Below are 140,179 nucleotides of genomic sequence, written 5' to 3' on the forward strand. Positions count from 1 at the left end.
AACAAACCTGGTGTATTTAGGCAGTGAATGGCAGCTCTGAAGAACAGTCATGGCTTTAGCTCATTTCCCTTGTGATAGGAGTAATATTTATTCTGCTAGTAATGGTAATTGCTTCATTTTGTTGACCAAGAAAAGAAAGAAAAAAATATGAAGACACAAACTATATAGCCTATATATAAACCATAAAGGAGCACTGAATCAAGAACTTCAGGAAGAAAGAGCAGCCCTGGAAAAGCCGCTGGACTTGGAGGAGAAAAACAAATAAATTGATAGTGGGAGAAGAGGAAGAAGAAGAAGAAGAAGAAGAAGAAGAAGAAGAGGAGGAGGAGGAGGAGGAGGAGGAGGAGGAGGAGGAGGAGGAGGAAAAAGAGGAGATAAAGAGGAGAATAAATCAAATAATTCTGGATCATAGAATGAGATGAAAGAAACAGATGAAAGCACAGGATCCGGAGATGGACTAATGAAGTCACTGTGCAAAAGAAGGGTACAAAAGGACTAAACTAGATTGAAGTACTTCAGTTCCATAGAGGAATGTTTGGCATTATAAAATCTCTGAGCCAGAACTGTCCTGGAATCAGTCTACACATCCTGTTATTCTTTCAGATATTTCTTAGTCTTTTCTTTTCAGGGGAAAAATAACTTAGAAGTTAAATTATCTTTGAATTTGGAATTTTTTTTAAAAAGTGGCAAGTGGTGTTTCAGATTTATGAGCTTGATATTGTTATTAAATGTTACAATTTTAATAGCTTGAAGACAGTTTTAGTTTGTACCAAGGAAAATGGTATGTAGCAACCTCATTGCTGTTGGAAAAGTCAGCTTTGGAATTTCCACTTAAATGGCTAAAACAAGATAAGTGGTAGTTTTATAATAAAAATGAGAGTGTTCTGTGGCACAGAGCTAAATGCAATAAACATTCTTATGGTTGGTTAAAAAAATAGGACAGTGTTATTTTTTGCCTACAGGTCCTTAGTTTTAAAGTCTTCAGTATCCATAAACAATCTGGTCCTTCCTTCCTTTCCCTTCCACCTTTCCATTCACGCTTCAGTTTAACCAGTTGAATCTCTAAGTGACCAAGTACTCCTGAATTTGCCTGCACCCTTCTGCCACACCCTCGTCACCTATCTGTCCTTGCAGACCTATTTTAAGTCTCATCAACCTTTTTTCCACAACCCGTAAGCCAGTCTCCCACTACTGCTGATTTTGCTTTGAATTCCAGTAAGATACATGGTCATTAACACTCAGCATATGCTACTTTTCACATATTATTGCACTTTTTAAAAATTATGCCTTCTTCCTCCCAGAAAAAAGGCAACCCAAATCTTAAGTGGAGAAAGGTAATTCTGAACATTGATGATACAATGTAAACACACACACACTCACACACACTAGTAGTAATCATCAGAGGATGTGCAACTCAGCCTTGTTGTTACTTCTTACTTGCAGTCTAGATTGCAAGTTCTTAGTGGTACACCAGTTTATATTATGACTTTTAGGAGAACATTACATGTGTAGTACATGATCAACAAACACTGATGTTGATAAAGATGACCATGGTAGGACCAAGAAAGAAAGCCTGACTTGATCATGTGGTTTGGTACCAAACATGACTCAAGGAAACCAAGCCACCTTGCAGGTTCCCTCGAAGTCCCCAGGAAAGCTAGTTTCTTTCAGGAACTTCCTTTGTCAAGGCGACCCTTCCAGATCTAGTTCCCTTAACTTCACCTCATCTATCTCTGCGTTCCTACACTGATAGATTCCATTTGTGCTTGGTTGATACACACTTTCAAACTGAAGACCCTTCATGAACAAAATGTAGTATCAATGGAGTGTTTGGCCTTAAAAAACAGTACTGCACTGATATATACCTCAACTTGGTTGAATCTTGAAAATTTTATGTGAAGTAAAAAAAAGCCAGTCTCAAAGTTTTCATGGTTCCACATAAATCTATTCATATGAAAGTCCAAAACATTCTAACATATAGAGACAGAAAATAGATTAGTGGTTTGGGCCCACCATAGGAAGTGGGGAGGTTGGAGTGGATATGGTTTATTTTCAAGATGATGAAATGTTCTAAAATTAACTGGTAATAATTGCATTTATGTGAATGTACTAAATATTGTACATGGTATATGGATGAATTTTATGGTATGTAAACTTTATCTCAATAGATTTTTTTAAAAAATAAAGTTATATCTTCATATAGTACACACAAATTTAATACACTCACTAAATCTAGAATGCTAAAAATGCTTTCATATCATACTCTGGTATCTCCAGGTCACATTGTTCAGTGGCATTGTTATGGTTCCTGTTTAGACTGATCAAAAGGCAGGTCAGAGTGTAGGACGGCCAAGCAGCTCTCCCTAGCCTTCCAGTCATGTTCCTATCACTAGCACACTCCATGCCAATGACGTGTGAACATGCCTCAGTCCCAGCTCTATGCTTTGGTTTGTTCAAATGCAAAAGCCTCTTCCTTTCACCCTTCAAAATTCAGAGGCTGAGTACAGTTCTTGCGTTCAAGTGCATACATATGCATGTACACACACACACAAACACACGCACACAGCTGATTTTTATCCATCTTATACGAGTCTTATACAACAGACACTTCATTAGTATCTTAAGATGCTGAGCCACTTGAGAAGGACCATTTTTATATTCTCATTTAGCATTTTATTAGCCAAATACTGTATGAAGACATATTCAAGGCTTAAAACAGCTGTAAACCATCTCATTACATGAACGAGTTATAATGATATCCTAAGGAAGCACAGTACTTTCTTCAAAGCTGGAGACAAGTAACACTTTCTGGCAGATTGTCTGGGGGTCCAAGGAGAGTTAAATGGTATCTAGAGATACAAAGAATGGTAGCCATATGCCCACTTCAGGATAGTTTTTCTTTGGGCTGGGTTCATCTAAATATATCAATTACTAAATACAGGATAATTTGAAAGAGTTCTCACCCTGACCCTTTCTTAAATGTAGATAGGCCTGGGAGGGTAATGTGATTTCCAAACATGTCAGGCAGCTGAATGTAAGCTGATAAGCAAAAGCATGTGGTGAGCCAAGAAACAAGTATGCTTGAATATGGAGTCACAGTGAGGTTTGACCAAGTAAAAGAGCAAAACTCATACAAAAGCAGTAGGAGGAAAGCAGGTGCTCCATGAGACGCTGAGTATGAGTCAGTTTCACAGGTTTTCCTGGGGCTGGCAGGAAAGAATGGAGTCAGCAGTGGGCTGGCTGGAAGCAGACAAGGGGTAGCTGCACCATCCTGTGAGAATATACAAACTAGGGGAGAAGGAATTCAAGGAAAAGGATAAGGACTAGACAATGTTTAATAAAGAAGGCTGCAATTAAGGCTGCGACATCCTCTACCATTCCACCTTTCCTTCATTCTTTGATGCTCACACACTGCCTCATCTCAGTCTGAGAAGGAGATACTCACAGAAGATTGGGGTCTTACAACAATTTGTGTCAATCTTGGCCTGTGCTCCAGCCTCATCCCAAGTTGCACAAGAGTAAAAAAATAATTTCATCTCTTTATTCTCAAAGTATTATGGTGTATGAGCTGGTCCTTATTTGCTCTCTAGTGCTGTGAGGCAGAACAGAGCCCCAGAACATGAGAGTGTCATTTCACAGAGCTAGTAACAGCAACTGTCAGGAGTTCAAAGGTGTGTGTTGAATCACGGGCATGTCCCCAGGTGTGGTAGGGCACTGTGCTCCAGTTATTCCAGAACAGGGTAGAAAAAGTGCTTTGAGAAGATGACAGAGCAAGAGGACTTGCCTGGTAGGAGAAAGTAGGGAATGTGAAAGACAGAGAGCTCATTTTCTTTCTGCTACCTAAGCATTGAGGCACGTGACACCAGCAAGAGGCCAGAGCAGGTAGTAGCCACTTGGATTCCATCAGGGAGGCACCCAACCCCTCCAGGAGTGGTTACTAGGCATTGTCAGAGTGTGGAATGCTAGCCATGAGAAGGCAGACAAAATGCTCCAATTTCTTTGCAGCTTGTTTCCCGGCCTCCAGAACTTCCTGATGGTTGGCCTTCTCCAAGCTTTCATAATCTGTGATGACTTTGTTAGTGATGAGTGAGAAGCCAAAGACTCGAAGTCCACAGTGCCGAGCAACTAAAACTTCTGGTACTGTGCTCATGCCTGAGGGGAGGAACGGACACATCAGCTGTTAAGATTTGCAAATGGCTCTGCTTACCTTTTAGTCTCAATGTTCTTCAAAACACATCCTGAGAAGTGCTAAATTATACTGAGCTTGTATTATTTTGGATTGCTTCAAATAAGTGAGACCTCAGAAGGGCTCACATATTTCTTATAAATATTGCCAGTACCGTGAGTTATTCTGTATTTTTGGTAATTTCAAAGTCTGTTCTAACAACAAAGTCTACCTTCCACCCAGAGGTACAGAAGTTGACTAAACCGCTGTGAGTTAAAAGAACTCTTGAGAAGAGTCAAATCATGAGTAGGTGATTAGCACTGGTGCTGTTAAGGGCACTTCCTCACTTTGTTTTCCTACAAGTCAGTTTAATTTACCATTCTATTAAATCAAACCCTCTCCAAGTCCTGTTATATCTATAATCTACTTCTCCACACTGAGCTGCTTTTACCAGATCCTTTCCTTGAGCCTGTAGCCAAAGTCCCCTCTTCTCACCAACAGCATCTGCTCCCAGCTTCTGCAGCAGGCGACACTCTGCCACAGTCTCAAAATTGGGGCCCGCCAGCATCACATAGGTGCCTTCCTGGAGCTCTCGCTTCTCCCCCATTTCTTTCCAGACGCTGAAAGCCTTCTGCCTCATATTCCGGTCATAAGCATCAGACATGGCAGGGAAACGATCTCCAAATCTAGATCAAAGTAGGGGTTACCTCAGATAAGTGAAATTAAACAGACTTGTTCCTAACTCCTAAGCAAGTCCTTAAACCCTATCTACTTGGAAATAGAAAACAAGATACGTACCTTTCATCATTGGGCCCTTTGAGAGGGTTCTGACCAGAGAAACCAGGTAGGTTGATATGATCACGGATCAGCATGATGTCTCCAACCTCAAACTTGGGGTTGAGCCCTCCAGCTGCATTGGTGACGACCAGTGTATTCACTCCCAGAAGGCGGAAAACCCTCACAGGGAATGTCACCTCGGAAGCAGAGATCAAAAAAATTTCAATCTACCTATGCACGTGTATATAATACACATAATAAAAGAAGAGATAGAAGAAGAACAAAAATCTGTGTAGGCCAAATAGGTAGGTAATTGGTATGGTCTAGAAGGGTCTATCTCCCTCCCTTTCTCTCTGCCTGGCCCCTCACTCCGGCTGACTACACATTGAAACCTCTCTTCCTTTCAGTTACGGCTGGTCGGTATTTTGTCCCTGCAACAAGAACGTGGCAAGACAGTACTAAACAGGATAGTTCCCTCTTCCTCTTACTCCAGATCCAAACAAGCCTGTGACCCTGATTACCTGCCAGAGTGAGTATCCTTCATACATGTGGAATCTGCCCTGCATCATCACGCAGGCCTTGCCATTCAGGAATCCAAACACCAGTCGACCAGCATGACCTGGTACTGCATAGGAACAGGAAAGGGAAATAAACAGGAGTACGCATTCATGGAACACTCGTGAGCACCACAGTGCACCCTTCAGTGTGCTCGACATGTGTGGTCATGATTAAAAGCACTGAAAGTCTTATGGAGACGATCATAGTCATACAAGGTGACCAGGAACTAGAGCTAGAGAGGAAAGGATGTTCAGTGTGAGCATAAAAAAGGAGAGTTGTTAGAACAAATTACAAAGGAATAAGAGAACTATACTGCAATGGGATAAAAGTGAGTAGAAAATGAAGTGGGTAACACTGAATGCCGTAATTATTATAGGGCTTTTCTCAATTTGTCAGCCAGAAAGGTCTAGATTTTAACTGGAGCAATTCTCCTTCTTTATGACCTACACCAGTCCTGTGGTAACGATACCTGTGGGGGCATGGAAACACAAAGAAAACTCCCCACAGACAAAATACTGATTTTCACCTTTTCTCTTATCTGGCAATTTTCGCTAATGTGTGGCCAATTTATCCCTTAAGGAATTGATGGTTTGGGCAAGTGACCAGAATCAGCAGGAAGTAACTCTAGGAGATTTCAAAGTTACTAGTAACAGAGGAAAACTCAAACCCAACTAGAGTATAAAAAATAAATAGACCCGTGTGTGGTGGTTTATAATTCCATGGGAGGCTGAGGCAGGAAGATTGTCACGAACCCAATTTGGGCTACAAAGTGAATTCAAGTACAGCGTGAACCTCTAGAGAGACCCTATCTCAAAAATAGATAGACAGATACAGATAGACAGCTAGATAGATAAAATTATCTCTTCACTCAGAGCCCTTCTTATAAGAGGTAGGAGGGCAAATGAGCCAATGTCACTACCACCTCCCTTTGAGATTTATATCCTGGGGGCTGGGGATTTAGCTCAGTGGCATAAGCACCTGCCTTGTGAGCAGGCGGTCGTGAGTTCAATCCCTGGTACCCCTTAAAAAAAAAGAGAGATTTATGTCCTGCTTTGGCCCTCACTCTTTTTAACATTTCCTTCTCTAAACCCTGTTTCCATGCTTCCTGTTCTGATCTCCCAGGCTTGCTCTAAAAGTCTTAACTATCCAGGAAGTGGAGAAAGATTGAAATCTTAAAAATTAATAAATAAACAAATGGAAGTTAATTATTTGAGAATAAGTGAACCAAATAAATTAACCTTATCTTTGTTTGCCTGTTTGAGACAAGGTCTTACTATACAGTTCAGGCTGGCCTTGAACTCACTATGTAGCCCAGGTTGACCTCAAACTCAGGGCAATCCTCCTGCCTCGGCCTCCCAAAGTACTAAGATAATGAGCATGTACCACCATGCCCAGTCACATTATCCTCCTTTTTTTGCCCACTCTGCCCTTCTGCCTGTTCCTACCACTGCCCTGGGATCTTCAATAAACTTCTCACATACTTAAAAAAACAAACAAAAACCAACAACAAAAAATAAAACTACTTGCCCTGTTTCACCTAACTTTTATCTCCCCCTCCTTGCCAGATCCTGAGAATTGAAACCTAGGCCTTTTCACGGAGCTACATCTCGTCTTTTTTATTTGTTATGTTGCTAAGACACTAATTTGCCCAAGCTGGGCTCAAATTTACAATCTTCCAGCCTCAGCCTCCCAGAGTGCTGGGAGGTGTCTGCTGCCTTGTCTGGCCTCACCCGGCACTTTTCTGGTCTCAGCTTTAGCTTTCTGGCTGTTATTAGAATGTTGCAGATGCTGCTTTTTCTGACTTCACAGAGGTCAGCATTCATCCCTTTCCCTTCCCTATGGGTAAACGTGAATTAGGTCTTGTATGTTAGCTTGCATCTATGTCTGTAAGAACACAGCGGCCTGTGTGTTCATTCGCTGCTGTGCAGTGTGTATATTATCCTAGGCCTGGAGCTAGACCTAGAGTCCTGGGAGGCTGTAGACACTATTTTTCCCATTTAAGGTACAGGGTGGAAGAAACAAGCAGGATGGGTTTATGGGAGGAGGTGCACGCAGGAAAAGGTGAGGTGGAGTTTTAAGGAGCAGTAAGTCAGTAAAGCACAGGAAAGATGTCATCTTGATCCCACTGATACATGCATTGTTGGGAAATTTCTTTTAGGGGAATTTTGCGGTAGTGTTTGTCCCTCTTTAACATTTGATTCTGGTCAAACGCTAGGTCCAGGAGTAGTAACAATGAACTCCACAGATCCCCATCAGTATCTCTCAGTTTCATCCCCTCCTTCCAATTCCCAGCACCTGTGCTTCGGGGAAATTTGGGTATGTCGCTGTAGTCAAAGGCCTGGGCCTGAGTTAATTGGTCAGCCAGACCTCCTAACCCAGAACCACAGATCACTGCTACTTCGGGCCGGTGCTTGGTATGAGAGAGAAGCCATTGTGCCGTGTTCTCGTAATCTTCATACATGAATCTAGGAGGTAAAAAGAAAGCCACAGTGAGTTCTACTCCCCTTACAACGGTATCACAGACAAAGGAAATTTGGTGCAAAAAGGCTGGCAGGTGTTGAGATATCAGGGGACACCAAATCTAGCCCAGAGGTAGCAGTCACATGCTATCAAATCATTAATGAAAATCGCTTAATTTGAGAGCCTGGCAAAGGTTGAAGAACTCTGTCTCCACAGTCCCAATGCTAGGATTGATAACACACACAGGTGTCTTGTTTTACTTCCATTGTGGTGCTGAGGCTCAAACCCGGGCCTCTCATTTACTAGGCAAGTGCTCTACTACTGATCTATACCTCTAGCACCGATTCTCATAACAAAGACTTCGAGAGGTATTATAGGGACCAGAGAAGTGCAATGAAATAAAGAGATTAAGGCTGAGCAGAGCACTCAAAATGCAATTAAAGACCTTTCTGAGAACAGTGATAAACTTAATACATTGTTCTATGGTACCCTATCTATCCCCTGACGGACACTCAAAATGTAAGTAAGCTTATTCAGGTTTGGTGGTACACTTGGAAGGCTGAAGCAGGAGGATCATCATTAGTTTGAGGCCAGCTTAGGATACATAGTGAGTTCAAAGCCAGCCTGAACTATTCAATGAGATCCTGTTTCAAAGAAAAAAATATATATATAATTTAGCCCAAGTGTCCTGATAGCATGAAAAAAAGCCAATTGCCTCTGAGAAATTCATCCTCTAATTTGTTCCTCAGCCAAATACTAAAAGGCTAATAACCCCCACAGTCCCTCCCTTGTGCTGTGATGGAATCCAGGACCTAAGGGTGCTGTACTACATCCCTAAGGTGCCACATACCCAGCCCTGTTTTGTGCATATGTTTGTACTTTAGGGAAGGAGCATCACTCAAGCCAGCCTCCACCTGCTGGGCTCCAGCAATCCTCCTACCTTAGCTTCTTACAGAACTGGGACTACAGGCCTACCACATACCTAGCTCTTGGGTCTAACCTTTCTGACTGACAGAAAAAAAAAGTTGGTGGGGGGGAGAAAAGGAAAGAAAGTAATAGGAACACTCCCAGTAAAAGTCTATGTGCCATTCTGACTTTCTCCTGGATGCTTAAATCTAAGACTCCCATGTCCGCACAAACCCCTGTCATATGGAACTGCAAAGGAACCCAAGACCAGAGAGTAAACTGGTGCACTGCAGCTGGTTGTCTGCCAAAGGATAAACTAGGATTGGCTGCATACATTCTCTGCAGAAACTTGTTACAAGTGCAGATTGTGGGCCTAGCCCTGCAGATTAAATGCTTGCTAAAAAGCTCTGAAAATGGAAAACTTTCTGCTTTTGCTTTCTGTGGTCACCTCCTGCTGTTTTTCCTGGTCCCTGACTACTTCCATCATCCCTTTTCTCCACACCAAGACTGCTTTCCTTCACGATATAACAGCAGACAATCACCAAAAGCCCCTACACTACTAGCAATAGTCAACCTGGAACTTTCCTCAGTGCCAGCCCTGGTCCCATCACACCCATCTGAAAGAGTGAAGATTGCATTGTGCTTCGCCGTGGAAGTGAAGTGTAACAGAGATGAACACAACTAATGAACTTTCCTGAGGAAATTCTTTTTTCTTCAAAAACAGAGCCTAGGCAGTGTGTGGTGGCACACCCTGTAATCCCAGCAAGTGGAAGCCTGAGACAAAGAGGATCACCTTGAGTGTGAGATTAGCCTGGGCTACACAGTGAGTTCAAGGCCAGTTCGACAGCAAGATCCTGTCTCAAAACACACACACACACACGCACACACACACACACACACACACACACACCAACCACCACCACAACAACAAGCAGCGCCTAGGAGCTGGGCACCAGACTGACCACCTGTGGTCCCACTTGCCTGATGATGTGAGAAGATTTCTTAAGCCCTGGTAAGTCCAGCCTGGGCAGCACAGCCAGACCCCTCTCAAAAACAAAACAAAGCAAAAAAGTCGGGAACCCAGACAAAATTGCACAGTAAATCAGGCTACCCTCAGGGAAGTAGCTGGGTAACAGGTTAGGAGAGGGAATAGAGTCATTAAAGATTGGTGACAAATTAACCAATAATATGCCTTCTTAAGAGGTGAAAAGAAAATGAAAGGAGCCACAGCCATTACCACACAGCTCATGGACTTCCTAGTTCGCGTCCATCCCCCAAGAACACCCTTGGTTCCCGGTCATCTAAAAGGCACTGGGGTGATCCCTACGCTGGTGACTTGGGCTGGGAATCCCAGGACCGAAGCAAAGAGAAAGGTTTTTCAAAGGCGTAGGGCGGGCCCCAGTGGTGTGTACCCAGCTCTGCTCAGGGATTAAAGATTTCCTGGTCTCCCTGGAGACTCCATTCCCAGCTGGTGAATTTGACTTCCAGTTTGGAAGGTAGGAAGAGGCTGGCAGAGGAGGTGAATCACCCTTCCTCTACAAGAAGGATTCCAGGCTTGAGCACCAAAAGCACCTATCTTTACGTAGACCCCAAAATGAACACCTGTGAAGGGGGTACGGGGTGGGGAGACTGACTGCGGTGTGGCGTAAGGGATGTGCCTCCCTGTCCACTTGCACCCCTAACACGCACACAGACGGACGCAAAAACAGGTTTTCAGGAGCCGCCTGCGCGGCACAAACCCGTGCCCGTCCTGCTTCCGAGTCACCACCCCGACTGGATTCCCGCACGTGCCCTGCCCGCGCTGCCTGCCCCTCCGTTGTGTCGCCCTGATCCTGGCGCCACCCTGAACCCCGGCTCCGGGCTCCCTGTCAGGCCGCTCCACGTCGCCAGGGTGCCCGCTCCCTCGCCCTGGCCCTTGCGCACCGAGCGCAGTTTCCCGGTCTCGATGACAGTTACTTCCCCTCCCCAGGGGCCTCCGAGTCTCCGGGCCTGATGCTCAGTCTCACCCGTCCTCCATGGTCCCGCCCCGGCCCTCCCAGAGATCCTGCTCGCAGCAATCGATCGGTGAAGCTAGGGTGGAGCTGGGTGGTGTTCGCCGGTCCGGTTCGAATAGTTAACTCCCGGTGCCCTGGACGCTGGTTTTTATCTTCCCGCGGCCGCAGCCAATGGCAGCCGAGCAGGAGGGCCGGCCCTGTCTCCATGGTGACGCACACCCTGCCGCCCCAGGCGGAGCTGAAAATTCAATCAGAATTCTTTCCGAAACTGAAAGCTCTCCAGAGCTGGCGGGAAGCATTGTATCCTGGAGCCCTTCCAGGGTCCCAGGGTCGGGGCCTCCAGCAACGCAGGCCTGAGGCGTGAGAAGGTGCCGGGTCCCAGGGAACCGTTTGCCTGCAACCCCATTCCAGGCTGCGTCTACCGCAAACCGCAAGAGATTTGAAAAGAGAATATTTCAAGCCTCCAACTGTGCAACTCAAGAATAAAACGAAAAAAGACAAGCGCTTGAGCTGCTTCCTAGATAAGGGAAGGAGGGTCACCCTGGCTACTACAGTGTTGACTTGGAGGCCGAGAGGTTTTGGGGAAACACTTCTAGGTCCAGATGGGAGATGAGGAAGTTCAAGTGCAAGGATTTTTGGATCCTAGACAGACAGGATTGCGACAGGGGGGTGGTACCCTGTACTGGCTCCAAGCAATTCCCGTAAGTACAGGACTCCTCCCAAGAGGGAAATTCCTGTAGCGGAAAAACACAATATTTGTAAGAGTTCATCTACTGCTTCTCCCACTCTAGATTATGTATCAAATTCTTGAATCAAATGTATCAAAAACATGTATCAAATGTATCAACACATGTATCAAACCACATGCATCAAACCCTTGCTTGTCTCTTGGCATCCTCCAGCTTTTCCCTATCCTGAACTCCAAACTGCCTGCCCTTTTACCTTGCAATGAAACTCAAGTCACTGTTATCTAACGAGTTTGTCTCATTCAAGAAATATTTGTTGGGCCAGGGATTTAGCTCAGCGGCATAAGCGCCTGCCTGGCAAGTGCAAGGTCGTGAGTTCAATCCCCAGCACCGCAAAAAAAAAAAAAAAAAAAAAAAATGTTGAACATCTACTATGCAACAGAACTGTTCTAGTATTGTGAACACAAAAGTAAAAATAATATCTGTAAAGACAATAAAAGTATATAGGAGAATTGGGCCTAACACTAAACACGTGGTTTGTTCCATCATGATTATTGTTATTACTATTCTTACTCCTCTAGTTACTTTATTAGAAAGAACAACAGATTGGTATAAAGACTCACTTTATAATCTCAGTAATGAGATTATACACCAGGTGTAGTGGCACATGCCCATAATCCCAGCACTCAGAAGGTCAAGGCAGGAGGATTGCCACAAGTTTAAAGTAAGCCTGGGCTACATAGTGAGTTCAAGGCCAGCCTGTACTACATCGTGAAACCCTGTCTGAAAAAAAAAAAAAAAGGAAAAAGAAAAGCAAGAAAGAGAAAAAGAAAAAGTTTTGGACTATCGAAAGCCCTATTTTAAAAAATGGAGATCAGTCTTAAGAGAAAATCAGCCTATGCTAGCTAATATTGATTGTTAGTTTTGAGTGGCTTGAGAGACATCTACCAGATTAGTAATGCACACTTATGGGTGTACATGGGTGGGTCATGAGGGCATGCTCTTTGCTGTTGCATCCAGATCCAGGGGACTGTCACTGACCCCTTCCTCTCTGCACTGTGCTCTGCCTCCTGGTCACCATGAAGTGAGCAGCTTTACTCCACCACACCCTTCCACCGTGGTGTTGCTGCTTTAGAGCAGCCAGCCATGGACTGAGCCTTCAAAAACAGCCAATAAAGCTCTCCTCCTTCAAACTGTGGGCGTCTAGGACTTTGTCCTAGCAATACAGAAGGTTACCATACACAGCCACAGAAAATATCTATTAATATTTGACAGTGTAAGGGCTTGTAAATATTATCCCAAATTAAGTCTAATTTGCACAGAAGATAATATTAGAACATGATTAGGCTGGGCATACTGGTACACACCTGTCATCTCAGCACTTTAGAGGCTAAGGCAGGGGGATTGGCGTGAGTTCTGAGTTTGAAGCCAGCCTTGGCTTCACACAATGAGGTGAAGGTCCGCCCGGACTGCACAGCAGAGACCCTGACTCAAAACAAACAAAAAAAGAGTGTGATTATATCTAAGTTCAACAAGATATGTTGGTTCATGCCTATAACTTAGCACTCAGAAGGTTAAAGCAGGAAGATTGCTGTGAGTTTGAGGCCAGCCTGGGCTACTCAGTTCAATAGCAGCCTGAATTACAGTGTATGATCTGGTTTTAAAAAGCAAAAAAGAAAACAAAATTGAAAAAGAAAAAGGAAGTTCAAACCAAATCAATTAATTTCAATAGATTTTGTCTAAAGTAAGTGCATATAAAACAAGAAATGATGATCTATGAAACAAAAAGTGTGGGACAAGGTTCAGTTTCCTATAGTGTTTTTCTAGCAAGATATGAAAAACATTTGCATTTACATTTCACCAAGGCTGTGTACTATTATTTAATGGACAGAGACAGTTTGTCAGTGGACACATTGACCAGGGTGGTTATAACTTTTAGAATATACTTTACCTTGTTTTTTGTTTTGTTTTATTGTCTTTATTCTTGGTTATTTACTTTTTTTTTTTTTATTATCATGCTGGGAATATACCTAGGGGCTCATACATGCCAGGCAAGTGCTACCTGATAGCCCCATACTGAACTCTGGCTCTAATTCCACAACCATCCCTCTATATAAGTACTTGGATTTTACTGGGCTTTGTGGTGGTGGTTATTTTTTGTTTGTTTGTTTGTTTTTGCAATATACTGGGAATGGAACCCAGGAGCACTTTACAACTGAATATATATATATATATATATATATATATATATATATATATCAGCCTTTTTCATTTTTTGTTAAATTACCCAAGTTCATCTAGAATTTGTAATCCCCTCCCAGCCTCTGGAGTAGCTGGGATAATTGGCATGTGCTGCCACATCCAGCTGGGCCCCTTTTTCACCTGTCTTCAGCAATATGATTTCAAGAAGTGCCTGCCCTATGAGGGCATACTCACTTTGTGGTCTGTCAAACAAGGTTGCGTAGACTTTGGGTTGCATTAAATCCTGTCTGAGGTTTTGTCCTGTGCCTGTTCTTGACATCCCATCTTCATTCCTTGTTGCTTTCCTCAGAAGCTTTCAACCACTAAAGGGTACAAATTCATATGATTTCCTTTTTATATATTTATAAGAGATACTTGATGGCCATAATTTGTGAAGTATTATTACATATCTTTTCTTTCCTATTATGTTGTCTCACACCAAATATTCATACTTTTAATGTCCATTTCACTGTTTGTAACACCCAAATTCCCAATTTCACAGTTCACAGAGAATTTACTATTTCAACAATCTTTTCACAGCATCTCTGGCCTGTAGTCTCACCTACTCGAGGTGCTGAGAAGGGAAGATCATCTGGATATGGTGACCTCAGCACTGCAGGACACTGAAGCAGGAAGACTACAAGTTCCAGCCCAGAGTGGGCAATTTAACAACTCAGTGAGCCTCTGTCTCAAAATAAAAAAAAAGAGCTGGGGCTAGGGCTCAGGATGAAGATCCTGAGGTTCAGTCTCTAGAACTAAAACAGAGAGGTGAGACAGAGGACCACTTGAGCCCCTGAGTTTAAGACCAGACTAGGCAACATAGTAAGATCACAACAATCACAAATAAATAAATACCCTATGGTACGCCTGTAAGCTTGCGCACCCATCTGGTTTGAGACATACATCCCCAGTCACTCCATTGCCACCTCACTCTTGAACTGATGAGTGGGCTGTGTGATCAAATTGCCTGTGTATAAAGTGCATCTCTACACAGCTGTGTGATCTTGGGCAAGTAAAATTTTTACTCTGTCTAATTTTTATCACCTAGAAAATGGTGATTCTAATGGCTCATTGCAATACCATCTAAAACACCTGTTAAGTGTTTAGAGACATGCCTTGCATTATAATAAAGCCAGAGTAATTTGACTATTATTACTCCCCATTACATCCTTTTCTTTTTGATCTTCCTAGAGTTGCTCAACCATAAATTAGATTTTTAAAAACTAGAGGTATATTCAGCCTACCAGCCTTGCCTGTGTGGTAATGCACACTTGTAATTCCAGTATTCAGGAGGCTGAGACAGAAAGCAGGAGGATCACAAGTTCAGACGCAGGTGAGGCAACTTAATGACTTAGTGAGACTCTGTCTCGAAATTGTTTTGAAAAATGGCCTGGGAATACAGTTCAGGGTGAAGTTCCTGGATCCAAACACAGTACAAAAACAACACAAACAGAAAACCCAAAAAACGTCAACTGGAACCCCACACTATTCACAAATGGCTATTTAATCTTAATAAAATTAATTTAAATGTCATAAAATAAAAGTTTAGTTCCCTATTTGTATTAACTACGTTTCAACTGCTCAGTAGTCACATCTAGCTAGTGGCTACCATATTGGATAGCACAAACACACTTTTTACAATCACAGAAAGTTCTGTTGCACATTTTTGAAGATTTTAGTTTTCATTCCCTCCCCATATCTTTTTTAGTCACCATAAAAGAAGCTGGCACCATGTTTTCTTTACTTGTAGGGCAAAGTCATTTTTACAGTCCCTATAATTGAGAACTAAACAATCATTAACATTAGGGTGATTATAGTTTATTACTGGTTATTACTTTCTTCTTATCACTGTTCTAGCCAGAGACACTCCTGTGTCCAAGTGTATACTAATGACATAGCCATCCTCCATCCTCAGGATCAAGGAGACTGAGAAACATAAGTGACAGAGACAGGTTCTAAGTCACCGAGTATCATCTTGTGGAATGGGAAGATGGTTCCCAGACAGCAACTTCAATCGTAAATAACTACAAAAGCAGGCTCAGCTTCTGTACAAATTTCTTTAAATTTTATTTTTAGATAAGGTCTTGTTATATAAACCAGAGTAATATGATACTATGTAGCACAGCTATCCTCAAACTCACGATCCCCTTGCCTCTGCCTCCTGAGTGCTGGGATTACAACCAAGTACAACTACATTTGGTTTCTGTAAGAATTCTAGCTGGACATGGTGATGCATGCCTGAAATTCCAGTGCTTGGGAGGCTAAAGCAGGAGGATTGTGGCAACTTCAAGGTCAATCTGGTCTATGTAGGGAGTTCTAAACCAGCCTGAACTATACAGTGAAACCCTGTCTCAAAAAAAACAAAAACAGAAAAAAACAATCAATAAAGAATTCTCCTATCTTTTCTTTTCTTGAGAAAAGATCTCATTGTGTGGTTAAGGCTGCCTTGAACTCACTATATAGAGCAGGCTGGCCTTGAACTTGCAGTGATCCTCTTGTTTCAACCTTGAGAGTGCTAGGAAGATGGAAATTCAAAGCAGTACTAGCCGGGCATAGTGGTGCACTCCTGTAATCCCAGCACTCGGCAGGCTGAGGCCTGTGGATCCTTGCAAGTTTGAGACAGTCTAGGTTACAAAGTGAGTCCAAGGTCAGCCTGAACTGCATAATGAGACCTTGTCTCAAAAAGACAAAAAATAAAAAAACTTAAAAAGCAATACTTTCTATGTCAAGAATATAAGCCCAGGAAGATGTTACCCTTCTGTATAAACAAGTAAATGTTAGCCAGTGTTGCCCTACATTATGCCCCAACACCATGTCCAAAGAATTACACTGTATTAATCTGTTAGTATGAATATTGAGATGAAAAGGCTGTGGGAAGGGGGACACAGTAGCTGAGAGTGAGTGTTTCTGGAGTTTCATTTCCTGCTTTCCCATGGTGGCACAGGGTCGTCCGTGAGCTTGTGACTTATGTCCTTCTCTATAGAGTTTCCCTCAAAACTGTCCCACTAAATCTGGGGTGAGGAGTCTCTGATGGGGCTTGGGCTAGGTGATTTAAGAAAATCCATAAGCTCTTGGTATCTTTCCCCATTCCCCAAATCAGCATTTGGCCATTCCCTAAATTGACTAACTCATGCTGTTGGCAGTAGTAAAAAAAAAGTAGTAAAATACAACAGAACAAGACAGAATAAGGCCAACTGAGACTGTGTAGTGAAATTGGTACCGAACTTCACAGCAAGTTACTGGGATAACAGTAATAGGTATCACAGTATATTTCATTATCTTTACAATAGTTGTTCTTTCAATCACGTATATCAAAATAAAATGAAATACAGAACATTATAGAACTTATCAGAACAGAATATTGAATAGAGCAGTACCATTAATCAGAATAAAGCAAAACAGTAATAAAAATATTTGCCTTCAAAGATGTAGTAGAAGGAAATCCCCCTTATTTGCTATGTTCAACCTCCCAAGAGATGCTCAGATTTCTGGTCCCCATTTGCTAATGGGGGAACAGGGGAAGCGGGGTAGGGGAAGTGGGATGTTTGACTCTAGGCCATGCGCCAGTAGGTTCACTATTGTTTAGCAGGGAGGCAGGCTGGTTGCTTGGTTTCCCAGGGTCCTAAGTTCCAACATGGCATGGATCTCAGGAGACACTGGTGGTTCTCCCCCTGGAAGGGCTGCAATCTCTGTTGGTAGTATTTCTGTATGCAATAACTCTCAGTTCTCGATGAAACTTTTGTCATCTGTCTTAGTTACTTTTTTCATTACTGAGACAAAATATTGACCTTAAGTTAAGTGAAAAAAGGTTTCTTTAACTCACAGTGTAGAGGTTTCCGTCCATAATTGGCTGGCTGCAAGGCAGGGTGTCATAGCAAATTGCTAACTCTACCCTATGGCACTGCTGGTGGTTGTAGCTCCCATGGTTTGTTTAGCCAATGCTGTCCTTCCGAGAAAAAGTCTTTCAACCTTGGTCTTCTCTGGCCTTCTGGTTTTCTTTCTTTTTGGGGGGACAGTGAGACCAAGTCTTGCTATATAGTACAGGCTGGCCTCAAACTCCTGCCTTGGCTTCCTGAGTGCTGGAATTAGAGGTCTGAACTTTCTGGATTTCTGAGTTCTAACCATAATTTCCCATCAAGTACCCCCATAAGGTGTTCCAGCTCTACTTTTTCAGTCAGCATCTCTGGAACCTCCAAACTTTTCCCACAAGCCAGTCCCAAAGACTTCTGAACCATGTGGTCAGGTAAAGTCATAGCAATGACCCCACTTCTCTGGTATCAAATTCTTAGCTGCATTTCTTGTTGCTAAGACAAAACACCTGACACTCAAAGTTAAATGGTAAAAGGTTTATTTCTCTCATGGTTTGTAGAGGTTTCAACCAGCTGGCTCCAAGGCAACAATATGGCAAATATTCATCACAGAGCAGAACATGGTATCCACAAAATAGCAAAGCACAAGGGAGGCGACTGCACAGTGGCTTTCTGCCACTTATATTGTATCCATGCTACTTAGGGCCAGTAGCATTCACACCCTTAATCCATATCCTTGAGCCTAGCATCGCACCATCAATCAATCTCAGCATCATACACTCTATATCCAGCCACCTCTGAAAAAGTCCCACCTATGACTGCTTGATGCTTTGGGGGTAACATCAAGACACTAACATAACATTAACTTTAAAGATTAGGTTATAAAATTTATAAAAATTTAATAATATAACTGGGTGTGATGATGCACACCTCTGATCCCAGCTCTTGGGAGGCTGAGGCAGGAAGATCATGGTAAGTCTACCTGATGAGTTCAAGGCCAACCAGAACTACATAGTGAAATCTTGTCTCTAATAATTAAATTAAATTAAATTAAAAAGGTCTGGGGATGGAGTTCAGTGTGAAGGCCCTGCTCCAATCCTAGTACTAAAATCACAAGTAAATAAGTAAGTTTTTCCTGGCTGTTCTGGTTAGATAGAAATGGTCTCTTTAAAATAAATTTATTGATACATTTTAGCTATACATAATGGTAATATTCATCATAGGGAATTTGTATTAGAACAAGCTACATCCTGCAGCTTCTTTTTTTCATTTCCCTTCCCTTCTTACAACCCCTCTTCTCCTTATTTACGAAAGCTTTGTTTCCATTTTTCCCTTCTACTTTTCCTTTGTTCCTTCTCTCTCTCTCCTCCCTTGTTCCCCTTCTCACAAGAACATTTTTTTTTCTATTTTCCAATATTTATTATACATTTTGGTCTTTATTTACACTTTTGGTTTCATACACTAGAGAAACAATGGAATATTTACACGTGTCCCATTTATTTCATCTAAGAGTATGGTCTCAAGGTGCATCCATTTTTTTAGAAATGTCTCAAGCCTATCCTTCTTTATGCCATTTCAGTGTGCTTCATTGTATTAAAAAATCTTTATCCATTCATCCAGTGATGGGCATTTGGGCTGTTCCCAAGATTACAAACAGTGTCACTATAAACATGGATGTGCATATATTGCTTTAGCATGATGTTTTTAATTGTTTCAGGAAAATACCAAGAAAGGGAATAACTGGGTCAAATGGAGGCTTGAGTTTGGTTTTTTGAGGAATCACCACACTGATTTCCACAGTGATTCTACCCGTGTACACTCCCATCAACACTGGAAGAATATTTTTCTCACAGGCCCTCAAGCAATTGTTATTCTTTGATTTCTTCATAATATCCATTGTCTCTGCAATGATACGGAGCCTCAGTTTTTTCCTTTCTTTTCTTTTTTTGAGATAGGGTCTCACTATGTAATTTAGGCTGGCCTTGAACTCACTATGTAGCCCAGGCTGGCCTCAAACTTGCAGCAATCTTCCTGCCTCAACCTCCAGAGTGTTGGGATCACATCCTCGTGCCACCACACCTGGCTTTCAGCATTGTTTTAATTTGCATCTCTCAAATGACCAGTGATGAACATTTTTTCCATGTATTTGTTCTTTCTGCCTCTTTATCTAAGAAGTACCTATTCATTTCAGATGGCCATTTTTGAGTTGTGTCTTTAAATTTGGGGTCTGATTTTTTCTCAGTTCCTTATATATTCTACATATTAGTCCTTTGTCTGATGAACAACTGGCAAGCATTTTTCCCACATTGTGGGTTGTGTCTTCACTCTGTTGGTGGCAAAAGTTTTTTAATAAGATGAGATCCCAGTTGTTGATTCTTTGTGATAGTTACTGTTTGATCAGGGTTTTGTTCATAAAGTCTTTACTTATACCTATGTTTTCAAAAGTTTAACCTATTGTGTCTTCCAGTAGATTTTATGTTTCTGCTTAACATTTAGGTCTTTGACTCATTGTGATTTAAGTTTAATGTGTGATATGGGTTTACTTTTTACTCTTCAGCATGTAGAAAGATACTTTTCCCAGTACCAATTTTTATAGAGACTTTCTTCCTGTAAAGGTGTTTGGATCCTTTACTAAAGTGGCTGAGTATGAGTTGTTTCTGTACCTTGCACCTTTTAATCTATTCCACTGATCCTCAAGTATGGTGTTCTCTGTCTCTCTGTCTCTCTGTCTCTCTCTCTCTCTCTCTCTCTGTCTCTCTCTCTCTGCCAGTATCATGATGTTTTTATAACAGTAGCTTTGTAGTACAATTTCAGGTTAGGGATTGTGATACCCCCTACCTTGCCATGGTTGCTCAGCGTTGATTTTGCTCTTCTCGGTCTCTTCTGGTTCCAAATCAACTTTAGGATTGTTTGCTCTAATTCTGAGAGATGTGCTATTGGTATTATGATTAGGACTGTGTTAAATCTGTATAACATTTTTGGAAGTATGACCATTTTCTTTTTCCTATGCAAGAGCAAGGGATATCTTTAAAAGTGATCTTGAAAATTTGAATTATTGTTTGAATACAGGCAGGCATTATGACTTGCTGTGATTACTACAATGCCACTGTAATTAAGTTGTGACAGTATTAGGGTCTCAGTAGGTTCAGACTCCCACAAAGACATGATGAAGTCAAGTGTGGTGGCCCACATTTATAATAGAGTCTGGAGGTTGAGGCAAAAAGATTGTAATTTTGAGGCCAGCCTGGGCAACTTGGTGATTTAGAGACTCTGTCTCAAAATTTAAAACTGTTAAAGGGAAGGGTCTCTGGAGATGCAGCTCAGTGCAAAGGCCATGGACCCAGTCCAAAAGAAAGGAAGGTGAGAAGGAAAGAGGGAAAAAGGGAAGAAAGGAGTGAGAGAGCAAAAGAGAGAACAATGCAAAGAAAGACAGAAAATGAGATTGCTAGCGGGCAAGGACTGGCTAGCACTGTATCTTTTCTTACTACTGGATCCCTCTGGGTTCTGCTTTGGTGTCTCTCATCTGGAGGGCTCTTCAGGAAAAGTCATCCCGGTCTTATTCTCAAAGAGACTGCACAGCCAATAAAAAGCACTGAAAATGTTGCCATTCTTACAAATCAGATGTTTCCTTAAAAGCATGACTCTCAATTATCTCTCTTTGACCTCTCAGTTCTCTTTCCCTATATTATGGACTTTCCCATACTGTACTTGCTAAGGGAGATTATTTCAGGAACCGAAACACAAGATCTCTTGGTGATTCACCTTTACTCTGTCATCCACCATTAATTCCAAAATGGTAATCCTATATTTACATAAATAAGGAAAAGGTCCCAAATCATTCATCTTCAAACAAAAAGCTATTCACCTTGACATAAATTGCTACTCTGCCCTAAAAGCATCTAAGAAAGTTGAAATGAAGAAAACAGGTTCAAGTTAGGAGGAACTCTGCACATTTTACCTTTGGGTACCCACTTTGTAGAGCATCCTGATAGTTTTGAAAAAGAGCAGTCTGCCTCCTCTACCGCGCAAGCTGAGCATGGGTGAATATGGGTAACGGAAAGTGGGTAGGTAGATGAGCTAGTTGTATGTTTAAATGAGCACTCCGTGTTTTTCAATATTTTTTAGAATAACTCTCACTGACAGTCTTGTAGCTAAGGACAAAGGTAAAACAAATCCAGCCCGGTGTGATGTCACATGCCTGTAACCCATTCATCTAGAGGGTGATGCAGGAAGATTCAAGGGCGTTCAAGGTCAGCATGAGCAACACGGTGAGTTCAAGCACAGTCTGAAAGACAGAGGTATCACCACCTCACCCCACCCCACACACAAAAATTAAGACACACCTAATATTGCGTCAGCCTAACAAGGTGATTTATATATCATTAGATTTACTGGTTAAGCTAACAAACTTTCACGCTTACTTGTTAAGGATGAGTGGTCATTACCTTCAGTAAAACTAGGAGCTCTCTTTCCAATAGCAGAGAATGCATAAAAAGGAAACATTACAAATTTTTCCCTCAGTACTATGGGTCACACCCAGAACCTGGTGCATGCTAGGCAAGTGCTCTCACTGAATCTCAGCCCCAATCCCAGTTTTTGCAATGTGACAGGTGGGCCAGAGGGTAGTCTGCGGGGGTCAGTTTTCTGGAGAACAGTCTCCTGTCCTGTCATAAAGCGAGAAAGGCATGGTGACATAATCTTTAATTTTTTTAACCCATTTCTTACTGATACACGATTACCTCCACTGGGAGAGAAAAAACAGGGTTAAGCTACAACTCCACTTTTTTTTTTTAATCTTGACACACGGTCTCGCCAAATTGCCATATTGCCAAGGCTGGGCTCGAGAACTTGGGATCTTCCTGTTTCACACGCCACCACGCCTGTCCCCTCGAGTTTAAAGACATTTCTTGACAGGAGAAACTAACGTCCCCCATCTCTTCACACTCTTGCTGGTTACCCTCACAGTCCAGCTGTTGCACTCATCGCCCCTCCTCCTACAATACTCAGTCTACGCCCCTTATGTTCTGGCGCTAAGTTTGAGCCAATAAAGTTGTGCCTTACGGAAGACAGGGCCAAGGGAAAGGAGTCACTGGCCAACGAGCGGCCACCTATAGCGCAAAGAAAATTCTGTTAATGGAGTCTCCGGTCCAATGAGAAGCAGATGACGCGCAGCGACGGAGGGCGCGCAGCTTCCTGATACCCTAACCCCAGTGAAAAGAAGCAGTCCAGCCCCACCTCCTGGTCTGGAGGTAGCGCGATGGGCCACACTTCCAATGGCCAGCGGAACCTCGAGTCACGTGCAGTTTTTGCAAGTTCAGACGCTCCTGGCGGGTCATGTGACAGTGACGTCGGCACAGCGCTCGCCAATGGAGAAGCAGAGTTGTCTTCGCGGACCGGGAACTGGATCACCTACTCCAATGACAGCGCGGCGGGGGCGGGGATAGCCTGTCGCGTGCTGCGGGACGGAACTGGGCGGGGCCGGTCGCTAGCTGCGGGGCGAGTTGGGAGCCGGGCGCGCAGGCGCCTGGGGGACCCGGTAGCGGTGGTGGCGGTGGCGACGGCGACGAAGGCAGCTGGAGAGCTGACCCCAGGGGGAGACAGCTATGGCGGCAGATGGAGAGCGGTCCCCGCTGCTGTCTGAGCCCATCGACAGTGGCGCGGGCGGCAACGGCTTAGTAGGGCCGGGCGGGAGTGGGGCTGGGCCCGGGGGAGGCCTGACCCCCTCCGCACCACCGTACGGAGCCGGTAAACATGCCCCGCCCCAGGGTAAGCCGGGGCGGGCCAGGGTGTTCCCGGGGGGCGCGCGGAGAGGCGGGAGGGGGCGGGGCGGAGGCGGGGCTCGAGTATCTTGTGGCACCTGTGCCGCGGCGGTACCTGCTCACCTCTGCGGTCTCCCTTGAGCTTGGGGATGGAGGAGGTTTCAGAGGAGGCTGATGGACGCACCGATGATGGGAAGCCCGCAGAGGTTGCTCAGAAGGGTTGAAGATCAGATAGAGGGATCTAACTCTGTGGCCCTTTACTGAAGGGTTTTGCAAGTGGTCTCAGCCCCTTCTTTTTATCTGGTTCCTCCTCAGCGTTTCCCCCGTTCCCTGAGGGGCATCCAGCGGTGTTGCCTGGGGAGGACCCACCCCCTTACTCACCTCTGACCAGCCCGGACAGTGGGAATGCCCCCATGATCACCTGCCGAGTCTGCCAGTCTCTCATCAACGTGGAAGGCAAGATGCATCAGCATGTAGTCAAATGTGGTGTCTGCAATGAAGCCACTGTGAGTTACACATATCTACAAAATGGGCCCTGTTTCCTGGATCCTCTTTCTGATCTTGATTCTAGTCCCTGACTAAGGGTTCTTCATGAAGCTCAGTTTCAGTTCCAGGAGTCTCATTTCCCCAAAGGCTACTCATCAAAGCCAATGTTCACTTCACCTGCACACTTATCCTGGGTGTTTAAATGTACTTATATTTCCAAATTTCACGTGTCTCTCTTCATCTCTCCTCCCTTGCTAGGACCTTAACTCACTGATACCTTCCAAGAAAGTGTGCTTCGAAGGAAATGGGAGGGATTGGGATTAGAGGTTTGTTGCTGATGTCTCCATTGTTCTCTAGCCAATCAAGAATGCACCCCCAGGGAAAAAATATGTTCGATGCCCCTGTAACTGTCTCCTCATCTGCAAAGTGACATCTCAGCGAATTGCCTGTCCTCGACCATACTGGTAAGAGATACAAGCTAAGAGAAAACCTTAAGTAGAGAAAATTGGGAAGCTAAAAAAATGTTTATAGAAAATGTAAAGATGAGAAAGCTTAGTGTTTATTTACAAGGAGAAAAAGCTGATAAAGCATTGTGTCTTAGAAATACTATAATATGGCTTATCTTCATCTCAACGGAAAAAGTGGGGTGAAATTGTCTTGTGGCAGACTAGCAAGTGAGGGTGAGAATTATCCTGAGATGGAAAAGGAATTGGAGAACTAAAGTTTCGTACTCTTTCTCATAGATTCTCTGGTAAACCATTGGGAGATTTAACATTTTACATGTACAGAAAAGTAAAAAAACTTGATAGGCAAGGAGTGGAGGTGTGGAGGGACAGTATGGGCATTTTTAAAATAATGTTTTTCACATACAGTATTTTTCTCCTATATAGCAAAAGAATTATCAACCTGGGGCCTGTGCATCCAGGACCTCTGAGTCCAGAACCACAGCCAATGGGTGTTAGGGTCATCTGTGGACATTGCAAGAATACTTTCCTGGTGAGGAGGGAATATTGGGATACCATAAAGAACAACGTAGTGAATCCTGAGAAAGTCTGTCCACATTTCCCATTCCCGCATGTCCCACGGTTCTGAGGAAGACATCCCTTCTACAATTACCTTTTCTTTCTCAATAGTGGACTGAGTTCACTGACCGAACCTTGGCACGTTGCCCCCATTGCAGGAAAGTGTAAGTAAATGGGGATTCATCTGGCCATTTGGTGATGTGTGGAACAAAAGCACCAGAGCTGTTATGACTGTCAACTTGTTTGCTCCTCACAGGTCATCTATTGGGCGCAGATATCCAAGAAAGAGATGTATCTGCTGCTTCCTGCTTGGCTTACTTTTGGCAGTCACAGCCACTGGGCTTGCTGTGAGTAACCCTGACCCAACCCTTCTCACTCCTCAGCTTTATCACTGGCTAAATTGTTAATCTAAAAAAAATAAAGTGACAGATAATGGGAGTTTGAAGGTACAGATGAGCTGCAGTCATGGGACTTACTCTAAAGGAATTAGAAAAGAACTTTCAAGCGCCTGCCCTGCAAGCAGGTAGTCGTGAGTTCGATCCCTGGTACCGATAAAAATGAAAAAGACCAAAAAAAAAAAAGAAAAGAACTTTCTGTAGGTCTGGACGGTGGAAAACTGCTTAGACTGAGTTGCTGTTAGGCCTAGCTCAGAATAAGAAATTCTGACAGATGTCTGGGATGGTATGACAATTTTCCTGCCTAGGGGAACTGAGTAATGGGCCTTTCAGATGTCCCTGAAGGTGTTTACTTGTGGGTAGACAACAGGGACTAAAATGAATTGTATTACTGTTCCTAGGCTTCTCAGTAGTAGTACATGAAGAATAATCTCATCTTTTTCTCCTTTTTCCTGTTTATCAGTTTGGCACATGGAAAGATGCCCGACGATATGGAGGTATATATGCAGCCTGGGCATTTGTCATCCTGTTGGCTGTCCTGTGTCTGGGCCGGGCTCTCTACTGGGCCTGTATGAAGGTCAGCCACCCTGTCCAGAACTTCTCCTGAGCCCCTTGATGATCCAGACTGTGCCTGGCCCCTCCCTGGTGGGGACAGTGACACTACAAAGGGAGTTGGAGTAAAAGGCTCCCTGGGCTTCTGTAAGGAAGCCAGGCAGCTGCCTTCCTTTTCCCAGGGGAGAGGTAGGAAGGAACCAGGCCCTCGCTTAGGTTTGGAGGGGTAGATAAACCACTGCTGGCCTTCTGCCTTCCTCCAAGGGTTGCTGTGTTTAGGGTGAAGTGGGCAACGTGTTGCCCCTAAAACTGGGTCCTACTGATGGTTCTAGCCTTGTCCTTCCTATATGCTCCCTGAGAGCCATTCCTGTCCCTTACACATTCCAGGGCAGGGTGGGGTGGGTAGCCCTGGGGAGTTCCCCTCCCTCTCATGCACCACTTAGGACCTTGCTGCTGCTATTGCACTTCACCAGGGGCTGGCTCTGACCTCAGTACCCTGTCCTCTCCCCACATTCCATGTCCTGTGGGGGTGGGGTCAGCCGCTGCTCTGTACAGAACCACAGGAACTGATGTGTATATAATTATTTAATGTGGGGTATAGCCCCCCAGTCCATGTTTCCCTGAATTCCTCCTTCCAACCTTCCTTCCCTCCCCAACCCCCCCCCCCAGTTGCAGTATTTAACTGAGCTGGGTTAGGGCTGCTGTCTCTGGAGGTTAGGGACTTATCCAGTGCTTGTAAATAAATAAGGTCATGACTAACCTTCTTCAGTTGTTAACTTGTATGAATAAAAAGGAGGAAAATCTGTAGCCCCACTGAAGGTTAAGACATAAACACAGCAAGACTGAAACTATGGCCTTTTATTTACACATAGTTCAGAAGTCATCAGAAACTTTTAACGTAAGGGGGAATCACAAAACACTCTGGGCTTAAACCTGTCACTGCTGCCTGATCAAATGGTACATATTCTCATACAAGAGAAAGTGGATTTTTAAAGGAGGAGTATTTGCATGGGGAAGGGGTGCTATTCCCAGGCTCACAGTGATTTGGAGAACGTGTCAGAGTGCTAAGTACAGGGTGATGGGACAATGATCACTGCCAAGGGCCTTGGAACGGATCTTGCTGTCACACAATGCAGGTAAAAGTGAATGGGACAACAAAAAGTAATCAAGGCGCCAACCTACATTCTTGGATCGAGCGTTCATCATGTAAGTCCAAAAGGTGTAAGCATAAGCAGCGTTAGGGTACAGGTGACGAAAGCTGTCAGCCAGTGGCACAGCCTGCAGCAGTTCCCCAAAGCCCTGGCGCTCCTGCGGAGTGAAGCCAGCATTCTTTTTGTTTCCCTTGGGGTTACGAAGGTCAATTTCTTCATGAGCCACATTGAGGTCCCCACATAGTACCAGAGGCTTGCGGGAAGCCAAGCCCTTCAGGAACTTGCGAAAGGCTTCATCCCAGCGCTGCCTGTACTCCAGCCTTACCAAACCCCGGCCTGCATTAGGTACATAGGCTGTAACCAGGACGAATGAGTCAAATTCGGCCACAATCACCCGGCCTTCCTGGTCGTGTTCCTCCTCACCTACCAGAAATGAAGAATCAGTATTAAAAGCAGGGAAAAAAAAGATCAAAACACTGAAGCAGGGTTGGAGTATTTAACAAGTGGTTTAAAAGGGTCTCACCAATGCCATAAGAGACTTTGATTGGGCACTGGCGGGAGAGTAGACCCACACCACTGTATCCTTCCTTGTCAGAAGGCGCTGACCAGTACTGATGGGATAGTTCAGACAGCTCTTGAAGCTCAGCTGGGAGTTTGTTCTCTGAACATTTGGTCTCTTGGAGGCACAGGATATCTGGGGCTTCTTCTTTTACCCACTGTGAGTAGAAACGAAAAAGTATGATCAAGATGTATTTACTAGGCAGTTCATGTGATAAATCCTAGCTATACACACAAATCTTGTACAAGAGGAATTTAACAAGTTAATTCTTAAACAATTTTAAATTGACTGAGAACTAATGAAGGGAATTAAAGTCATATACACTGCAGTAAGGTTTTTGTTTTTTGAGGTATTGGGTATTAATCCCAGACCTCTGCACTGAATTACATCCTCAGCCATTCTTAAATTTTTTGAGACACATGTTCACTAAATTGCTAAACTGCCCTGTCTGAACTTGAATTTGTGATCCTCCTGCTTCAGCCTCCCAGTGTTGGGAATATAGGTTTGGGCCCCCACACCCATTAGCAATAAAATGGAGAAAGTCCAGTAAGGAGGTTCTTGGAACAGGGCTATGCAATAGAACAGAAAGAACGACATACAGGCCTCTCCTACATATAAACTCTCTAGCCAGAGGTAGTAGCTCATGCCTGTAATCCCAGCACTCAGGAGGCTGAGGCTGAGGCAGAGATGGGCAACCAAGCTGAAGGCCCGTCTGAATCACAAAGTGAGACCCCTCTCCTCCCTAAAAGAAAATTTATATTCTGGGAATCAAAATGAGAAAAAAAGATTAAATTCCAAGATCATTCAACATTCGGGAAGTCTCGTCCCTTGCCTGAATTCTACTCACATCTAAACCCTTCTTCTTAATCCAGGCTCGAAGCCCATCCACATTCCAAGAGCATATCTTGAGTGTGGCAGATTTGCCACTAGGTGAGGTTTTTTTATCTGGAGGATCCTCATACAGGGCTGGGCCCTCTCCTGCTTCCTCTTTTTCGTTCTTCTTTGGTCCTGCTTTACTCTTCTTGGCCTCTGGCTCTACAAAATAAGCCGGAATAAAACTAGGCAGCTTCCAACTTTAATCAACAATTCAGAGAATACATAATTAACTGAATGGTCAACTGAAAAAAAGTAACTCAGTCTGTATCGTTCATAGAATAAATTATTAATACCACACCCTACTTGTAGAAAGAGAGGCTAATTTAATTCTCCTACCTCTCTTGGGCTCTTCCCCATCTTCCGCCACTGATCCCTTTTTCCCACGCTTTGGCATCCCTGTAACAAACGTCCCTTGGCACCTGTACCACGTCGCCCACCGAAACAGTATTTTCACCGCGTTGTCTATAAACGGAAAGAAATCGTAGAATCAAATAAAGCTAAAAGAAAGACTCCTCCCCCTGTAGTTCCCAACCAGGTCCTGCCTTTCAGCCCCTTATACTCTGAATCCTTTGCCCTCCTTCGAACATCATGGGCCCTTCAACCCCTCACCCACATTAGATCACTTCTGAGTGTCTTGCATTCTCGCAAGGTCTGCCCTATGGTCAACCAGGAGCCTTAATGTGAAGTCCTGACTTCTCAGTCCTCCTGAGAATCCCGACTTAGAGGAAGAAGAAGAACTCTACAGCCAACCAGCTCGGATCCCAACGTGACTTCTCCTTACCCGAACACAAAGAATAGAGCACACTGAGCCCCCACGTGGGTAACAGGCGCGCTCACGTGACCCTACGCCCGCCCCGTCCTGCCGAAGGCTGCGGGTGATTGGGCTGCCTGGAATCACGTGACAGCCCCACCCTTTGCTACACTTTCAGAGGACTTAAGGACCCCAACACTCCATTTCCTGGCTGTTTGTGGAGGTGCCGGCTTTAAGAGTTCTTTTACTACTGTGACCAAACGGCATAACGTTTACAAAAGCGAAAAAAACAGTGAGAAGGCTACGTTGGACCACAGCGGTCAGCAGGGGAGCCGACAGGATCTTGAGGCGCAGAGGCCCGTTCAGCGCCGCGGGCACATGGGCAGACAGGACCTCGAAGGGGCCTTAACGGCAGCGGCGCTGTTAGGCAGAGCTCTGTTTCCGTTTCCGGGCTCCCTGCTGTGTTTCTAGGCTTGCTGAGCCTTGTCATCGGCCCTGCAGAGTCTGTGTCCCAGGGCGGACTGGTGAGGGACTCTGTAGCGCCACGGGTCACCAGCAGACCTCCGGCGTTTTCTCCTGGCCTGCACCATGCCGACGGTGCTAGGTTTTGAAGGCAGCGCCAATAAAATTGGCGTGGGAGTGGTGCGGGATGGCAAGGTGCTGGCGAACCCACGGCGAACCTACGTTACGCCTCCGGGCACAGGTAAGCAGCGAGTGGGGACTTGACGCTAGGCCCGCTTCCCTGCGGAAGTTGAGATCTTTCTCGACTCTAGCGAATTGGGGCCTGGGGCGCGTCTCCCCCCCCCCCCTTATGGCTTTTGGTCTGTGCTATTGAGGTTATGTAAAACTGTTTTAAGGCTGATGGCTGGAAGTCATTGAGACTTGAAATTTCTTATTCGTTCAGATTTTGAGTCCTTTTTATGTTGTGAGCATTCAAAAATGTTATGAGCCCGCCGTGGACACAGCACGTAAGATATTTACAGTAATAGGTGGTTCGCTAGGAGTAGAATTAAAACTTCTAGGATGAAATGAAAACAGACTCCTAGCTTAGGTGTTAAGACATAATTGCCTGACTTTGCTGTTTTTGAATTATATAATGTTTTGAATATGTCTTTCTTATTCTTGAAATGGGAATACTAAACGTACTGTGGGTCTTGAGGACTAAATGTACGGACACATCCTAACTTTTAATTAATATTACTTACAAAGTAATAAAACTTGTGTACCTTCCTCTAAAACAACTATATACTTAGGAAGGGGCAGTTGAGCAACATAAACCTGAAAAGTTTCCCTGTGACAGATTGCTTGTTAGGAATGTACATGTATTTTTACCATTTAATCTCTTAGGGACTTGGGCACTAGAAATACAAAAATAAATAACCAATGCTCTGGAGTATTTTTGGTTTAACTGGAGAAACGACAGACAATTATAGTGGTATAACTGTTAAATATCAGGCTAGCTGTGGTGTACACATCTATGACCCCAGCATTCAAAAGACTGAGGCAGGAGAACCACTACAAGTTGAAGGCCAGCCTGGGCTCCATAGTGATTTGAACCCAGCCTAAACTGTGTAGTGGGACCCTGTCTCAAGAAAGGAACAAAAGTGATATGTCAGATACAACAGTGTGATCATGTGTAGACTTCTGAAGGGTCACAAAGAAAGTCACCAAACAGTATGAGGTGTGTATCACTTAAGTTGAATCCAGAAGGCTAAGGATTTGAGTATGAAGAAGGATGTCTCTGAGAGCTGAATGGCATGTACAGAGGCTGGAAAAAGAATATCGGAAAACATGGAAAACTGAAAGGATTCTTCCTACATTACTCAAACTTCTATTTTTATTTTTAACTACTCTCTACTGTTGTTAACAGGAAAACTTTGTAATTGTTGACCTGTGTTCATTTCCTAGGATTCCTCCCAGGTGCTACTGCGAGGCACCACCGAGCTGTTATCCTAGACTTGCTGCAGGAAGCACTAACAGAAGCTGGATTAACCTCGCAAGACATTGATTGCATTGCTTACACCAAAGGTATGATCAGGAGAATGGTCCAGTGGAAAAGTATAGCTGGAAACTGAGGAGGTTTAAAATAGTCTCATGTGTGCCACCACCACTCTCCCTAGCACACTCCATTTCCTACTCCGGTACCTCACCTGTTTTTCTAATCTCTGGAATTCTGACTCCCATTTCTATCTGTGTAGGTCCTGGCATGGGTGCCCCATTGGCCTCTGTAGCGGTTGTGGCCCGTACTGTGGCTCAGCTGTGGAATAAACCTTTGGTAGGTGTGAACCATTGTATAGGCCACATTGAAATGGGCCGCCTCATCACTGGAGCCACCAGCCCAACTGTGTTATACGTCAGTGGAGGAAATACTCAGGTACTGAGAGTACTTACCTACTCTATCTTAATTTCTGAAATACTCGGCCGGCAGCTGCTTCATTCTTGCCGAGTTTTAGGAACTACAAAAACAAAGTTGGCTTATCTAAACCTTAAGTGTTAGAAGACTCACAACAAAGATTGTAACATTGTAGATTTGGGCAGTGTTAGAACATTTATAATCATTAGGGCATTAGTTGACTTTTATGTGTGTGATTATAAAGAGTAAGAATTTTTGCTTTAGAGGAGAATAAGATTAGGCATGGTGGTGTACACCTATAATCGCAGCATTCGGGAGGCTAAGGCAGGAGGATCATTGCGAGTTCAAGACTAGCCTGGGCTACAAAGGAAATTCAAGGCCAACCCAAACTACATAGTGAGACCCTGTCTCAAAATAAATAAATAAATAAATAAATTTTTTTTTAAGAAAAGAAGTGAGAATGATAAGAGCCCAGCATGGTGGTACATCCTTGTAATCCCAGCACTCAGGAGGCTGAGGCAGGAGAATCACTGTGAGTTCAAGACCACCCTGAATTATACATAGTGAGACCCTTTCTAAAAAATCAAAAAGTAAATAAATTTTGTTGTTTTGAGGGTTTCAGTCCTTACTATTTTTATAGGTGTGTGCCACCACAGCCAGCAATTTTTTTTTTTTTTCTAGTGTTTGCAACTACAACTTAAGGGCCACTGCCTGATTTATTTCTTCAGGGTAACTGCATGTGTTACTTTATGTTATTGAGCACAATATGTAGAATTTTCTTCCTAAGAGCATTAAAATACAAATAACCTTTTAAAAAGTTCTTTGTACATGTTAGAGATATCTTAAATTTATGGGTAAAGCTCAAGCTTTTGGGAATACTTACATGACGTTGTAAGGTTGGTATTGGATTCTTTTCTGACATCAACTGATGGGTTATTGTTAACAGTAGTTTATTCAGCATTGTCACCTGCTTATTGAAAGGGTTGTGTCCTGAAATTTTATGTTAAGATACTTACTAATGATGAAATACACGTTCCTATGAAAGCGGTGTGGGAGCATCAGTTGGTAGAGGGCAGGTATCTGGATGAGGGCTGAAGGATGATGTGCAAAAAGTATAAGAGGCCTTAGGAATTGATGAAGAAGAGCACTAGTGGGGTTTCCTTTTCCCTTTCGAAGCTTGCTTTCGTGTGAGAAACAGGGATGATGATTAGGTTGAAAGAGTAGATCAGAAAAGTAGAAAGAAAGGCAAGGTTTTTCCTGCCCTTTGTCACCAGCTTCTTGGCAGCAGAGTAAAAGCTACTCTGAAAGAAGGGAAATCCTTAACAGCACCAGGAAGGGGAAAGGATGTCTTAGGCTTTCATTTCTTCATAACTTGATCATGTTGGTGCTTTATAACTGTCTTCGCCAAAGACATTCTTCTCTTTGCAGACTTGAGGTTTCACGGACATCCTCGTCACTCTTAGGTCATTGCCTACTCAGAACATCGGTACCGAATCTTTGGGGAAACCATCGATATTGCTGTGGGTAATTGTCTGGATCGCTTTGCTCGAGTGCTAAAGGTAAGCCATTGAGGCTTCTGGTAGCCTAAAATGTGGGAGAGTTTCTGGGGCGCAGTGGGAATGGAAGTAATAGCTTCTTACGCTTCCTGGATATCTGACTTCATCATCTATTTACTGCCTTGTTGTAGTGGGGGTTAAACCCAGGGCCTTTGTGCTGACCTACATCCACACCCCTTTTTATTTTGAAAAGTGTCTTACTGAGTTGCCCAGGATGGCCCCAAACTTGCAGTCCTGACTGTAATCCCAGCTACCTCCTGATTAACTGGGATTATGTGTCTGTACGACTCGGGATGCAGCTGGGATTAAAGGCATGTGCCACTGTGTCCAGCCGATTATGTACTTTTTTCTTCTGATAGATTTCCAATGACCCAAGTCCGGGTTACAACATTGAACAGATGGCAAAATGGTAAGAAGACTTACTGTTGGACAGCTGCCTTTGGGGTTTGAGGGATTTCCCTGCATGTAGGTTTGGTGGAGGCACTGGAGTGTGAACTGTGTTTAACTCTTCCAACATAGTGGCAAGAAGCTAGTTGAGCTGCCATACACTGTAAAGGGGATGGATGTCTCATTCTCAGGGATTCTGTCTTTCATTGAGGTGAGTGTCACAGAGGTAAGGAGACTGAGGCCCCTTCATGTTCTTTTATTAAAGCGTGTCTGTTTTGTTCACCATTTTTTTTGTTGTTGTTTTGTTTTGTTTTTTGTTTTTTTCGTTTTTATTGGTACCAGGGATCAAACTCACGACTGCCTGCTTGCAAGGCAGGCACTTATGCCACTGAGCTAAATCCCCAGCCCCCACCATTATATTTCTTGCATATAGTACTGGTCTGTGTTGGATGCTGAATATATTCATTTAACAAGTATCTACTGAGTGTTTTTTGGGTGCCACATACTGTTCTAGATAATAGACACACAGCATGGAGCAAAAGAAAAGTTTGTCCATGGTTTGGGTGGGCGCTGGGGGTTGCTGGGGATTGAACCCTGGGCCTTTGCACTGAGCTATATCCCCAGCCCTTTTTAAAAGTTTTTAAGTTTTGAGAAGGACTTACTAAGTTGCCCAGGCTAGGCTTAAACTTGTGGGCCTCCTGCCTCAGCCTCCCCAAGGGTTGGGATTAGAGACATATACCATCATGCCTGGCTCTGTTCACTCATTTGTTTTCCCCATTAATTGTAGGATGCAGCCATGCGGATGTTGGCCACAGGCGAGTGTACTCCTGAAGATCTGTGTTTTTCCCTGCAGGTAATGGAGTGAAAAGTAGGGATAGAAAGTAGAGGCTGGAGTTGGGTATGGTGGCACAGGCCTGTACGCTCTGCACTTGGGAGGTTGAGGCAGGAGGGTTGCTGTGAATTAGAGGCCAGTCTGGGCTACAAAGTAAGTTCAAGGCCATCCTGTACCACATAGTGAGACGCTCTCTCAGACAAACACCACCAACAAAAAAAGAGGCTGGAGCAGCCTCTATCTGACAGAGGAGAGCTTAGATGCCTCTGTGATATTTTCACTTTGTCTGCTCTCCACAGGAAACTGTGTTTGCAATGCTGGTGGAGATCACAGAGCGAGCCATGGCACATTGTGGTTCCAAGGAGGCCCTCATTGTAGGCGGCGTTGGGTGTATGTATCAGTTAGCAGTTCCTCTTACCTAGACCTGGCGTTGGACACCTTCCATCTGAGGTTCTAAATTACTAAAGGTTGAGGGAGATCACTTGCCCTGTCCGTCCCAGTTCGAGTGCCTAGTCCGCAGTACACATGGAGTATGGTGGCCTAGCCAGTGATGGTTAGGATGGATTCTCCCCTTCCTCTCATAGGCAATGTGAGGCTGCAGGAGATGATGCAAACCATGTGCCAGGAACGTGGAGCCCAGCTTTTTGCGACAGATGAGAGGTAAAAGTCTTCTCCCTTTCTTGATTTCTTTTTTCTTTTACCATTTTTATTATTTTCTGCTTTTGGGTTACAAGTTTCACCCTTTGCAGATTTTGCATTGACAATGGAGCCATGATCGCCCAGGCTGGCTGGGAGATGTTTCAGGCTGGCCACAGGACCCCCCTCAGTGATTCTGGGATTACCCAGAGGTGAGTGAAACAGTCTTTGGAGGGGATAGATAGAGGAGTATTATTAAAGGTAACTCTCCCTTCCCCACCCCCAAAAAGTATCAACAGAGAAGAAAAGTTCAGGAAGCTGAGAGTAGAGCAGAAAGGAAAAAGCTCAGGGATCGCCTTCCCACCAGGTTTTCCTGTTCTCCCACAGGTATCGCACAGATGAAGTGGAAGTGACATGGAGGGACTAAGGAGAGCAACAAGATCAGAGTAGTAGTCCCCAAGCAGAGGTCAGAGGACCAGTGTCTAAGCTCTCTCCTGAGACAGGACTCCCCTCTCCACAGAGAAGGCTATGGACTCCACGAAAGGCTTCGGGTCCCCAGTAGAAGCTGTAAGGACTCAGCAATAAATTATTTTTGGTTTTGTATGTTGGTTATTGTATTGTGTTACTCAATGCCAATATGGAGTTAGCCCTGAATTGGGTCAGTGGTTAGGAGGAAAGGGTCAGAGCGACACTCTAGCTGACTTTGGGTAACCTTGGAGGCTACAGGAAAATTGTAGGTCTAATATCCTCTTGTTTTTTAATATCCTCTTAACAGTCATAGTCTTATAACTGTCACTAATACTGCTGTATCAGGCCCTGAGCTAACTGCCTCGTCTCACTTTAATTTTTTGAAGTAGATAATCAGGACGTCCCTCAAAATGTCCTGAAAATTGAGCTAATTTGTAACTCAAAGGTAAAAGGTGTCCTTCCTTCATACACTTTCTCCTGAGTATTACAGCACACCATCTAGGCAAACTGGATTGGGTCCCGTATATGTATCCCTCCTATCCTGACTGCCAGAACTAATCCCATGTTGCCCTTTATCTTCAATACATCACCATAAGAAGTCAGAACAATGAAGTCACTTTACCTATTACACTCTGGCATGTATTTCTTCACCCCACTTTTGGTACCCATCTACTTCTCTTCCAAGTCCTGAAACTTTGCTGCTTACCCTCTAGAACTAACAGCCAATCATTTGCAAAAACTATATTCTCAGTCTCTTCTCTGAGTGTTCCCTTTACATTCTTGCCTTGAGACCTAATTTCTAAGGCAGACTGCTTTTCCTGTCACCTCTCTGCTGTGGGTGATTTCCCTGTACATTGCAGCACTAGGCCTAGAAGTGGTACACGTGTTCATTTTTTTGGCAGTACGGGGGATTGAACTCACAACCTCGTGCTTGCCTGGCAGGCACTTGGACTGCTGAGGTAAACCCCCCCGCAAGTGCTTTTTTTCTTTAGTTTATATTATTTCCAGACCATTCTTCTTCATCTTTAATGCCTGTTTTAAAGCATTAGACTATACAGGACCTGTACCACTCGTCATCAATATTGACAATCACTACCTGTAGATCATCCTTATAATATCTATTTCAAACACACCTTGCCTTAGCCATGGTCTGGACCTGTGTTTCCCTCCTTTCTCAATTTCAGGTAGTTTGCTCTCCTACCATTATGTCCTGTCTTTTCAGGTTACTCCCTTTACATGCTGAATCCAGCAGTTCGTCGCTTCACCAGGGCCTGTAGTCCTTTTGTTGTACTTTCCTTTCACCCACTTTATTCATATTTTCATTTCCTTCTCCAGTTAAATTCTAGTAATACACACTGTATTGCATATATCTTACCTGTATTTCACTGTGACCACATGACTACCTTCTAGCATCTATGCTCACATACTCAGTGTTTCTTCCTCTTACCATAAGCCAGAAGTTCTCAAGTGTGGCTGCTTCTGCACTTCAGAGGACATTTGGTTGTCAAAACATGGAAGGGCAGACCATGTGGGACCCTGTTCCTGTAAGCAGAGGCCATGCTGGGTCTGGAAAGAGCACATCAAGAAGCTAGTTTGGTGTTCGTGTAAGCTGTGCAGACCAGGTGGGGCCGAGGAAGAGAGAAGGCAGATTGCCTTTCCCGCAAGCAGACTGGCATGCGGGCTGAGAATCAGGACTGCCCCCATCCCTACTGCCCCTAATAAGCAACCAGCTGGTTTGGAGGACAGGCTGAGTTGATAGCAGCTTAGGTACAAAAACAACTGAACACTTGCATTGATTGACTGCAGGACCAGGACTAAGGCCATAGTCTGAGCTTCTGGTAGGAGTATGGCAGAATGCAATATGGCAAATATGGGGGTTTCCTCCAGTCATGTTTTTGAAATCCAATGTTATTCTCACTATTTTGTTCTGACTTATTGTTTCATTTTACTCAGTGCTCTGTTTTGATTGGTTTTAGTCTGTTTTATTTGACGTTACTGTGTCTGAGGGAATGGACAGCCACTGTGAAAATAACCAGATACGTTATGGTAGCCATTGCTGATGACCTATTGTCCTGTTTTGAAGTTATGTACCACTTTCCCTGCTTTGTTTTGATTAGCTCGATTCTGTTTTGTATTGTAGGGTTTTATTCTCCTTAAAAGAAAAAAGGAAAAAAAATAAAACCACAGAAGGGATACTGTAAAGTACTGTATAGTGCACAGGGAAGCCCCAGCATCAGTCCCTCACAGAGAATTTGTGCCCTAATGTCATTGGTGCTGAAGTTGAGAAACCCGATAATCACTGTCCTTGTCCTGACTACAGATTTGTGTTGTGGACATACCCTCTAGATTTTTTTTTTTTATATACCCTCTAGATTTTAAGGACCTGGCTCAGCGGTTCTCTAGCCGCCTTCTTCCATTTTTTTAAAAATAAGTTTATTAGTACATTTTAGGTATACATAATGGTCATTCATCATAGGGAATTTGTACCTGTACATGGTATATCTTGATATTTTTTTTCCATTCCCCTACCTTCCATTTTTTTTCCCATTCCCCTGTCTTCTTCCCTTCCTGATTTATAAAAGCTTTGTTTACATTTTTTCCTTCTTTTCTCATTTTTTCTTTTCCCTTTCTTTCCCCCTAATCCCCCTTTCCATTTAAACACAATATCTATTATATATTTTGGTCCTTATTTATTCTTTTTGTTTCTCACAAAAAATAATACAGTACTTACATGTTTGTCCAATTTATTTCACTTAAGGATATGGTCTCAAGATGTATCCTGTTAGCTGGGTATGTCTCAGGTTTATCCTTCACAGCTGACTGGTCTTGCATCGTATTACAAAACCACATCTTTATCCATCAGCAATAACCACAGCATCAGAGAGCCTAGGAAGTGACAAACTGGTGACTATTAATTTTCCGCCTTGAACTGTATGAACTAGATTTGTGGTTACATAACAAAACCAACCAGACATTGTGTGCAGTATATTAGCGCTCACTATGGGGACTTTCCCCTCCAATGAGAAAATTAAAAGGGGTTGGGAGGAAAAAAGAAGTAAGAGATTAGAAGCAAGGTTTGAGGACAAGGGCTCATGCAACCCTTGAGAAACTGCTGCAGAACACAGGAGTGAAAGAGAAGGAAGAAACAGAAACAACAAAAACCCTCGAAGCTATGTTCACACATATAGAAAAAAATTTTTGAAGATGAAAATTTTAAAAAATGACCACTTCAAAGTGGCTGTCACTGGTAGACAATGTGGGCAGAGTCCAGAGATCTGAATTGATTAATCCAGCAAGCCAGCTGCAGGTTATAGCAGGGTGGCAGATAGTCCCAGCAAGCCTGCACCTTTAGTTCCACTGAAGGTCAGGCTGATACCTGGCTGGGTGGATTTGTTCAGCCTGCAACAGGCTGTGTGCCTCCTGCAGGCTTGGACTTGTCTGCCTGACCTCTTGTGACTGGGAGTCACTATGGAACACTGGAGATGTTCTGATTTCTGGACTCAGCTGACTTTTGTCCAAGATAGCTATCAGCCAGTCGCCCTCTACTGGGGGAGGTCTGAAGTGGAGTAACTCACCAGCCCTGCACTCAGCGGTATCTGCTGTCTTTGGGGGGCTCTGAGGTTGCCAGTAGTCACTCTACATCTGTAGGCTCAAGCTGCCCCTCCTGTGCAGTGAGTCCTGCTTACGGAAAGGGTGCCACCTGCTCCCTCCTTTGTTGAAGTCTCTTCACTCTCTCCATGGGCTTCAGTTCTTGATTCAGATCCCTTCTTGGTCCTAGAGACCCACTTCCCTCCTCTTCCTCATGCTGCTATATTCCAGGGTCTGGGCACCGAATCTCTGAGAGACTCCTTCTCTGCTGCTCAACACCCTGCCATTTTCCCAGAAGCCCCCTCCTTTTCTGTTGAGGCAGGATTCTACCCTTTTTCTCCTGAGTCTTCCCATCAGCACACAAATACGCTATTTTTGTCATTTCACAAATCATGCCATATGACCTCATTTTCCCTCCAACTGCTTCTCATTTTGTGAGCTATTTTATAGCAAAATTAGAATTATCTCCAGTTTCTCCCCAGCAATTTCTTATTAAATCTACTCCATGTTCCTACCATGGCTTGATTATAGCTAAATCTAATGGTGTAGTCTCTTTTATCTTAGAGCCTGTCAGCATCTGATACTCCTTTGAAATATTTTGCTTATCTGGCTTGAGAGTGTATTTTCTGCTGCTTCCTAGCTCACTATCCTTTACTCCTGTTAATTTCTCCTTACCTCTATAAACTCATTAATTTTCCAGAGTTCAGTCCTCAGACTGTTCTATTTACACTGTCACCACAGTGATTTCATCCAGTCTTCCAGTTAAACTACTCAGCAGGCTGAGTCAAGAGGATCAGACACTTGAGGACAGCCTGGGCAATTTATTGAGACCTTGTCTCAAAAAATTAAGGTGGATATGAAAGGCTGAGGCAGGATGATTGTGAGTTGGACCGCAGCTTGGGCTATTTAGCAAGACCCTGTCTCAAAAAATAAAGCTGACCATGGGAGGCTTAAGCAGGAGGATTGTGAGTTTGGCCCTAGCTTGGGAAACAGTGATTTAGTACAGAGTTGGGGCTACAGCTCAGTGTGAAAGCCCTAGATTTGATGCCTAGTACCACAGAAATAGGCTAAAGACATAGCTCAGTGGTAGAATACCCTCGGGTTCCATCTCTAGTAATTCCTCGACCAAACTTTGACTGACATGAGTGACTCCAAGGTTATGGTTCCAATGTGGAATTCTGTCCTGAATACATACCTAGCTTCCCATTATCATCTCCACTTGAGTATTTAATAGACATTTCAAGTTTTAGTATATGTGCTGCCAAAGCAAGCACTTAATAGGCATTTCAAAATTAACATATCCTGAGGCCAGATGAGGTGGTATATGCCTGTAATGCCAGCACTCGGGAGGCTGAGGCAGGAGGATTACTTCAAGTTTGAGGCTAGCCTGGACAACAAAGTGAGTTCTGGGCCATTCTGAACTGCAGTGAAACCCTGTCTCAAAAAAGACAAACAAAACACACTCTGATGAAACAGCTCTTTAAAGGCTTGAAAGACCATACATGAAAGAGAGAGACAGAGAGAGAGAAAGAGAAAAGCTGGACATAGTGGTAATCCCAGCACTTAAGAGACTGAGGCAGGAGGATTACCATAAGTTTGAGGCCAGCGTGGGCTACATAGTGAGTTCAAGGGCAGCCTGAACTATATAGACTGTCTGGAAAACAAAGAGTAAAAAAGCTGCATAATCTTCCTTGACCTTTCCCACTTCCACTGTTGCCTTATCTCCTGCTATTCCTTTCTCTTTCTCCTCAGCAACATTGGCCTTTTGGTTGTTCCTTAGGGAAGTGGTCCCCAACCTTTTGGTGCCAGCAACCAGTTGCATGGAAGACAGTTTTTCACAGACCAGGGTAAAAGGGCATGGTTTGGGGGCTCTTTCTCCCTTTTAAAAGACACTCTGGTAACTTTTGTTTTTATTTTTTTGACTAGGGATTAACTTGCCGGGTTACCAAAACTGATGGAGCAAAGGCAAGAAGGAAAGAAGTGATAGAAGTGCTAAGTAAAATAATGGGCAGGGCACAAGCAGACTAAAATGTCAGATTCTGATTTAAGTCTTGCCACCAAATACAGCTTGCCACTTAATTGTCACTTGCCACTCACTGGTAAGGTTCTGCTATGTCTGTAAGCAGTTGATTTATTTTGGTCTCTGTGCAGACAAACTGCTAATTTTAACCTGAACTTGCAGCTGCTCCCCAGCACTCCCATCTCTGCCTCAGCTCCACCTCAAACGACAGGCATTAGATTCTCCAAAGGAGTGCACCACCTAAATCCAAGTATACAGTTTGTAGAGAGGTTCTAGCTCCTTTGACAGGAGCTAGACAATCACGTACCACTGATCTGACTGGAAGGCAGGCTCAGATGGTAATGCAAGTGATAGGAAGCAGCTGGAAGTACAGAGCAATCTTCACACACACACACACACACACACACACACACACACAGACAGACACACACACACACACACACACCCCTCTGCTCACCACCTTCTTTGCAGCTCAGTTCCTAACAGATGGGGGTGGGGTAGAATACGGACTAGAAATACATCGACCCTCAAGGGCTTTATTTTTTGCTGCTTCTCTTTTGCTCTTCCCCAGGTGATGGTCATTCTATTATATTCTTTTAAATCTGCTCAGCTTTTTTAAGTGTAAACTTCCTAATCGGCTTAAACTCTTCCTCCAGCACTTCCAAACCCTCTTCCCATTTTACTTGCCTTCTTAATTGTAACTGTTTTGTCTGTTTCTATTAGACTGTAAACACCACTGTGAGTGGGGCATTTCTGTTTTGTTTCATGCACTGCTATATCAGCCAGTACTGAAGAGAGTGATATATCCTCAGTGTTCATGAACAAACAAGTAAGTTGATAGGAAAGTAAACCACAGATAGGATCAGAGGACTGTCAACTAAGACTTAAACTAAAGGATAAAAAGAAGGCATCATGTGATTTTGGAGAAAGTTAATTTCTTATGTTTTACTAAGGGAAGTGGCTGTGTATACTTTTTGATTTGTGAGGGACAGACACATCCATTAAAAATGCACTGAGAGATGGAAGTTTAAAATTAAAAATAAGGGTGGAAGAAGAGTGGGACATAAGCAGAGATTAAATTTGTCTCTTTGACTGTGTTTGAGAATAAGAGTGATCTCTGTCTATGCTTGGGAGTTGATTTTGTGAATGGGCAGCAGCTATATTACTATACACCCTCAGGTATTGATTTATTAATATGAGGTGGAGTGGATCTTGGAAGAAAGACCTGCTTCACTCCTGTAGCCCCAGCTCACATTGCTTAGTAGGGGAGTTCCTTCCTTGGGAGCTCTTTTCAGAAAATTTGCCTGAGAATTCTTTTTTTTTGTTTTTGTTTTTGTCTTTTTCATTTTTATCAGTACCAGGGATCAAACTCACGACTGCCTGCTTGCAAGGCAGGCGCTTATGCCGCTGAGCTAAATCCTCAGGCCCTGCCTGAGAATTCTTAAGGGTAACCTCCAAGTTTGTGGAGCCCAGAAACTAAAATCAAGCTAAGATGTAGTTTGGTGGTAAAGCAGTTCCTGACACATGTGAGGTTTTGACTTCCTGTCCAGCACCACAAAAAGGGAAAAGAGGAAAGAAAGAAAAAGGAAACTAAAAGTCTTCTTCCTGAATCAGTCTCCTCTCCTATGACTTTGACTGGCAGTATGGGTGAAGGCATCCTATTGAGTTCCACAAATGAAGGCCATGGGGAATAGCAGGTCCCTAGACAGTGTCTCCAGCTAAGACGTATACAGGGCCCCTGGACAGGCTGTCCAGGGACCACAGGTAGGCTCCTGGTAAGGAAGGAATTGTGAGGAACAGCTTATCTACTCATGGAAGCATGCCTATCCCCTGTACTTTGAATCTATGCCCCTGTACTTTGAAATTTTCTGACTCTTACATGACTGAGGGTGACATCCTAGAAATACCGCCATAGTACTTCATGAAGACACATGTGCCACTCGGACTATGTGGTTAGGAAGAATGACTAGGCAGATACTGGGTGGCACCATTATCAGATGCCTCTCTGGGAAAACTGCCCCACTTGCCACCCTGTTCTGGATACCTTCTTGTGGCTCACCTGTAGCTTTTGCTCCAAGGTGTAGACTGAAGCAGGAAGAGTATTGCAAAAGGTAGGTAGGTTTCAGATATCTCCTTGACAGGAGCTGTTGGACCTGATTTCTGAAGCCATCACATTTCCAAAGGCCTTTCGGCTGCAGAGAATCAGTCTCAGATTGAGCAGGAAGCAGGAAGGATCATGCAAAATTTGGTCGTCAGGAAATGAGAAATAGGGTTTCTTTACCCTTCAGAAGGATCTAAAATCTGTATACTACTTTTAATTGGCTGATGAATGCATCTTGCTGTTTTTATCATCTATACTCTGTCTTTTGAGGAAACCAGGGCCCCAGGTCATTCTGCACAGAAGGTAGGAAGAGACCTTACCAGTGGTTACAGAGATGCCCAGCTAGGAGAGTGTGGTTCACATAATGGCACAGAGGGTCCCCTTGGGGATAACTTTAGCAAGGTCCCAGGAACAAACATTGAACATGAGAGGGGGCAGCAAGGAGCATACCCTATCACTGGACAGCCTTCTCACCTTGAAGTCTCCAAAAATGCTCTGGCCAGGATTCCAGTGGCTGAGGAGAAGAATATGAAAAACATATCAAAGAAACTGCATTCAGAACCCCATCACTGTGGACCAGGTTCGCCAGAAAACACTTCCTGTGTGAAGAACAGAGGGGAGCACTTCCTGTCTTCTCTGCTAAGCCAAGATTCATGCAAAGCCAAACTTCCATCTCTCAGTGCATTTGGTGTCAGTGACAGGTGAGACTGGAGAGAAGGGGAAAAACTAGAGAATTGAGACTTATATTACTTTAACTGATCTGATGGGCAGCTTGCAAGTGGGGAACAGAACTCGAAATCAGAGATTCTTTTTTCTGAGACATTTTCCTGGGCTGGATAAGGCCCCTCCTGCAAAGGGCATGAATTTTTCAGCCCAGTTCCTTGGTACTCAAACCAGTGGCTAATTGATTGGGGTTTGTTGGGATGAGTGTGCCCAGAAGGTGTTGACAAAGAGGTAGGGATCAAGAACAAGAAGATAATTTGGGTCTGAAATACCCAAAAAGAGAGGAAAACCTGACAAAAAGAGAAAGGAAAGAATGTGAGAGGGAGGGACAGTGATAACTGTTCCAAGTCCTCATTCTCTTTGTCCCGTCTTGATGCGCCTCTCAGCCCTCTCCCTTTCCCAGCTAACCTGTTCCCATACAGGGGTCCTGGCCAGATGGGCATCATTGTCCTTCCCTCCAGCTGCCAAGCATCCCTGCTCATGCCAGAGGTGGATCTTAAAACTGTAGACATCTGAGAGCAGTGTATGTCATTCCTTGTCTGGTGTCTTCCTGTTAGTCTCACCCAGTGCTCATCCCACCAGGTCCTCTGAATAGGCCGCTTCCCTTTCTGCTTGAGCTGGGATGTGGAATCTCACCAAGCAAAATCATCCAACTTCAAGTTACTTTCCATGGAATTCTGCTACATCAGCTCTTCCCATATTTAGCTGGGCCTTTTCAGGCAACAGCTGCACTCCTAATCCATCACACAACTTCCCCCATTACTATTTGATCAAGTACTCATCACCATCTCTTCGGCTTCCTCATCCCCACTTCACTTTTCTGGTACCTGTCTTAGATTGCCACTGTCTGCTGGCCAGTGCCATGCCCCGAAAGATGGTCACTATCACCAAGCTCACCACGCATATCTCGTCTTCAGGATTCGAGTTCAGCTGCTACACCCGTGTTCCTAGAAGGCTAACCACAGGTATTACAGTCCTTGTTGGCTGGTTCAGTGTCTCTGTAAGACTTTTGAAATGATTTGTCCAAGCTGGAGCCACAGTGCAGCTTACAAGGTCAGCAAACTTGAGAGAAAAGCACAAAAAGAAAAGATGGACACTACTTACCCAGAGCCAATCGAGGAGGATCTCTGCAAAGCCCACTGTGTGCATAACCACAGTAATGCTGGCAAAGGCAAAGATGATCTCATAGAACTGCCAAGCTCCGGATCCAGGCAGCAAGAGTTGAAGAAGATTAGGCTACCTGAGAGAAGAGGGAGGAGGAGCTAGTCTGTGATCTCATGAATCCTGTCAGGACTGGGTACTCTGAGAAGGAATAGGGCTGCAAGCAGATTCACAGCCTTGCCTTTGCCACTGATAGAGAGGCTGAGAAGGACAAGGCAATGAGGCTGAGAGTAGGATAACGAGCCATGTGAGCCCTGAACTCATACCTATCCTCATCTGAGCAGTAATTCAAGGCAGCCACAGATAAAGGATGACACCCCAAGTGTTCAACATGCAGCAGATCTGTGGAGCAGAGGGATAAAGCAGGAAGGTCTTCAGCACACACACCATGCCTCCTCCAGTCTTCTCCCTTCCTCAAGATTGCTGGAACAAAGTTCGCTCACCCATCTATATTCTCAACCTGGAAACCCTGAGCACTAGACCATTGCCATGACTCCAGGGACCTGGCCAAAGCAATTTGGGGCCTCGCCTGTCCTGGCCCAGGAATTCTCTGGGTCATCTTCTCAGGCAAGTGGCTTGGCACAGTCCTCTGCACATGGGGAAGTTAAGCCATTCCCTAAGACATCACAGACTGACGGAAATCCAAAAGCCCTCTCTAGCCAGTGTGTCCCAACCAGGAGCTGGCTCCTGACCTATCAGGGAAGGGCAGACCCAGGGTTTTGATGGGGGACGCAAAGTGACACAGCAGATACACTGTCTTACCTTTGGGAATTAGCATAGGTGTTACCATGGTGGAGCCTCGCAGACTCTCTAGAAATAGCTGGCTATATTGGAGCTGTCCTGGGGCCATGGAGTTGTCACAGGACTTGTAGAAAGTTCCAAAGTCTTTGTCCTTAGAGATGGGTGGCAGACAGAGGTCAGCCAGTGCTGTAATCTCTGACTTGTAGTTCCTCAGCTTTCTGGTGTGCATTCAAGATGCCGGCTCTTTTGCCTCATTTCAGGAAAGCCACAAGAATACTCTGAAACGTCTGGCCTGGAGGAAAGGTTGCAGAAGCTGGTCATTATCTCTCCAGTCTGTCTCAATCAAACCATTTTGAGAAGTATGGCTGTTGGTTAGGTTCACCCAGGGAATATACCCAAGTTGGCAGGGTACCCGGGTTGTTAAGTGGGGAAACAGAGACAACCCCTGAAGCCACAGGAGTGGTGGGCTGGTCAGCTCACCATCCCACCCCATACCCAGAAAAGCTCTCACACCTTAATCATAAGGAACAAGCATGTTTCTCCTCCCATTAAGTGTGTTTATTTTGTTAGCCTACCCAGCCTGGATCAGCCTTTTACAGGCCAGGGAGTATGGCCCTAACAGCCTTTGGACTGCCTTACCTTCTTCCTGGCTTCCTCTTCCCTGAATTTCCCTCATTCAGCACTCCAGGTGGAAGGAGGGGGAGTGATCCCAGGATGCATCGCAAGATATTGGGTGTCAGAGTTTGGGCACTGGGAGCCCAGTGTTTAGTCCTCCAGTTCCAGCTATAATTAGCCAGGTAGGGTCACCGACTGGGAACGGGTGAATTTGGTCTGCACACTACAATCCCAAGCCGAGGGAACACTCAAGTGAGAGCCGGCAGGTGGCTGCTGTTTCCTGAGGGGCACTCAAAAAATGGGGGCCAGATGGGGGGGGGGGGTCTGGCCCTAGGGTACAGTCTCTCTCTCCACACACACCTCTTGCATGCTTTGCTGGGCCCAGTGAATGCCATAGCTGGCACTGTATGGCCCACGACTCCAGTCTGGGGAGGTGACTTTGGGGTGGGGGTAGGAGGTTGGAAGTTGCAGAGGGAAGGACTGGCAGTTCCAAGATCTGGAGACACGGTCCTCTGACCTTCCGGGGCACAGCTAAGACACTTCTCTCTTGCCTGCTCACCTGCAGCAATCCAGCGAACCTGGGCCATGAGTGTCTGCGAGGCCGCACCTCAAGGCTCTAACCGGGAGTGTGTCTCCTGTCCCACGCAGAAGGACGGCCTCGGACTTCCCGTGCCTGCCCGAAGAACCCCCTCCTGGGGCGCCTCCCCCGAGGAGGATTCTGGTTGCCTTTCCTTTCCTCCGGAACAGCCTGGCCTCAGACCCCGGGTCCCAGGAAACCTTGCCTCTGCAGTTTCCCCACGAGAGGAAGAGGAGGAAAGGGATGAGAACGATGCAGACTCTGTCGCTGAGGGGCTGCGCAGCGAGGAGCACCCGAGTCAGTTCTTCGCCGAAGCGCAGCGGCTATGGGAGCAGGGGCTGCTACTGGACGAAGAGGTGTCAGTCGCGGGGCGGGTTTACGGGGTGCATCGGGTCATCTTGGCGGCAGTCAGCAGCCTCTTCCGAGGCAGGCTGCTGGCCGGCGGGGGCTCGCGGGGCGGACTCCGCCTGGATGTGGCCCCGGGAGGGTGGGAGGCCGTGCTGACCTTCGCCTACCAGGGGGTGCTGGGCCCCGCCGCGCGGGGGGATGTGCTGGCTGCGGCCGAGGCCCTGGGCGCGCCCCGGGTGGAGGCCGCAGCCCGGCGGAGACGTGAGGGTCCCGGAAACACCGCGGAGGAGGAAGCGGCGCCCAGCCCAGCGGAGGAGCTGCGGGAAAACCTGCGCGGCATCGAGCGCCTCTACCGAGAGGGCGTCGGCTGTGATCTGGAGCTGGAGGCAGACGGCTTTCGGCTGCGGGGTGAGGGTCTACGAGGTGTTACACGAGCCTAAGCACAAACGCTACCCAAACGGTGTGTGCAGACAGCAGGTGCTCGGATCGCCACCAGAGTTGTGGCTTTGGGAGCCCGGCCCCGCCCACCCGGAGCTGCGCAGGCGCAGTTGAGCTGTTTTCTTTTTTTTTTTTTTTTTTCCGTGGCTGCAGAGGTTTAAAGTGATCCTGTGGGCTCTGGGTTTTTTCCAACATAGAATCAAGGGATTTCCAGCCAGTTGTCTGGCGCTAAGGGCACCGTTAATGGAACCAGAACAAGCAGAAAGTGACTGACTCAAGCAGATTGACCAAAAGCCCCTGGCATCTTCTATTCAGTACACCGGAAGGCTTAGAAACAGATGGAAAACTCACAGTGCCTTTCACCTTTCACCCCCGTGTAATGGATCCTATAATAGACTGTGGGTTCTGACCTAACAAGCTAGGTCTGCTACTGTTTTACCAGAATCTTAATGCTCCCAAGCAAAGTTAAGTGGACATCACCAGGAAAATTACAGTTGAATAATTTTTATTCAGATTCTACCAAAGGAGCCAGAAATTTTTACATGCGCCTCACTTATTTCTCAATGAACGTTAGTTAGGTGGATAATGCTGTCTTTAGGTTCAGATAACAAACATTAAACTTGGAGGTGTTCATGGGTAAGAACTCAGTAAGCAGTCTCCCTTCCACTGAGCCAAATCCATACCCCTGTTAACTTGTTCACTTATTCATTTATCGCACTGGAAATGGCTGTGGACTAAACCAAGGGAGCACTGAGCTATATCCCCGGCCCTTTTTATTTACTTACTTTTATTGAGGCAAGTTCTCATTACATTCCCCAGACTGGCTTCAAACTTGGAATCCTCCTTCTTGTCTTCCAAATAATTGGGGTTGCAAGTGTGTGCCACCATACCTTGTAGAGTTATAGTCATTACTGAGTGGTACTCCTTTTCTAGTAAAATCTAACTGCCTGACTAATGGCAGTGGCTTTTACAATTATAAATGAAAGATTTTATTGTGTACACAGTATGTAGAGGCTACATAAATTGCATATTGCTTTTTCCAGTTCATTTTGTGATGCTTTTTCATAAATGCTGTCTGTAGCATCTTCTCAATTTGATCCATTAAGACTTTTTTTCAGCTAGGTATGGTGGTTCATGCCTATAATTCTAGCACCCGGGAGCCAGAGGCAGGAGAATCTCAGTGAGTTCAATGCTAGCCTGGATTACATAGTGAGACAAAGCAAGGACACAACAACAAACTAATCAGTGTAACTGACCTGAACTCAAAAACTAAAGCATATTCAGGCCACTAACATGAGAATCATTCCGGGTACTTCAAAATGTTAGTTTAAAAGTTCCTAGTGGATCAGGAATCAGGGCGGGCTCCTGGAAGCTGCATTCCACAAATACCCCATGGGTTTTTACTGCACACCATGGTTTGGCTGTGCCCTTGGGTGCTTGGCCCAGAGTTGGGATTGCGTGGCAGCCTTGCCACACTATGTGTCTTCCTCTGCTTCCTGTCTCCTACAGTGCATCGAGCAGCCCTGGCCTGCGGCAGTGAGTTCTTTGGGGCCATGCTCCTGAGTGGCATGAGGGAATCCCAAGGAACAGAGGTATCTCTGCGCACTATGTCTTCCCATGACCTGCGACTCCTCGTCTCTTTTGCTTACTCTGGAGTAGTGTGGGCAAGGTGGCCAGGACTTCTGAGAGCTGCCCAGGCTGCTCTGCAATACCAAAGTTCTTCCTGCCTGAATCTATGTCAGAAGGCCTTGGTGCAAGGCCTCAGCCCTGCCCGTTGCCTGGCCTTATTCCCCATGGCTGAAACCCCCGGGTTGGAGAGGCTCTGGAGTAACGCTCGTCACTACCTCCTCAGCCATCTGCCTGCGGTGGCTTTGTGCCCTGCTTTCCCTTCCTTCCCAGCTGCCTGCCTGGCAGAGCTCCTGGATAGCGATGAGCTTCATGTGCAGGAGGAGTTTGAGGCCTTTGCAGCTGCACGGCGTTGGCTGGCTGCCAACCCTGAGACACAGGAGTCTGAAGCCAAGGCCCTGCTGCGATGTGTCCGCTTTGGCCGTATGTCTACCAGAGAGCTGAGAAAAGTGCGGGCAGCTGGGCTTCCCTCATTCCTGCCCCCAGACATGCTGCACCACTTGATGGTGGAGGCTGAGGTTCCAGGTCAAGAGAGGTGGAGAAAGCCTGACCAGGCACTGGTGGTGATTGGTGGGGACGAGCTCAGACCTGACATGGCCCGAAGACAGCCTTCTCAAAAAGTGTGGTGGGCCAGGGCCTTCCACTGCGGCATGGGACTGGTACGAACTGTGGAGTGGGGAATGCTGCCTGCCCTGCCTGCCCCAGGGCGCTTCCGGCATGGGGCTGCAAGCCTGGCAGGAAGTGAACTCTATGTGTGTGGGGGACAGGACTTCTACAGCCAGTCCAACACTCTGGCTTCAACTCTCAGGTATGAGACTTTCGGGATGGGCAGAGTATAGTAGGTCTCAAGGTGGGCATGACCCAGACAACCACAGGATCCCAGGATCACTCTTCCCATCTCTCATGTCGCTGTGTTCTAGGTGGGACCCCAGTCAAGAAGACTGGGAAGAGATGGCACCTTTGTGCCAGGCTCGGAGTTTGTTCCCTCTGGTGGCATTGGATGGACAGCTTTATGCCCTTGGTGGACTATATAATGGTGTTGCCCTTAACTCTGTGGAGACCTACAATCCTGAGCTCAACATCTGGAGGTAAGTGAGAAAGGCTGCATTTGGGGAAAAACTACACTTGCAATAGAGAGTTGAAAATGCCAGTTGCCTGATCTTGTACCCTGTTCCGCCTTAGGTCAGCACCTCCACTTCCGGCCCCATGCTTTGCCCATGCAGCTGCCATCTTGGAAGGCCGATTGTACCTGAGTGGTGGCCACAATGGAGCTGGCCAGTATCTGACCTCATTACTGCATTATGACCCCAAACTTGAGAAGCCAGGAACACTTTTAAGTCCAATGGGGATACCTCGGGCTGGCCATATCATGGCTGCTCTGGGCAGGCGGTTGTATGTAGCAGGTGGGCTAGGTGAGATGGGGGACCTGTTAAGCTTTGAGGCCTATGAACCAAGGACTGATAGCTGGACTCAGTTAGTACCCCTGCCATCCCCCCACGTATGCGCTGCAGGTGCTGTGCTGCAGGGGGAGTTACTGGTGTTGGGGGGCTACAGCCACCGCACATACGCCCTCTCCCACCTTATCCACGCCTACTCTCCTGGCCTGGGCCGATGGTTGTGCCTGGGAACTTTACCAAGGCCTCGGGCTGAGATGCCTGCCTGCATCCTGACACTGCCTACGGTGCAGCACACAGCTTTGGCACCCGCTCTGCAGCAAACCAAACCCGCTGGGTGATGGGAGTAGCGGTGCATGGGATAGGAAGGGATATGACATATCATGAAAAATAGACAGGGATTATGAAAGAATGATTACTATTTGCAATATTTTTACATAGTGCTAGACAGCTCATAAACTGCTTTTTAAAGGTATGCTATCCATGGAGGGAAAGTGATTCCAGAACTCCTGGGGGAAGACCTTTGGGGAAAGAGAGGCAGCTAAATATTTGGGATTCTTTGTTTGCTTGTTTGTTTGGGTTTTTGAGACAGTCTTATGTAGTTCAGGCTGGTCTTGAACTCTGTAGCCCAAGCTGACTTCCACCTCACTGCCTCTTGTTTCAGCCTCCAAAATGCTGAGATCACAGGTGAGGGCCACGATGCTCAGTGGGCAGATGAATAGTAGGGTTAATAGAAGAGGCTGAGGCAGGAGGATCACCTAGAGTCCGAGACACACACACACACACACACACACACACACACACACACACACACACAGAAGCTTTAGTAGGTCCTGAAAGCTTAGGGGTCCTGAGAGGACAGTTGGAAAATTATTCTAATCCATGGATCAAAGAGAAAAATACAAGCCAGAAGTATTCTGATCCATGGTGGCACATGCTTAAAATCTCAGCCACTCCAGAGGCTGAGATAGAATCACAAATTTGAGACTATTTTGTGCAATTTAGTGAGACCTTGTCTTGAAATAAAATGAAAAGAGACTGAGGTTGTAACTCAGTGGTAGAGCTCTTTCCTCTAATATTCAAGGCCTGGGGTTCTTCAAACCTGAAAGAGAGAGAGAGACAGAGAGAGAGATAGAGAGAGAGAGAGTGAGAGAGGAGGGAGAGAGAAAAGGAAAGAAAGAGAGAATTGTGGGAAGGCCATCCATGAGTTTGAGGAATGAGGGAGGAATTGTTCAGCAATTTCTTTCCTCGCGTGTCTTCCTTTTTGCTCTCCCATCCCTGCCGTAACTAACCCCTCTTGGCAGTGTTTTTGCACAGGTAATTTTGCTAGTACCGCCTAGCATTTCTCAGCCCAGACCCCATAGGCTGCCCCTGACAGCATTTTGCTTTCCATCTGAGGCAGAAGTTCCCATCACAGCAAAGGGAACTCAGATGCATAACTGGCTTTCAGGAAATTAAGGGGGAACACTGTATGAGGGATGAGCAGGGCAGAGGCCATGGAGGGAGGCGCCCAAGGTGGAAGAAGAATGAGCAGAGTCTGGCAGGGGTGGAAGAAAGCAGATACCCGGCTTTCCTTCCCTGTGGGTGAACTGGATTGTGGAGAGCAGTCGTGGTGTGAGGTCCCAAGACACAAGAAGTGGCTAAGAGAAGAGCAAAAGGTGGACAAGGCTTGGACGAGCTGTTTTCCATCAATCCCTTTTCTGTTTTGTTTTTAACGCTTTTTTGTTTTTCTTGTCCAGGGAAAGTTGGGTCTTTTTGTCCTTTTTTTTTTACCCCCAGGGAAGGTTGGGTCCTACATTTCTCTCCCTCCTCCTCTATTCTTTTCCTCCTTATGAGTGTTTTATTCCTCATGAGTGTTTTTCACTTCTGTACTGCTTTCTTGCTTAGTATGAGCCGGGCACTGTATGAGGCACAAGGACACATAGGTCTGAGAGCTCCTGTCAGAAAACAGCTTCATGAACGCCTCCAAGTGTTGTGGTGAACTTAAAGCATGAGATTCCTATGAAAACCGAGAGGATGAAGGAATGGACTCTACCAGTACAGCTTCCATCAGAGAAGGCACCCCAAGTAGAAGTCGTTTGAACTGAAACCTTCAAGGCTGCCTGGAAGTACACCTGCACCAGGTTAGGGAAGGTTGCAGCTCAGTGGTAGAGTGCTTGTCTAGCATTTGTAAGGTTCTGGGCTTGATCTTCAGCATACACACACACACACATACCCCACCAGTTAAAGGAGGAATGTTTCTTAGCTAGAATGACTGGGGCATGGTGCCCTATTTCTTCACAGAAGGAGAAGCCAGCATTCTAGAGATTCTTGAGAGAATTCTGCTGCTATCACCAGCATACAAAGTCTTCTCGGGAACCTTTTCCGAAGACAGTGGCTTTCTCTTAAACATGTACACCTCACTCCAGGGTTCTGCTACATCTTTCCTCTCTGATTTTCCTTTTCTGCCCCCTCCCTGCCACCATCCCAGGCAACAAAAGGCCAAGCATTCTTTTTGTAAGCCAATTTTCTTTTTTTGTTTTTGTTTTGTTTTTTGTTTCTTTGTCTTTTTCAGACACATAACCCAGGGTGTCCTGGACTCACTATGTAGCCTAGGTTGCCATTGAACTTGCAGCAATCCTCCTGTCTCAGCCTTCTAAGTGCTGGGATTACAGGTGTGTATCACTATACCCAATTTGTAACCCAGTTTTCTATTATCACTATTTATTAAGTTTTCCATAGTCAGAAGGGTAATGACGGAGCCTCCCTTGCCCCCAAAGTACATGACATATGTTTACTTAAGGATGCATTATTTTAGGAAGGTTTTTTCCTATACTTCTGTTTAGGATAAACAAGGACTATAGTTGAAAATGAGAAAGGATAAGTAGGATTTATAACAGAGGGTGAATCCAGCACGGTGGGACACACCCGTAATACTAACATTCAGGAGACTGAGGCAGAGGATTATCGTGAGTTTGAGGCAAGCCCGTGCTGCAGAGTAAGTTTAAGGCCAGCCTGAACTACATAGTGAGACCCTGTCTCAACTGCATCACCACTACAGAGAGAGAGACACAGAGAAGAAGAGAAGAAAGAAGACTGAAGAAGATGAAAAGTTGTAAGAATTGGAAATTTTGTGAACATTTCTTTGTGATTTGTGTGTAAGGATAGGCTTAAATAAAAATTGATCAATGATGAAATCATTCTTATCTGAGTTTCTGTACTATAGAATTTAGCATTCAAGGAGCTGGGGATTTAGCTCAGCGACATAAGTGTCTGCCTTGCAAGCAGGCAGTCATGAGTTCAATCCCTGGTACCTATAAAAAAAAGAAAAAGACAAAAAAAAAAAAAGAATTTAGCATTTAAAATAACATTCCCTACTATTAGGCTAACAGTCTACAGCCATTCTTTTTCTCCCTCATCTTTTCACAGGAACTGAGAGGCTTGAAACCCTCTCTTCCCTTAGAAATGTCTCCTCCCCTAGCACCAGAGGGAGGACACTCCCTAGGTGGCCTTTCTCTTCTCTCATCCAAGGGTGTGGCACTAGGGAGTGCACCCTGTCCCAGAGGGAGCACACTGCCAAGGACTTAAAGGTTTGCTCCAGGTTGTAGCAACAACAATGTCTGAACAGAAGAGTAAATAACTACATAGAAAGATTAATAGAACCATGGAGCAGTAATGAAAATGTATGCCTGTAAATCCCAGCAGTTTTTGAGGCAGGAGGATGGCAAGTTTGAGCCCAACAGGACCAAAGTCTAGGTTTTTTTTTAAAACTCTTATTTTGGATTTATCTCTTATTTTATTTTTTCCTTGAAAAACAGTAATCAGATGAGACAGCTTTACCTAGGCTCCCATCTCCTGTGCATTTGCTGTGAAGTTCTGCTGCCTCTGCTACCTCACGGCACAGCTGAAGCACCCCAGCTCCTGCACTACCCTGGATCCGTGTTACCCTTGACCTGTAATTATTCACATGGGAGCCTGTGGGGTCCTTAGTTTGCAGTAGTCTCCCCTGATTTGAATGGTTGAAGAAAGGAGAGGAAAGAACCTATTTTATGATTGGTATAAGTTGGCAAGTTTAAAGTGCATTTTAAAATCTCTTTATACTAAAAGTACTATTTAATTTTTTTCAAAGCAAGGAAAAATGTTTTGCATAGGTCAACTCCACTATTGAAAAGGGACACTTTGAGTTGAACCATTTTAATTTGAAAGTCAAATTTTTTTAAAGTATTAAAGCTATAAATGAATGTGCTGATAATAAAATTGAGTGAAAAAACTCAGGGTTCAAGCCCTAGTACCACATCAAAAGTATGGGTTGGAGAGCTCTTGGAGACCATTTAACTCAAACCCTTCTTGCACAATGTAACCAAGAGACAAGTACACAATTTGGACAATAAAGAGCAAGGCCTCTCCCTCATCCCATCTCTGTCTTTCTTTTTTTTTAACAAGGTTCTTTTTATTTTTAACAGATGAGACTTAAGTCATTTAACATAGGGTAAAAAATGAGTCCAATTATATGGTAACCAAAGAACAACATGTTTTCTTCCAAAGCACAGTTGGGTTTGTCCCTGTAGACGGCCTCGGTCATTTGGTACATCTGTTCTCAAGAATTTTCTTTTTCATTGATGATTATCTTCAGGGAAATACCACCACACTCTAGATTTTAGCAGTATGCATTTTATTCATTTTTATATGCATACTCTTATCCAACTTCCTCCGATCTTCTCATGGCATCCCTACAAACATCACTCATTTATTATAATCCTCCACACTGCCCTCAAGTTTTATTTACAGTTAAGAATTTGGATGTGGCACTGAATGATTCAGTTCTTAGTCTCGCTGTGATGACATCAGATGATCCTCACTTTGAATATTTTCCTCGGGCTTTTGGAAAATAATTGTATGTTATCTTAAACATATCCAGAGGAAGCTTCTTAGACACAAAACATATCCAAGGTTGTGTAGTAGAAGTGAGGCACTCTATCCTTAGCACAGTAAAAGTTGCTTTTGTAAACTGGAAATCAAAGAATGCTTAAAATAGAAACAGAAAACCACACATACTCATCAGACAATAGACTGATGCACAAGCTGAATTTTTCTTCTTCTTCTTTTTTTTTTTTTCTTTCCAGTACCAGGGATCCAATTCACGACCACCTGCTTGCAAGGCGGATACTTATGCTGCTGAGCTAAATCTCCAGTCCCCAAGCTGAATTCTTTAAAATAGCTTTTCAGTGAGACAGGCTGGTGAAGACCATGAAGCCGCAGAAGCTCAGAGCCACTGGAAAGCTTTGAAGATGGCAGAATTGAGGAGCAAATATATCCAGCTTCTAGCAGATGTACAAGCCCAGCCAGGTGACCATCCCCTGTACCAGGGTCAGGCTCATGTTGGGGAAACTGTGATGCACATCCATTCATTTTTTGAGGAACATGATGCAGATGGGCACCAGCAGGTTGAACAGGAGTCTGGTGGCAATTCGTCTATGGTCCAAACTCACTTGCTAGTGATGCCCAGACCCCTCCATGCCTCCACACTGGACCATCCAGCCTTGGGGCTAGGGAGCAGGCAACCAGGGTCCTCAGAGTCTTTCCCACCTGCATGTCCTAAGAAGCCAGTCTCATCCCTCTGGCCAGAGCGAGGCATGCGCCAGTATCCTCACAGGGGAGAACGCAGCCACCACCTCTTCCACACGTACTCTCTGCCCGACAGCAGGTCTTTTTCCATTTTGTGTCTGAGACAGGCTCTCACTGTGTAGCTCACCCTACCTTTGAGCTCTCTATGTAGCCCAGGCTGGCCTTGAACTCACTGCACTCCTTTGGCCTTAGCCTCTCAAGTATTGGCAGTGTAGGCGTACAACATCACGGCCACCTGGTTTGCTGTGTTTTCAGACAAGGCCTTCCTGTAAAGCCCCAGCTGGGCTTCAGCCCATGATCTTGCCTTAGCCTCCTAAGTGCTGCAAAAACACAGTTTCATAATAATCTACTTGTTGATGCTCCTTTTTGTTCAGTGGAGTGGATTATATTCAGAGCCTCACAAATAAATGCTCGGCAAGCTTGCTACCACTGAACTACATCCCCAGCCCTGCAAGCCTTGCTGAGAGTAGGTGACATATCTGACACTAACATTTAAGAAGCTGGGGAGAAACATCACAGGGGAGGGATATAAATAGCACAGTTTAATTACTCTTTTAGGATACTGAGTATATTCTAAATCTTGGTAACCCTTAGGAATCGTGGTGAAAAGATATAAATTCGTTATAGCTCCTGGTAAGATCACTAACAAATTACATACATATACACATACATACATACATATAATTTGTGATTATATTATTTTCCTCTGAAAGATAAGATGCTCATTCTTTTATTATTATAGATAATTCAGAGTATCATATTCTATGCTTGGTATTAGAATAATGGGAAGAAATCCTCCCTGAATTGCTGCTTCGGTAATCATGAGGAAGACCTGTGCTCAGCCTAAATGCCGGTGCCTGGATACATCACATTACTGAATGTTCTTTGGCTTTCTACCAGCTTGACTGATCACCAGCTCATTTAGTCTGCACTTCAGTGTGTAGATCCAGCTGTTACTACAGAGAAAAAAAACCATTTGTTTTAGATTCTACCTAACTGTGTTTACCTGCTTTCTATGTGCAGGCAGGATGCTAAGCACTTTATATCCATTCTCTTATTTATGTATTTTAAAAAGTAGGCAGCGCTTACTTAACATCAGAAACAGCTGCCACATGTGTGTAACCCAAACCCTTGGGAGGCTGAGTCAAGAGAATTACCAGGAGTTCTCACCCAGGGTGGGCTATGTAGGGAGTTCAAGGCCAACCTGAACCACGTAGGAAGGCCCTGTATCAAAAAACCAAGATGAACAAAAAGAAACAGTTGACCAAATCAGTGTCACTCAAGATCACAAAGAAACTATTTGTCCTCTGATTCATCCTGAGCATACCATTATACTCTCACTTTGCAGATGAGAAACCTGAAGCTTAGAGAACTTAAACAAGTTATCCGAAGTCTCAGTGTGGAAATGTTAAACTGTTAAGAGGGTTTTAGAGATCCTCTTTTTAAAATGAGGAATGTGTGTGTGTGTGTGTGTGTGTGTGTGTCTGACACTGGGCATTAATTCCAGGACTTTCTGTATCTTAGGAAAGTGGCATACCACTGAGTTACACCCCCAGCCATCATTGTAATTTCAAAACAAGTTAGCATATCATTAAGAGGTCCAGGCTTCCCTCAAGCTTTCAATTCTCTGCCTCAACCTCTTGAACAGTTTGGAATAAACATCTGTGGTTCTGCCCCCACCTGTACTTAGCCTTCTCTGGCGTAGATACATATTCACTGAGTGTCCAGCTCTAATCATGAAATTCACACTTAGACTCTATAGATGGGGGTAAGGGAGGAGAGTAACAACCAGCACTGGAGGCTTAGAGACTTGGTTTAGAGCAATCTACCATCCAAATGTGCACTGCAAACTAGCTGTGAGCGCCAAAACAGCTAAGATGGAGCAAGGATCTATTCTTATTTATTTATTTTTATATCTTTGGTTATTTGAGACAGGGTTTTGTTTTGTAGTACAGATTTGAACTCACTATTCGAGGCTGGCCTCGAATTCATGGTGATTCTCCTGCCTCAGCATGGGAGTGCTAGGATTACAGGTGTGCACCACCATGCCAGGCTGGGACTTGTTTCATTTACTAGAGTATGTTGAGTTAGGCATTATTATAAGAATGTTACAACAGATGAGAATTCTCAAACAGAGGGTTGTATCTGACCTCTTTGCCATCAGCATTATCTGAATTAAAAAGAATCAAGAACCAGTCCTGATCATATTCAAGATTTACGAGATTACTCTTCACTCTCTGTCTCTGTCTCACTCTGCCTTTCTTTCTCACTTTCCCCTAGGGATTTTACAGATGCTAACCATGTACTTACCGCTAAGCTACACTCCCAGTCCTAACCTAATTTCTTTTGCACCTTTGGTCACACTGTCAATCAACAGCAGAGGAGGATTTAAACACAAGAGCTTTGCACTCCATGGTGTACAGTTCAACAATCTTGTTTTAGTATATACTATACTTTCCTACCCACATCTCAGATTATTCCAAGATGGTGGCCAAGAATTCCAGATCTCCCCTGATTATCCTGGTAAAGGAAAAATTGTCTGATGTCATAAATGTAATTACTAGGGTGTGCACTGAGAATATACTTCAGGGGTAGAGTATTTTCCTCATATCCGTGAAGCACTGAAAAAATGGCTGGCCTCAAACTTTTAATTCTCTGCCTCAGACCCCTGAAAAGTTTGGATTTTGTCCCTTGAGCACAAAAAACTAAAACTAAAAAAAATTTAAAAAAAGAGAAGCCACTATACTTACAAAGGTCCAAAAATGGAGAGTGAAAGATACGTGAAGTTAATCAGTTAACTTATACAGATAAAGCCCAGAAAAAGACTATTTTGAAACCAGTTAAAATTCTATGGAGCCAGCGGCAGTTGTGGATCAAGAGCAGAAACAAGAAGCCAATCTGTGCCGTACTGTGAGCCAGTGGCAGCCACATCCTCCTGTGAGCCAGCGACAGTCGTGGCTGGGAGAAGAACCAAGAAGCCAAGCTGTGCCCTCTTGAGAGGCAGCTGGCATGTAGACCAGGAGACAAGAAGAGCCTATCCCCTTCAAGCAGCCAGCTGATTCAGAGAAACATAGGATGAGATGATAGCAACTGAAATTAATAAGAACTTAAAGCTTATATAGTTTGATTTACTTTGCAAGCCTAAAGCTGGTAGTCTGAGCATCTATTTAGAGGATAACAATTGTTTGATTGATTTTGCAAGCCTAAAGCGGAGCATCTATTTAAAGGACAACAACATGCAGTATAGTAACTACTGTAGATTTCCTACCGCCTTATCGCTGTTTTGATGTTTTATTGCTCTGTTTTATTCCCTTTAAAACTAAATAAAACATATACAAATAGCAACTATGGAGGATTTCCTTGTTTTGTTTTTGAAATCCAGTATTGTTCTCATTGTTTCGTTTTGTTCCATTTTATTGTTTTATTTTTATCCCCTTTAAAATAAAATAAAATTATATATAAATGATAAAAATTTGTTTTAAGATTTGAATTTTGTGTTTTCTTTTATTATCCCACCAAGGCTTTAAAATGTTTCCCCAAATCTATTATTTTAAGGTGCAAAATTAACTTGCCAATGCCCTATCCACTTAAAAGTCACACTCAAATTTCATGTGAGATCAAGAGTCCTGCTTTTAGTAATATTGTTTTGAGGTAAGTCGATCCTCTGCTGACAACCTCCTTCACCGTGTTCATGTAAAAGCTCTCCAGGGCAGCACTGCGTCACACACTGTCCATCGGCAGACAAGGATGCTGAAGAAACAGCACAGGGAACAGATGCAATTGCAGCCATTCATGAGGCTGGGCCAGGAGTCCCAGCTCTGTCTCAGCTGGCTGAACTTGGCCAAGCCATCGTGCATTACTTGGGCCAACTGTGCAATGAGAAATAGATGAGTAGACAGCAAAGTGCAAATGCTTCGTTGTGTCCAGTGCTGAAAGGTGCTAGCAAGCTGCAAGTGGGATGGTTAGGACTTTGTTCAGGCCCTCTAGGCCGTTGAGCTCCTCACCTAGGATCTCTCAATAGGTAGTACTAAGACATTATTGAATTACAATACATGTTCTAGTCTCTCCTCTTTAGGCCAGATGGGTTTATTTTTTCTCTTCGTGGATTTGGCAAAAGCTAAAGGAACAGTGAAGACCCCTCACTGCATACACAATGCACTCACAGCTGCTTCCAAACTGAGTCTAAGGGGAAAGCAAGAGCCAGCTGTGAGACGAGGTTTGGCGGCACCCACTGGAGATTCCAGCACTTAGGGGGCTGATGCAGGAGGATTGCTGTGAGTTTGAGAACAACCAGGTTTCCATAATGAGCTTAAAGCCAGCTGTGGCTCCATAGAAGATTCTGTTTTAAAAAACTTGGGGGAGCTGGGGATATAGCTCAATAGCACAAATGCCTGCCTGACAAACGCAAGGTCCTGAATTCGATTCCTGGTTGCAAAAAAATAAGTAAACTAAATAAAATGTAAAATAAAAAAGTGGGGAAAGTAATTGTGATGGCATTACATGCCTGTAATCCCAGCACTCTGGGAAGCCGACACATGAGGATCACAAGTCTGAGTTGAGGCTAGGCAACTTAGCAACTTAGTGAGACCTGTCTCTAAATTAGAAATAAAGAGTTGGAGATGTAGCTCAGTGAAAGAGTCCTGAGTTCAATCTCTAATGCCAGAAAATAAATAAACAAACAAGTAAGAGAAACTCAGAGGCTCATCCCTGGTAACAAGGTTGGCTAAAGTGTGTGACCAAAGTAAATTTAGTAGCTAATTTTTATTGTGGGTACATATCTAGAGTACTTCCACCCAGATTAGGAGTGTAGCTTAGTGGTAAAGTGTGCATAGCATGTATAGGGTCCTGAGTTCAATCTCTAGCATCAAAGAAACATAAATAATAAGAATACTTCTGTTGTGTGGTGTGGTGCATGACTGTGGTCCTAGCACTGAGGAGGATGCTGAGGAAAGAGTGTTTGTGTCTGAAGTTTAAAGCCTGCCTGAGCAGCATCGGGAGAGCCTCTCTCAAAAGAAAAGATGGAGGAGCAGGAAGGAGGAAAAGAGAGAAGAAAAGGAGGAAGGGGGAGAGGGAAAGGAACAAATTCGACTGTCAGCCAAATAGCTTCTGATTTATTTGGTTTTTGTTTGGTTTTGGTGATACAATGGCACCTCCATTTATGAACTTATTTTGATGTATGGTTTTGGGGAAGATGATTGCATTTCTGCTTGTGTGGAGAAGACGTTTGTGATCATACTCGTCCCCTGCAGTGGAGTTTCTGAATGGAAGCAAAAGCTTGCTGAACACTTTGCTAACTGAAGTGTTTGCCAACAGAAGCATTCATATTCCTGTACTAGGAAACTGGACCCGAGGCTTTCTCACCCCAGCTATACCCCAGCCCTTTTTTAAATTTTGAGACAGAGTCTGGCTAAGTCAGTAAATTGCCCAGGTTGGCTTTGAATTTATGATGCTCCTGGCCAGACTCCCAGGGAGATGGGTTTACTGGCATACACCACCATGCCTGGCCAGCCTCTAACATTTTATATACTTTGTTGGAACACATACTTGTTAATATTCAAGGAGCATGTGCTGAAGTTACCAAATGGCTGGGATTCAGACAGCAAGGACTGATCCTTTTCAAGTAAATCCCAGGATGGCAGCAAAGTTGATTGTTAAATTCTTATGCAAAAGACAGAAGTACGGGAGTGTATGTATGGATAATACACTCAATTTGTTAATTATCTTATGCACTATCTCCCTGATTACAAAGCCTTGCTACCCGAGGGAAACCATGGTGAAACTTTCACTGCACCTCAATGTTTCCTTGGATTTGGGAATCCTAATTGTGGTCCTGTGAACTGAGTAGGAAAGCGTAACCTCACTGCATTTATTTCAGGGGAGGATATGGCTGCTGATTAATTATTTTTTTGAGACAAGATCTCTGGGTGGTTCAGGCTGGGCTTGAACTCCCCATGATATTCCTGCCTCAACTGCTGGAATTACAGGCACATGCCACCAAGTGCTCCTAAAACAAGCATTTGAATATCATCATACTCTCTTGTTATGGGATATACATTCCAGGATCCCTAGTGGTTGCCTCAAGTCTGGGACATTATCCAATTTTATTTATACAGGTTTTTCCTCTCTATATAGTACATACTTATGATAAAATTTCATATCTAGTAGAAACAGTAAGAGATTAACAGCAACTAATAATGAAATAAAACAATTATAGCCGGCTGTGGTAGTATGTGGCTGTAGTCTAGCACTTGGGACACTGAGGCAGGAAGACTGCTGAATATCCAAGGCCAGCCTGTGCTACATAGCGAATTCAAGTCTAGCTTGACCTAATAGCAAGACCAAGTTTCAAAAAAATTGCAACAATATGATAAAAATTATTTAAAACTCATTAATTTCTTATTTCTGGAATTTTTTACCTAACATTTTCTAACTATTGGTGACAATGGCTCACCTAAGGGGTATTGCTTCCCAAATTTGAAGCAGGACTCCACTGGATCAGTGGTGCAAACTTGAGTCATGCCTGCTGCACCTGGGGGGTTTATAATCAATGAAACCAAAAGGTTTGCCAGCAGCATATCCCATGCTTCTTGTGTTCTATGTGTCACTGATTGATGTGTCACAGAGAGCTTCAGTTGGTAGGTGGGCTTATGTGGAGGGCTCAAGACTTCTGCTTTGTACGTACTGTTTAGTCAACTAAGTCACCAGTACAGCTTGGATTCAAGAAATCAGGCATCAGATTCCACCTCTCAAAAGAGAAGACAAGTGGGCTTTATGGCTTCCTTTATATATACCAAAATTACAAGGGAGATCATCAGTCAGTGAAGAATGTTCCTGAAGGAAGATGAAGAAATAAAATGGAAAAGTCAACAGAGCAGAAATCAAATACAGTGTTGTTTTGAGTCGAGGAATCAGATGCAAAAAACCCTGATCAGATGTTCTTGTAAGCTGCTGCTTTCAAAGGGCCTAGGAAGGTCCAGGTTGCCATGGTTATTGAGCAAGTGCTTGTCCATGTACTGTCAGTTCCATGATGCTCTATAGTTGTTACATTAACTATACACATATATGGCAAATTTAAAAGAAGTTGTTCAAAAATGAGAAAAAAAAGCACATGAGACTAATGGCCTTTCCACTCCCCATTGATCAATCCTCTCTTAGTTGCTTATCACAGACTTGCCCTTCCCTGTTCAGAGTTCATCTCCTCCAGGAAGTTGTTTAGGTCTTCTCCCTACCTACATGACCTGCCCTTGGTTCCTCAATCTAATACAGCACTTTTCCTGATCTGTATTGAGCTTTGTGGCTTCTACAGGTATCTGTAGACCATAAATCTTTGAGAAAAAGGCCTGTTTTACATATTTTTCAGTTGTTAGTATTATCCTCTCCTCTTGATAGGTGCTTAATAGACCTTTGCTAAATCAGAGTGGAGGAGGACAAATTCTGAATTTATATGTATACAGTGAAAGTATGAAACGCAAATACCTTTGTTGCCAGGTTTTGGGGGTACTGAGGACTCCTTCTAGAGGTGCTTTCTAGCTTCTTCTTGTCCTAAAGAAAAATTTGGACAAAACAAGCACAAAAGGTAGTGAGATTTTACATTTATTAAATGTAGGAAAAGAGATGTGCTCTGAGATAATTAAATTTAGGAAAGAAAAAACCAGCTGGGCATAGTGATGCAAGCCTCTAGGCCTAACACTCAGGAGGCTGAGGGAACAGGATCACCACAAGTTGGAAGCCACCCTGGGCTATACAGTGAATGTTTAGCAACTTGGATTACATACAGATACCCTGTCTAGATTAAAATTGTGTGTTGGGTTACTATTTATGAATCGTTTTTCAGGCTGAGAAAAGAAGCATAAAATATTTCTTTTCAAAGAAGGTTGCTGAACAAATTACCATTGATAAGTACCTTACACAACAAATTTATTTCTCACAACCCTGGAGGCTGTAAGCCTGAGATCAGGATACCGGTGTGGTCTGGTTTTGGTGAGTGCTCTCTTCTAGGTTCAGATGGCTAACTTACTGCATGCTCTCAAGCAGAGGCAGAAAGAGAGCTAGATAACCAATGCTGTCCTTATGAGGCCACTAATCCCTTCACAAGGGCTCCCCTCTCATGAACTCACTGCTTCCCAAGGAGCCATCCCCAAGCACAATCAGTAAGATTGTTATTTCAACATGTAAATTCTGTGAGAGACACAAACTTGTAAATCTGTTATAAAGATTAATGGGGCTGGTGGTGACAGAGGAATCTGAGGAAGGACTCAGTTTCCCACCTGAGTCTCAAGGGTGTCCCCTGAGGAAAGCAGTGGTAGTTTCCAGAAGACACAGAGGAGGAAAGCCAAGCTCTGCTACTGCCTGGTCCTGCTCTTTATGAAACAGCACTAGGATTACCACCCTGAGAGCCACTAGTCTGGTCCCAGCTTCTGGGACACTGGCCCATGTTAGTTATTTTATTCGTAGTTTTCGCAGTGCTGACGATTAACCCAATCCCTCGCCTGGGTCCACAGAGGCGCAGCATCGCAGACTCCCCTGAGCCCATTCTCCAGGGCTGCAGAGAGGCCTTGCAATCCACAGATCCCGTTTAGGAGAGCAGCGTGCACCTTGAGCTCACTCTACTGTGTGTGACGTCTGCATTTGGATGCAAACTATTGCGCCCACTCTCTGTTTCCTTATAATTCCACGTACCCCAAGAAGTTTTAGCATGAATGAAGAGTCCCATATCTTTGACACCATAAGGGGAAAGTGCACAGATAGGCAGCCGAAGGACAGATTCTCCTTGAACTACTTTCAAGAGATGCAAAAGGAGGAGGGGGAGAAATTTCCTAAGGAGAAAGTGAACGTGGCACAGAGAAAAGCCTTGAAGGAGGGCAAAGAGAACCAGGGGAGAAAACGAAGACAGAAGAAAAAACTGAAGTGCAGCATGCGAAGAAGCTGCAGGCGTCCCCGGGGCGTCCCGACCCGGCTTCCCGTGGCCAGGAGCCGCGCCACCCCGCCCCGCCTGGTCCCTCCTCCGGTTCCCACCCTTCCCGGTGGTAGCGAACCCCGGCCTGACTTCTGCTTCCGGCTGCCGGAACCCGGCCGCCCTCCGCGGGCTCTCAGCTCCCCTCCGAGTCGGCCCGAGAGCAGGTAGAACGAGCCCTGGCCGGGCCCGGGTGCGGGCCGTGAAGCAGACGCGGGGTGCAAGTCGGGGAGTGAGCGCCCGAGCCAGAGGCGGGGCTCGGCGGGGCGGGGGTGTGAGAGGGGTGACCGGGTGGGAAGGGCGAGGAGAGGGCGGGGCGGGACCCTGGAGCGGAGCGAGAAGGGGACCCCGAGGAGGGGCGCCCACTTGCCTGTCCCCCGCGCGCACCCTGGAGGAAGGAGAAAGCAGCCGTGCGCGCTGTGTGACCTGGAGCCCAGCTGTGCCCCTGAGCTCCGCTGCCCGCGGCCTGCCGGACGAGCTGGGGTGGCCACCGCCAGGGCTCCAGGGTCTCCTCGGGCCAGAAGAGAGCTAGAGTACGGGCCTGTTTGTGTAATGCATCAGAAAAAGAGGCCACGGCGGTGGAGGTGTGAACGGAAAAGTGCAGGGAAGTGCGTGAACCTTCGTGTGGACCTCAGCAGTGCTCCCCTCAGGGAAAGGGACTATAAGTGGGGGAGTTTTCAGGTGTGATCTCGCGAATCCCTTGTTGAGAACTCCAGGCTGAAAGCCAGGGACCTTAGAGTTGTGTTAACTTTGGTTTTGAGGCCCTCTCCTCTGTAACCTTGCGTTACACTAATTCTGAGATTGCTCATTCCTTGGGCGGAGGCGGGGGGGGGGGTGTCATATAATGCAAAGTCAATAGGGAAGTACATAGGGCACAGAAACCATCTCTTTCCTGATGGTACTAGAGATTGAACCTAGGGCCTCTATCACGGAGCTATTTTTTATTCTGAGGCAGAGTTTTTTTTAGTTAACCTGGTTGGTTTTGGACCCTTGTACCTCAGCTTCTAAAGTAGATGACAGAAGCCATCAGGTTTTTTAAACCGGGGTCTTACTTAAGTCAGTGCATTGCCCCGATTGGGCTGGAATTTGCAGAGCTGCCTCAGCCACCCAGAGTGCTGGGATTATATCAGGTGAGCTCCCTGCCAGCCACCATGCTTGAAGTGTTTGTCTACACTGATGTCCTGTGAGTTGCTGTTTTTTGTTTTTGTTTTTGTTTTTTCTCCTAGTCCTGGACTGTTAATTCACTCAAGTTGTCTTCAAAATTTTCTACCTTCTTGTCCATTATCCTATTCATAAGATTTAAGTCGTTTACTTACTGAAGTTATTTGTCCATAAACTTATTCATATACTGCAATTAGATGGTTTACTTACTAATGTTACTGCCGGGGTTTAGCTCAGCGGCATAATCACTTGCCTGGCAAACGCTGGGTCATGAGTTCAATCCCCCGTACCCCCCCCCCAAAGAAGCCTACTTACTAATGTTATTCCTAAAATATTTAAATTGAATTGGGAGATAAATTGATATCCAAATAAACAAGTAAGTTAATACATTCCTAATGGCATATTTCAATCATTCCCACAGGGAAAAGTTCTTAATTCAGAGTTCACAGAAATTTTGGGAAATCTAAGAATGGTGTGCCTTGACGTCCTGAAAACTGAGTACTGAAGAGTACATAGACCGAATCCTTCACCTGTTATGAAAAAGCTTGGTACCAGATTTTCAAAAGCCTCTAAATTCTGTGTATTAGGAATTGTAGAAACAGTGGTGCACAATGTCAAAAGGATCGTCTTGCTCCAGGAACTTACAGTCTAGTGGCCAAAAGAGAAGCAGATGACGTGTTAGGATAAGGAAATTGCAGGCATAGAGAGAACCTGGAGAGGTCAGCTATGCTAAAGGGGCTCAGGGTGTCCCAGAGGCTCTTAGTGAAGAATGTGAGAGGAAAGTACACTGCCTATGGCCTGGTGGAGGAAGGATAGGGGAGAGGTGTTACCAGTAAGAAGAATGTTTCCAGCATCTGCCTGTGCAAAAGCCCAGGGTCAGGAGACAGCTCACCAATTCTGTGGTTGAGGTTTAAAGTACTCTAGTTGGATTGGGGCAGGGGTCAGCAAGAGATGAGGCTGGGAGGCCATCAGAAGCTAGATCCAGTGCGTGATTGTTGGGATACAGGAGAGGATGAGACAAAGGTACCCTTCAAGGAGTTTTATTTCAATAAGGAGAGACTGTGACTGATTTCACAAAGAAGCAAATAAGATGTTTTTTTCTAAATTTTGATAAAGATAATAAACAGTTTACTGTCTTTTATAGGTGGTGGCTGGGGTGTTTCTGAGCAAGCTCTTTAGGCAGCTCTGCATACAGTAAGTCACCTGTCACGTGGATTAGAGGTTTCTATATAGGCAGTGGCACGAAGAATGGAGAAAATTGCATAACATCTGAGAGGTCAAGGGAATAGGATCAATATTTAGTCACTTCTTGGGTAATAATAAGTAACAACCTCTATTAAATATCTCCTACAAGTAAGATGCTTCCACAAGAGCCTTGTATATTTTTCTCATTAATCTTATGGCATTTTGATGAGATGAGCATTTTTAAAAATTTTAGAAGTCAATTTTTTTTTATTTAAGGAGAAAAGAAAAAAAAAGTGAAAGGGTACAAGTTATACAGATTTACAGAAGAAAAAAATGAACAGTAGGAAATCACTAGTTCATGGATTACATATTGCCATCTTAAAAATAATTGTTCAAGTCACAAAATTAAAGCTTGTAGAGTGGACATTCCAACAATGATACTGCAAACAGTTCTGTTCAATGATCCAATAAAACTCTGTGATATCATTTTCTGTCTTATACACTTAAATATACATGCAGTTATATAGTTTAGAGCACTTTCTTTTCCTCTCTTTTGTACAATGACTATTACACATTTTGGGTTTCATTGCTCCCACGGTTCTTATTGCTTTTTTGGAAGAGAGTAAAACCAAATGAGACATAACAGGACAGAATCGGTCAAGTCAAAAGGGTGGACATAATAGATAATATAAAAACATAATACAAGGTGATCATCAATGGTTACCATAATGCCTCCCGCTATCTCTAATAGAATTACCTATATCATTAGTTATAATACAATTGAACAAAATAGTAAAGAACAAAACCGACAAAACCAAAACATTGGCGACATTGTAGGTCTTCAAAAGTAGATAAAAGTCAACGAGAATGGGCGTTATAATGAATCTCATTATCTTCTCAGCTGATGCCTAAACTTTCGAACCTGATACTATCCATCAAAACAGAATAGGGGAACATCAGTCAAAAACAAGATGGTGAGAGTAATACAGGGCTTCAAATCGAGATAATAGAAAGTCAAAGTGGGTTACTATATTATATCCTGCTATTTTTTCCCTTTAATTAAACAGATAAAAATAAAAAAGTAAATAATGGAGTGGAGATTGAGAAAAAAGAGGGCATAACAGCAAAACAGCGCAGATCAAAACATAACCATTTAAGCAAAATAGTGTTTCACCACCAGATAATTCCGACCTAAAAGTAGTTACCATATTGACTCTTTCCTTGAAGTCCTTGAGTACAACTTCATATACTGTAGCATTAAGTATATCAAAACAATGTAAAACCATTTAAGAGAATGACAGCATTACAGAGTATTTAGAATCGACTAACAGAAAATGAACAATGGTTTCTGTATAATCTCCTTGTCTTTAAAAGGTTTTTGCTTATACTATCGTACATAATAAAATCCAATAAGATACAACCTGTTTAGACCATTGGAGACAGAAGAACAAAAGCTAGATGAGACTTCAAAACAAGATGATACTAAATCAGTATTACCTATTAAGATGTCATTTTCTCTAAAATAGCTGTTCCTATCATCCAATCTTCTCTGTCTCATTTCTGTTGAGCTCTTTTTCTGTCAGTAGCTGTCAGTTTGTCTTCTTCATTTTGTTCTCTGCTCCATTCATTGTGGCCTCCCCGCCACTATTTCTGGGTTCTTTGTATTTTTCTTTTTTTAGAATATCCTGCAATACTTTCTGTAGAGTTGAATTGGTGGTTGCAAATTCCCCCAGTTCCTCTTTATCCTGGAAGCACCTTGTTTTTCCATCAATTTCCAGGGACAGTTGTGCAGGATATCTCAATCTTGGCTGGAGATTATTATCTTTCAAAGCTTGAATTATTTCCCCCCATGCTCTTCGTGATTTGATGGTTTGTGCAGAGAAATCTGCTGTAATTCTGATGGGTGTTCCCTTGTAAGTGGTCTGTTTCTTGTCTCTTCAGCTTTTGATATTCTGTTCTTGTATTGAATTTCTGGAATTTTTATTATTATATGCCTGGGTGTTTCTCTGTTAGGGTTGTAGGTAGCTGGGGTCCTGTATGCCTCATACATCTGAGTATCTTTACCTTTTGCTAAATTAGGAAAATTCTCCTGGATTATTTCTGAGTAGCTTTTGTAGTTCACTTGCTTGTGTCCCTACTTCTTCTTTTATGTTCTTAATCCTTAAGTTATGGCTCCTCTTATCATCTTCTTGTCTTTGTATTATTGCTGTTTGTTTCTTTGTTATTTTTAAGAAGTTTTTCATTTCATTCTCCCATATTACAAGTCTGCCCTCCAGCTCAGATAGTCTGTCCTTAGTTTCTTTCAAGCTGTTATGCCAGTCTTGGATAGACTTCTTAATTTCTTGATAGTCCCTTTGAACCTGCTTCACGTACTCTATGCTTTCTCTGTTTTCTCCATCAAACAATTCTCCCCTCTTTTTCTGTTCTTCCATTCCACCATCTGTTTTTTCCTGGGTGGTGCTTAGCATTTCTCTAACTATTCTGCATACTTCTAGCTTCAGGTTGTTGATAACTTCATTCCTGAATTGGTCTATGAGGCTCTCTAGATGGCGTTTAATGTCTATTGGTGCGGTGTCCGCTATTGCCTGTTTCTCAGAATTGGGGGCCGAGGAGCCTTTCTTGTTGCTTCCCTTCCCCATTTTCTCCGTTCCTTATAAAATGCAAGCTTACATAGGAGGCCCAGCTTCCCTGCCTGTCAGCCACAGCCTGATCAAATTGCGCTGGCTAGGTGTTCCCGCCCACTGCTGCACACCAGGGAGTTACGGACTAGGCAGCCTACGCGGGAGTCACCCCTCCGGGCCACCGTCAGGCTCTGGGATCTGGGTTAGGCCAGCCTACCAAGTCCGCCCGCAGCGTCATGCAGGCCAGGCACTTTTCACCAATCCCGTCCGAGAGGGGAATGTGTGGCTGGAGTCGCCACCGCGCCCTGCTCTTACAGGACTGCCCAAGCCCAGAAAGTCCTCCACTGGAGTCAAACTGTGGTGGAGTGTCAGTTTCTCTCACTCACCTCGCCACCAGTCAGTGTATGCCTCCTTGTCCGTCCTGTTTTCGACTCCGTTTGCAGACTCCCATTCCCAGAGCTTCTGCGCGTCTCTCCTTGCCGAGCTGCTGTGGAGGCAGTCAGCCGCCAAGCGGCGGGAAATCCAAACCGCGGTTTCCAATGGCGTGGGATCCAGCCTCCACACCGAGACTTTTCTGTTCCTATTTTAGCACCAGGACTGCATTCCAAGTTGGTTTCTCTCAGCCCAGTTTGTTCCTGAGTCAGCAGAGCATATCTCTACTGGCTCATGTCTCCTTAGTCCGCATCATTCCTGATTTCTGAGCCGAGCCTTTCAGAGAGCCTCCGGTAGTTGTTGTTAACTATCCGCCATGTTCTCCCGGAAGTCATTTTTAAAAATTTTGTGCAAAGGAAACTGAGACTCACAGAATTTAACTTTCCCAAGACCCAAGGATGTGGGAGACAGGAGTCAAACCTAGGCGTGTCTCACTCCAAACTCTTCTGAACAGAAGGGACGAAAAAGGGCGAATTGATTTGAGGTTGAAGTAGGAATGAGGGAAAAGTGATGATGTTTCCATCTGTGGAATGTTGGGTATCTTTGAGTTACACAAGTAGAGTTGTCCCACAGACTGATGGATAATTGAGTGCCTTACGAAGCTCAGGAGAAAATGCAGGTTGGGGATTGAATTTGAGTTGTCAGTATAGGAAGGTTATTTGGAGTCATACTGTCAATAAGACTACCCCAGGAAAGTATTTAGAAGGATTAAAATGGAAGAGTAAGGAACATCAGTGTTAGGGAATGGTGAGAAAAAATCCCCAAAAAGATGTGTCTAGAATTATGAGAGGAGTATTGGACAGCATCATTGTGGACACCAAAGGATACGAGTGTTTCAGTAAGAAAATGAGCAAATGGTGGCATAGTCTACTCAAGAAATTAAATTAGGGGCCAAGATGTATCTATCCACTCATATTATAACAACAAATCTATTAGTTGTCTAAGAGGACAGTTTTGGTGGACACAATCTCATTTAGTTGGTTGAAGAGTGTTACAGTTTGTGTCTAACCCTTGCCAAAAGCCTCATGCAGTCGTGGGGGGTAAGCATTACCAAGGTGGCTGAATTTAGAGTTTGTGATTGACTTCTGGTCTGATGCTGGAATTAAGGGTTTGAGGGCTGCACCGTAAGATGGGTAGTCTGCATTCAATATGAGGAACGGAAAGGGTCTTGGCTCCCCTCCCTTGCTAGTAAAGACGATGAGTGAATAGAAACCAGGCATTGTAATCCCAGCAGTCCCAAGAGGTGGAAGCAGTGGGACTGCAAGTGAAGTCCAGCTTCAGCACCTAGTGACTTAGTGAGACCTTAAGATAAAGCTTTAAACAAACAAACAAAAACAGAGTGCTAGGGACATAGTTGGGTGGGAGGCCCCGGCTCATTGTCCCATAGCTGAAACAAACAAAGGAAGTTTTAGGGGTGAACATACACAGCTTGACCAAAATGTTGTTTCCATGGAGCTAAGAATCCAAATCCAGATTATAAGTGAGCCCCTTCTATGTAGTTAGGACCACACAGATATCCTTTACCACCGTATGAGAAGACATATCTTTCCTTCATTCAGCTGCCCCTTTATCAAACACTTCCTTTGTTGTAAACTTTTTGTGTTGTCCTTTTTAGCCCTATTCCTTAGAATATCCCCTGGATAATCCCAATCCTGGAAAATCATTATTGGTTGTTTTCTGTGTGCAGGTCACTGGTATAACCAGCAGGACCAAGGGGAAAGATTCATTCCCAGTGCTCAGAGGCTCTCTCTGGAGGCCAGTGCTCAGCAACTGTCTGTCTTTCCTTCTAGGTGCATTCTGTAGCTGGGCTGCAGCCATGGAGAAAGGCCGTGGGTCTGTATCTGCCCGCCCAGACATCCTCTCTTTGGAGAACAGGTGCCTGGCCATGCTTCCTAACTTACAGCCTGCAGAGAAACCTCATGGATATATGTCTGCTCACCCAGACATCCTCTCCTTAAAGAACCAGTGCCTGGCGAGAATTTCTGACCTGAAGTCCACAGAAAAACCACATGGACATGTGGCTGCCCACCCAGACATCCTGTCCTTGGAGAACAAGTGCCTGAGTACCTTCCCTGGTATAAAGAGCAGTGTGTCTGCCAGCTCCTTGCTCCAGCGTCTCCAGCTATCGCACAGGCCACATGCAGACTTGTGCAGCCTGCACACCAGCACATGCCTGCCCTCTGAGGCCCCGAGCAGCAGGACGGCTCAGTGTCTGTCTGCTGTAGAGACAGTTCAGGTATTGCGTTTGGTAATAGCCCCAGACACTTGTCTTTACTCTAGACATATCTGTTGTATGCTGTTATCTGTAGTGTTTAGTACCTCAATTCTCTGTGGGCTGCTGTGTATCTGTGTAGCCCTTCTAAGCACCTCTTTACCCCACACCCATCACCCTCAACATCTGTCTTCCTCTAGCTCAGAGATTCTGAACAACAGATCAGAATCAGCTCTTGGTCATAGAAAGCCTCTGCTCAGGGAGGAGCTGGCGTGATGTTGCTACAGCAGGGTCAGAGCGGTGCTATTGAGATCAGGGAGGGATGCATCCGCCCTCTGGAGCTTCCTTCCCTCTGAATCCTGGTGTAAACTCGTGTCCACTGGATGCTGTGTACCCAGGTCAGAGTTGGGAGATGAGCACACGTTGCTTCTGTGTAGACTGGACACTGGGCTCAGGGACAGTGAACCTGAGCTCCATGCTGTCTGCTAGTTACAAAGTGTGTGGCCTTGGGAGATACTCAGAACACTTCATGGCATCAGTTTCCTCACCTTTAAAATGGAGTCTGAAAATGCCCTTCACAGAGTTGTCAGGCTTTCAACTCCTGCCCTGTTAGAGTGATTTAGGGCTGTGCAGTTTTCAGAGTCGTGTGAGTGCATTATTCCAGCTCATTTTCCAACAGTCCCAGCAGGTAGGTGGTGGTGAATGAGGAAGCTGAGCTTCAGAGAGGTTAAGAGGCTTAGAGTTTCTGAGGCTTCACACAGGAGTGGCTCTTTGTGTTCTAAAAATATCTTAGTAGTGTACCTAGAGGTGTGCGAGGGGCCCCAGTCTCCCAGGCTGTGACATTAGTAAGGATGTGAACAGGGAGATCTGGAAGCCTCCGGGCCAAGGCTGAAGGGCTGAGCAGGGAAAGAGGCTGCGAGTGAGCGAGCACCAAGTGGAGACTGGACAGGTCAGAGCTGCTGGACGCTGGGGTGAGGGGAGAGGAGTCTACAGATGTCAGATGGAGAGGTGAGCCCTTCCCGTCTCCAGGAGCTGCTTTTAGTTCTGTGTGAGGGGCTGTGGGTCCATGCCATGACTGCTAACTGCCTGTATCCCCAGGATCGTCTGTGCTGTTCCAAAGAAGAGGAAAAGTCAGAAGGGAAGGAAGAGGAAGGGGCCCAGATGCCTGTTTATAGCCTAAGCTTGGGAGAAGAAGAGGAGTCAGAGGAACTGGCTCCGCAGCTCACCTCTGAGGCATTGGAGTCTCATTCTGAGCCCACGGACCAGAACCTTCAGGAAAACAAGGTGAAACTGCCAGAGCTGGGGAGAGGTTGCCAGTGGTGGTAGTGATGGAGGGGATGGTGGGATTGGAAATCTGAACCAGATCTCTTTTCCACATGGAAGGGGAAGGAACAGACATGACCTAGCATTTATTTGTTACTTCCTAATTATCTTTGCTTTTTGTTGTTATTGTTATTGTTTAGTATTTTGAGACAGGATCTCCGTATGTAGTTGTGGCTGGTCTTGAACGTACTATGTAGCCCAGGCTGACCTTGATCTCGTGGTTGTCCTCCTACCTCAGCTCTTGGGTGCTGATTATAGCCAGGCCCCACCATGCCTGGCTTGTAATACCCATTTTCTTGCCTCTCGGTGTTACAGATATCTTTCTGAATCTGGGTTCATTGTTACTGTCCTGAGTTTTTAAGTAGCTCTGCATAGATGTTCAAATTGATCTGTTACTTGACTCTTCCTTTCCTTCTTCTCCCATCTCCTAGATGATTCTGATGAGCTTACTGTGCTCTACTGTGGCCTCAAATGTTTCCACTGATGATGCCATCCTTTGTATCTGTAAGAAACTTGCCCCCTTGGAGCCTGAGTTCATCCTGAAGGTATTGTGGATGAAGGAGGGGTTGGGGTGGGCGGCTGGGAGACAGCAGTGTGCTTACTGTGTGTAATAGGGTGCTAATACTAGAGTCCGGTTGTAGATACAAGGAAAGTCACTTGAGAGGGGTCAGGATTTCTGGTTGAGTGTGAGTCCTCATCCCTGGGGTTCTGTGAAGCGTGGAAAAGATGATGTCAGGAAAGTATACTAGGCCTGGTTTGCTTCGTAACTCAGGATAGTATGCTGACAGTCATACTAACAGATGAGCTGGCTGTTAGGGAGCTTGCAGGGCTGTAAGGAAGGCAGATCACTTCCCAGAATGGTGTTGGAAAAGCAGAGAAATGAGAGAGTGTTTTCTGGGAGGGTTGAGAGATGGCAGGTTTAGTCAGTGACCAACACCCTTGATAAGTCTGATAGATGTTGGTTGGTGCAGCATTCTGAATGGAGAAGTGACATGATTGACTTGGAGGGCAGTCAGTAGAGTCAGAAGAAAGTAAGCTACAGAGGTGGATAAAGCTGGGTAAGGGGTGGTGAACCTAAGGCACGTGTGCGGTGGAGGGCTGTGTGTCTCACTGACAGCTCAAAGAGATTCACTCTTGCTGTGCTAAATTATGGAGGACGTAGAGCAGCAGGCTAGGAGAAGTGGACATTAAACTCTGCAATAGAGAGAGCAAGGTTTTGTGCAGGCAGACTCAAACAGTGAGTTAGTTTAGGGGAGGAAGCTACAGCAGAGGTGCTGAGGTGCCCACCCCGTGTCCTAGGCATCTTTGTACGCCAGGCAGCAGCTGAACCTCCGGGATGTGGCCAACAAGGTCTTGGCGATTGCTGCCCTCTTGCCCCCCTGCCGCCCCCACCTGCGACGCTATTTCTGTGCCATCGTCCACTTGCCTTCCGACTGGATCCAGGTCGCCGAGTTCTACCAGGTGGGGCATGAGATTCCCGAGTTCTACCAGTGCCAGGCAACATTCCTTGTAATCTCCCTGCAGCGCTGTATTGAGCTTTTTCTTCTTTTTCTTGGCGCTACCCTTGCTAGCAGCTTCCTGGTTTGCCCACTGGGGAGTGGTTCCTCCTTGGAACAAATTTTTCTTTTTTTCCTGGGGACACTCCTGCTGGCTGCCTCTTTTGGTTCGCTAGCTGTCTCCTCCTTGTAAAGCCAAGGCATTTGCATCGGGCTACATCTTTAGCACTTTTTCAGTTTGTATTTTGAGACAGGATCTCCTAAAGTCGTTTAGCTGCTGGTTTTTAGGGTTAGGCTGGTTTTTAACTTGTGATCCTCCTGCCTCAGCCTCCTAGGGTGCTGAGATTACAGGTATCTGCCTCCAAACCCAGGTTATCTCATTGGGGGGGGGGGTTGTTTTTTTGATTGGTACTGGGAATTGAACTCACAATCTTGTGCTTGCCAGGCAGGCACTGTGTTGCTGAGCTAAATCCCTGACCAACTCCCCAGCTTTTTAAAATTTTTAATTTTGTTACAGGGTCTTGCTAATTTGTCCTGGGGGTGGGAGGGGCGCAAGCTTATGATCCTCCTGCTTCAGCCTCCCGAAGTGCTGAAATTACAGGTTTGCTACCAGACCTGACCAGAAATTGTGATTTTAGAGGTGGAGATAGGAGCTTGATACCTTTCTGTAACTCCGTGGTCTTTTTATTTTTAAAGAGGATTTCTCCGTCTCTCTCTGTCTCTCTCTGCCTCTCTCTCTGACAGGAATTGGCTAAAGGAGAGGACAGCAAGCTGGTGCCGCTGCCTGCCTGCCTCCGGGCTGCCATGACTGATAAATTTGCTCAGTTCGATGAGTACCAACTGGCTAAGTACAATCTGCGGAAGCACCGTGCCAAGAGTCGCCCCCGCCGACCACCGCGCCCTCCAGTCAGTCCCTGCCTCATCCCTGCTCACTAATGGCCCAGGCCCTCCTCTGGGAAGGGAGCCACGTAGGACCATGGTGCTCCCGAGGTTCTACACCAAGCTTTTGATGTTCCTCAGGCAGGAGCTGAGAGGTCCAAGAATGCTGGGAGGAGTGCGGGGCTGCAGGGGCAGTGCGGGCCTTTTTCCCAGGTGGCTTCCTTCCTGTCAGAGAGGGGCCTTGAGGGCATTGCAAGGGTTTCCCCACAGACAGACTCCATTTCCCTGTGTGAAAATGCTTCTCCTCTCCCCACAGGAGCCTCGGCCTTCTAAGAGAATAATTTTTCCAAGGTACCTGTGTCCTATTAGAAAAGTGCAGGTTAAGGTGAGTCCCTTGTCCCGGGGCTGCATATGTACAGGTTTTCTGGATTTTACTGACCAGTGACATGTTTAGTGGGATAAATGAATTACAAGCAGTGTAAAATATCTTTCTTTCTTTCTTAGGAAATTTAAAAGCAAGCAAAATCTTTTTACTATTAAGACAAATAAGTCTTTACCTCACAGATGATAGCATAGAATCTGAACTCACATAACCTGGGTTTGAATCTCACCTCCATGGCTGGCATTGAGCCCTTGGTCAAATGATTAAACATCTCTTGCCTCAGTTTCCTCATAGCAGAATTTACATTGTTGGGTTGTTAAAATTAGCTCAAGCAATTAAAGTACTCTTTTTTATTTAAGAGAAAAAAGACAGGACAGAAAAACAAAAAGCAAAAGAGACAAGCAATAGCAATAACAAACCCAAAACAATAACAAACAATATAGGTTTTCAAAACAACATGATAGGAATTTAACAATGATTGTTATATTGTATATTGTTGTCTTCAAAAGGGTTGCTTAGATTACAGACTATAGACATGCAAAATTGATCTGATCATATGAGTATTAACTGTTCTTTTCCAAGAACTAATAGAATTAGTAATAAAGTCATCTTAGCTACCTTATGTACATATATAGACAAGTTTATATCCTTTTCCTTTTCCCTTCCTTCTTTCCCCCAGCCCAGTTACTTTTCTCCTTTGAGCAGTTTCTTATCCTTACACAATATTTATTGTAGATTTTAGATCTTATTTGCTCTTTCACTTTTTTACACTAGAGAGACAATATGGTATTTACACATGTGATTTATTTCACTTACGAGTATGGCCTCAAGTTGCTTCCATTTACCTGTAAAAGCCTCGATGCAATCTTTCTTTATAACTGAGTAGTACTCCATTATATAAAAATACCATATCTTTTTTATCTATTCCTCATTTGAAGGGCGTTTGGGTTGTTTCTAAGATTTGGCTATTACAAACTGTGCTGCTATAAACGTGGGTGCATGTATATCACCATGATATGATATTTTCAATTTTTCTGGGAAAATGCCCAGAAATGGGAATAGCTGGGCCAAATGCAACTTCTAATTTTAGCTCTTTGAGGAACCTCCACACTGATTTCCACAGTGGTTGCCACCAGCCTACACTCTCGTCAACTTTGGAGAAGAGTTCCTTTTTCCCCCACAGCCCCTTTAGTATTTGTTATTGGTTGATTTCTTGGTCTTGACCATTCATTCTTGAGTGAGATGGAATCCCAGCATTGTTTCTCTAATGACCAATGATACTGAGCATTTTTTATATATTTTTTTGCATTTGTATATCTTCCTCTGAGAACTGTGTATTTGTCTCAGATGCCCATTTTTGGATTGGGTCTTTGAATTTTAGAGGCCTGATTTTTAAAATTCTTTATGTGTTCTAGATAGAAATGCTTTGTATGAAGGACAATTGGCTAAGATAGTTTCCCAGTTCGTTGGTTTTCTGTTCACTCTGTTGGAGATTTCTTTTGATATGCAAAAACTTTTTAATAAGATGAGCTCCCAGTTGTTGATTCTGAGAAGTATTTCTGCCTACTCCTAAGTCGTCAAGATTTCTACCTACTTTTGTCTTCCAGCAGATTTAATGTTTCTGTTTTAATATTTAGATCTTTGATCCATTTTTGATTTTAGTTTAATGCATGGTGATAGACATGGGTCTAGTTTTAGTTTGGCATATGGAGAGCCAGCTTTTCCAATACCGCTTATTAAAGAGGCTTTCTTCCAGCAAACATATTTGACCCCTTTATCAGAGATAAGGTGGCTGAGGGTGTTTTTAGTTGTGGCTGTATCTTTTAATCTATTCCATTGATCTGCAGGTCTATTTTTTTTGCCACTCTTATGCTGATTTTATCATGGTAGCTTTGTAGTATGATTTAAAGTCAGGGATTTTGATGCCTCCTGCCTTGCCTTTGTTGCTATTTTAGGTCTGTTTTGGTTTCAGATGGATTTTAGGAATGATTCCTCTAGATCTGTGAGGTATACTAATGGTATTTTGATTGGAATTGCATTAACTCTGTAGAGCAATTTTGGGGGAATGGGGGAAACATTTTCACAATGTTTGTTCTTCCTACCCATGAGCAAGGAATGTCTTTCCATTTTCTGAAATCTTCTTCAATTTATTTTTTCATATTAATGTAATTTTCAATATATAGATCTTTCACTTCCTTTGTTAGATTGATTCCTAAGTATTTCATTTTTGTGGGATGCTATTGCAAAGAGTGTAATTTCCATTGTTTCTCTCTCAGTGAGTTTGTTGTTTGTGTATAGGAATGCTATTGATTTTTGACAGTTGACTTTGTATCCAGCTATGCTGCTGAATTTGCTTATTAACTCTCGTCTTTTGGTGGAGTTTTTGGGGTCTTCTATGTAGAGTGTCATGTTATCTGCAAATAATGATAACTGCCTTTTCTATCCTTATTCTTTTTATTTCTCTCTCTTGTCTGATTGCTCTAGCTAATGTTTCTAGAACTATATTGAATAGGAATGGTGATAGTGGATGTCCTTGTCTTGTTTCTGATTTTAGATTGAAAGTTTTCAGTTTTTGTTCATTTAGTAAGATGTTGGCTGTTGGTTTATCATATATGGCTTTAATCACATTGAGGAAAAGACCATCTGTTCTGACTTTTTGTGGGTTTTTTTTTAACATGAATGAGTGTTTGGATTTTGTCAAAATTTTTTTCTGCATCTGTTGAGATGATCATTGATTTTTGTCTTTGTCTCTGTTGATATGGTATATTATGTTTATTGATTTGCACATGTTGAACCATCCCTGCATTCCTGGGATGAATCCCACTTGGTCATGGTGTATAATCTTCTTGATGATTTGCTGTATTATTTGCTAGTATTTTATTGAGAAGTTTTGCATCTCTGTTCATTAGGGAGATTGGCCTGTAATTCTCTTTTTCAATTAGGTCTTTCTCTGGTTTTGGTACTAGAATAATATTTGCTTCCAGGAATGACTTAGGAAGAACTGCTTCCCTTTTGATTTCATTGAAGAGTTTGAAGAGGGGTGGCATTAAGTCTGCCTTGAATTATTGGTAGAATTCAGCTGTGAATCCATCAGCACCTGGGCTTTTCTTTGTTGCTAAGGTTCTAATTATTTTCAGTTTCATTAACTGAAATTGAGTTATTCAGCAGTTTTACGTTTTTTTTTAGTTAGCTTTGGTAATCATATGTTTCTAAGAATCTATTTCTTCTGTGTTATCAAACCCATGAGAGTAAAGGTTTTTGAAGTAGGTGTTAATGATCTTCTGTATTTCCATAGGATCGTAGTGATTTCACCCTTTTTATTTCTTATTGCATGTATTTGAGGTTTTCTTTCTTCTTTTTGATAAGGTTGTCTAGTGGTTTATCAGTTTTACTTGTTCTTTCCAATAACCAACTCTTTGATTTATTAATTCTTTGTATTGTTTTCTTAGTTTCAATTACATTGATTTCTGCTCTGGTCTTTATAATTTCCTCGCCTCTTTGGGCTTTGGGCTTGACTTGATTGTCTTTTTTGAGAAGTTTAAGGTTCAGCACTAGGTTATTTATTTGTGTTTGTTCCATTTTCCTGATGGGGGAATTTACCACTATAAATTTCTCTCTAAGGACTGCTTTCGTTGTGTTCCATAGGTTCTGGTAAGTTGTATTTGCATTTTTGTTCAATTGTAGATATTGTTTAGTTTCTTCTGTGACCCACTGGTTGTTTAGGAGAGCATTATTTAATTTCCATGTATCTATGGGATTCTTGTGTAGTTTTTGTGTCATTAACTTTAATTTTATAGTGCTATGATCAGATAATATGCATGGGATTGTTTCAATTCCTTTACATTTACTTAAGCATTTTCTGTGGGATAGTATATAGTCTATTTTAGAAAATGACCTATATGCAGCTGAGAAGAATGTGTATTCCAAGGTTGTTGGGTGAAACACTCTGTACACATCTGTGTACATCTCATGAACACTCACTTGTTCTTGAGTTTGATTCAGTTCTGTTATTTCTTTGCTGATTTTTTGTTTGTTTGAGCTGTCTCTTTGTGACAGTGGGGTGTTGAGTTTCCTTGTTATAACTGTATTATTGCTTATTTGATTTTTTGTGTCTATTAAGATTTGTCTTACATGGTTGGGTACTCCCATATTTAGTGCATACATATTTATGACTGTAATCTCTTTCTTCTTAAAGTTTTCCTCTAATAGGTATGTAGTGACCTTGCTTTGATCATTCTTGGTTTGAAGATCACATTGTCTGCAAATAGAATAGCTAACCCTGCCATTTTCTGAGTTTGTCACATGAAGTATTGTTTACCATCCTTTGACTTTTACTCTATGAATTTCCTTTTGAGTTAAATGTGTTTCTTGTACACAGTATATTGTTGGATTTTATTTCTTAATCCACTCTGGCAGTCTGTTGCTTATTTTTGGTGCGTTGAGCCCATTTACACTGATGGATATAGCTGATATGTAATGACTTACCTTTGTCATGTTATCTTTCTGCTGTTGGTTCTCTGCATTTGCTGTAGGTATAATCATTTTCCCTACTTAGTGGTTTCCTTCTGCTGTTGTTCTTGGACTTGTGGTCATCTTTATCTCTTTCTAGAGTATCTTTCAGTACTCTTTATATTGTTGCTTTGGTGATAATGAATTTCTTCAGTTCTTTGTCATGGAAATATTTTATTTCTTTATCAGTTTTCAAAGTTTTTCAGGGTACATCAATCTGGGTTGGAAGTTGTTTTCTTTTTTTAAAAATTTTTTTATTAAAAATTAAAGAAGGAGATTAACATAAAAGAGAACATAACAACATAATAACACAGATCAGAACAGAACAATTTAAGCAACATAGTGTACAAGATAACCCGACATAACAGTAGCTACCATAGTGTCTCTTTCCTTGAAATATTTGAGTACAACTTAGTATATTATAGCATCAAACACAATATGACAGTGTAAAACCATTCAAGAAAATGAAAGCATTACAGGATATTTAGAACCAACTAACAGAAAATGAACAATGGTTTCTATATTATCTCCTTGTCTATAAAAATTTTTGTTTATACTATCACATATAATAAAATCCAATAAGATACAACATGATAAACCGATGGAGAAAGAAGAACAAAAGCTTCATGGGACTTTAAAATAAGATGATATTATATCAGCACTAGCTATTATATTATCTTGTTTTCTTCAGAATAAATGTTCATACCATCACAACAATAAAATCAAACAACCCAGAATAGAACCATTCCAATTAATGAAAACAATATAAGGCTTTAAAGCAATATAATGGAGAATCCTGTTTACCACATACTTTTATGTATTCTTACCATTTCTTACACTAGGGAAACTATTCGGTATTTATACATGTGAGTTTGATTTATTTCACTTATGAGTATAGTCTCAAGCTGTACCCATTTATTTATAAATATCTCAATGTGATCATTCTTTATAGCTGAGTAGTACTCCATTGTATAAAAATAACATAACTTTTTAATCCATTCCTCACTTGATGGATATTTAGGCTGTTTCCAAGATCTGGCTATTACAAATTGTGCTGCTATAAACATGGGTGCACATATATCACTGTGATATGATGTTTTTAGCTTTTCTGGGAATATGCCTAGAAGTGGAATAGCTGGAACAAATGGAACTTCCAATCGCAGCTTTTTGAGAAATCTCCAGACTGACCTCCACAATGGTTACACCAGTCTACACTCCCACCAACAGTGCAGGAGAATTCCTTTTTCTCCACAGCCTCTCCAGCATTTGTTGGTGGTGGTTTTCTTGATCCTGGCCATTCTTTCAGGAGTGAGATGGAATCTCAGTGTGGTTTTAATTTGCATTTCTCTAATGAGTAATGATGATGAACAGAAGTTGTTTTCTTTCAAAACTTGAAATACTTCACTCCAAGCTCTTCTTGACTTGAAGATTTGTGTTGAGAAGTCTGCCATGGTTCTGGTAGGTTTTCCTTCATAGATGATCTGATTCTTTTCTCTGACAGCTTTTAGTATTCAGTTCTTGTGCTGAATTTCTGAGATCCTTGTTTTTATATGTCTGGGTGAAGGTTTATTTGGTTACAGCTAACTGAGGTTCTATATGCCTCACTTACCTGTATATCAGATTCTTGTCTCATGCTTGGAAAATTTTCTGCTACCATTTCTGTAAACAGTCTTATTATGTCATTTGTGTTGACCCCTGCTTTTTCCTTGACACCTGTCAGGCTTATATTGTTTCTCTTTGCATCATCTTGTAGCTTTTGAATTGTTGTTTTCTTATTCTTTGTTTGTTTGTTTGTTTTTTTTGGTGATACTGGGGATTGAACTCATGACCTTGTGCTTGCCAGGCAAGTGCTTAGACCGCTGAGCTAAATCCCCAGCCCATTCCTTGTTGTTTTTATGAAATCTTTTCTTTCATGATCATAGGTATCCATCCTGTCTTCAAAGTCTGAGAATCTATCATCAGCTTCATTCAAGTAGTTTTGCCAGCTTTCAATGGAAATTTTAATTTCCTGAATATCCCTTTAAATCTATTTTATGCATTTTAATTCTGTCTTATATTGTTCAAAGTTTCCATTACTTTCTTATGTTCCTATATTTCTTTAATCTAGATCTTCTTTAAATATACCCCACATCTCTTTCATAATGTTTGGCATTCCCCCTTTTTTTTTTTAACCTGGGAAATTATTTCTGATCTGATTTCATCTGTAGCTTCGTGGAGTTGTTTCTTTACTTCCGTTGCTGTCATTTCAAAAAGTTCAGTTGTGCGATTTCCAATGTCTTTCATTGTTTTCAGGGATTGTTCTTAGTAGGCTAGAGGACTGAAACTGCATTTTGCCCTTTCATTTTGTCGTTTTCCTATGGGACCTGTGTGGCAGACTGGGCATCCTTCCAATGGATTGCACTGGGATGCTGGGCTGGCAGAGCTTTGATCCTTCAATACCCATGTGGTTAGTCAGGGTGCACTCCTAAACTATGGTGCCATTGTCTTGCACTGTGTTGGGCAGAGCTCAAAATCTTCAGGACCCATGAGCTAGGCTGGTCACTTCCTGATGGATGGCTCTGGGGCTCTGGGCTGGGCAGGGTTGATACCTCTGTGATCTGTGAGGCTGGCCAGGTGTTCCCCTAGTGGATTGTTCTGGGATGCTAGGCTGGGCAGAGCTCAGATCTTCTGGGCAGCTAGCTGAGATGCACCCCCAGAGTATGGTGCCAGGGCCTTGTGCCAGAGCCTTGTGCCAGATTGAGTGGAGTTCAGATAATTAAAGTATTTCTATTAATACCTGGCATTAAAAAGTAGAAGCTATTATCATATTAAAACACATTTGTAGGAAAATATAGACTAGTATTACAGGAAAATAACGCATTTCCAGTTGGTCAGCTGGTCCTTCTCCTCATCTTCTTAATGAAGCCCAAACTTGGCTCTCCTCAATTCTCTCAGCCTTTTATCCTTCCCAGCCTGCATTGTGCTGCTGCTCGGTTTATCTGACCAGGGTTTAACTGATTTAAATAAAGCTGCTCTTCCCTTTATGCATGCTAGGCAGGTCCATACTGCTACACTGGCCCCCAGGCTTCCTAGGAGTTTTTTCTTTTGAGGCAGGGTCTAACCATGCTGCCCAGGTTGGCCTCCAACTCTTGGATCAAGCAGTGCTCTTGCTTTAGCCTCCTGAGTATCGAGGATGCATTTTTGCCACTGCCTGTGCTTGTGAGCTTCTGTCTTACTCATCAGGGGAGCTCTTATTGCCGGAGATTTTTACCCTCTCGCAAAGTCTAATTTGGGGAAGGAGATGGCCTGATAGGTCTAGGGGTGGTCTCAGGTTCTGCTTTCTGCAGAAGGTCCAAGATCGTGACCCTTGGGACTTGGGATATTTCTACAGTTTGAGGCAGAGAAAAAGAATCAGTCACAGTTCACCCTGAAGAAGTTGGTACAGAGGCTGCATATCCATGAGCCGGCACAGCACGTCCAAGCCCTGCTGGGCTACAGGTGAGCAGATCCACGGTGAGCCCGCATTCCCCTGAGGTGATGCCATCCAACTCAGATTCATGGCCTCTGTCCTGGTTGTGCTCAACAAGCAGTCTGGGCAGACGGGCTGTACCCATGACTGACAGATGGCTTTGACCAGTTCACCCTTCCTTTTCTGTCTTCTGCTTTGAAACGACGGGCTCTCTCTCCTCTGTCCCAGGTACCCCTCCAGCCTCCAGCTCTTTTCTCGGAGTCGCCTCCCTGGGCCCTGGGACTCAAGCAGAGCCGGGAAACGCATGAAGCTGCCGAGACCAGAGACCTGGGATCGGGCGCTGAGCCTTCAGGGGAACAAAGCTTCCGTCTGGGAGGAGCTCATTGGTGGGTGGTCTCGAGCATCACGGTTCTTTCCTCTTTGCTCCATTCTTGCCTCCACATTGCAGACCCTGATATCTCTGTGGCAAGGTGCAGTTGCTCTCTTGCCTGGTAGCTGCACCACCGCAGGTGATTTGGTTTATAATGTCTGCAGATGAGCATTCAGTGTGCACAGTGGTCCCTGCTTTAATAGTGTTGACATCATAGATGGATTATTATTCCAGTAGAGGAGGATGATACGCAAGACTGTACTTACCTGTCACAAAAGTGGTAGCTCTGTGCTTATTATGTGTATCAATATCTACCTTCTGAACAAGGTAGACCTGGCTTTTGGTACATTAGAATCTCTCCAGAATCTTGTCTTGAGGATGTGGAACTTTTAGGTGAATAGACAGATATATTATGTACAGGTAACAATTCCCCACAGGAAATGTAAACATTTATACTACCAACAAGTACTAATGACAAACATTTTGTTATAGAAAAAAATTTGATAAAAAACCAATTCAATTCCGAGGGATCTCCCCAGGTCTTTGTATTTTATTTTGAGACAGGGACTTGCTAAGATGTCCAGGTTGATTTAAAACTTGTGATCTTCCTGCCTCAGCCATATGCCACCCACTCAGCTGTTTATTCATTCATTCATTCATTCATTCATTCATTCATTCATTTATTTATTGAGACAGGGTCTTGCTGTAACACCCAGCCTAGCCTTGAAGTGAGCCTCCCAAGCAGTTACTCATTTTTTTTTTCTTTTGGTCTTTTTAAGACAGTCTTTTTATGCAGTTCAGGCTGGCCTTGAGCTCACTTTGTAGCCCAGGCTGGTCTTGAACTCATAATGATCCTCCTGCCTCAGCCTCCCAAGTGCTGGGATTACAGACATGAGCCATCACGCCCAGCACAGTTACTCATTTTTGACTCTAGAACATTCTTTCTGTTTCCACACTGATAAGTCCTGCCTCCATTTTGTTTCCTTTTGCTTCCTTTTTCATCTCTACAATTTGAAAGTCAGTTGCTCTTTGGTGAAAAATATGTACCTGTGGCCCTTTGGAGTGGGTTGTGCAGACTCCCTGTTTGGAACGTGGAATCCCAGAGGTCTTCTGCCTTATTTCTTTGGGCACCACACCCTGTGCATTTTACTCAGGACAACAAAACTGTGCCACTCTGTCTCTTTCTCCTCCTGGTTGTCACCGGATATGTGTGTGTGTCAGAATACTGGTAGCTGGAGCATACACACACATACACACATACACATAGTCACCTGGCAGCCTCTTTCCCAGTGGTGGGCACAGCTCAGGTAAGCGGGATAAAGTGGCGGGGGTGACTACTGGTGTCACTGGATGCTTCTGTGGATGCACCGTCCACACTTCTCTCTCTGGTGGAGAAACTACTGACCCTGCAAATGAAAACTGTCTTTATCTTGGCTGAGGCAAATGCCCGCAGTCTAATCAGTGGTCTTTAGAGGGCTTTTTTTAGTTACTTTTTTTTTCTTTTCATGGTCCTGAGGTTTGAATCCAAGACCTTTGTACCAAGATGTATTTTATTTTGTGACAGAGTTTCACCAAGTTGCCAGGTTGCCCAAGCTGGGCTCAAACTTTTGATCCTCCTGCCTCACTCTCCCAGAATGCTGGGATTTCAGGCATATGTAACACACCCACTTCATAGTTTTGTGATCTTGCATGGCCAAAATTATTTTTGGAATACTCCAGAATATACTTTAATATATTAAAAAGTTATATGCTTGTACTAATAATTATATACTTTAGAAAATGCATAAAAGGTAAGTATAGCAATGTATAAATCTAACTGTAAAGATAAAAATAAATGAGGGCCAAGTTTGGCGGTGCATGCCTGTAAACCCAGCATTCAAGAGGCTGAGGCAGAAGGATGGCCACAAGTTCAAGACCAGCCTGGATTATACAGTGAATTCAAGACCAGTTTGAACTATATATAAAGACCCATATGCCTCAATCAGTCTATCAATCTGTAAATATATAAGAATGAAAGGAAAAATAAAAATTCATAGTATATAAAGGTTCATACATGTAAGTATAAAATGTAATATAAGATGTAGTTAAATACACAGAAACTTTTTTGAAGACTCTAGATCTCGTTAATAGTAAATACTTATAAAAAATATTTCTGGGGGATTGAAATCAGTGACTTTCTCAATCTGAATGACAAATGCCTAATCTCTAGGATCAGAAATGTATTTGCTGAGGAAAGTGGAGCACTCCTATGATCCCAGCACTTGGGCTGCTGGTGGGAGGACTGCTGAAGTTCAAGGCTTGTCTGGGCCACATAGTGAGCTGAGACCAACCTGAATTGTATAGCAAGATCTTGTCTCAAAGTAACAAAACAAATTAAAAAAGAACACCCCCCCCCCCAATGTGATACTAGCTATATGTCCAAACACACACCTATGATCCTATCTGCTGCAGGAGTATCACCAATTTATAGCCAGCCTGGGCTGCGTACCAAGATCTTGTCTGAAAAACAAAGTATCAGTTTAGGAAAACATGAGTTCATAAGATGTGTAGTCATTCTTTGGTTCCCAAACATCATTTGCAGTATGTATACAACTTAATTGTTCCATCTAGTTTGTGATGCCATGCTCAGATACCCAGAGAGCTAAAGTCATGGTAGGATAATTGAGCCCAGGAATTTGAGATTAGCCTGGGATAATTTGAGACTAGCAAAATCCTGTTTCAAAAAAAGGCCGTTATTTAGATTGCCTGGGGTGTAGGTCAGTGGTAGAGCCAGTGTTCAGCATGCATGAGGCCCTGGGTTGAATCCCCACCAAAGAATTATGACTGGTGAATCTCAGAACTTCCAGAAGTTTGAAAGCTTCTAGTTACAGTTGCAGTAAAATTTTCATGACCTTTAAAAATGTGCTGCCATTGCCAGGTGTGGAGGCACAAGCCTGGAATTCTAGCACTAGGGAGGCTGAGGCAAGTGGATCATCAGTTTAAGTAAGAACCCCAAAATAAATTTAAAAAGTAGCCAAGTGAGGTGGCACATGACTGTAATTATACCTACTGTGGAGAAAAAGATCAGAGTTTCACAAATGTGACCCTAGTCTAGGCAACTTGACAGTTGAGATCTTGTGTCCAAAGCAAAAAATGAAAAAACATTTTTTCTTTTTTAATTTTTTTTTTGTCTTTTTCATTTTTATCGGTACCAGGCATCGAGCTCACGACTGCCTGCTTGCAAGGCAGGCGCTTATGCCACTGAGCTAAATCCTCAACCCCCAAGAAGATTTTTTTTTTTTTTTTTTTGGAGACAAGGTCTTGCTATGCACTTCAGGCTGGCCTTAGACTCACTGTGTTGCCCAGGCTAGGCTCTAAGTTGAGGCAATCCTTTTGCCTCAGCCTCCTAAGTGCTGGGAATGCAGGCTTGTGCAACTGTGCGTTGTTGAAAGTAGATAATTTTTAAAAGAACTCAGCAAGTAGTTCAGGTTGAAAGTCCTGGGTTCAGTCCACCCCACCCCCCCAAAGAAAGAAAGAAAGAAAAAGAGGGAAAAAAGAAACAAAAACCTAAAAAGAGGAAGTTGACCAAAATTCATAAAAAAATTATCAAGAAAACTATTTGAAAGATGGATTTATATTCACTCTTATAAATAAGTTGTGTATATTGAAATCTTAACTAAATGAATAGCAAATACACACAATAGATAAACAAATTTACGTGCACAAGTTTTTAGCCATCTGACAAGTTGGAAGCCAGTGCCGTAAACTAGAGAACACATTTTGCCGGTTGAACCCCATCTCAGGGCCAGAGCCCACAGTTCCGTGGTGCCATGATTTACTGACTCTGCTGTCCCATGAACAGTGCTGGGGAAATTTTGCTCCACATTTCAAGCCCATCCTGGTTTCATCCTTGTCCATTTGGGTGGAGTATATCATGCTGTGAGTCCCTCACGCTCTCCACCTCGCACTTTCCTTGGACCTCTTGCCCTGGACTCTGACATCTCTCTCTTCCTTCCCGTCCTCTCCTCACCTTGTGCCCACCTCCTGCAGACAGCGGGAAGCTTCCCTTCATGGCCATGCTGCGGAACCTGCGCAACCTGCTGCGGGTGGGAATCAGCGCTGCCCACCACGAGCTCATCCTCCAGCGGCTCCAGCACGCGGTATGCAGTGAGCCCCTTAGAGTGAGCCTGCTGCCAAAGAAGTGGGGCTGCTTCTGTCACTTCCTTTCTGTTTTGAGGTGGAGTCTCTCTACAGAGCTCAGCTGGCCTTGAAGGGGCCTCAGCCTCCCAAGTGCTGGGATTCCAGGCATGCACCACCTCGCCTGGCTCCTTAGTGTTCTTTACCTCTTCTGTGCTCTAAGATGCTGAGTTTTGTTTCCTTCTTCATTCTGTGGATCTCCTCTTCCTCCCCAGTCCCCTTCTTTCCCTTCCCGCAGACCTGAGAGAGTAGTGAGGCTCTTGGTCACAGCCTTAGTAACCCCGAGCTCCCTGGCCCTGTGCTCACGCCCCTCCCTCATGCTGCAGGAGTCGGTGATCCACAGTCGGCAGTTGCCCTTCAGATTTCTTAATGCCCATGATGCCATCAATGACCTGGAAACTCAACTCAGCAATCAAGGTATTATCTCCCATCTTGCAGCTCCCATGACCCCTTCCCCACATGAATGGGTGGCCCTGCTGACTCCTTACTTTTAGCCTCTTGCCTTGCAGATGCAGGGTGTAGACTGGGCAGGGGCCACACTCCTGTCTTCTCTGAGGGTTGGGCTCAGAACCCATCACTGGTGGGATGTGATGAGGGAGCAGAGGATGCCTAACTCCGGTGTGTGTCTGTCACCCCACAGCACTTCCCTTTCCTTCTAACACCAAGCTGCTGAGGCAGATAATGATTAGAAACTCAAAATGTTACAAGAAGTACCCACGGTACCTTTGCACGCTGAGTCGCCGGAAGCTTCGAACAGCAATGATGATCCCTGGGATATATGCACAGCTCAAGCGGGAGAAGCTGAGAGTACACAAGGCCAGGTGTGTGCACATCATCCAGGGCCACACCTGGGTGAGGGAGGTGTGCTGGTGGGGCTCAGGGGTTCCCTGGGGACTCTGAACTATTTTTCCGTGAAGATGTGCCTGTCAGTCCTCCCGTGCTCACACCTGCTTGGCTCTTGTCAAGTGTTGCACAGCCGCTGCTGTCTTTTAATACTGTCCTAGAGATGGTGAAGCCAAAGCTGTGCCTCGGCCTTCCCCTGCTGCTGTGATCATCCTCTCGGTTCCCATGGACTCTCTGTGTATTGTTTCCTGTTCAGTGCTTACGTGCTGTGTCCTCTGGACTCTGCTGATCCATGGTTTTTTCTCTTCCTGTTTGTGTTTCTTTCTATTTCTCTGTTGCTATATTTCTGAACCACTCACCTTATTTCTTTTGACACACATGAAAATCAGTATCACAAACAGAATCATAAAGACAGACACGTGCAGTGTGTTCTGTGAGCTGGATCAGGTGGAAGCTCTGAGTTCTTTCAAGGGCTTCAGCAGATCCTACATCCATTTTCACCCGAGATAAACACAGAACTCATCTAATTTCTCATGCGACCCAGTAATCAGGAATCTTTTTAATCAGTGGCTGAACTCAGAGCCATTTAGGAAGCAAACCCAGAAGCTGGGTGCAGTGGTGCCCACCTGTTCTCCCAGCACTTCACCCTCAGCCTGGACTGCACAGTGAGACTCTGTCTCAAAAACAACAAAGAAACAAACAAAAACAAACCTTGTTAGCTGGACTGAATGATTAGAATTTATCCCATTTCTTTTTTTGACTTCTCATTTTTGAAGATGATTATAAGATGAATGGCAAATACAATGATATTATATTATCCCTCTACATTCTATTCTTCTCTATTAAAAACTGAAGATTTTCTTATATAATCAGAAAGTCATTGGTATAGCTAGCAAAACTGAAATAATTCCTTAGTGTTATCACCTGTTATCTAGTCCATCTTTAAACTTCCCAGTTGTTAAAAAAAATGACATTTCATAGTTTTCCACAAATCAGGATCCAAACAAGGTCTAAATTTTGTATTTAGTTGTTACCTTTCTTCCTTTCTCTTTTCTTTTCTTTCTTTCTTTCTTTTTTTTTTTTTTTGAGAGAGAGACTCTCTATAGGGTTCATGCTGACCTTGAACTCACTGTAGAGACCAGACTGGTCTTAAGAACGCCTGCCTTGGCCTCTGGAGTGCTGGGATTACAGGTGTGTGCCACCACACCCAGTTTTACATTTTTGAAAAGTTTGTTGAATATTTCTTTGTATATAACTGTCTTTATATGAAAGCCAGCTGCAGGAGCCCCAAAATGTCACATATTATCTACTTCATCATGTTTATCTTTTCACTTCTTTTTCTATTTGATATGTGATGAAAACTAACTCTCAATCTCTAATGCAGTGATTTATTTTCTTTTTGTACGAATTTCAAATTCAATCTGGTATAGACTGTTTGACTGAGATTGCCAGACTTTTTGTGTCTCTTGATAAAATACAAGGTCAGAGGTAGGAAGATTACAAGTTCAAAATTAGTCTGGCCAACTTCGTGACATCATATAATGTCATTGTATTTGGCATTTGTTTTATAATCATCTTAGTGAGATCCTGTCTCAAAAAGATAAAGAGAGGTTTAGCTCAGTGGTAGAACACTTTAACAAGCATAGCTGAAATCTTGGGTTCAATATATATGACAAAATATTTGATGGCCCAATACATACTGATGTTAAGATTGATGGATGCTTTTAGGTTGACAGCCTCATCTCTTACTGTGGGTAATGGCTGATTTCTTGAGATCTTTCTTCAACCAGTTACTTTATTAGTAGGTGCAGAATGCCAGTTTTCCATCATTCCCCCATATTTCTTTTCTGGAAAGGTAAAAAGAGCCGTCCTCATCAACCAAAGCTTTTTAGTTATTTGATAACATGATTGCATAGGTAGGGTGGAGTGAAAGTTCTCTTTTTTCATTTCAATTGCAAGTGATTAGAGTAAGGAGTAGTATTTATTCTTTCTTTTTTTAAAAGAGGCATGAGAAAGATTTACCAGATGTAGATATAGGACTCACTCAAGAGCAGAGTGTGGATGTTCAAAGATGTAGTTAAAAAGTTGGTAGCTCTTAGATCTTCCTTCCGGAAGTGAGCATGGGTTAGCGTGCCCAGTGTGGCAGTTGGTTTCCAGGTGATTTTCCCAGTGAGTCCGTCTCCTGCCATGAGACTGCTAAGAGAGGACGCTGCAGAACAGGGCAACAGGAAGCAGCTGTGCAGAGCAGAGGGCCTGAGGAAGGATGGAGCTATGCTTGAGGACAGGTCCAGGGGATGACTCAGTACTTGAGCAGCGAGCTCTGATCCTCCTGTCTGCCTCTTACTGGCAGGCAGAAAAGCCCTGAGTGCTGTGTCTGCCTCTTTTCTGCCCTATAGACAGTGCAACTTCGACACTGAGCTGCTGGCCCGGTATCGACAGGCCCTGGAGGCAGCCGTGAGCCTCTCTGTGAAGCACAACCTGCCACCGCTGCCAGGTCGCACCCACTTGGTCTACCTGACGGATGCTGGTGCAGACCACTTCTGTGCCAAGAGCAACGCACAAGGGGTACAAAGGCAGAATCATCCTGCCAGGGGTCGGGAGGATGTGGGGAAGCCTGAGAAGCGTCCTGACCTCAGCCCTCATTGCCCACAAAGGCACAGATTGAAACGCATAACTTGGATTTACTTCCAAGTATCAGCCCTTAGCTGCCTGGGGAAAATTCCTAGGATGTGGTCTTAATCCTGTTTTGGGGGTATAGTACTAACATTTCACCTTTTAGTACTTAATACATAGTAATGAATTTCTGTTACCAAAAATATATCTCATTTGCATCCATATGTTCCAGTACTGAATTTGGGAAGAGTTTCTGGCTTCTCCTTACTCTTCCTCACAGCTCTTTTTGAGGGCTGCAGAAGCTGATGGCTCCTAACTGCAGATTTTTTCCTCTCTCATTGTCCCAAACCTGGGGAGCTTCTTGGGCTGCAGTGCTGTGTAGAGATGGGAAGATCTGAAATAAAGGAGCTTTCTTTCACCCTGATGCTTACCCTACCAGGCCCCCCTGAACTATGTGCTGCTACTGCTGGGAATGATGGTGGCGCGGGCAGAGCAGGCTGAGGTCGCGCTGTGTGGAAGTGGCATGCTGAAGATTGCCGAGCTGGCAGCGGGGGAAGGGATCCTGCAGACAGCCCTCAGGCTCCAGGCTCAAGTCCAGGTCAGACGCTTGCCCCCACCTCCTACAAACACAGGGCAGACACAGGCCTGGCAGCAACCCAGACAGTGATGGCATGAACGTACAGGGTGTGGGAGACTCTTCAAACAGACCTTGACCTTTCTTATTGATTGATTGGATCGTCTCATTGCTGAAGTAAATATGTGAGGCAGGACAACTGCAGAAAGAAAACAAGTTTATTTCATACAGAGTTCTGGAGATGTGAGGGCATGGCCCAGGCCTCAGCTTGGCTCAGGTGAGGTCCTCATGGTGGTTGGGGCACATGAGAGGAAGAGATCATCTCCTGAAATGGAAAGCTAGGGAGTGGTTCCTGGGTCAGGCTTGGGCTTTTAGAACAACTCATTCGTGCAAGACCTTGGGGGTCTCATGAGAGCTGCCTGAGTGCCTCTGAGGTGGCTCCCCATGACCTCCCACTAGGCCCCACCTCTTCCTACCAAAGTCAGGTGCCGTTTCCAGCCTCTATGTACCACACAGTGGTCATTAAACTTTAACATGTGAACCCTGGGGACACGCAGACCATATGGGAACTCGACCATGGCTTATCTCGTGTGCAGCCAATCGATGATGTGAGTCTCTTTCCTTCAGGAGTTGGAGGAAGGGGAGGAGCAGCCCCTGGTTACTTTCAAGAAGTACCTGCTGTCTCTGGCTGTCCAGAGGGTCCCTGTGAGTACCTCTCAGTCCAAGTGACTCTCAGCCTTTCTATCCCACTTTCCTCTACACATGGTGCATCTCAGTTTTGACCTTTCAAAAGTGATCTTTCAGTTTGTACAGCTTCTGGATCTCCTTCCCGATGACTACATGCTGGATCTACTGTGGTCTGGGATTTAAGCACCAGCAGTCTGGGAAATCAGTCTTGTTCGACCATGCTTGCTATTTTCCATGGTGTGAATCATCCCATGGCTGATTTCAGCTACCAACATCATATAGCTGAGTGTAGAGTCAGGAAGAAGTGCTCAGTGCCTACCACTGTGTCGCAGTTCCACAATACTGCCAGGGATGTAAATAAGGCCAAGAGCAGCAGTAGGAAAGTACAATAAGATAATTAAGAGTGACAAATATTGAGGATTTATCTATGCATTTATTTATTTTTTGTTTTTGTCAGACAGGATGTCACTATGCAGTGCAGGCTGTCCTTGAACTCAATATGTAGCCCAGGCTGGTCTTGAACTCTCAGTGAAACTCCAGCCTCAGTCTCCTGCGTGCTGGCATTACAGGTGTGTGCTGTCACACCCAGCTCTTCATTTAATTTCAAATTTATACAATTTAATGTATGAAACAGGTGTGTTGGCCGTAGATCAACTGCAGTTAGATCAATGGCGGAGCAATGCGCAAGGCTGAGTTCAGTGCTCGGCACCAAAAAAATAAAATAAATGGTCATGTTCAACAAGCCCACAAAAGTCTTAAAAATGAGATAATCAGCTCCCATGAGCATGAAGGAGCTGGCTGTAGCACACTTCTAGGAGTCTTTCCAGCTGCTCTGTGATGTCCAAATCAGGAAGTCGTACCTTCCTTGATATCTTAGTATTCTCAGCAGAGCCAGTGTCCCACTCCTGTCAGAGTTCTTCCACTCCCCCATCTACAGATGCCTTTTGTGAAGTCCTGAGCTTAACTGTCTCTTTTCTCTGTTCCTCAGTTCACCCCTCCCCTCTTGTCTTACAGATGGACAGGGTGGTCCTGTTTGGTCATGCGATGTGTCAGGAGATGTTGCTTGTAGCTCCACACCTTATCTGGCAGCATGTGAATCCCAAATGTCTCTTTGTTAGTGTCCTCCTAAGGAAAACAGTTGGGTAAGGATAACTGAGCCCATTGCCCAATGTCAGAAGACAGTGGTTCATTTTCTCCTGTTCTTCTGCCGCAGCTTGGGAAATCCCACTTCTCTGGCTCCTCCTGTCTCTCTGCCTTCTTAATTCTCATGCACTTCACGTTCCAGACCTCTCTCTGAAGTCTCGATCCTTGTTCTCCACTCCTGTGTGCAAGTGTGCCGTAACCCTGTCCCAGCGCAGAGCCGTGTGTGTGTGTGTGTGTGTGTGTGTGTGTGTATCCAGTGCTGGGAACAGATGCTTGTACACCGTGGGCGTGTGGTTTACCACTGAGCTACAGCTTAGCCACACAACCTTGTTAAAATTGAGGTTTGGGAGTTGGGTTGTCCACCTCGAGCAGTGAGGGCAGAGACACTGTCCCAGGCATTGATTGTGGTGCTCAGAGACTGCTCTCCTTTCTCAGATTTACAAGTTCAAATCCCAATGAGGTGACGCTCTCAGGCTGCACGGACGGGATACTGAAGTAAGTAGAAAACAGACACTGGAGGGGATGGACAGCCTTCCTTAGAATGTCTGTGAGAGACTACCTGTGCTCCTTACTCCATTTATATCTTTTTTAAAATTTTATTTTGGTACCAGGGATTGACCTCACGACTGCATGCTTGCAAAGCAGGACTTATGCCTCTGAGTTAAATCCCCAGCCCCTCCATTTACATCTTTTTAGAAGCAAAGTAACGGTAATCCTGTAAGGATTAACTAGTCCTAGCAGCAACACAGTGTTATAGGGTCTAGGGGCTTGCTGTTTTACTGGTCCACCATCCTCTACAGCATGTAGTGCATGGTTCGGGCTGGCTGTGCCCAGCCAGGTTTATAGGAGATCCTGGAATAGAGAGGAACAGGGACATGGGAGAGTTCAGTGTTGGCTTTTAAGGAAACAACTCAAAAGTTAGTCACCGCCCTCTGTGGCCTCTGTTTAATTCTTGATCCGAAGAAAATCCCATCTGTTTATGCTGAATTGTAGAAATATTTTTACTTTGTCTGTTTCTCTAATTTTAAGCACTTTTTAAAAAACATGACACCAAATATTGAACCCATGGCTTTCACACTGAATTACATTTAAGCTTTTTCAATTTTTTAATTTGAGACAAGGCCTTATTAAATCACTAAATTGCTCAGATTTGGTTTGATCTTGTCATCCTACTACATTACCTTCGCAGGGTGCTGGGACCACAGTCCTGCACCACCTCAGCCCCGGGCTTTTGCCATTCTCTCCCTGGGGGCTTTCACACTGCTTGGAGGACCTACAGCCCAGCTGGGGCTGGTTTGATCTCCACGTCTTAGCCCAGTCCAGTTTTCCCTGGTCCAACAGAAATCTTCATGATTGCAATGTACAGTTGGAGGCCACAGAGCAGGGTTTCTGTGCTCTCCTTTCACTCCTGTGGTTCTGTGCTGTCATTTATTTAAACTATGCCTGCTTATAGCTTTTCTCCCTGTCCTTGGAAGACCTTTCTGATGCTGACATCTATTAATTTCTTCTGATTTATTTTGTTCCTAGGTTCATTGCAGAGCGTGGGGCCTCCCGTCTTCTGGAGCACGTGGGCCAGATGGACAGAATATTCAAGATACCTCCACCCTTGGGAAAGACGCAGGTCCCGACTCTCCGGCCACTGGAGGAGGACGCCCCCAGCCGCTTGGCTCCTCTGTCGCAGCCTGGGTCAGTCTGTGTCTCCGTGTCTGGAGAATCCCTCTGCTGTGTCCACTGAGACAGCAGTGTCCTAGTGACTCAGATGTGCCCGTCCCTCCGCAGGCAGGGGCTCCTGTGGCACTGGAAAAGTCCTGCTGCGGACTCGCAGCTTTGTCTGCTGGGGAGAGGATGGCGAAACTGCGAGGGAAGCAGCAGGTGCCGTGACCGCAGAGCCAGCGTTTAGGCAAAGCGCTCAGGAGCGCAGCCTCTGGGGTTTTCATCTCGACTTTGCCAAACGGTTCTTGATCTTTGGGCCAAATGCTTAATTTCTTAAAACTATAATTTTGTTTTTGGTGTGCAGTACTGGAAATTGGACCCAGAAACACACATGCTAGGCTAGAGCTCTGCCACTGAACCGTACCCTCAGTCTCCATATTGTTTGATTAATTAGGTTTATTGGTACATTTTAGGTGTACATAATGATCACATTCATTATGGGGAATCTGCCTGCACGATATAATTTGTTTTTTCCCCCTATTCTCCTACCCTACCTTTACCCTCTTCACCTCTTTATAAAAGCTTAGTTTCCATTTTTCCTTGTATTCTCATCATTTTCTCCTTTTTTCTTCCCTCTTTATCTCCATCCCTAGTTCCCCTTTTCGTTTGAATATTTTATTCCTAATCTCACAATGTCTGTTATACATTTTGATCTTTATTTGTACTTTCGTTGTCTCACATCAGAGAATAACGCAATATTTATACATATATGTCTGATTTATTTCACTAAAGAGAATGACTTCACCATGCATCCATTTAGTTAGAAATGTCTCAAGATTATTCTTTATGGTAGAGTAATACCCTATTGTATTAAAACACACACATGCACACACACATACACGCACACACACACACACACACACACACACACACACACATCTCTGTTCATCCATCCATCAATGGGCATTTGGGCTGTTTCCAAGATTTAGTTATTACAAACTATCAATATAAGCATGAGTGCACATGTATTGCTGTAGTATGATTCTTTTAATTCTTTTGGGAAGATACCAAAAAGAGGAATAGCTGGGCCAAATGAAACCTCTAATCCTAGTTTTTTGATGAATCTATACTGATTTCCATAGTCGGTGCACTGGTCTACACTCCCACCAATAGTGCAAGGTGATATTTTAGCATTGTTTTAATTTGCATTTCTCAAATGACCAGTGATGTTGAGCATCTTTTCATATATTTATTTGCTATTTCTCCCTCTTCAGCTGAGAAGTGTTAATTGATTTCAGATGCCCATTTTTGGATTGGGTGTTTAAATTTGGAAGGTCTGATTTTTTTAGTTCTTTATATGTTGTAGATAGTAGTCTTTTGTCTAAGCAAAAATGTTTTCGCACATATTCCTTTCACTCTATTGGTGGTTTCTTTTGCTGTGCAAAAGCTTTTTCATAAAATAAAATCCCAACTGTTGATTCTTTGTGGTAGTTCCTGTGTGACTGGGCTTTTGTACACAAAGTCTTTGCCTGTACCAATGTCTTTAAGAGTTCTACTTTTTCTACCTTCTAGCATATTCAGTGTTCCTATTTTAATATTTAGATTGTTGATCCATTTCAATTTTAGTTTCTTGCATGGTGAGAGGTATGGGTTTAGTTGGTCTTCAGTGTGTATAAAACCAGTATTTCTAGCACCATTTATTAAAAAGGATATTTTTCTTCCAATGAATAGGTTTGGCACCATTGTCAAAGATAAGGTGGCTCAGTATATCTGCAGTTGTTTCTACATCTTCTTATCTGTTCCATTAATCCTTACGACTACTGTTTGTTTGTTTGTTTTTGCCAGTATCATGCTGTTTTTATCACAGTAACTTTGTGGTATAATTTCAATTCAAGGATTGTGATTTCTTCTGCCTTGCATATGTTGAAACATCCCTGCATGCCTGAGATGAATCCGCCTTGGTCACGGTGTATACCCTTAAGCTTTTGCTGCACTCTATTTGCCAGTATCTTATTGAGGGTTTTTGTGTCTGTGTTCACTAGGGAGATAAGCGTATAGTTCTTTTTCTTGTTTGTGTCCCTTTCTTATTTTGGCATCAGGGAAAGGCATTATTCCAGGAATGAATTAGGAGTTTGGGTTCTTTTTAAGTTTTATGAAAGAGTTTGACAAGTAGTGGTATTTGTTCTCCTATAAATTTCTTGTAGATTTCAACAGTGAATGTGTCAGGACCAGAGCTTATCTTTGTTGGCAGGTTTTAACTGCATCTTCAAGACAGGGAATTTAGCTCAGTGGCACAGACACCTGCCTGGCAAATGCAAGGTTTTGAGTTCGATCCCCAGTACCAAAAAAAAGTTAAAATAATTACATCTTCAAGTTCACTGAGTGAGATTGGTATATTTAGAATTTTTATCTTCTTGATTCAGCTTTTGGAATTCCTGTGCATCTAGGAATCTGTCTATTTCTTGTGTTTTTCATCTGACTGGAATACAAGTTCTCAAAGTAGATATGGATGATCTTCTTAATTTCAGCAGGATCTGTTGTGATCTCTCTTTTGTCATTCTGAATTGCATGAATTTCAGTTGTTTCTTTCCTTTTCTTGGTAAGGGTGGCTAAGCGTTTGTTGATTTTACTTAATCTTTCCAACAGTCAGCTCTTCCGTTGTTTTATTGTTTTCATAGACTCCATTACATTAACTTCTGTTCTGAACTTAATAATTTCTTCCCTGGTATGAGCTTTTGGCTTGACTTGTTCTTGTTTTTCTAAAATTTTCTTTTCTTTCTCTTTTTTTTTTAATTTGTTTTTTGAGATAGAGTCTTCCTAAATTGTCTGGCCTGGCCTCAAACTCACAATCCTGCTGCTACCTCGTCAGGCTGGGATTTCAGGCTGCACCACCAAGGCTGGAAAAGCTGTAGTTACTTGATTGGTAGGCTGGGGATAGTAAGAGTGTGCAGCTTACGGGGTTGTGAAGAAATAGTACATGACTGGTAATGATTGGCTGAAAAGCAGGGGTGCAGGAGAGATGGCAATTGGGGCTTAGATTCCACAGCTGTGCAGATGAGGCCTCAGCAGTGTCCCCATGACACCCTCTGCTGTGTCTGTGGGTTTGAGTTGGGGCTTCATCGGTGGACTGTCCTGGCCCTCCTTTTACCCCCAGCTGGCGCAGCATCCGGCTGTTCATTTCCTCCACCTTCCGGGACATGCATGGGGAGCGGGACCTGCTGCTGAGGTCCGTGTTGCCAGCACTGCAGGCCCGAGCTGCCTCTCACCGCATCAGCCTCCATGGTATCGACCTGCGCTGGGGCATCACCGAGGAGGAGACCCGCAAGAACAGGTGCAGACAGGGAGGGGAGTCTTGGTCAGGGAAGAGGGGTTTCAGGGTAAAACCCTCTGATAGATGAGGATAGAGGCAGGGAGTTGGTACCAACATGACCAGCAGCCTTCACCCCCTTTGCTGTGTGAGCCAGGCCCTGTCACTGTGGTTCTGTGCCTGTATTCCCTGGCCCAGAGCCTCGGTGACTCTCCATGTTCCTGTCATCATGCCTACAGACAGCTGGAAGTGTGCCTTGGGGAGGTGGAGAACTCACAGCTATTTGTGGGGATTCTGGGCTCCCGCTATGGCTACGTTCCCCCCAACTACAGCCTTCCTGACCATCCTCACTTCCGCTGGGTAAGGCAGCTGAGCTTGCGGGAGTGGTGGGGAAGACCTGGGGAGAGGAAAGGCCACAGTGTGTCAGGAGCCTGGGACTCTGCACAGGCCTGCCTCCGAGACCTGAAGTGCATGCAGGCAGAGCATCTGCAAGTGACCACGTTTCTGTCAGGAGGCTCATTCAGGACGAGGTCTGGGGAGGTTTTGCCCTCAGACAGGTCTGACTTCTAATCTCCCTTCTGTTGTTTGTAAGTGTAGTGGGCAGCAGCTTCACAATACTTATCCCCTGTCTCCGCACACAGTGAAGAGAGGCAAGAACATCTATTTTCATGGCCATGATAAAAATTAAAAATCTGCTTGAAGAATTCACAGTACATGTCAGGCATTCAGGAAATGTTAGCTGTTTCTACTTCGGAGCTTGAACTTCAGAGGAAGGGAGGGACTCTGCCGAGATGAGGGAGCACCGAGGCCGTGGGGGTCTGGAGGGCAGGCGAGTAGGAGTTGGTACTGAACCTGCCTGCTCTGGCCTTTCCCTGCAGGCCCAGCAGTACCCACCAGGCCGCTCCATGACAGAGATGGAGGTGATGCAGTTCCTGAACCGGGACCAAGGCCTGCAGCCCTCTGCCCAGGCTCTCATCTACCTCCGGGATTCCAGTTTCCTCAGGTGCCTTCCAGGGCTCCCTCTCCAGTAGGACAGGCAGGCTCAAGGGTGGCACTGAGCATGGGAGAGGTGAGCTAAGAGCTCTGAGAGAGAAGCAGGACCCAGGGCTCCTGCCCTACAGCACATGTCACCCAGGGGCTGAAGTCAGGTCTCTCCTTGGGGTTCAGGAGGTCCCAGCCCTATGTGATGGTTGGTGGAGGGAGGCTGGGGTGTCATTCTTGTCTCATTCTTGGGTGTCTGTGGTGGTCAGCTCTGTGCCAGAGAACTGGAGAGCTGACTTTGCTGCTGAGTCAGAAGAGGCCACCCAGCGGATGTCCGAACTGAAGAGTTACCTCAGCAGACAGAAAAGGGTCACCTGTCGTAGGTGAGCTTGGGGAGGTGGGCAGCTCCAGGTACAGATGGGGTGGTGCCGGGAGCCAGGCCTGCTCTGACTCTGGTGTGTGTGCTTTACCTGCAGATACTCCTGTGAATGGGGGGGCGTAGCCGCTGGCCGGCCCTACACTGGGGGACTAGAGGAGTTTGGGCAGCTGGTTCTCCAGGATGTGTGGAGCATGATCCAGAAGCTCTACCTACAGGTGAGCAGAAGTCCTGATAGCAACGAGAATGGAGAGGGAAACGTGGAGATTCCTGGGTAGAGATTCTGGAAGTCACAGCAAGGAAAGCTGAGCAGTCCCTGCCCCGTGTATCCTCAGCCTGGGGCTGAGCTGCAGCAGCCAGCGTCCATCTCGGAGGATGACGTGGTGCAGGCCACCTTTCAGGAGCTATGGAGCCCATCAAGTCCTGCCCGGCCGAAGCTGCTTCGTGACACAGTGAGGCAGCTGATGCTGCCCCGTGGGACGCTGAGCCTGGTGACAGGGCAGTCAGGACAGGGCAAGACCACCTTCCTGGTAGGAGGCCCATGGTCTGTGCACTAGGAGGTGGGCAGTGCTGAATATCTAATCTATGGGGTGGAGCTTGTTCAGATAATAAAATGTGACTAGGCTTTTGTTCCTGTCCCATGCAGGCATCCCTCGTGTCTGCTCTGCAGGCTCCTGATGGAGTCAAAGTGGCACCCACAGTCTTCTTCCACTTCTCAGGGGCCCGCCCTGACCAGGCTCTTGCCCTCAACCTGCTCCGGCGCCTGTGTACCCATCTGCATGGAAAACTGCACAAAGCCAGTGCCCTCCCCAGCTCATACCGGTGGGTGTGTCCCCTGTCCTCAGCTGCAGTTGCTGCAGCTCCTCATCGGCCTGATCCCAACTGCCTTCCCCGCACAGCCGCCTGGTGTGGGAGCTCCAGCACAAGCTGCTACCCGAATGCGCTGAGACCCTGCAGCCTGGCCAGACCCTGGTCCTGATCATCGACGGGGCTGACAAGTTGGTGAATGAGAATGGGCAGCTGATGTCGGATTGGATCCCAAAGTCCCTTCCCCGGGTGAGTGTGAGAAGGACGTTGGGGTGGGGCGGAGTAGAGGACAAGGGATGCCTTGGAAGGAGAGTCCTCTCTAACTTGGTTTCTTCCCTTTACCCCTGCCTTCTGCTGCTTGGCCCCCAAATCACAGTGGGTCCACCTGGTGCTGAGTGTGTCTAGCAACTCTGGCCTTGGGGAGACTCTTGAGCAGAGCCAAGCAGCCCACGTGGTAACCCTGGGGCCCCTGGAACCATCTGTCCGGGCCCAGCTGGTGAGGGAGGAGCTAGCACTCTATGGGAAGAGGCTGGAGGAGTCACCTTTCAACAACCAGGTTGGACCCTTGCCGGGGCTGGTGGGTGTTTGGGTGGCTCTGGGAGCTGGCAGGGCATGGGGCACTGTGGCTGACCCCTGCCCTGCGTGGGCTGCTGCTTTGTTTTCTGAAGGACTTTTGACTGGGGAAAGCCTCTCCAGGACCCTGAGGGGAGGACAGACCAGTAAAGGGCTTGGTGCCCTCAGGTTGCACCAGGCCAGTGCCCTGACCGAGGCACTGGTGGGATGTGGGAGGGATACTGTATTCCCAGGTGGTGCCAGGGGCTGTCCCTGATGGGACTCTCAGAGAAGAAGCTGCCTTGTGGTGAATGTGGTACTGGGGGCAGAGGCAGGCTGTGGCAGGCTCTCAGTCCCCACACTGAGTCCTGTGCATCTCACTAGATGCAACTGCTGCTAGTGAAGTGGGCATCAGGCCTGCCTCTCTACCTGCGCCTGGTCACGGACCACTTGAGGCTCTTCACGCTCTATGAGCAGGTTGGTTGCTCCTCATCTGCCAAGGCCTAACCTGCTTCCCATTCTCCATACAGCCCTTGGGCTCCATGCCTCAGGCCCACATGTGGCCTTTGCCATCTGTGATCACCCCTTCCCATCCTTGTGTCACCACCACACCCACTTCCCTCCACCTGTCTCTCTCTTCCCCTCCTCACCTCCCACCCCTTCCCTGCCTAAGCCCATGCTGCCTCTCCCCACCCCATGACTCCTAGCCACCTTCCCCTCCCAGGTGTCTGAGAGACTTCGCTCCCTGCCTGCCACTGTGCCCCTGCTGCTGGAGCACATCCTGAGCACCCTGGAGCACGAGCACGGCCGTGATGTCCTTCCCCAAACCTTAGCCTCCCTGGAAGTCACACGCAGTGGTCAGTGGTGGGGCAGAATGGGATACGGAAGTGCTCAGGGTTTGTGTGGCATGATTCAGGTGGGATCTCCCCCCGAAAGGACCAGGTGTCTTGGCATGGGAACACTGTGTGTTTGGGTTGACACTTAGGCTTGGGTTCTTAGGTCTGACTGTGGAGCAGCTGCATGCGGTGCTCAGTGCGTGGCAGATTCTACCCAAGGGGACCAAGAGCTGGGAAGAAGCGGTGGCTGCAGGGAACAGTGGAGAGCCCTACCCCATGGGCCCATTTGCCTATCTGGTGCAGAGCCTGCGCAGGTACATGTGCCCAAGCCCGGCTCCCACTACCCACTGTGCTGCACCTTACCCTCTTGGAGCCAGGACTCTTTCTTCATCTCCCTTTCTTTGGGGCAGCTCTAACAAGTGCTTTGCAGGCTCAGCATCAGATGCAATTCCATCACCCCCACGTGAGGTGGGAAGGAAGCCAACTATGGTGCTCCCTGACAGGCCTCCTTCCTCTCCTCCCTGCTCCTCTGCCCAATTCTCCTGGGCACAGTTTGCTAGGGGAGGGGCCTCTGGAGCGCCCTGGTGCCCGCCTCTGTCTCCCGGATGGACCCCTGAAGACAGCAGCCAAACGCCGCTATGGAAAAAGGCGAGGGCTGGAGGACACAGCCCATGTCCTTATTGCAGGTGAGCACGGCCCTAGTCATCTAGGGCACTAGGTCTGGGGCCCACATCAGAGGGGCAGTACCACCCAAGTGTGCCCCTATCTGCTGACTCCAAGCCTTGGCATTACAGTGGGTGGATACCCCTGCTGTAGCTGGAGGGACATGACCTTCAGGATGCCGCAGCACTGAGGTCTTCTCAGGGTCTAGTTTTGATGGAGTGTTTGTTTTTTGCTGTTTTGAGACAGGGTATTGCTGTGTAGCTCAGGCTGGTCTTCAATTCACTGTTTATCCCAGAATGCCCTCAAATGTGTGATAATCCTCCTGTCTAAGCCTCGAAGTGCTGTCATTACGGGTGTGTCACCATGCCTGACACTCGGTTTGTTTTTACAGCTCTGCTGTGGAAGGCATGTGACCCTGATGCTTCAGGCTTTTTCCGACGTTGCCCTCCAGAGGCTCTGGGAGACCTGCCTTACCACCTGGTCAGTCCCCAGATCCCATGGGAACCTTTCCCAAGCACCTTCCCTGCCCAATCTTACTCTTTTATTTTGTAATACTAGGGATTTAGCGCAGGCCCTGCATTGAGGTACATACCTGGCCTTTGTTTTTCTTTTGAGACTCTTTCCAAGTCACTGATTTGTGCAGGCTGGGTCAAACTTGCCATCCTCATGCCTTACCTGCAGAGTGCTGGGATTACAAGATGTGCCTCCACACTGGGTTTCTCGGGCTATTCTTAGACCTCTGTCCCCTGCACACCACTGCTATGCCCACTGCGGTTTACCTCCCCCGCCCCCAGACTCCCTGCCCGCTTCCCCTTACAGTTTTTCTTGTCTCCTTGAGGTCCTCCAGGAGAGGACCTCAAGTGGATCGGGTCCTAGCCACAGATGTGGGCTCTGGGAGTAGACAGTGCCTCCTCCCATCCCTTCCTCACCACCTCTTCCCATGGGTAATGGGTACAACCCAATCCCCCCCAGCTCCTGAGCGGGCACCGGGCCCTCCTGGCGAAGTTCCTCACCAGTCTGCACGTGGTGGCTGCACACCTGGACTTGGGCCTGCTCCCCCGGCTCTTGGAGGCGCACGCCCTCTATGGTGAGAGGAGTGTCTGTATGGTTTCTTCTCTGAGCTCCTGGATCTCCTGAGTGTGCTCAGGAGAACCCTGCTGAGGGGGAAGAGTAACAGGAAAACCAGCCAGGTCTCTCCCAGAATTTGAGCATGCCAGAGGGGTGAGCTATTAGTTCTCTGGAGACATTTTGCTTAGGCCTCTTGGATTGGAAGTTCTCAGACTTTACATAGGGGACAGAAAATCATCCAGGAAACGTGTTCAAATTACAGATCCCGAGAGCCCCAGACTGCTTCCCTAGGTCAGTGTGTGACCCAAAGCTTCACACTGCTTTGCACAGTGTTTCTCATGGACCAGACAACCACACTTGGAGACTATTTTAGACCAATGAGGTGATTTCATGTGGTGCTCTGGGTAACGGGTCTGGCTGGCTCCTCAATGAATCTGTGCTTGTCTCTCCATAGCTTCTTCAGGCCCTGAGGAGGAACCAAAGCTCCCTGAGGCTGATGTGGCAGCATTCCGCACCTTCCTGAGGCAGCAGGCCCCAGTCCTCAGCCGCTACCCCCGACTTCTACGCCAGCAGGCAGCCAACCAACCTGCAGACTCACCTGTGTGCTGCCAGGCCCCGCTGCTCTCCCAGCGAGGGCACCTCCAGCGCATGCTGCGATGGCTCAATAAACCCCAGAGTGTGCGGGGTCAGCACAGGTGAGGCTGTGCCCACAGGCCCTGGAAACTCAACCACAGAACAGCTTCAGCCCTAAGGATTCCGATTCAGAGGGCAGAAGTCAATTTCCTATCTGTTCCTAAATGCCGCTTTTTCTGCTCTTCCTCCAGCTCCAGCACGTCTCTGGCAATTTCCTCATCCCCCACTGCCGTGGCCATCTCTCTTAATGGACAAAGAGCAGCTGTGGGCACTGCCAATGGGACAGTTTACCTTTTGAACCTGAGAACCTGGCAGGTATGACACCTGAGACAGGGCAAGTGTTACCTCCAGAAACCCTCAGCCCTCACAGCTTGGCACATGCATAATTTCCCATATGTATTCACCAACTTTATCTCTTTTCTTTTCTTTTTTCTTTTAAAGAGGATAAAATTGAACACAACAGAACAGAGTGAAACAGAACTTAAGAAAGCAATGTAAGAGACATAAATTTCAAAGCAAGACAATCAGAAATCTTCACTATCTATCATATTGTCTGTTTTCTTCCAATAGTTGAGCATATCTTCACATTCAGAGAATTTGCATGCAACAACATGATATAGAACTGAGCTGAACAGAATGAAGAAGGCATTTTAGGTCTTCAAGATCAGACAACAGGGAGGTCAACAGTGGCTGTCAGTGTATCTCTCATTCTCTTCAAAATAGCTGTCCACACCTTCATGTATATTAAGATTAAACAAAACAAAACGGGCTAAAATCACTCTGAACAAAGAATAATAGTATGCTGGATTTCACATCATGACAGTATGGGATCAGCACTGGGTACTGTAGTGTCTCTTTTTCTTCAAAGTAGTTGTTCATTTCATCATGCGTTACCAACTTTATCTCTTTTGAGTCAGATCAAAGAGTTTGGTCCAAAAAGAAAATCACCCTCCTGGGTACATGACTGTAATTTCAGCAACCTGTAAAGCTGAGGCAGTAGGACCAAAAGAGCCTAGCTTTGGCAACTTACTGAGATGTTGTCTGACAAAGAAAAATAAAAATAAAAAGCCTGGGTATGTAGGTCAATACAAAGCCTGTAGGTTCAATTCCCAGTAGTGACAATAAAACAAAACAAAAAACAAAAACTCCCAAAACAAACAGCCATTATTTGCTGCCTGTAGTCCATTCCAAGTTCGTGGCTTAGTTACTTTTCTGTTGTTGCTGAGACAAAATATCTAATACCCAGTGTTGATGGAGGAAAGGCCCAAACCATCACAGCACTGTACGTGACAAGAAGCACAGTGGTCAGTGTGGCTCCCATCTCTCCTCGTTCCATAATCAGACAGGGCAGAGACAAAGGAGTAAGACAGAAAACAAAACCACAATGCTGCCATCATTGAGAGCCTGTGGTCACCTGGAGCACAGAAGATTTAGGGTGGAGCAGAACGGCCTCTGGCCTCTGATGGAGCCACAGCAAAACCCGAGGGCAGTGTTTCTGTGCATTGCCAGTAAGGACTGCAGCAGAGGGTAATGAGGGGCAGTGGTAGATGAGGGAGAGGAGAGGAGGCCCACTGCCAAGGCCTTTCTGTCCTCATCCATATCACCGCGCTCCCGTGTCTATATACGCATTAGTGGGACCTCATTTGCCGAGCCCCATGAGAATCCTAAGTGGGGAGTAAGTGTGGGGCTTGGGTGTGGGAGAAGAGGTAGGCTGACATGGATCAGGAATACAGAGAGCTGGGGTGCAAGCCCTTCTCCCCTTGGCCTTGGCTTTGGCTGGGGCTATAGGAGTTGCACAGGGAAGGTCAGGAAGCAGCCCGACTTCCCCTTCCATCCTGCCTCACAGGAGGAAAAATCTGTGGTGAGTGGCTGTGATGGGATCTCGTCCTGCACTTTTGTCTCAGACAACGCCCTGTTCCTTTCTGCCTTTGATGGGCTCCTGGAGCTCTGGGACCTGCAGTGCGGTTGTCGGTGAGCGGTCCCCCCATGTCTCTAAGCGAGGCCCGTCCCTTTGAGAAGCCCAGGGACACAGGATCAAGGAGGGCCGTGGCCACGTGGTCCCAGGGCCTGAACTTGTCTTGCCGGGATAGGGTGCTGCAGACCCAGGCTCACCAATACCAAATCACGGACTGCTGCCTGAGCCCTGACCGACGGCTGCTGGCCACCGTGTGCCTGGGAGGCTGCCTAAAGGTAACCACAAAGTGACCACTGCGAATCAGCCCTGTGTGTTTCTGCTCTCAGCATGGCTGGTATGCTGACTGCTTGGGCTGGAGAGCCCTCAGCTATTGCAGGAGGGGACTTGGTGAGGTGGTGTCGGGGCTGTGGGACTGAGAAGCTCAGCATCTGTACTTAGCTCTCAAATTCCTCCACTTTGTCTCCTCCAGCTGTGGGACACGGTCCGTGGGCAGCTGTCTTTCCAGCACACTGGTGCCAAGCCCCTCAACTGCCTTGCCTTCCACCCAGAGGGGCAAGCACTGGCCACTGGCAGCTGGGCAGGCAGCATCAGCTTCTTCCAGGTGGAAGGACTCAAAGCCACCAAGGTAGAAGCCCACAGTAGCACTTGGTGGGGAGGGAAGCACAGGAGGGGATGAGGGGAGGGACATGCATCTGCCTCGGTGTCACTTGGAGTTGTGCTGAAAGTGAGCCCTGAGATTCTGTATCTGCTTTCCTGTGTAGGAACTGGGGGCCCCTGGATCCTCTGTTCGAACTTTGGCCTTCAATGCACCTGGGCGGGTCGTAGCTGTGGGTCGGCTGGACAGGATGGTCGAGCTGTGGGCCTGGCAAGAGGGGGCCCGGCTGGCCACCTTCCCTGCCCACTGTGGCTTTGTTTCTGCTGTGCTTTTCCTGCATGCCCAAAACCAGTTGCTGACTGCTGGCGAGGACGGCAAGGTCTGGCTGCAGGGGGTTATGGTGGGGTATCTGGAGGGTGTAGCAAAGGCAGGGATTTGGGTGAGGGTGGGGCCAGTGCTGAGCCTAGAGGAGCCCGGAGGCCGAGCTACAGGAGAGGAAAGCACTGTGTGCACGTGGTAGTGCTCAGGATTCTCTGGGAGGAGGAACTTAGTGAGGTGGCCATCCTTGGGGTGAAGGACCAGGTGGTTGTGGGGCCATGTGTTTAATCCGTTTCCTCGGCTCCCAGGTTCAGGTGTGGTCAGGCTCTCTGGGTCGACCTCGGGGATGCCTGGGCTCCCTTCCTCTCTCTCCTGCCCTCTCGGTGGCACTCAGCCTAGACAGCAAGCGGGTGGCAGTTGGGTACCGAACAGATGGCATTAAGATCTACAGAGTCCCTTCAGGTACTAAAGCTGTGATGGATGGATTTTTGCAACCTTGGAAAGAGGGCAGCCTTAGCTCAGCCCATTCCCATGTCTTCTTCTCAGCCTCTGTGTCTTTCTTCAGGTTCCCAGCTGGTGCAGGGTCCAATGCTAGAGGTGGCAGTGTCTGCACTGGCCTGGCTGAGTCCCCAGGTGTTGGTGAGTGGTACAGAAGATGGCACCCTGCAGGGCTGGCTGCTCAAGGAAAGCACCCTTCAGTCCCTCTGGCTTCTGCCCCAAAACCAGAAGGCGGTGCTGGGACTGGCCAGCTGCCAGCATCTCCTGGCTTCTGCGTCAGGTACAGTGCTGAGCAGGGCAGGCTTTCCTCAGTCTTTCTTTTTTATCAGATTCTAATATTTTCCTTCCACCAGTACTTGAGGGATGTTCATGTATGGAATCATACAGTTAGGGTTTATTTTACACGTTGTGAAGTGCTTCAGGCGCATTTATCTTCTGTAGTCAGTTTGGACAGTTTCTTGTTCCATATGCACCAGTCTGGGTAAGCTCCCAGTATTCCTTTGCATTTTTGTCCTGAGGGAGGGAGACTTGGCTGTAGGAGCAGGTGGGCTTCCCTGAGCAGAGCTAGAGATGCACAGGTGACAAGGAAGCATGGCCTGGTCCTCTCAGGTGACAGGGACTGTAGAGTGGTGAGAACAGGTGTGTGGGGAAGTGGGCCAGATGTTTCTTGGCACAAGAAGCCTCACTGCTGACTGGAGCTGGGAGCTGGCACACCGTGCTGGTCATTAACACATGACGACTGGCCCTGGCCCAGGGCCTCGCCACACCCTTATAACTCACCTCCTCCCTGTCCTGGATCCCTGCCTCAGGCATGGCCCTCAGCCCCATCATGGCCTTTGTCCCCCACTCCAAGGCCGCTCCTCCGTCCACCTTCAGGAAGCCTTCCTCTCTCTCCCCCATGCAGAGGATTGCACAGTCCGGCTCTGGCCCAAACAGTTGCTGACTCAGCAGCACAAGACTGGAGACTTGCCCTGTGCCGCTGAGCTCCGGGGACATGAGGGCCCTGTAAGCTGCTGTAGCTTCAGCGTGGATGGAGGCAGCCTGGCCACTGGGGGCAGGGACCAGGTGAGTGCTGAAGCATGCCAGCCCTGGCTCCTATGGCACCATGCTGCCTGCGTCCTGCACAGCCCGTTTCCCACAGCTTCCTCCTGCCTCCTGCTCTGCCCAGTCTCCTGCCATCTCCGCCTGCTCTCTGTTGCACTTTCTTTCCTTCCTTGACACCTCTTGCTCAGTGTGGCCCTGGTGCTCCTGCCTCCCCCTGTGGTCCTGAGGGCTTCGCTCTCCTTGGAACCTGTGCAGAGTCTCCTCTGCTGGGACGTGAGGACACCACAGACCCCACTTCTGATGCGCTCCTTCCCCGCGTGTCACCGTGATTGGGTTACTGGCTGTGCCTGGACCAAAGATAACCTACTGGTGAGTGAAGGTGTGGGGTAGCCCAGAGCCTGGCAGGATTCCTGGAGGAAGACAGAACTCTCCATTTCATTCCCTTTCCCGTGCCCACTCTGGTAGGCACAGCTGGTGCTTACTGAGCACTTAGTGTGCAACAGGCTGGACCTAAGTGTCTGTGAATATCGCCACACTTAGTCAAAATGAGGCTCAGTGTCGAGCCTCCATGTGTTGTCCTCAAAAAGAGGTGAGAAAGGAGTGAATCCTTGAAGCAGATTTGCTGTAATCTATCCTTCCCCAGCTTGTACTCTTCTTAGTACTGTGGGTGTTTTGTCTTTATCTGAATTTGTTGACTGACACTGTGCGATTAACACGTACTGTTGTCACTATGACATGTTCACTGTGTACGAGACAGCGTGCACACAGCCCCTCCACAACCATACCATGTGGTAGCTTATCATTTTTTCCTTAAATGGGTGAGAAAGAGAAAACCAAGGTTCAGGGAGATGAATCAGCCGAGATCTCAGAGTGATGAGTGCAGGAGCTGGGATTCAGCCCCGGGAGAGCCCCTGTTCCTCATCGGGAGGCCTCCTGTCCCACACGCTGCGTGCTATGAACACAGCAAAATGTCATAGCAGTGCCCAGAGCCCTGTTCCTGTCCCTTCTGCCTGCAGATTTCCTGCTCCAGTGATGGCTCTGTGGGGCTGTGGGACCCCAAGTCGGGACAGCAGCTCGGTCATTTCCTGGGTCATCAGAGTGCTGTGAGCACCGTAGTGGCTGTGGTGAGAAAGCGGTGGAAGGTCACTGGGGGAATCAGAGGACGCATGGGGGCTCAGGGAGCTGGGTGCATTGGGGGTACACTCCCAAAGGCTAAAGGCAGGGCCAGAGTGACATGTTTGGACTCAGTTATAGCGTCAGGGTTAAGGGTTGATGTGGGAGATGGAGGTGGGAACATACATAGTATCAGGACCACAGGGCAGGATTGCAGTCCTGAGCCACTCATACCTATTGCACCTGAGTCCTCCTCCCTCTTTGATGTCTTCCAAATCCTGGGTGCTCGCCCTCCACCCTCTGTAGGGGGAGTCCCCCTTGCCACATGCGTTCTCATCTTGTGCTCTGGGGCAGGCAGAACACGTGGTGTCTGTGGACCGGGACGGGACCTTGAAAGTGTGGGCCCGTGGAGGTGTGGAGCTGACCAGCATCCCTGCCCACTCAGGACCCATCAGCCAGTGCGCAGCTGCCCTGGAGCCCCGCCCAGGTACAGCAGTGTCAGCGACCTTCTCTTCCCCAAAGCCTCTTCTCTGTGTCCTGCATTTTTCCTTCCTCCTGACTCTGTCTTCTTGTCTTATCAGCAAGACAGTCTGGCTCAGAGCTCCTGGTGGTGACTGTTGGACTGGATGGGGCCACACGGCTGTGGCATCCACTCATGGTGAGTGTCCTGAAATCTCTGGGGCTGGGGGAGGTGGGGAAGTATAAGTGGCAGTGCCCTGTGGGGTCAGTGCCCAGCAGTGCAGCTGCCTCCCTTCCTAGGTGTGGCAGACACACATCCTCCCGGGACACGGTGGTCCGGTGAGTGCAGCTGCCATCTGCCAGAGCTCAGGCCTCCTGCTGACTGCCTCAGAAGAAGGATCAGTGCGGCTCTGTCAGGTCCCTGAGAAAGCAGGTGAGTGAGGCCTGGAGATAGGCATTAAAGAGTTCTCTGTTGCTGAGGTAGAGAACCTGGTTAACCTGGTACCTTGTGTATCATAGGACAAGCCCAGCTGCTAAGATCACTTCCTTTCTTCCCTAGATGACACCAGCACACCTAGAAGTTTCGCAGCCATCACCGCTGTGGCCTGGGCACCAGATGGGTCTGTGGCCGTGTCTGGAAATCAGGCTGGGGAATTAACCCTGTGGCAGGAAGCCAAGGCCGTGGCCACAGCACAGGTGACTCGGGGCAGCCTCCTCCATCCGTGTGAGGACTGCCCTGGCCATGTGTGTCATGCTGCTTGCTGGGCCGAGGCTGTATGTGTTTGGAGGGGAAGCTTAGCCTGGCTCCTCAGACAAACTGAAGTGAACTTGTTCCACTCACCAGGCTCCAGGCCGAGTCAGCGCCCTGCTCTGGTTCTCAGCAGACACCTTCTTTGTTCTCAGTGATGATGAAAAGATCAGCAAGTGGCGAGTGCATGGGTTAGAGCGGCAGACGGCTTCGACTTCCAGAAGACTGAGGTGAAACTGGGCAGCTGGGGAAAGGTGCTTGGAAACTAGGTTCCTTTTACCTGGGGCTTTCAACAGATCACTGCTTGTGTGCTTCTGAGCAGGTCAAGGGGGCGCTAGGTATTGAGCAGGGAAAGGTTTCTGCTCCTGGCCAGGTCACTGCAAATGAATTCTTCCCAGGTACCTATCTGATGCCAAGGTCTGGACCTGGTAAAGCAAATACAAACGAATTTTATTCTTTTTTAAAATACTACTGGGCCCTACTGAACAACATCCACAGATCTTTGCTCTTTATTTTGAGACAGGGTCTCACTAAGTCTCACTTTGCCCAGGCTGGGCTCACACTTGAAATTCTCATTCCTCAGCTTCGCAGAGGGCTGTGATTATAGGAATATACCACTACACGCAGCTGTCTTTTAATTTTTAACTAAAGAAGCTTGCAGTAGCTTAAGAGGCTGCCAAATAAGAGAAATTGTAGGAAAGAGTTGGTATTTGAGGTCGGGCACAAGAATGAATATAAGTTTTGTAAACCAGTGATTTAGGGCTTTGGTGTTTTATGAAAAAGTAGCTTTACTGAAAGGCGGGGAATATGAATTTGTGTTATGAATTTGTAATGTAGCCAATACCTTGGGTTTCTGGAAGAAGTAGGGATAGCTGAAGAGCAGGAGAGGGGATTGAGAAGATAAACTGAGGCCAAGCTGTAGAGGGCACCATACTAAGACTTTAATAGAAAGGTGACACACAATGTAATCCAGTAATAGGGAGCCTGAGACAGGAAGATCACCATGAGTACAAGAACACCCTGAGCTACGTAGTGAATTCATGGCTAGCCTGAATCATAGAGGTGACCTTGTCTCAAAAAACAAACAAACAAACCCTCAGAACAAAACAAATAACCAAAAAAAAAAAAAAAGAAAAGAAAAGAAAAATAATTCCCCCCCTCCATGGCCTCATACATGATACTAAGCATGCAGCTGGCCCCTGAACAACACTGCCAAATCCTCATGATGAGAAGTTCAGTGACAGAAGCCAGGGAGGATGGAGCAGGTCTGTAATGGCAGCACTCAGGAGAATGAGGCAGGAGCATCTGTGTGAGTTTGAGGCCAGCCTGGGATACATAGCAAAACCCTGTCTCAAAATAATTAAGTATGTATTTAAACAAAGAACTTCAGTAAGAGGAAACTGGTTGGCATATAGAGGATAGATGGATAGTGTGGGAGACCACCAAGCCACACTGCCCTGAGAAAAGAGGTCCCTTGCCTCCATCTTTCCCTGAGCTGTTCTTTAACCGTGTTCATGAGATGTGCACAGCTGGCCAGATTGAAGCAGATGTTCCCTCACTGGCCAGAGGATGTGACTGAGTCCAGCTGATATGCCAGTGAGTCTCAAGATGGCAAAGTGGCTGCCCAGGGAGGAGAACAGCTCCTGTGCCGAAGGCTGGAATAGAGGCTCCAGCAGCAGCCTGTGAGAGTCCCGGGCTCAGACATGAGATGGCATCTCTGCTGTGCCCATGGGACTCAATAAGAATCGTATTCCTGTCATTAAAGGTGTCAGCTTTGCATACATCAATTTATCTCCTGCATCACTAATTAGGGAGCCTCTGTGCATGGTGCAAGAGTGCTCTGTCTCCTTATAGCTATGTCTGCAAGGCTTCTCTTCCATGTACTCTGCCATGACCTCCACCCACCTCCCTGATTGGTACCAATAAAAGCCTTGGGCATGTGGACTTTTGGCCCTTTGGTCCAACAAGAGGATTTGGTCATCCCAGAGCCCGTTCAACTGCAGATCTCTCTGTTTTCATCTATGTGCTACATTGCCACGTGGGAGACTAAACCCTCCACGAGGATTTTGTTATGTAACATCCCATCAGAAGCACCAGTCATTAAAGATCCTTTCCACAATGCCAGTTATTGGAAACCCATGCAGTGGGTTCCAGTCTCCTGCCTGGGTTATAGCGCACCACAAGAAAGGAAAGAATGAGCAATAGACAGAGTAGAGGGGTGCATAGCAGGGATGGGGAACCACCAGTTGCTCTCTAGGAACAAAAAGCCCTGAATCTCCAGCTAGCTACCATTTTATGAGCCAGTGTAGGGGGCAGGGATGGGTGCTTTTCCTGGAACAGTACTGAGGCAATAGGAAAATAGGCAAGCTTAACATCACAAAGATGACAGGCCAGCATCCCTCCCCACACCTGGATGCTAAACTCATTGATCTAGAAGAAGGTGATTTCTGCATTCCAAAACTGACCTGTGAGGCAGGTAGGGCATAGCGCCTAGGACAGACACTATGTCAGTGTACATAGAGGTCGCCACCAACAGGATAGTTGTGACCAAAGGGAAGGAGACCTTTCACAGCTGTGTTACAGTCCAAGGAAGGCACACTGCAGGTCCTGACCTGGGCAGTAGAAATGAGAGAAGGGACTGATACATGAATGCATTGCACATACAGTCCTCAGTGCTTAATGACCAGCTGGAGTTAGGAATGAAGGAAACGATAAGAATGCTACGGGTTTCCAGTGTGAGCAAGGAAGGAAAGGGCGTGATGAGCACTAATACTGATGAAAGGAAAATAGGGGCTGGCCTGGCTCACTAGGGCCCTGGGTTGGAGTCTTGGCTGGCACCATCAAAACAAGGACAAGTGCACTGGTTAGATGGGAAGGCAGGCATTTTGCTCTTTATTTCACGTGTGAAGATGCATGGGTAGCTGTGGAGCCCGAGGGAGGCTGACTAAATTGAGATCTTTCTTTGTCTATTTTTTTGAGCTATAGTCTTCACCTGAACCAAGTTCTGCAAGAAGTGGGGATCCTGACAAGTCTGGAACTGGCCCCCAATGGTCTTTCTCTCATCTTGGTCAGTGCAGATTTGGAAATACTACAACTGACCCCTGGGAACGCTCCGCGTGTAATCGCGTAAGATCTACAAATCTTATTCCTCCTGAGCTAAAGAAAGGAAAGAGTGGTTTAGTGGTTCTCTGAGTTTAACTTAGAAGAAACACTGGACTCTTAAACATAAGCAATCTGGGTCAGCCACTTACTTTCTTATACACCAGGGACAAGCTTGGAATTCATCCTATACTGTTGTCCACCCACAAGGAGCATGGTGTGTTCTTCCTGCACACAAGACACCCTGGATGTCTTTCTTTCTTGGTAAGTCCTTTTGAGGTATGTGTTACCCATTTTTTGAGAATCAATGTTTTTATGTGTTGGAGTAAATGAGAAAAGAAAGGGAGCAAAAGGCAGTCGAGTCCACATCCCCTATCCTTCCAGGGGGCAGCTCTACTTTAGAGCAGGAATTACTGGTTGTCTGTGTAAAATTTCATTGCCAGTGAAAAGAGTTCTGTTATTCAAGAAAATCATGGGAACTCAGAAACCTAATAGTTTTACTAATTTTATTTCCTATTTTATTTTTATTTTTCCTGATTGCATTTTTCATTATTTTCTTATCTTGTCATTGTATTAGCATCTTAAGAGCAAGAACTAACACTTTGTGTCACAATGCTTATCATTTATATCATAGACGTGCAACACTCACTGATTGGTTATGCCAAAGTTAGATATTCAAGTCCACTGAAAACCCTGACTTAATCCCTGTGAAAGTTATTCACAAAGCCTGTCAGTGAGCCAGTAATTCCCTTCATAATTGTATACTGAAGAAAAATAAGTGCCCATGTTCTCCAAAAGATAAGTACAAGACTGTCTGTAGTATTGTTGTTCATTAAGGCAAAAATGACCTAAATGTCTATAACCAAGAAGAGTGTAAATAACCTGTGGTATGGGTATGCAGTGGAATAACATATGGTGGGGAAAATGTGATGCTGAGTATCAATAAAAGGAACAACACCGACTTACTTCATAGACATTATTCTGGGCAAAGAAGGCAGACTTACTATATAATTTCATGTAAATAAAACTTAAAAGAATAAGCAGGACTAATTCATGGTGACATAAATCAGAATATTGTTACCTCTGTGGGTGGCCTTGTATTAACTAAGAAAAGGCAACTTTTAGGGTGATAGAAGCATTCTACATCTATAGACACGGGGGTGATGGGCTGGGTAAATATTATGTAAAACTAGCCGGACATTTAACCATTGTGTCTTGTACCTTATCCGTGTTGTAGTTTGGTTTTAGAAAGTTCTGGTTGTTGCTCCACCAGGCGGAATTATATGCTGTGTATCAGCTAATCAGTGTCACCTGTCTCCTTTCACAGAAGCAAAAGGAAACAGGAGAGTTTGAAGAGAGATTGGAGTTTTATATAGATTTAGAGAACCCTAGCGGGTCCTCAGTATTGACTCAGGCCAAACCTGAATCTGGTGAGTGGCATGGGAAGGCCTGAGGGGCCCCGAGATGCCCTAGGGGAAGTGGGTAGATCTTGGTTCTAACTCTGCCCTGACAATGGCAGAGTGCTCGTTCCTGTGTGCCAGCTCCGATGGAGTGCTGTGGACCCTGGCTGGATGCAGCCCTGAAGGAGGATGGACCACAGGTAACATGTGGCAGACAAAAGAACCTGAAGACCAGGCTTCAGGGACAGACGCATCAGATGCCAGCATGGCCAACTGGCCGAGAATGGGGCTAAAGATGCAGCAGTGTAGAAAGGTGAGTGTGAAGGAGGGTCACAGGTAGGGAGGAGGCTGTGCGCTGACACAGCAGACTTCAGCTCTTCTTCCCTGAGCATCAGCATGACACCATCCTCCTCCCTCAGATTCACTCAGACTCTGTCACAGCCCTCCATGTGCTGCCTGAGTTGCTGGTGACAGGATCAAAGGACAGAGATGTTAAGCTGTGGGCAAGACCCAGTATGCAGCTGGTAAGTGTGGGGGGTATGTGGGTGTGTGAGCAGGTGGGTCCCAAAGGCAAGAAGGGGCTGGGGGGAGTTACCAGAGAACGTATTTGGACAAGAAAAAGCACAAGATCAAAGTTCCATTTTCTTTAGTTCCTTTTGCAGTGACATACCTGCTTCTAAATAAAAGGCATTTATTTGAGTGAAAAAAAAAGTTATGAAGGAGCCCCTGGGCATGTAGCTGGCCCTCACCTCCCCTATTGTCCCCCATTTCTGTTCCTGTTTCAGCTGGGCCTGTTCCGATGTGAAGGGGCAGTGAGCTGCCTGCAGCCCTGGCAGGGCCCTGACTCCACCCTGCGGCTCGCTGTGGGAGACACACAGGGCAATGTGTACTTTCTGTCCTGGGAATGAAAGTGCACTGCTGGGGAAAGCTGATCACTTGTGCTAGAGATGCAAAGCCTGAAAGTACTCTGGCTGCCTCCTTCCTGTGATGATGCAAATAAAGTGTCCCTATGTCTCCAGTACAGCCTTGTCTGTGCCCTCATGTGGCTTTAGACTGAGAAGGAAGAATGTGGATGTTCTATTTCTTTTCTCATTCATCATTAATGCCTAATACAACTGCAAGAAAGCGAACCACACCTTTAGCAGGTGCTCTCTGAAACCAGGGTTTGGAGGTGCTGTGTTCCTGAGACCTCAGTTTCTATGCCTTCCTGAATGGGAAAAAAGAGTCACTTAGCAATGCTTACTTTGAAAAGAGAGCTAAGAGCACTCATTTGGTGGAAAAGAACAAGGGGAAGACATGTGCACCAACAGGGCAGTGGACGTTCAGCAAGAGCTGGGATGGGACCAGGACAGCACCGGGGGCTCTCTGGAAACAGCCCCTGTCTGAGGAGTGGGGAGAAGAGACAGCAGGTATTCCGAGGTGTAGTGATTAGCTCTCCTGGGAAAAGGTCACAAAGACAGAACTTCCTCAAGTTGAAGTTTATATAGCTTAACACATGCTGAGAAATGGAACAGGCATATCCATGAACTTACAAGGACTCTAATCCTCCTAAAAGTTTTCTCAAAATTCTAACGTATAGGAAAATTAATTCCTTCCTTAATTCCCTTTCTTTTGAGGGTTCGAAAGAAGAAAACATAAACATCTCTGTCGAAGAATTTAAGAATTTCTCTGTCCTTGGGAAACTGAGGCAAGCGGATAAAGAAAATTTTAAAAGGATTTTAAGGGCTTATATAGTGAAAGGCAGTGCCATGACAAGGATTTTTGTCCTGGATAGGTAGCATTCTCCCAGAGAAATACCACTGTACTGTGGTCTATGAATTTTAAAGATTTAGAGAGGTTGACTATACCCCATTTTGTTCTCCCTTTGCCTTAATCCCAGGTTTTAAATGGTTAAATCACTCAGGGACTTTATGTTTTTTGTTTTTTTTTTTTTGTTTTGTTTTGACTTTATGTTTTCTACCCAATTGCCTGTGATCTCCCTTAGCTAGAGGTATAGGCATCAACTGGTACATGTTGACAGATCTTGATTTGGTTTTTCTCCTGTGCCTCATGCAAAGGTTCTAAATACAATATTAAGCACCACTTCTGTAAGTATCTTGTGCTATGATTTATGTCTGTATTGATATGGGCAGAAAATGACAGACTCCAAAAAATTTTAAAAAGCACTTTATTAGCTGAGCTCAGTGACAACACTGTCCCAGAAAAACAGCCAGGGAAGTATGGGACAGAGCCAGGGGCTACAGGAAGTTATAAAGTAGCAAGCCACAAGGGGAGAGGTCAGGGTCTTAGGATCAGTTTGTCCCCATAAAAGGAACCAGGGAAGCAGGCAAGCAGTTACAGAAACCAGGGAGGCTGGGAGGGGGTTACATGGTGGGTATGTTACAAGGTTGCAACTTAACTGGCAATTACAAGTTTTACAGGAAAAGGACAAGTTATAATAAGTACAGCACATTTTGGGTTTTTGAGCTTATAACATATATGTCCCCCTGAAGTCTCATGCAGTCATGGAGATAGGCTTCTAGAATTTGTTACTGATGGTCAATTAGACTGTGGGTGTGAGTGCTACACCCACCCTAGGGTGGCTAGCCTACACACAATATAAGGGATAGATATTCTCTCTGCTCTCTTCCCCTTTTACTATTGTTACCTTTGCTTGTCTTCTGGCTGCCATAAACAGTTGGTCTTCTGCAATGCCTGTCTGCCTTGCAACCAGCTGATTATGGACAGAAACCTCCACAAACTGTAAGCCTAATAAAACTTTTCTTCCTTAATTTCAGTTATCAGGTATTTTGTCTCAACAATGAAAGAAAAAGAAACTAAGACATCCTGTCACTAGAACAGGTTGAATTTAATTTGAAATTTATGGCCCATAATCCTACCTAGAAATCCTTCTGAGAATCATGACCCATCATGTTCCTAAAAGTAATGTAAGGGCTTGGAGGTACAGAGCAGTGGTAGATCCCTTGCAGTGAATGCACAAGGCCCTTGTGTGATCTTCAGAATGGGAGATGATAAAGACATTTGTTACATTCTTGTCTTTTGCTCTCCTAAAGGCATGGGTGAAGGGCAAGAGCTCTAGTTGTGACTTCCATTGTCTGAAAATTTCACAAGAACACCCTAGTTAGGTGTGTTAGTTTTCTGGTTGCTGAGACAAAATACCCAGACATCCACAATTTAAAGGAGAGGTTTCATAGCTAACTCTTCCAGGGGTTCAGTAAAGGGTGTGCTGGCTGTAAGACACGAACATTATGGTGGAAGAGCATAGCTGTCTTGGTTACTTTTCTCTTGCTGCTGAGACAAAATACCCAGCACCCAGGTCAAAGGAGGAAAGGTTTATTCAGCTCACATTTTGTGGAGGCTTCACTCTGTAATCACTGGTTCCAAGGCAGGATTGCATGGGGAAGGGCAGCAGCTCAAGGCAGCAGAAGGCAGAAAAGCAATCAAGGAAAGCAGAAGGGAGGGGGCAAACCGCTTTTCCTCCCTTACATTGTTTTTTCATTTTTGGTATATATATATTTTAATTTTAAAGAGATTAAGACAAAAGAGGTCAGAACAAAGTAGATCAGAACAGAACAATGTGAGCAACACAGCACTTGCAACACAACCCAATATTAACAGTAGCTACCATAATGTCTCTTTCTTTGAAATAGTTGAGCATACCTTCACATACAAGACTATCAAACATAGCAAATTAGTATAAAACCATTCAAGAGAAGGAAAGTATTACAGGGCATTCAGAACCAAATAACAGAAAATGAACAATGGCTACTATATTATTTCATTTTCCATAGAAAATTTGTTTGTATTATCACACATACTAAAATCCAATAAGATACAACATGATAGAACCAATGGAAACAAGAGAACAGAAACATGGTAGGACTTCAAAGCAAGATGATATTAAATCAGCAATGGCTGCCATAATATTTTGTTTTCTTCAAACTAGCTGTTCATACCATCACACACACAATAAAATCAAACTAAACAGAATAAAACCATTCCAACTAATGAATGAAAACATTATAAGGCTTCAAAGCAATGTAATGGGGAATCATGATTACCATAAAATCTTACGTACTCTTATCATTTCTTACACTAGGGAGACTATACAGTATTTATACATGTGAGTTTGATTTATTTTGCTTGTGAGTATGATCTCAAGTTGCACCCATTTATTTATGCAGACTCACTCCCAGCACCATCTCCCTGCCTCTCCTCTGCACAGGCTCAGGATGTTTACCAAGTGAAAACCCTGGCTCCCTGCTGAATTGCTTAGTTAAGCTTCTAAACTTCTCAGTTCTCAAATTGACACAATATATAGAAATCCCTTTTCCGCCTCCTTGTCACAGCCTGGGAAGTTTGTATTTATAATCAGGTGGAAAAGTTACTGGAATTTTAGTGAGTCAATTCCAATCTACCATCTCCAGTGGAACCCATGGTGAGGATAAAGACACGGAGACATATTTATAGTTATGGGCAGCCAAGGGGTCCTGAGCCCAGCCCAGATGAAGATTCATGGGCCTTACCCAAAACCTCACCTCTGTCTTCTGGTAAAATTAAATACAGTTGTTGCTTCTTATCCATGATTCCATATTCTGTGGTTTCAGTTCATTGTGTTCAACTGTGGTTCAAAGATATTAAGGGGAAATTTTATTAATTCATGAATTTATGAATTTTATTAATTCATAAAGATGGGAGTGGCTGGGGGATGAGTGACTGAGACTGGAAGGAAGTGCATGATTACTGTGAGCTGAGCTAGCTAGAGAGCACCTCTGAATTATGCAGGGAGAAGGATGTGCTGAAAGACCAATCTGCATAGCAAACAAGGTAGTGTTTAGTGTTGAGGCAGCAGCCTTCAGTTCTGATGTGCAAACCTCTTTCCGGGGAAGTCACAGCCTCTTGTGTGAAGGCTCTGATCCAGCTGGCAGCCTCCAGATTTGGCTCTGCACTCTGCCAGGCTCAGCCATTTAGGGAGACACTGAGGTGAGCAAACAGCTGCTATTGTCTGGCTTCAAAGATTACACATCAGTACTTATTAATCCCTATTTTCATTGCCTAGAGCCAACTGAAGGGAAAAGGAGATAGCTCAGTAAGGGGAAAATTATAGAAATAAACAATTCCTGAATTTTAAATTACATGGGATGCTGAATAGCACGATGAAATCTTGTGTCATGCTCCATTCATGTGAGACAGGAGTCCCCCCTCTTCCCATTGAGTACCTCAGGTCAGCTGGTATTGTATTGCTGTGTTCAAGTAACCCTCATGAACTCACCTTACACTGTATTGTGGAGCCAACATCACACCTCACTCCATCTCATCACATAGGCATCCATATCATGTCAGGTCATCAGAAAAAAGGCAAGTACAGTCCAGTAAGACAGAGAATTGCTGGGCATGGTGATGCACACCTGTAATCCCAGCACTTGGGAGGCTGAGGCAGGAGGAGTGCGTGAGTTTGAGGCCAGCCTTGGCTACATAGTGAGTTCAAGGCTTTGAGACTTTGTCTCAAAAAAAAAAAAAAAAAAAGGAAACCAAAAAGAACAGAGGATTAATGTTTTATTACACTATAAATATTGTATTTCGTTATTTTGTGGTTAATCTCTTACTGGGCCTAATTTATAAATTAACATTTATCATAGATTTGTCTGTATAAAGAAAAATTATGTACTTATGGATCAATACTATCTCTGGTTTCAAGCATGCATCGGGATCTTGGAACAATAATCCCCATGGATAAGGGAACTACTATATATATGCAAGGGAACTAGAGGAAAAATCAGATATTTTACTTGTTTTTTTTTTTTTTTTCATTAAACGAGACTTATGTCTCCCAGTGCCTGGATGAACTCCACAGCTATGAGCACTGGATTATGGGATCATAGGACATTTCTTGTGCTGCTCATTCATAATAGCATCTTTCTCTTATAACCAAATTTTAACACAGATTTTTTTACTTTTAAGAGAATAAAACCAAACAAAACAGAATAAAGCCAATCAAAACAATGAAAGTGACACAAAAGTGACTTCAAAATAAGATAATAGGAAATCAACAATGGTTGCCATAATGCCTCCTGTTGTATTCAAAATAACTGCCTATACCATCAGACCTAATAAAATCAAATAAAATAACAAAATAAAACCAATTAAAACAAAATAGTGAAAATGATACAGGATTTCAAAAGAAGATAAAAGGAAATTAATAATGACTACCATAATATATCTTGTTATCTTCAAAATAGTTGCCCATGCTATCAGATATAATAAAATCAGGCCAAACAAAACAGAATAAGACCAATCAAAGCAAAACAATGAAAATGATATAGGACTTTAAAACAAAATAATAGGAAATTGACAGTGGCTGCCACCTTCCTTTTTAGATATTTCTTCCCCTTTTACTTTCACAATATCTACTGTGCATTTGTTTTATTTTATTTTATTTTTTAATTTTATTTAAGGAGAAAAAGAAAAAAAGCAGAGAAAGGGTACAAGTTATACAGATTTACAGAAAAAAATAAACAGTAGGAAATCAGTAGTTAATGGATTACATATTGTCATCTTAGAAATAGTTGTTCAAGTTACAAAATTAAAGCATATAAAGTGGACATTCAAATAGTGAGACTGCAAACAGTTCTGTTCAATGATCCAACGAAACTCAGTAATATCATTATCTAATACACTTAAATATACACGCAGTTATATCATTTAGAGCACTTTTTTTTCCTTTCTTTTGTACAATGACAATTACACATTCTGGGTTTTATTGCTCCCACAGTTCTTATTACTTTTTTGGAAGAGAGTAGAACCAAATGTGACATAACAGAACAGAGTCAGTCAAATCAAAAGGGTGGACATAATAAGTAATGTAAAAGCATAATACAAGGTGATCAACAATGGTTACCATAATGCCTCCCACTATCTCTAATAGAATTGCCTATATCATCAGTTATAATAAAATTGAACAAAACAGTAAAGAACAAAACCGACAAAACCAAAACATTGGAGACATTATAGGTTTTCAAAAGTAGATAATAGTCAACCAGAATGGGCATCATAATGAATCTCACTATCTTCACAGCTGTTGCTTAAACTTTTGAACCTGGTACTATCAAGCAAAACAGAATAGAGGAACATCAGTCAAAACAAGATGGTGAGAGCAATACAGGGCTTTAAATCAAGATAATGGAAAGTCAAAGTGTGTTACTATAATATATCCTGCTATTTTTATTTATTTTTCCCTTAATTAAAAGGATAAAAATAAAAAGTAAATAATAAAATGGAGATTGAGATAAAAGAGGGCATAACAGCAAAACAGCGCAGATCAAAACATAACCATTAAAGCAAAATAGTGTTTCACCACAAGATAATCCCGACACAAAAGTAGTTGCCATATTGTCTCTTTCCTTGAAATCTTTGAGTATAACTTCATATACTGTAGCATCAAATATATCAAAACAATGTAAAACCATTTAAGAGAATGACAGCATTACAGGGTATTTAGAATCAACTAACAGAAAATGAACAATGATTTCTGTATAATCTCCTTGTCTATAAAAGTTTTTGCTTATACTGTCATATATAATAAAATCCAGTAAGATACAACCTGTTAAGACCAATGGAGACAGAAGAACAAAAGCTTGATGAGACTTCAAAACAAGATGATACTAAATCAGTATTACCTATTAAGACATCATTTTCTCCAAAATAGATGTTCCTATCATCCAATCTTCTCTGCCTCATTTCTGTTGAGCTCTTTTTCTGTCATTAGTTGTCAGTTTGTCTTCTTCATTTTGTTTTCTGCTCCATTCATTGTGGCCTCTCTGCCACTATTTCTGGATTCTTCATATTTTTCTTTTCTAGAATATCCTGCAGTATTCTCTGTAGAGTTGAATTTGTGGTTGCAAATTCCCCTAGTTCCTGTTTATCCTGGAAGCACCTTGTTTTTCCCTCAATTTCCAGGGATAGTTGTGCAGGATATATCAATCTTGGCTGGAGATTATTATCCTTCAAAGCTTGAATTATTTCCCCCCACGCTCTTCATGATTTCATGGTTTGTGCTGAGAAATTTGCTGTAATTCTGATGGGTGTTCCCTTGTAAGTGATCTGTTTCTTGTCTCTGACGGCTTTTAATATTCTGTTCTTGTATTGGATTTCTGGAATTTTAATTATTATATGCCTGGGTGTTGCTCTGTTTGGGTTGTAGGTGGCTGGGCTCCTGCATGCTTCATACAACTGAGTATCTTTACCTTTTGCTAAATTAGGAAAATTCTCCAGGATTATTTCTGTGAGTAGCTTTTGTAGTTCATTTGTTTGAACTACTTCTTCTTTTATGTTCTTAATTCTTAAGTTATAGATCCTCTCATCATCTTCTAGTCTTTGTATTGTTGCTGTTTGTTTCTTTGTTATTTTTAAGAAGTTTTTCATTTCATGCTCCCATATTACAAATCTGCCCTCCAGTTCAGATCATCTGTCCTTAGTTTCTTTCAAGTTGTTATGCCAGTTTTCGATAGAGTTTTTAGTTTCCTAGTAATCTCTTTGAACCTGCTTCACATATGCTATGCTTTCTCTATTTTCTCCATCAAACAATTCTCCCCTCTTTTTCTGTTCTTCCATTCCACCATCTGTTTTATCGCAGGGGCCATGCTAATCTTCTCTGTATTGTTCCAATTTTAGTATATGTGCTGCCGAAGCAAGCACCACCATCTGTTTTTTCTTGGGTGGTGCTTAGCATTTCTCTAACTATTCTGCTTATGTCTAGCTTCAGGTCATTAATAACTTCATTCCTGAACTTGTCTATGAGGCTCTGGAGATAGCGCTTTATATCTATTGATGCTGTGTCTGCTATTGCCTCTTTCTCAGGATTGGGGGCCAAGGACCCTTTCTTGTTGCTGCCTCTTCCCATATTCTTTATTCTTTATATATGCAAGCGTATATTAGAGGCCCAGCTTCCTTCCCTGTTGGCCACAGTCTGATTGAATTGTGCAGGCTATGTGTTCCCACCCCCCCTAGCGCACCAGGAAGTTGCAGACCAGGCAGCCTATGCCGGGCCCACCCCTCCAGGTTAATCTACCTTCAGGTGCTGGGACCTGGGTTGTCCTAGCCTACTGGGTCTCAGCCAGCAGCGTCACATAGGCTAGGCACTGCTCACCAATCCCACTTGAGAGGGGGATACGTAACTGAAGTCACCGCAGCGCCCTATTCCCGCAAGTCTGCCCGGTCCCAGAATGTTCTCTGTTGGAGTCTCCTAGACCATGGAAGAGTCCCGGTTTCTCTCACTGCAGGTCAATGCACAGCTCCCCACCCATCCTGCTTTCAACTCCGTTCACCGATTCCCATTCTCAGAGCTTCCGCGCATCTCTCTCCCTGCCGAGCTGATGTAGATGCAGCAGCGGCAGGGAAACCCAAATCGTGGCTTCCAATGGCACGGGCTCCAGCTTCCACACTGAGGCTTTTCTGTTCCTGTTATAGCACCAGGATTGCATTCCCAGTTGGTTTCGCTCAGCCCAGTTCGTTCTGGGGTCAGCAGGGCATATCTCCACTTGCTTATGATTCCTTACTCCGCACCATTCCTGAATTCTAAGCTGGGTCTTTCAGAGAGACTCTGTAGCTGCTGCTATCTCTCCGCCATGTTCTCCCAGGAGTTCTACTGTACATTTTGGATCCCACTAAATCCTTTAGTTTTTTACTCTAGCGACACAACATGATGTTCACCCATGTGAGTCCAAACCACTTCACCCAAGAACATGATCACAAGTTGCATCCATTATCTACAAGAGCCTTATGATTATGCTTCTTTATAACTGAGTAGATTTCCATTGTATAAAAATTGCATATCTTAATCATTCTGCAGTTGTTGGATAACCTACCCCTGCTTTTTTCTGGCCCTGCCTCATGAACCATCGTATTCTCCTTTGACTTTCAATCTGAATTTTCTTTTAAGATAATGTGTTTCTTGGATGCCACATATTGATAGATCTTGTTTCTTGATTTACTCTGGCCATATTTCTTTTTATTGGTGAATTGAGGCCGTATACACTAATGGTTATAGCCAACGTGCACTGGTTCATCTCTGCCTTGTTTTTGTCCTGCCATTGGCTCCTTACTTCCCCGCTCCATTCAATTGTCTGTCCTACTCAGTGATCCTACTTTGCTGTTATTCCTGGGACTATGATCATTTCTCTCTCTCTCTCTCTCTCTCTCTCTCTCTCTCTCTCTCTCTCTCTCTCTTGAATTCCTTTCAGTACTCTTTGCAGGGTTGGTTTGGTGGTCATGAGTTCCTTCAGTTGTACTTTGTCATGGAAGTATTTTATTTTCCATCAATTTTGAAATATAGTTTTACAGGATACACCAGTCTGGGTTTGTTTTCTTTCAGGACTTGAAATACTTCACTCCAAGCTCTTCTTGAACTTGATGGTTTTTGTTGAGAAGTCTGTTGTGATTCTGATGAGTTTTCCTTTATAGGTGATCTGTTTCTTTTCTCTAAAGAGATAAAAGAGGACATAGCAAAGCAAGTCAGAACAGCTCTAACAGCATTTAATATTCTGTTCTTGTGCTGAATTTCTGGGATCTTGATTGTTATATGACTGGGTGTAGGTTTACTTTGGTTATGGTTCTTTGGAGTTCTATATTGTTATAAGCTCAAAAACCCACAGTGTGCTGTGCTTATTATAACTTGTTCTCTTTCTGTAAAAGTTGTGTAATTGCCAGTTAAATTGCAACCTTGTAAATATCCACCATGTAACCCCCTCCCTGCCTCCCTGATTCCTGTAACTGCTTGTTCTGCCTTCTTGGTTCCTGTAAAACTAAACAAATTATCTTTTATGGGGACAAACTCATCCTAAGACCCTGACCCTTTCCCTTGCAACTTACTACTTTATAGCTCCCTGCAGCCCCTGGCTCTGGCACACACTTTCCTGGCTGCTTTTCTGGGACACTGTTGCCACTGAGCTCAGCTAATAAAATGCTTTTTAAAATTTTTTGGAATCTCTCATTTTTCTGCCAATATCATTTGGGGGCTCCTCCATCCTGGATTCCACCTTTTACAGGATTTACTGCCCTGGGCTCCTACTCTTCGGATGACATCAGGATCTGCATTCAAAAATGCAGCTTCCTTCTACAGGCAAGTACTTATTACTTTCATTTTGCCCCGAGATCTTTCTCCTTTCTATGACTTGGGGAGTCAAGTTTCCAGGCTTGCTCCCATTTGGGCGAGGCATTGCCAAAATCTTGTCTTAGCTTTTCTATACCTTCATCTTCTTGTTCTGTCCCCGATTCATCCATTACTGAGAATTCTTGCAATTTGAGCTGAACCTAATATGTAAGACATTTTTTAGAGGTTTTTTTTTTATGTCAGCTGATTAGCTTGAGTTAACTAAATTAGATGATTTTTTTTGTGGGGCTATTTGGGTTACTCAATTGAAAAGTGTGCTCTTCCTAGGCTAGACTGCAGCTAGCAAATTGGTTATTTTAAATTCCTGGGACAATTCTATGATTAGCAAGCAGGAAAGTGGACACCTGGTAATTTTAACCAGCTCCTGGTTGCAAAGTCGAGAACCTGCTCCAGCTGTGACAGCTTTTTGGATAGTTCTTTGTCTGTGTGGCAAGCTTCTGCCATCTTGTCTTTGTTCGCTTCTCTGAACCCCTCTTCTCGCAGGTCTGCTCTTGTGGGCCAAACAGCTTCCTCCCCTTCGTCACCCTTGCAACTCGTTCTTAATCATTTTAAGGATTTTAGGGATTGAGCTGCTGAATATGGAGATCCTGTCTACCCTAAAAGACTGAGAACTTCCTGTGAACTCCAATGGCCTTCTTTTGGTGTGGATGGCCTTCCCAGGGAACTTTTAATTTACAAGTCTCTCAACAGGTCCATTAAGTCATTTTTGGACCTGCTCATAAGCCAGCCATGCACCCTGATCAAGTGGTCTAATGGTCAGGACTCGACACTCTCATCCATTGGCTGACTTGGGATGACTGCCAGCAGCTTTTGCTGACTCTTTTCACAACTGACGAATGCAAGCAAATTCACACTTTGGCATGCTGATCTGTCCTCAGCACTAATGGGGAACCCACTTTAGATCTAATGAGGCTCGATACTGTTTTCCCTTTGACCCACCTCAACTGGGACCCCAACACAGATCAAAGTAAGGAGGCTCTCAAATGGCATCTTCAGACTCTTCTTATGGCACTCTGAGCTGCCACCCAGAAGGTGACTAATCTATCACAAGCAAAGCTGGGATTGGAAGTCCCATTTATTCCAGCTATCCCACTTCTAGGCATATTCTCAGAAGAACTGAAAGCATCATACCACAGTGGTATATGTGCACCAATGTGTATAGCAGCACAATTTGTAATAGCCAGATCTTGGAAACAACTTAACTGTCCATCAGCTGAGGAATGGATAAAAAAGTTGTGGTATTTTTATACAATGGAGTACTACTCAGCTATAAAGAATGATTGAGATATTTATAATAAATGGACACAGCTTGAGACCATACTCATAAGTGAAATAAATCAAACTCACATGTATGAATACCGAATAGTTTCCCTAGTGTAAGAAATGATTCAAATATATAAAAGTATGTGGTAATCATGATTCCCCATTAGGTGGCTTTGAAGCCTTATAAAGTTTTCACTCATTAATTGGAATGGCTTTATTCTGGGATGTTTGATATTATTGCCTGTGATGATATGAATAGCTATTTTGAAGAAAACAAGACATCATAATAGCTAGTGCTGATTTAATATCATCTTGTTTTGAAGTCCCACCAAACTGTTGCTCTTCTGTCTCCATTGGTTTTATCCTGTATCTTACTGGATTGTATTATATGTAATAATATAAACAAAAATTTTTATAGGCAAAGAGATAATATAAAAACCATTGTTCATCTTCCGTTAGCTGATTCTAAATACCCTGTAATACTTTCATCCTCTTGGATGATTTCACACTGCCTTGATATGTTTGAAGCCATAGTATATGAAGTTATACTCAAATATTTCAAGGAAAGAGACACTATGGTAGCTACTATTAAGTCGGGTTATCTCGTGGTGAAGCACTAGGTTGCTGAAATTGTTATGCTTTGACCTGTATTGTTATGTTGTTATGTCCTCTTTTATCTCAATCTCCCCCTTTTTAAAAAAAAATTATTTATTTTTTTATTATTAATTTTTTAATGAAGGGAAAAAATTTTAAAAGCAGGATATATTGTAGTAACTTTTTTGATTTCCTATTAACTTGACTTGAAGCCTTGTATTGCTCCCACCATCTTGTTTTGACTGATTTTACTCTGTTCTGTTTGGCTTGACAGTATCAAATTTGAGGGTATAGGCAACTACTTTGAAGGCAATAAGATTCATGATGATGCCTATTCTGGTTTGACTATTATCTTCTTTTGAAGTTCTGTAATGTCTCCAATGTCTAGATTTTATTGGTCTTGTTCTATACTGTTTTGTTCAATTTTATTATACCTACTGATATAGGCAATTCTTTTTAAGGTAGCAAGAGGCATTATGGTAACCATTGTCGATTACCTTGTATTCTGTTTTTACATCATGTCCTATGTCCGTCCTTTGTTTTGACTGACTGCTTTGTTTTGTCATATTTGGTTTTATTCTCTCCCCCCCCAAAAGTAATAAGAACTATGGGAGTAATAAAACCCAAAATGTGTAAATGTTGTTGTAAAAAAGAGAGGGGGAAAAAAGTGCTCTAAAGGATACAACTGCAAGTGTGTTTAGGTGTGTTAAGATAGATGACCATATTACTAAGTTTTTGTAGGATCATTGAACACAACTGTTTGCAGTCTCACTGTTTGAATGTCCACTTTGTATGCTTTAATCCTGTAACTTGAACAACTATTTCAAGAAGACAATATGTGATCTATTAACTAGTGATTTCTTACTTTTTTTGAAATTCTATATTACTTGTACCCTTATACTGTTTTTTTCCCTTTAAATAAATAAAAAAAAGCAACTGAGGTTAGACAATTGGCTTCTGAGTCTCCTTCGACTTTCCTTGAGTGCCTTCTAGAGGCCTATCGTATATATACACCTATAGACCTGGAGGCACCAAAAAAATAGACAAGCTGTTAATATAACATTCGTCTCTCAGTTGGCTCCTGATATTAAGCAAAAATTACAAAAATTAGACAGTTTTAAAGGGATGATGATAGGTCAGTTGATAGAGATAGCTCAAAAGGTCTTTGACAACAGGGAAGACCAACAAGAGAAACAAATTAACCAAGATCTTGAGGACATAAGGCAAAAAGGGGAAATCACCCCTCAGAAAAAGATTGGAAAAAGATTGACAATTTCAGGGTTTGTCCATGCCCCCTAAGCCCCGGGTAACCTTAACTGTGGGGGGGGGGCAACCCATAGATTTCCTGGTTGATATTGGACTTTGCTGAGATGACACAACCCCTCCATGCTGCAACTGTGGGAACCCCTTCTGACCTACTCATTTGGACTGAGAGGAAAAGCCAAGCATTTCAAAAACTAAAAGCAGCCCTAGCCCAAGCTCCAGCATTGGCCTTGATGGATCTGACTAAACCCTTCATGCTGTTTGTTGTAGAACAATGAGGAATAGTTAAGGGGGTACTAATTGAAATGTTGGGACCATGGCGCTGCCCAGTTGTATATCTCTCAAAAAGACTGGACTCAGTTTCCTCAGGCTGGCCTAATTGCCTCCAAGCCACCTCGGCTACTGCCTTAATAGTAAAAGAGGCAAATAAGTTAACCTTTGGACAGAAACTCCAGATTGTAATGCCTCATGTAATTGAAACTCTCCTCAGGGCCCCACCTATAGATGGCTCTCAAATGCGAGGATTGTACAATACCAGGCCCTCTTGCTTAACTCTGACCTTTTGAATTCAAGGAGACTAATGTCTTAAATCCAGCAACCCTATTGCCAGATGATGATCCACAGGTGCCTATTCATGATTGCCAGGACCTGCTCTCTGTGACTGCCAGCCTTCACAAGGACCTCACTGGCCTTCCACTAGAAAATCCAGATGTTAAATACTTTACTGACTGCAGTAGCTTCCTCTTTGAAGATAAATGGGTGGCAGGGGCAGCCGTGACCACACAGACACAGGTCATCTGGGTCCAACCCCTGGATCAAGGCTTCTCTGCTCAGAGAGCTAAATTCATTGCCCTCACAGAGGCCCTAAAGTTGGCTAAGGATCCAAGGGCAACTATCTACATGGATAGTCATTATGCTTTTGCTACCATTCATGTGCATGGAGCTATCTATCAAGAGAGGGCTCCTAACCTCTACTGGTTCAAAGATTAAGAACTCTCCTTTTATCCTGGACTTGTTAGCTAATATCTGGCTCCCCAAATCCATAACAGTGGTGCATTACAGGAGCCAGCAAACAGGAAAAGATCCAATCTCGATAGGAAACGCACTCACTGACAGGAGTCCTCAAGAGGCAGGTCTAAAGTCATCTGTACAGCTTACAGCCCATTTGCTGCCAGATCTGCCACCACCTTGTTTGCCCCAGTTGGTGTAATCCAAGTCAGATCAAGAGCTAGCTAGACAACTGAGAGCCCCCTGAAAGTTGGTTCCAGTTGCCAGATAGATGATTTCTAATACTTGCTGTCTTAAGAAGAGACTTGATTCTTCAAATCCACCAGGCCTCACACCCAGGAGGCTCAAAATTGGTTGAGTTGCTACAGAACAGGTACTTCATTCCTAAGCTGACTCAATTGGCAAAGGAAGTCAGTCAAAGATGCCCCACAATGTCTACAAGTAAATACCAAAGTCACCACTATCTCAGAGGGAATTCAATACCAGGGAACTTTTCCAGGAGAACACTGGGAAATTGATTTCATGGACATGGGAAAACCAGGAGTATATGGACATAAGTATTTGCTGGTTTTGGTGGATACTTTCACCAGATGGATGGAGGGATACCTGTCGAAGACCCAATCGGTCTTGATTATTGTCAAAAAGCTTTTATATGAAATAATTCCGAGATGTAGCCTTCCCTTATGTAGGGAGTCTAACAATGGCCCAGCTTTCATAGTTTCATCACTAATAAAGTTGCTCAGTTATTACAGGTTGATTGGAAATGTCACTGTGCCTACCATCCCCAAAGTTTAGGTCAAGTTGAAAGGGTGAACCAAACTCTAAAAGAGACGCTCAGCAAATTGACTTTAGTCTGATGAAAACTGGGTGAGTCTCCTTCCTTTTGTCCTTCTGTGCATGGATTGTACTCCACATATAAGTGAAATAACCCCTTTTGAGGCAGTCTATGGGAGACCACAACTCCTCATCCCCCACCTTGATAGTACTCATTTGGCAGAGACTGCTAACCACAGTTTAATTAAGTCCCTACAGGTACCTGTGCTGACTTCTATCCACCAACTTCCAAGACCACCAAGCCAAATCTCTGTCCACACCAGAAACTCCACTTGTTGCTAATCTGGGAGATCAAGTGCTACTTAAGCATTGTTCCTGCAACTCTTCTCTTGAACCTCACTGGACCAGACCGTATACCGTCATCCTCAGCACCCTATGGCTGTCAAAGTAACAGGAAAGCCTACCTGGATGCATCATTCTCACATCAAAGTTATCCCGTCAGACACCCAGGAAACAGATAAGTGAACTGTCACACGGACTGAGAACTTCCTTAAACTTAAATTGACAAAATGCTCTTCATAATCCTCTTTTCTTGTCATATAAAAGCTTTCTTTGTTAGCTAGCCATAATCCCACCTATCCTTACCTTAGAAAATGTTTAAGATAATAAAGCTTATGTCAGATCTGCTGCCTATAACCTCGACTCTAGCTCCTATGAAAACTTATGTTCTAATTCTATTGTAATAACTAATGCCTCTTATGTGCAAGTAACACCTGGAAGGCCCTACAGGATCTTGGTTTGCTTGTACTTCAGGTTTAACTCCATGTGTCATGCTTGATATATTTACTAGACATAGTGAATTATGTATTCTTACACATGTATCTCCCCAAGTTTACTGGTATTCTGGTACTAATGGAAGAGAACTCTTAAATTTAGATTCTGACCTCTTTTGGACAGCTCGAGCAGTCCCTGTGTTAATACCAATTTTGATGGGACTAGGTCTCTCTGGAGCCACAACATTGGGAGCTACAAGCTTAATAATTGGTGACAAGAATTACTGTGAATTAAGTGCTCTCATAGATAGAGATCTAGTGGCCCTAGAACATTCAGTATCCAAACCAGAGAAATCACTAGGCGCCCTAGCTGAAATGGTTCTCCAAAACCATAGGGGCCTAGACTTATTCATGAAGAAAGGTGGTCTATGTGTGACATTAGCAGAGGCCTGCTGTTTCTATACCAATCACTTTGGAGTCATACGAGGCAGCATGAACAAGCTTAGAAAAAGACTCCATGAATGAAGGCAACAATGGCAACATGAGCAGAATTGGTTTTAAAACCTATTCTCACTGTCCCCCTGGCTGACCACCCTACTCTTAGCTCTAAAGGACCAATTGTTCTCTTCTTACTTGCCTTAACCATCGGGCCATGTTTTATGAAGTGTCTTCCAAATCACATCCAGGACCAATTTCAAGCTGTTAAAATGTTTATACTTAGACAAAAAGGAGATAACCAGTTACCTACATAGGATTATGCAACAGAGTCAAAGATTTGATTCAATGACCAAAAGTAGTGGGGAATGTTATAAGCACAAAAATACAAAATGTGCTGTTATTATAACTTGTTCTTTTCCTGTAAAACTTATGTAATTGCCAGTTAAGTTGCAACCTTGTAACATACCCACCATGTAACCTGGTCTCCCTGTCTCCCTGGTTCCTGTAACTGCTTGTTCTGCCTCCCCCGTTCCTTTTATGGGGACAAACTGATCCTAAGGCCCTGACCTCTCCCCTTGTGGCTTGCTACTTTATAACTCCCTGCAGTCCCTGGCTCAGGCACACACTTCCCTGGCTGCTTTTCTGGGACAGTGTTGTCACTGAGCTCAGCTAATAAAGCACTTCTAAAAATTTTTTTGGAGTCTGTCATTTTTATGCCCATATCATATATGCTCACTTATCTGTATGTCAGGCCTTTTTCCCATGCTTGGAAGTTCTCAGCTATTACTCCTGTAAATAGTCTCTTTATGGGGCCAGGAATTCATCTCACTGGCTAAAGGACTTACCTGGTAAGTGCAAGGTTGTGAATTCAATCCACAGTACAAAAAGAACCCCACTCATGTCATTTGTATTGACTCCTGATTTTTCACTGACACCTATTATTTTTAAATTATTTTTCTTTGTGTCACCTTGCAGCCATTGAATTGTTATTTCCTGATTCCTTATTATTTTTAAGACATCTTTCCTTTCATGATATCTAACTGCCATCCTGCCTTCAAGGTTAGAAAGTCTATTTTCAGTTTCTTTCAAGTGTTTTTTTCAGCTTTCAGTGGAGTTTTTGATTTCCTGAGTATTTCTTTGTGTCTGTTTCATGCATTCCAATTCTTTATGTCTTTCATTCAAGGTTTCCCTCATTCTCCTATGCTCCTCTTTTAAAAACTCTATGTCTTTGGATACACTCAGCAACCCTTTTATTAAGTTTGTCATTCCTTCTTTTACCAGAGAGATTATTTCTGATCTGATTGCTTTTACCGTCTCGTGAAGTAGTTTCTCTACTTCAGTTGCCATCATCCCAGAACTTTCAGGTGTGCATCTTCTGCTTTCTTCCACGTCCATGTCTCCTGGACTTGTTCTGTTGGGCTGGAGACCAGAGATCACATTTTGCGCCTTTATCTTGACTTATGCTGGGTTCCTCCAGATAAGTGGGTTGTGGGGTCTCATTGGCTACACAGTGTAGGGGAATGGTCAGGAACCTGGGTTTCTCCTAACTCAGGTTCCCCAGAAGGCAGTGGGGGCACAGGGTAGGCTCCTCTAGACATTCACAGCTTCTCCAAGGTATGCTGGCCAGTTTTCTGCCTCACAGCGGCTACCCACCAGAGAGTCCCGATGGCCACCAGCATGCATGTAGGGGCTGGGCTGGCTGTTCTCCCTGCCCATGCTGGCTACCCTTGGAAGAATCCTGATAGTGGCTCAGGTGTGCCACATCTATTTTTAAAAAGCACACCTGTTCTTGTACATCATCCATAGTTTTGAAATCTAGAGCAGAGGTACCAAAAGTTTGGTTTGTGTAGTTTCATTGATGCACAAATTGTTAATAGTTTTCAGTGAGGCAAGTACAGATGTTAGAAGCTGGCCGTGTTTAGAGACTGAATAGGAGTTTGAAAAGTAACCCTATCTTATGTCAGACACATTTAATAACATAATATAAAGCCTATACTTTGCTGTCCCATTTTTCATAGCAATTTGTTTATTACATTTTGCAAAACTATTATTTCATGACAGATGAGAAGCATGACAATGAAACAGACAGCGGTCCTTCTTCATTAGAAGTGTTCTGCTGGGTGTTATGGCACACACACGTTATTAGGGACCTGGCCAAGATCCCTAATCTCCCAAATGAGTGTATGGCAAAGGCTTAAATAAATGAGACAAGTGGTATGATTTTAGGGCTCCAGGAGGGTCAAAACCCTCTACAGAGTTCAAGACTCTGGGGGCTGAGACAAAGCTTCTCTGAATTGCCCATATTTATTAGGTTTTAAAACAAAGAGAGGGGATACAGAGGAAAGCATGAGAAATGAGCAGGACCTTGGGAATCACTTCAAAGACTTCTCCAAGTAGCAAATTATGCTGATTAAGGAGAACCATCTTATCTCCTTGATGACATTAATGGTGGGAGTGAGACAGTAGGAATGAGACGTCTGTAGCTGCAGTCTCTATCTACTAAATTGGTGTTGGAGCCAGGTGTCCTCAGCTGTGGCCTTATCTTGCCTTTTGAGGTGTCTCTGGCCTCACAGCCACCACAGGCCTTGGCCAGGACCAGTGATTCATAGAGGTTCACTTACTATGAATCAGCTCTCATTGCCAGGCAAGGGGCCAAGCCCTAGGACAGACTCACAGATAAACACAAAAAGCCAATTCGTTAGTTTTAAATCCTGCTCAGAGACATTTCATAGTGGTCTCCAACAGCCTGGAATCCCAGCAACTGGAGACTGAGTCAGGAGGAGTTCTGTGAATTTCAGTCCAGCTTGGGCTATAAAGTAAGTTAAGGCCAGTGTGAACAGCGTAGCAAGATCCTATCTCCTCTGCAAAAAAAAAAAAAAAAAAAAAAAAGTGTTTTTAGTTTTTTAAATTTTACTTGTATGTTTGCTTTCTTATTGTGGTGCTTGGCATTGATCCAGGATTTCATGCACGGACAAGTTCTACAAACCTGGCCCCAGACACTGTGATTTCACCACTTTTTACATTAGTGTTGTTTTCTTCCTAGACAGCATGCTGCATTTATGTGTCTTTGGTTCTGACAATTCTTCAATCTTTCCATAACCTCAACACTCACTGTAGAGCTGCCTAAATTTGCTTTGCCTATTTTCTTATGAGTAGACTGAAATTATGGACTTAAGGGGGGAGAATCTATGAGTTGCTGGTAACATTAACCTTGTTACTTTAATGTTAAGATTATTGCCCATTTTGCCTTTTGAAGGTGCTAATGACTAAACCCAAGGCCTGAGCATGCTGGGATGCCTTATAATATCTAACACTCCTTTTCAACATGTACAGGTAGTCCTAGACAGTGTAATATGAATGAAGAAATAAAGGACTTAAACCAGGCATGATAGCCCGCATATATAGTCCTGGCACTTGGGAGGCTGAGGCAGAAAGGCTGTAATAAGTTCAAGACCACCCTAGGCTACACAGTTAGTTCACATCCAGCCTGAACTGCATAGCAACATGTGCCATCTCAACAAACAACAAAACAAAAGCAGAAAACATTTAAAAGGAAGAGATAAAATTGCTGTTATTTACAGTATGCCAAATATGTAGAAAGTCTAAAAGGATCTATGAGTTTTTAGTCTCACAAAGATAAATACTTAGTTTTCATAGGTGAACTACTAAAATCCTCCAGAAAATTTATAGGTAAAAAAAAAAAATAAATAAAGCTGTGGTATAATTATAAAAGGAACCCTTAATTAATCAACATAAATTAATTTCTGTGCAAAGAATGTGATTCGCTCTCACAGCTATGGGTTTCTCACAGATGTCCTTCATCAAACTGAGCAAGGTCTCTGTTCCATTAAATGTGTATCAGAAAGTGTGCTGCCTTTCCCAAATGCCTTTTCTCCATGAGGCCCATGTGATTTTGGCTTCTCCAGGCTGACTTCCATCTTTCTGCATTTTTTGTAAGCTTCACTTTGTCATGGTGAAGGACTGGACTTGGTAACATTTTATTGATTTTTAAAATTATATACATATATATATTTCTTTAATTTAATTTTCATGTATATATACATTTCTTTTTTTTCAGGTCTTTTGAAACCTGGTTTCCCTCTGCAGTTCAGGATCACCTTGAGCTCACTTTGTAGCTTAGGCTGGTCTCAAACTTGCAATGATCCTCCTGTGTCAGCCTTCTGAGTGCTAGGACTACAAGCATGTGCCACCATGCCCAGTTCTACAATTATACTCTTAAGGGATGTTGGTATATAATTTTCATGAGTTAATCTATAGCTGGTTTTGATTTATACTACTTTTTGAATGAGTTGTGAATATTCTCTATTTTCTGGAAAACCATATAAAATTTCCTTCAATTTTGACAGCAGCATTCAGTGAATAGATATATTTGATAAGTTCCCTGTGAATCTTTTTGTATCCACCAATGTTGTAATGACATGATCTGTGGAAACAGGCACATCTCTAAGTTTGATGTCAAAGGGTATATACATTTAAAACACAGATATTGGTAACTGGTTTCTAGAAAGTTACAGAAGATTATTTTTGTTTGAACAACTTTCTTTAGGAAATGGGTGGGTAGTTTAACAGAAGTTTATGCTTTTTATGTATGTGGCCTTTGGTTCAATCTCCTACATGAAAATAAATCAATGAAGAAACAACCATTATTATTTAAGGAAGTGTGTTGCATGTATTTAAAAATAATCAAGAAGTCTTTGGCTCTGAGTTGTACTTACTAGATGGAGGATATGCAAAAATTTCCACTTCTCTCTTTTCTCCCCAAAACATATAGAAGCTTACTGAGAGTTGTGCTAGGGCCTTCCAAATTTTTGAATCTCTAATGAGCAAAATATTAAATGGCAAAAGACCTGGTCTGCAACTAATGAACATTAAAAATTGAGATTTGGACAGGGATAAAAGGGAGCAATTCAAACTTTAGGGTCTATACTCTTACTATATTAATGTTAAAAAATTAGTTTGCAAAATATTGCAGAGACCAGCATTAACCCCCATTAATGCACAGGTCCCTCAATGCACAGGTTATAATGCTGTGAAAAATCAGGGTCTTGAGTAACCTGAAACTACTTGTGGCATTAGAAATGGGTACTTTCTGAAGGTAGTGGTATAGTGAACAACAAAGAAACAGACTGTCTGAGATTTGGTGTCCAGACACTGGAAGAAAGCATTGTGAGAAGACAAAAAGGGGAAAAGTGGGTTCACAGATCCCATAAAAGACCTAAAGGGAAAAGCAAAGCTCCTGGGGAGAGCAAGGAGAGAAAAGGAGGTGACCACAGCACTTCCTCCATGAGCCCTGAGTCACTGTATAGGGAGTGTGGCTCAAACCTGCAGACACACAGTGACTACTGGTGACCCCACCACATGAAACACGTTAGTGAAACAACACAGCAGAGGCTGTGCCTAGTGAGTTACTCAAATTCAGATGGTTACCTGGAGAGGGCAATTGGCTGGTAACATTCTTGGAGATGGGGCAATTGAATTCAGAGCTCAGAGC

General features: G+C 44.4%; 6 protein-coding genes and 1 non-coding gene across 23 annotated transcripts; 4 read left to right on the top strand and 3 right to left on the bottom strand.

The window, feature by feature from the left end:
* Nucleotides 1-2,650: 2,650 nt before the first annotated feature.
* Nucleotides 2,651-11,035, bottom strand: Pnp (purine nucleoside phosphorylase). Its single transcript, XM_003474535.5, has 6 exons — nt 10,873-11,035; nt 7,796-7,965; nt 5,464-5,567; nt 4,964-5,139; nt 4,661-4,851; nt 2,651-4,152 (listed from the first exon to the last, which is right to left on the bottom strand). The coding sequence occupies exons 1-6, from the start codon at nt 10,881-10,883 to the stop codon at nt 3,938-3,940; spliced, it is 867 nt and encodes a 288-aa protein (XP_003474583.1). The 5' UTR covers nt 10,884-11,035; the 3' UTR covers nt 2,651-3,937.
* A 12,019-nt stretch (nt 11,036-23,054) lies between these two features.
* Nucleotides 23,055-26,574, top strand: Pip4p1 (phosphatidylinositol-4,5-bisphosphate 4-phosphatase 1). 2 transcript variants are annotated; one of them, XM_003474537.5, is made up of 7 exons: nt 23,055-23,341; nt 23,671-23,861; nt 24,199-24,305; nt 24,732-24,837; nt 24,975-25,027; nt 25,120-25,210; nt 25,722-26,574. In XM_003474537.5, exons 1-7 carry the CDS (start codon nt 23,200-23,202, stop codon nt 25,863-25,865), a joined length of 834 nt encoding a protein of 277 aa, XP_003474585.1. In that variant the 5' UTR covers nt 23,055-23,199; the 3' UTR covers nt 25,866-26,574. The 2 variants fall into 2 exon arrangements, with proteins under 2 accessions (XP_003474585.1, XP_003474584.1); XM_003474536.5 differs by having other exon boundaries at nt 23,060-23,362.
* A 79-nt stretch (nt 26,575-26,653) lies between these two features.
* Nucleotides 26,654-29,280, bottom strand: Apex1 (apurinic/apyrimidinic endodeoxyribonuclease 1). Of its 3 annotated transcripts, none has more exons than XM_003474538.5 (5): nt 29,178-29,280; nt 28,733-28,858; nt 28,368-28,555; nt 27,485-27,677; nt 26,654-27,384 (listed from the first exon to the last, which is right to left on the bottom strand). In XM_003474538.5, the coding sequence occupies exons 2-5, from the start codon at nt 28,788-28,790 to the stop codon at nt 26,867-26,869; spliced, it is 957 nt and encodes a 318-aa protein (XP_003474586.1). In that variant the 5' UTR covers nt 28,791-28,858; nt 29,178-29,280; the 3' UTR covers nt 26,654-26,866. The 3 variants fall into 3 exon arrangements, with proteins under 3 accessions (XP_003474586.1, XP_005005724.1, XP_005005722.1); XM_005005667.3 differs by having other exon boundaries at nt 29,090-29,189; XM_005005665.3 differs by having other exon boundaries at nt 29,010-29,183.
* A 380-nt stretch (nt 29,281-29,660) lies between these two features.
* Nucleotides 29,661-35,514, top strand: Osgep (O-sialoglycoprotein endopeptidase). The gene is made up of 11 exons (XM_003474539.5): nt 29,661-29,850; nt 31,056-31,175; nt 31,346-31,521; nt 32,964-33,059; nt 33,416-33,465; nt 33,576-33,654; nt 34,231-34,296; nt 34,575-34,665; nt 34,860-34,935; nt 35,025-35,123; nt 35,299-35,514. Exons 1-11 carry the CDS (start codon nt 29,736-29,738, stop codon nt 35,336-35,338), a joined length of 1,008 nt encoding a protein of 335 aa, XP_003474587.1. The 5' UTR covers nt 29,661-29,735; the 3' UTR covers nt 35,339-35,514.
* Nucleotides 35,515-46,913: 11,399 nt separating this feature from the next.
* On the top strand, nt 46,914-59,654 carry Klhl33 (kelch like family member 33). 10 transcript variants are annotated; one of them, XR_010043404.1, is made up of 6 exons: nt 46,914-47,661; nt 49,201-50,125; nt 50,238-50,405; nt 50,500-53,365; nt 55,814-56,036; nt 58,596-59,654. XR_010043404.1 is itself a non-coding variant. In XM_063236943.1 (5 exons), the coding sequence occupies exons 1-5, from the start codon at nt 46,914-46,916 to the stop codon at nt 52,601-52,603; spliced, it is 2,067 nt and encodes a 688-aa protein (XP_063093013.1). In that variant the 3' UTR covers nt 52,604-53,887. The 10 variants fall into 10 exon arrangements, 3 of the variants coding, with proteins under 3 accessions (XP_063093013.1, XP_023422715.1, XP_023422716.1); XR_010043405.1 differs by lacking the exons at nt 55,814-56,036; nt 58,596-59,654 and adding an exon at nt 53,752-53,887 and having other exon boundaries at nt 50,500-52,834; nt 53,266-53,365; XR_010043403.1 differs by having other exon boundaries at nt 55,814-59,654.
* Nucleotides 59,655-65,333: 5,679 nt separating this feature from the next.
* Nucleotides 65,334-118,408, top strand: LOC100722557 (telomerase protein component 1). Of its 5 annotated transcripts, none has more exons than XM_013157648.2 (55): nt 65,334-65,435; nt 72,458-72,903; nt 73,978-74,163; nt 74,634-74,747; nt 75,502-75,663; nt 76,443-76,604; nt 76,894-76,962; nt 84,839-84,945; nt 85,145-85,302; nt 89,316-89,425; nt 89,789-89,879; nt 90,103-90,283; nt 92,702-92,870; nt 93,358-93,516; nt 94,120-94,197; nt 95,194-95,321; nt 95,758-95,817; nt 96,850-97,008; nt 100,130-100,306; nt 100,522-100,642; nt 101,161-101,285; nt 101,533-101,646; nt 101,740-101,857; nt 101,975-102,169; nt 102,286-102,461; nt 102,539-102,695; nt 102,823-103,002; nt 103,383-103,475; nt 103,723-103,855; nt 103,998-104,148; nt 104,387-104,520; nt 104,889-104,977; nt 105,470-105,584; nt 106,020-106,260; nt 106,390-106,513; nt 108,045-108,169; nt 108,289-108,388; nt 108,583-108,738; nt 108,875-109,087; nt 109,335-109,488; nt 109,592-109,804; nt 110,429-110,589; nt 110,824-110,937; nt 111,585-111,692; nt 112,036-112,168; nt 112,263-112,339; nt 112,441-112,573; nt 112,700-112,836; nt 112,985-113,118; nt 115,874-116,014; nt 116,155-116,251; nt 117,315-117,417; nt 117,507-117,700; nt 117,807-117,911; nt 118,173-118,408. In XM_013157648.2, exons 2-55 carry the CDS (start codon nt 72,484-72,486, stop codon nt 118,293-118,295), a joined length of 7,677 nt encoding a protein of 2,558 aa, XP_013013102.1. In that variant the 5' UTR covers nt 65,334-65,435; nt 72,458-72,483; the 3' UTR covers nt 118,296-118,408. The 5 variants fall into 5 exon arrangements, 4 of the variants coding, with proteins under 4 accessions (XP_013013102.1, XP_063093010.1, XP_063093012.1 ...); XM_063236940.1 differs by having other exon boundaries at nt 111,585-111,671; XM_063236941.1 differs by lacking the exons at nt 65,334-65,435; nt 72,458-72,903 and adding an exon at nt 73,721-73,887.
* A 7,571-nt stretch (nt 118,409-125,979) lies between these two features.
* Nucleotides 125,980-126,081, bottom strand: LOC111758193 (U6 spliceosomal RNA). Its single transcript, XR_002792416.1, has one exon. It is a non-coding gene; the product is annotated as a U6 spliceosomal RNA (small nuclear RNA).
* Between the last annotated feature and the right edge of the window lie 14,098 nt (nt 126,082-140,179).

The sequence above is a fragment of the Cavia porcellus genome, unplaced genomic scaffold (genome assembly GCF_034190915.1).
Source record: "Cavia porcellus strain 051 isolate PalLab524CR breed Dunkin Hartley unplaced genomic scaffold, mCavPor4.1 scaffold_26, whole genome shotgun sequence".
NCBI lineage: Eukaryota > Metazoa > Chordata > Mammalia > Rodentia > Caviidae > Cavia > Cavia porcellus.

Excerpts from the sequence above, each read along its gene's own strand:
- Pnp (XM_003474535.5), bottom strand. Across the intron at positions 5,568-7,795 it reads CAAATTTCCCCGAAGCACAG|TACCAGGTCATGCTGGTCGA; the intron begins GTGCTGGGAATT and ends GTTCCTATGCAG. Across the intron at positions 5,140-5,463 it reads AAGGATACTCACTCTGGCAG|GTGACATTCCCTGTGAGGGT; the intron begins GTAATCAGGGTC and ends TCTGCTTCCGAG.
- Pip4p1 (XM_003474536.5), top strand. The coding sequence starts at position 23,200 with ATGGCGGCAGATGGAGAGCGGTCCCCGCTGCTGTCTGAGCCCATCGAC. Across the intron at positions 23,862-24,198 it reads GTGTCTGCAATGAAGCCACT|CCAATCAAGAATGCACCCCC; the intron begins GTGAGTTACACA and ends ATTGTTCTCTAG. Across the intron at positions 25,211-25,721 it reads TCACAGCCACTGGGCTTGCT|TTTGGCACATGGAAAGATGC; the intron begins GTGAGTAACCCT and ends CCTGTTTATCAG.
- Apex1 (XM_003474538.5), bottom strand. The coding sequence starts at position 28,790 with ATGCCAAAGCGTGGGAAAAAGGGATCAGTGGCGGAAGATGGGGAAGAG. Across the intron at positions 28,556-28,732 it reads TGGGGAAGAGCCCAAGAGAG|AGCCAGAGGCCAAGAAGAGT; the intron begins GTAGGAGAATTA and ends CTTATTTTGTAG. Across the intron at positions 27,385-27,484 it reads CAAAGTCTCTTATGGCATTG|GTGAGGAGGAACACGACCAG; the intron begins GTGAGACCCTTT and ends CATTTCTGGTAG.
- Osgep (XM_003474539.5), top strand. The coding sequence starts at position 29,736 with ATGCCGACGGTGCTAGGTTTTGAAGGCAGCGCCAATAAAATTGGCGTG. Across the intron at positions 33,060-33,415 it reads GCTTTGCTCGAGTGCTAAAG|ATTTCCAATGACCCAAGTCC; the intron begins GTAAGCCATTGA and ends TTCTTCTGATAG. Across the intron at positions 35,124-35,298 it reads GATTCTGGGATTACCCAGAG|GTATCGCACAGATGAAGTGG; the intron begins GTGAGTGAAACA and ends GTTCTCCCACAG.
- Klhl33 (XM_023566947.2), top strand. The coding sequence starts at position 46,914 with ATGAGTGTCTGCGAGGCCGCACCTCAAGGCTCTAACCGGGAGTGTGTC. Across the intron at positions 50,126-50,237 it reads ACTCTGGCTTCAACTCTCAG|GTGGGACCCCAGTCAAGAAG; the intron begins GTATGAGACTTT and ends GCTGTGTTCTAG. Across the intron at positions 50,406-50,499 it reads CCTGAGCTCAACATCTGGAG|GTCAGCACCTCCACTTCCGG; the intron begins GTAAGTGAGAAA and ends GTTCCGCCTTAG.
- LOC100722557 (XM_013157648.2), top strand. The coding sequence starts at position 72,484 with ATGGAGAAAGGCCGTGGGTCTGTATCTGCCCGCCCAGACATCCTCTCT. Across the intron at positions 102,462-102,538 it reads GCCCTCCCCAGCTCATACCG|CCGCCTGGTGTGGGAGCTCC; the intron begins GTGGGTGTGTCC and ends TTCCCCGCACAG. Across the intron at positions 104,521-104,888 it reads AGCCCATGTCCTTATTGCAG|CTCTGCTGTGGAAGGCATGT; the intron begins GTGAGCACGGCC and ends TTGTTTTTACAG.